Raw genomic sequence first — 133,665 nt, 5'->3', positions numbered from 1 at the left:
GCCCACCAGCGCCCTGGACGCCAAGACCAGTATGCAGGTGGGAGGTGACACCCGGGTCCCCTTGGGTCCCCTGGCTCTCCTCTTTCCATTGTCCTCAGGGTCCCTGGTGTCTGGGTTCCCATGGCCACCAGTGCTGGTGTCCCCTTGGTGCCTGGTCCCCACATCCCCTGGCTCCTTCCCATGTCCCCTTGGTCTCGATGCTCCATGATGATGCGTCCCCATGTCCCCTTGGCTCCCTGAGCCCCGTGACCCCTGGGTCCTCAATCTCAATGTCCCCATGGTCTCTTGCCCCCATGTCCCCATATCCCCATGTCTCCATATCCCCATGTCCCATGTCTCCATATCCCCATATCCCATGTCCCCATGTCCCCATGTCTCGATGTCTCCATATCCTCATATCCCCATGTCCCATGTCCCCACAGCCCCATGTCCCATGTCCCCATATCCCCATGTCCCATATCCCCACATCCCCATGTCCCCATATCCCCATGTCCCATATCCCCACATCCCCATGTCCCATATCCCCACATCCCCATATCCCCACATCCCCATATCCCCACATCTCCATATCCCATATCCCCATGTCCCATATCCCCACATCCCCATATCCCATATCCCCATGTCCCATATCCCCACATCCCCATATCCCCACATCTCCATATCCCACATCCCCATATCCCATATCCCCACATCGCCATGTCCCCATATCCCAACATTGCCATATCCCCATGTCCCCATATCCCCATGTCCCATATCCCCACATTCCCATGTCCCATATCCCCACATCCCCATGTCCCCACATCCCCATGTCCCATGTCCCCACGCAGGTGGAGCAGGAGGTGCTCAGCGCCGGGCGGTCGGTGCTGCTGGTGACGGGGCGGGTGGCCCTGGCGCTGCGGGCACAGCGAGTGGCCGTGTTGGCCGGGGGACGCCTGCGGGAGCTGGGGAACCCCACGGAGCTCCTGCGCCCCGAGAACCGCTGCTGGGAGCCACCAGAGGACGGGGACACGGCAGACCAGGATGGAGACACAGAGAGATGGGATGGGGACACTGGAAGCAGGGATGGGGACACTGAGAACATGGATGGGGACATGAAGAGATGAGATGGGGACACCAAATGCCAGGATGGGGGCACCAGGGGATGGGGACACTGAGAGATGGGATGGGGACCACCACAAACCATGGTGTGGACACTGGGAAATGGGATGGGGACAGTGGGGACAGGGATGGGGACACTCAGAACATGGACGGGGACACGAGGAGCAGGGATGGGGACACCGAGGGGTGGGATGGGGAGACCACAAACCACGATGGGACACTGGGAGATGGGATGGGGACACTGGATGCGGATTTGAAGTGGTGGGATGGGGACACCAAGGGATGGGACCACCACGATGGGGACACTGGGGGCTGTGAGCAGGGGCCATGGAAGCTGTGCCAGGCACACAGTGGCCGGGCTGGGGACACCGCCATGTGTCCCGATGTCCCCACATCCCCATGCCCTGTGTCCTCATGTCCATGGACAGGGGCATCCGGGCGCCACCAGCGCTGGGGAGCAGCAGTTTGCAATAAAGCCGGGTCTACCTGCTCCTGGTGATGTTCTCAGATATGTGCTGTCATGATCATCATAGAATCATGGAATGGGTTGGGTTGGAAAGGACCTTAAGGTCATCCAGTTCCAACCCCCCTGCCATGGGCAGGGACACCTCGCGCTAAACCATGTCACCCAAGACTCTGTCCAATCTGGCCTTGAACACCACCAGGGATGGAGCATTCCCAAGTTCCTTGGGCAACCCATTCCAGTGTCCCACCACCCTCACAGGGAAGAGCTTCTTCCTTATCTCCAACCTGAACTTCCCCTGTTCCAGTTTGAACCCATCACCCCTTGTCCTATCACTCCAGTCCCTGATGAAGGTCCCTCTCCAGCATCCTTGTAGCCCCCTTCAGCCACTGGAAGCTGCTCTGAGGTCTCCACGCAGCTTCTCTTCTCCAGCCCCAACGTTCTCAAGGCAAGGTTCGCGTATAACTGGGTGACCATATCCTGATTCATACTTCGTTCGATTGATCGTTGAACACAAGAAAAAAGACAAGGAAGACGTAAGGCAATCATTAACACGGCAATTAGAGCTATTAAAATAAACCCTGCGATATCTTTGACCCACGGTCCAACCTCCCCGAGCCGTGAAGACAGATCAAAAGCGTCCCACCCCCGATTTAGCTGCAAGTCTTTGTTTAAATCTTTCAATTTCTGGATGCTCTTATGAATCGATTCCGAGCGGTCGCTTAGGTTCGTGCAACACATCCCATGGAAATCCTCGCGCCCGTGTTTAAAGAACACAGACACGATCACGCTCTTGCTCAGCGTGTGTGCGCCTGCTCATTAGGTCTATCTGTATAATATATAAAAGGGAATTGATTTATTTTAACGCACTCACTTATGTGCCAACATTAAAAAAACGTGGCTATTGAAAAACATTTTAAAACTCTATTTTCATAAACCACATTTAGCAGCATTGATTGTTAAAGGTTAGCTTTATATTTATCAATCCATATAATAGGTTTTATCAATACAAATGCCAGCTTTAATGAGACACAAAGTCTATTTGTTCTAACAGACACACACAGACACACAGATGCACATAGAGCTCTCTACATAGCTGTAGGTCCATATCGGTTTAAATTGGGTAATTCCACTGTCATAGCACGCATTTAGCAGCGTTTACTATATTTTTTTATGCACACACACTATATTTGCTAGAATACACACCACACCCCATATCATCAGAATTTACTAATTGAATATGGCTTTAAAATCTGTATTTTTAAAGCTTTTATTGTTTTAAAGGGGGGGTTTATGATAAATGCTGTGTATTACGCACGCAATTTGTCATAATACATCCATATGCCTGCACACTCTGTGGATCTAGCTGTCTATATACTGTTGCATATACAGCTATTAATAATATCAATATATATTCATACAGCGTACTTAACAGGCTTTAATAATCTAGGTTTATATTCATGTGTCTATAATTACATATTTTACTGTTATAAAGGTCTGTGGTTAATATCCATTCTGCCTTATGCACAATGTGTGTTTGTTGCACCACACAGATGCATGTTCCAGCTGCCCCAGCCATTGAGTCGGCTGCATTTGGAGCTCGGCTAAGGTGCCTCTATCCAAACGCCCGTAGTATGGGGAACAAGCAAGAGGAATTAGAGATGTGTGCAAGGGTACGGGAATATGATGTCATTGGTATCGCAGAAACATGGTGGGATGGCTCCTATGACTGGAGTGTTGGAATGGAAGGTTACAGGCTGTTTAGAAAAGACAGGCCAGGCAGACGGGGAGGGGGCGTTGCTATCTATGTCAGTGATAGGCTAGAGAGTATGGAACTCTGTCTGGGGATGGGTGATGAGGTAACAGAGTGTTTGTGGGTCAGGATCAAAGGGAAAACAGCAACAGGGGACATTACAGTGGGGATCTGTTACAGGCCGCCTGATCGAGAGGACTCTGTGGATGAAGCGCTCTACAGACAGATAGGAGCAGCCTCACGCTCGCAGGCCCTGGTCCTCATGGGGGACTTCAACCATCCTGACATCTGTTGGAGGGACGGTACGGCCCGGCACAAGCAATCCAGGAGGTTCCTCAATTGTGTGGAAGACAACTTCCTCTTTCAAGCAGTAGAGGAGCCGACGAGGAGAGGTGCCATGCTGGACCTTGTGCTCACCAACAGGGAGGGACTGGTTGGAAATGTAACGCTCCAGGGCAGCCTTGGCTCTAGTGATCACGAGATGGTTGAGTTTGAGATCCTCAGGACGGTGAGAAGGGCATGCAGCAAGCTCACTGCCCTGGACTTCAAGAAAGCAGACTTTTGGCCTCTTCAGGAACCTCCTTAGTAAGGTTTCATGGGATACAGTCCTAGAGGGCAGGGGGGCCCAAGACTGCTGGTCGGTATTCAAGGATCACCTGCTACGTGCTCAAGAGTGTGCAGGAGTTAAGCGCAAGTCTCTGCAGGGATGAAAGGAAGAGACACGTCACCCGGGGCTATATCCCTGTCCCCAGCCCGCTGCTCTCGGGGAGTCTCGCTGTCCTCCTGCAGCCCATGGAGGCTCCATGGAGGAGCTGGGGCCACCCCATCGATGCCCACTGGTCCCACCTCATACCTGGTGGTGAGCTGGCAGAACCCATGTCCGTGCCTGCAAGAGAAAGAGCCGTGAGGGGACACCAGCAGAGACACCTCCAGAGACACCTCCTTTTCCATATGTCCCTACTACGGGGGGATGAGGGATTGGGAAACCGGAGCCACGGGACCACCACAGTGCTGGATCTGCTGCCGGTCCTCACCTGAGGCTATGTAGTAGCCATCCTTCCCCTTGTTCTTCTCTGCAGAGAGAAAGAGACATGAGCATCCACCATGGGGCTGGTTGGGGCTCCCCAGAGCAGCAGCTCCTGCCCTGCCTTCCTCCCGCACCCCTCTGCCTCGCCGGACACGGGTCCTTACCCAGTTTGTACTTCCAGAAGATCAGCCCGGTGACGATGGCGATCATGATCATGACCACGGCAACAGCCACCACCACCACGGTGGTGGAGTGGTCAGACTGCGGCTCTGGAGGAAGAACAGGAGGATGAGGAGGTGGAAGGGGATCGAACCCCACCATGTGCTCCACCGGCCCCAAAGCCCCCCGGGCTCACCCCAGGCGTAGAGGCCGGGTTGGAGGAGGCTGGCGTGTTCCACCTGGCACCGGAACCTGTCCTTGTCCCTGGGGTTGGCCTCGATGGAGGCCCACGTGTAGTAGGTGCCATCACTGTTGGGTGCGATGCTGCCCCACAGGGTGTCCTGGTCCCGGATCTCGCCGTCCTTCAGCCAGCTGAGGCTGATGGGCCGCGGGTAGAAGCCGTGAGCGCGGCAGGTCAAGGTCAGGATCCCGTCCTCCTCCTCCTTTCCTGACACTCGGACCATGGGGGGCTCTGGGGATGGGATAGTGGTGAGGGATCAGACCACGCGCCCCGGCCCCGGTGTCCTCGTCTCGCCCTCACCTCTCCTCTCCAGCACGGCCTGCCCGTAGCGCACGTATTTCTTCAGCCACTCCACGCAGATGTTCTGCAGGTAGTTCTTCCTGTGCTCAGCTTCAGCCCCGTCGTGTTCCCACTTCCTCTTGGTGATCTGCGCCGCCGCGTCCGCCGCGATGAACGTCATGGTGGCCATGTCGAAGGCGATGAAGTCCTTCCCGTCGTAGGCATCCTGATCGTACCCCCTGGTGCTCCCGTCATCCAGGAGGTCACAGCCGCACATCCACTGCAGAGTGTGACCCCCTGGACCAGCACCAGCGAGATGGGGCTGAGGGGCTGCCCCATGGAGCACATTCCAGCCCCATGGAGCACAACCCAGCCCCCCGGAGCCCATTCCACCCCACAGAGCCTCATCCCAGCCCCACGGAGCCCATCTTAGCCCCATGGAGCCCACCCCAGCCCACTGAATTCCTATACCAGTCCCATAGAGCCCATCCCAGCCCCATGGAGCCCCATCCTAGCCCCACGCAGCCCATCCCAGCCCCATGCATCCCATTCCAACCTCTTGGAGTCCCATCCCAGCCCCATGGAGCCCCATCCCAGCCTCATGAATCACTATCCCAGTCCCATAGAGCCCATCCCAGCTGCATGAATCCTTATCCCAGTCCCAGAGAGCCCATCCTAGCCCCACAAAGCCCCATCCTAGCCCCACGCAGCCCCATCCCAGCCCCACGCAGCCCCTTCCAACCTCTTGGAGTCCCATCCCAGCCCCATGGAGCCCCATCCCAGCCTCATGAAGTGCCATCCCAGCCCCACACTCACCCCTGCTCTGGTTGTAGCGATCCCGCAGCGTGTCCAGGTTCCTGGAGTTGATCTGCTGATTGCTCCGTGCGATCTGGGTTTCTCTATCCCAGTATTCCTGATCCACGTTGGCCTCAATCCAGTGGGTCTGGGGCTCCACCCGCTGACTCTCGCTGTCGTAGCGCACAAAGGGGTTCCCGTCCACATATCCCACCTCCTGGTACTGGGGAACCCCCGGGCTGGGCTCTGACACAGCGACATCGAAGTACCGCAGGGAATGGAGCACTGTGGGGACACAGAGGGTGACGAGGGGACACAGGGGTGAGGCTGCCCCGGGGTCCAGAGCGGGGTGACAGGGGGAATGTGACTGGTGGGGGGGTCCCTGTTCCCATGGAAGGGGAATCCAGGGGGGCCTGGTGCCAGGGAAAGGGCGGTCAGGGGCTGGGAGACCCGGGATTCATGGGGAGCGGGACCGGGGGTGTCATTAAAGCAGATCCCGGGGAGGGCTCTGGGGGTGCTGGTGCCTGGAAAAGGGGATCCAAGGGGGTCCCAGGGAGTGTTCCGAGGGGTTCCTGCTGCCCGGGAAGGGGAATCTGGGCGAGGGAGGGTCTGAGGAGGCACCACGGTACCCACAGAGGGGGAACAAAAGGCGTCCAGGGGGGGTCCCAATGCCCAGGGGGTCACGGAGGGTGTCCTGGGACACGGGGAATGGGGCACCGGGGTCCGGGAAAGCGGCCCAGGGGGGCCCCGGGTCCCTCCGCCCGCGCTCACCTCTCGCCGCCCCACCGAGGTGCAGCAGGAGCAGGAGCCCCACGGCCCCATCGCGCTGCTCCGCTGAACACTGACCCTCGATCCCCGCCACCAGCCCCGGTTTCCTCCTGCTCCATTGGCTCTGCCCCCGACCGCCCACCAATGGGAAGCCCGGACGGGTCCTGACGTCACCGGTTGCCGGGCAGATCCCATTTGCCGAGGTCGGGAAAGCGAAAGCGAAAGGGAAAGAGGCGGCGGTGTTCCCCCCTTCCCGGTGTTCCCCCCTTCCCGGTGTTCCCCCCTTCCCGATGTTCCCCCCTTCCCTGTCCTGTGGTTCCTGTATTCTGACACGCTCGAACCATATCTGCCAAGGCAGGGTTATACTGCGAAGAGGCTGTAACGCTCGCTTGCAGTCGTCGTTGGCATTATCATATGCTAATTGCTTTAGTAATAACTCTCGAGCCTCCTCATGCTCAACCTGTCGTTGTAAAACATTTTGAAGGAGATCGACAAAGACAGGATACGGCTCCTTCGGACCCTGCAAAACCTTGGCAAAAGTTCACTAGAGGCGTGTCCGGACTCAGGTATTTTCCGGACTGCTTTAAGTGCAGCCTAATTAATCTGTAAATAAGCCTCCCTCGGATACCCAGCTTGTGCAATGGGAGCTGCATAATTATTCTCCCCAGCTAATTGCTCAGAGGAAATAGCAAGTGCCCGATTAAGATTGTCTATCGAGGTCACCACACACTGCTCGCGAAAGTCGGACATCCACATCATGAATTGGGGTGAGCACCATAGGAAGCAATGATTTCCAGTCATGAGGTGTAAATACATCAGATTCTGCTGTCGCTTCAAGAAGGGACACGGCAAATGTACTATGAATTCCTCTTTCCCGAACAACCGTACACAACTCTTTAACAGCCTGATAAGGCAACGGTTGCCATTCGGGAGCCTGGGGTGGCCCACAGACAACCGGGCACGCCACCGCTACCCCCATGGCCCCTCGCTCAAGAGCTTCTTGCCTGCAGTCCTGCCATGGGTCCTCCGGACCCCACCACTGCTTCCCTGTAAATGTCTGTAACTCAGCAGGGGGAGGAAACAAGCCCGGCTCCTTCTCCAGATCTACAAAACCAGGACCAAGGGGTCCGTAGGGTCGTCAGGATCATCAGGGTTATCAGGGTCATCACCCAACTCAGCCGTTTCCAATAGAGGCGCTTGCACCATGAGGATCGTCGTGGTCAGCGGTGAGGACTGTGACAACAAAGGAGGCGCAGATGGGGAGACAGAAGAGGGTGCGGGGGGGGGCAGCTGGTGATGAGGCTTCAGGAGGTTTTACCCCCTCACGACCATCAGTAGCTTCCTTAGACGTGACGGCATCAGCGGCAGCGCTGGCCTGTACCTGGCAAAGAGTGGCCATGATCTGCCACCAGGTTGCCAAATGCTTCCCTGCTGTGGGGTCCCCGTTTGAAGCAGCATCATGCAGCCGTTTACCAACAATTTGCCAAGCGGGGATTTGGAAAGTGCCGCCAGCTGGAATGTCGGGCACTTTATCATGGATCCATTCCAACAAAGTCACAAGTTGCAGACCCGATACGGGCCGATGCTGAGCTTCAAGCAGACGGTGCATTACTTCCAGACTGAGCTGCTGATATCAGGATAACTGTGATGGTCTTCCTCATCAGGTTCTCAGCCACTTACCTTCTATCCTGCAGAATGGTAATCATGGTGCACCTCGAGCTTCCTTTCAGCTCCATCTCTCAAGCTTCCTTTCAGCTCCATCTCTAAAGCTTCCTTTCAGCTGCATCTCTCGAGCTTCCTTTCAGCTCCATCTCTTGAGCTTCAGTTCAGCTTTGTCTTTACGTTCTGTCCTGCAGAATGGCAATTATGGTGCACCTCGAGCTTCCTTTCAGCTCCATCTCTCAAGCTTCCTTTCAGCTCCATCTCTAAAGCTTCCTTTCAGCTGCATCTCTCGAGCTTCCTTTCAGCTCCATCTCTAAAGCTTCCTTTCAGCTGCATCTCTCGAGCTTCCTTTCAGCTCCATCTCTTGAGCTTCAGTTCAGCTTTGTCTTTACGTTCTGTCCTGCAGAATGGCAATTATGGTGCACCTCGAGCTTCCTTTCAGCTCCGTCTCCCGAGCTTCCTTTGAGCTCTGTCTCTTGAGCTTCCTTTCAGCTCCATCTCTCGAGCTTCCTTTCAGCTCCATCATTCGGCTGAGCTACACCACTGGTACAGTCATTGCAGTCTCTTTAAGGTCCCAGTTCAGGCGCCATTTGTGGCGTATGAAAGGCAAGGGCTCAGAGCATCTTCATGCAGCGAATCACTTTATTGCCTATTGCTCTAGCTTTTATACCATTCCAGCAAAGCTATCTTTAGCCTGTTGCTCTAACTCTTCTACCAAGCTATTTTATCACATCATGTTTACTTCCTGGTTTACAGTTTTGTTTCTTCAACATTCTTCGTCGTTTCACAAACAGTCCCAAAAGAACCAGCTCCTTATCTTTCTGTTCTCCTGCTTCTGGCCACCCGGGTTGCTCTGCTTGATTGCACAATGCACTTTGCTGCTTCTTCAACTCTTTCTTCTCCAGCCAAGCAGTGACTTCTCTTTGGCAATAATCAAATAGTTTCCATCGTCTCCCACACAAAACCAAGGCTGACACCCTTTGTTCTATTCCCCTTACACAGACACTTACTTTACTTACTCTACTCTCAAACACTTACTCTTAGTGAGACACTTACTCTACTCGTAGTTAAACGTGGCATGAGGGACACTGGGAACAAGGGGCACCGGGAGCGGGATGAGAGGGAATGGGCGACACTGGGAATGAGGGATATTTTGAATGTGGGGCACCGGGAATGGGGGACAAGGGGAAGGGGGGAACACCGGGAAGGGGGGAACACCGCCGCCTCTTTCCCTTTCGCTTTCGCTTTCCCGACCTCGGCAAATGGGATCTGCCCGGCAACCGGTGACGTCAGGACCCGTCCGGGCTTCCCATTGGTGGGCGGTCGGGGGCAGAGCCAATGGAGCAGGAGGAAACCGGGGCTGGTGGCGGTGATCGAGGGTCAGTGTTCAGCGGAGCAGCGCGATGGGGCCGGGCTGCGCCGTGGGGCTCCTGCTCCTGCTGCACCTCGGTGGGGCGGCGAGAGGTGAGCGCGGGCGGAGGGACCCGGGGCCCCCCTGGGCCGCTTTCCCGGACCCCGGTGCCCCATTCCCCGTGTCCCAGGACACCCTCCGTGACCCCCTGGGCATTGGGACCCCCCTGGACGCCTTTTGTTCCCCCTCTGTGGGTACCGTGGTGCCTCCTCAGACCCTCCCTCGCCCAGATTCCCCTTCCCGGGCAGCAGGAACCCCTCGGAACACTCCCTGGGACCCCCTTGGATCCCCTTTTCCAGGCACCAGCCCCCCCAGAGCCCTCCCCTGGGTCTGCTTTAATGACACCCCCGGTCCCGCTCCCCATGAATCCCGGGTCTCCCAGCCCCTGACCGCCCTTTCCCTGGCACCAGGCCCCCCTGGATTCCCCTTCCATGGGAACAGGGACCCCCCCACCAGTCACATTCCCCCTGTCACCCCGCTCTGGACCCCGGGGCAGCCTCACCCCTGTGTCCCCTCGTCACCCTCTGTGTCCCCACAGTGCTCCATTCCCTGCGGTACTTCGATGTCGCTGTGTCAGAGCCCAGCCCGGGGGTTCCCCAGTACCAGGAGGTGGGATATGTGGACGGGAACCCCTTTGTGCGCTACGACAGCGAGAGTCAGCGGGTGGAGCCCCAGACACACTGGATTGAGGCCAACGTGGATCAGGAATACTGGGATAGACAAACCCAGATCGCACGGAGCAGTCAGCAGATCGACTCTGGGAACCTGGACACAGCGCGGGACCGCTACAACCAGAGCAGGGGTGAGTGTGGGGCTGGGATGGCACTTCATGAGGCTGGGATGGGGCTCCATGGGGCTGGGATGGGGCTCCAAGAGGTTGGAAGCGGCTGCGTGGGGCTGGGATGGGCTGCATGGGGCTAGGATGGGGCTCCGGGGCTAATATGGGGCTCCATGGGGCTGGGCTGGGCTCTCTGGGACTGGGATAGGGATTCATGCAGCTGGGATGGGCTCTATGGGACTGGGATAGGGATTCATGAGGCTGGGATGGGACTCCAAGAGGTTGGAAGTGGCTGCGTGGGGCTGGGATGCGGCTGTGTGGGGCTGGGATGGGCTGCATGGGGCTAGGATGGGGCTCCGGGGCTAATATGGGGCTCCATGGGGCTGGGCTGGGCTCTCTGGGACTGGGATAGGGATTCATGAGGCTGGGATGGGGCTCCATGGGGCTGGGATGGGACTCCAAGAGGTTGGAACGGGATGCATGGGGTTGGGATGGGCTGTGTGGGGCTAGGATGGGGCTGCGTGGGGCTGGGATGGGACTCCAAAAGGTTGGAAGGGGCTGAGTGGGGCTGGGATGGGCTGCGTGGGGCTCGGATGTGGTTCTGTGGGGCTAGGATGGGGCTCCATGGGGCTGGGATGGGCTTTATGGGACTGGGATAGGGATTCATTGGGCTGGGATGGGCTCTATGGGACTGGGATAGGGATTCATGAGGCTGGGATGGGGCTGCATGGGGCTGGGATGGGACTCCAAGAGGTTGGAAGGGGATGCATGGGGCTGGGATGGGCTGCGTGGGGCTAGGATGGGGCTCTGTGGGGCTGGGATGGGGCTCTGTGGGGCTAGGATGGGGCTCCATGGGGCTAAGATGGGCTCTGTGGGGCTGGGATGGGGCTCCATGGGGCTAAGATGGGCTCTATGGGGCTGGGATGGGGCTCTGTGGGGCTAGGATGGGGCTCCATGGGGCTAAGATGGGCTCTGTGGGGTGGAATGGGCTCCATGGGGCTAAGATGGGTTGTGTGGGGCTGGGATGGGGCTCTGTGGGGTGGAATGGGCTCCGGGGGGCTGGGTTGTGCTCCGTGGGGCTGGAATGTGCTCCATGGGCAGCCCCTCAGCCCCATCTCGCTGGTGCTGGTCCAGGGGGTCACACTCTGCAGCGGATGTACGGCTGTGACCTCCTGGATGACGGGAGCACCAGGGGGTACAGGCAGCTCGCCTACGACGGGAAGGACTTCATCGCCTTCGACATGGCCACCATGACGTTCATCGCGGCGGACGCGGCGGCGCAGATCACCAAGAGGAAGTGGGAACACGACGGGGCTGTCGCTGAGGGCTGGAAGAACTACCTGCAGAACATCTGCGTGGAGTGGCTGAAGAAATACGTGCGCTACGGGCAGGCCGTGCTGGAGAGGAGAGGTGAGGGCGAGACGAGGACACCGGGGCCGGGGCGCGTGGTCTGATCCCTCACCACTATCCCATCCCCAGAGCCCCCCGTGGTCCGAGTGTCAGGAAAGGAGGAGGAGGACGGGATCCTGACCTTGACCTGCCGCGCTCACGGCTTCTACCCGCGGCCCATCAGCCTCAGCTGGCTGAAGGACGGCGAGATCCGGGACCAGGACACCCTGTGGGGCAGCATCGCACCCAACAGTGATGGCACCTACTACACGTGGGCCTCCATCGAGGCCAACCCCAGGGACAAGGACAGGTTCCGGTGCCAGGTGGAACACGCCAGCCTCCTCCAACCCGGCCTCTACGCCTGGGGTGAGCCCGGGGGGCTTTGGGGCCGGTGGAGCACATGGTGGGGGTCGATCCCCTTCCACCTCCTCATCCTCCTGTTCTTCCTCCAGAGCCGCACTCTGACCACTCCACCACCGTGGTGCTGGTGGCTGTTGCCGTGGTCATGATCATGATCGCCACAGTCACCGGGCTGATCTTCTGGAAGTACAAACTGAGTAAGGACCCGTGTCCGGCGAGGCAGAGGGGTGCGGGAGGAAGGCAGGGCAGGAGCTGCTGCTCTGGGGAGCCCCAACCAGCCCCATGGTGGATGCTCATGTCTCTTTCTCTCTGCAGAGAAGAACAAGGGGAAGGATGGCTACCACACGGCCTCAGGTGAGGACCGGCAGCAGATCCAGCACTGTGGTGGCCCCGTGGCTCCGGTTTCCCAATCCCTCATCCCCCCGTAGTAGGGACATATGGAAAAGGAGGTGTCTCTGGAGGTGTCTCTGGAGGTGTCTCTGCTGGTGTCCCCTCACGGCTCTTTCTCTTGCAGGCACGGACATGGGTTCTGCCAGCTCACCACCAGGTATGAGGTGGGACCAGTGGGCATCGATGGGGTGGCCCCAGCTCCTCCATGGAGCCTCCATGGGCTGCAGGAGGACAGCGAGACCCCCCAGAGCAGCGGGCTGGGGACAGGGATGTAGCCCTGGGTGACGTGTCTCCTCCTTTCATCCCTGCAGACACTTGCGCTTAACTCCTGCACGAGGGACCAGCACGGGCTGGACGAGCTCCTGCAACTGGAGGCTTCTTGCTGCTGACCTTCTGCTTTTCTGCTACCTGCTTAATTAAGCACCGCTGTTAATGACCATGGATCGAATCTTGAGGTTCTACTGCACAATAAATGCTGGTCCCTCTTTCCGATGGGTTCTACCTTGGGGCTGAGGGCTGGATGGAGCCCAGGGATCCCTCCCATGGTGCAGATGGATCCCAGGGCCTGGCACATCAACCCTATGAAGACAAAGAGATCAGATGGAGCTGGAAGGTGTGCAGAACAAGTCTCGTGTGAGGGGTAGATGGTGGTAGTGGGGGTGTTTAGCTTGGAGAAAGGCTGGAGAAGAGAAGCTGCATGGAGACCTCAGGGCAGCTTCCAGTGTCTGAAGGGGGCTACAAGGATGCTGGAGAAGGACCTTCATCAGTGATAGGACATGGAGTGATGAATTCAAACTGGAACAGGGGGAGATTGAGGTTGGAGATAAGCAAGTTCTTCACCCTGAGGGTGGTGGGACATTGGAATGGGTTGAATGGAGAAGGTTTGGATGCTCCATCCCTTCAGGGCCAGCTTGGAGCAACCTGCTCTAGTGGAAGGTGTCCCTGGTTGGAACTGGGTGATTTAAGCTCTTTTCCAACCCAACCCATTCCATGATCCTATGGCATTGCCAAACCCTTTGCCTTTAAGTTGCCGTCAGCCCCCAAGGCGGCTTTTGTACCATCATAACCACAGATTTGGCCAAAATCCGGGAACAGACGCGATTTTGCACCAAATCCCTGCAGAATTACCTCAGAATTGGCCATGGTTAAAGAATCAGTTTGTGACTAATGATTGCGTTTATAGCATGAGGCAATGGTATCGCTGCTGTCCGCAATGGTGGCACTGGCGGGGTCTGTGTGTAACTTGTGGGTCTCAAAGGGGGGAATTATAAGCTAAAACGCTGAGTTGCAATTAAAGCCGCTCTGTTGATAATGTGTTATGTTGTAAACTGGGATCGCTCTGCTGCGAGTTGCTTCCACCGTAACAGACCTCCATTAACACCCCCCAGGAGCCCCCACAGGGCTATGAGGGACGTCCTCCATCCCTTTCTCCCCACTTCACCGACTCCAGACCCGGTCCCTTTGCCCATTCCCCCTCAGAGGCGGCTCCAGGCACCGGCCCAGCCCCCTTCCCCTCCCAACAGCGGCCTCAGCCCCGGCCCAGCCCCAAGATGGCGGCGGCGGTGGCTCAAAATGGCGGCTGGGTCCCTCCCTCCTTCTTCACCTTCCCCTCCCACCTTCCCGCCCTTTCTGCGGCGCAGCCAATGGGAGCGGCGAGGCTCTCGTGACGTCAGCGGTTGCTGGGTGGAATAGGGACGATGGTGGCGGCTCCAGAGAGGAGGTGAAAGGGGGGGGGGGTCGGCCATCGCCGCGCCTCAGGCCGGGTCCCCGCCGCGATGTTCTTCACGTGTGGCCCCAACGAGGCCATGGTGGTGTCGGGTGAGTTGGGATCCGCCCCCCCCCCCGCCCTCCATAACACCCCTTCCCGGGGGCGCCTGGGTCCGTCCACGACAACGTTTGTCCCCGCAGGTTTCTGCCGCAGCCCCCCCGTCATGGTGGCCGGGGGGAGGGTGCTGGTGGTGCCGTGCCTGCAGCAGATCCAGAGGTGAGGGGGGGGTTGTGTATCCATAGGGATGGATACAGGGAATGGGGGAGGTATCCATAGGGATGGATACAGGGAAGGAGGGGTGGGATAGCGATGGCGGGGGGGGGGTATGGAGGGGACTCAGCAGCGGGTTGACCTGTCCCTCCCTCAGGATCTCCCTCAACACGCTGACCCTCAACGTGCGCAGCGAGAAGGTGTACACCCGCCATGGTGTGCCCATCTCCGTCACCGGCATCGCGCAGGTACCCCCCGTCTGCCCCTTCCCTCTCTGTGTCCCCCCCACCAGGAGCACTTGGTGCAGCCCCTTTTAAGTGGGACCCACCTAATGCTGCTGGGGGGGGTCTTCTCCCTTCTCCCCCCCTTTCCACTCCTGCATCTCCCCCTTTCCCCTTCTTCTTCCCCCCTTTCCCCTTCTTCTTCCCCCCTTTCCCTTTCTTCCCGCCTTTCCCTTTCTTCCCCCCTTTCTCTTTCTTCCCCCCTTTCCCCTTCTTCTTCCCTTTCCCCTTCTTCTTCCCTTTCCCCTTCTTCTTCCCCCCTTTCCCCTTCTTCTTCCTCCCTTTTCCCCTTTCTCTCCTCTTCCTCCCCTCCACTAAAAGCCCCCCCTTAAAAGGGTCCTGTCATGGTGGACCCCTCCCCCCCCCCCACGTCTCTATGGGGCAGCACCCCCTTAAAAGAGTCTTGTAGTGGTGGGTCCCCCCTGCCCCAAAGGGGCAGCCCTCTCTTAAAAGGGCAATGCACACACAGACACAGACACACACACAAGTCTCAGCATCTTAAAGAGCCTTCACCATAGTGGTCGCCCCCCTAAATCCCTGTAAAGAGCGTTAAGCTCCTAAATAGGCGCTGCCATGGGTGGCCCAACTCCTATGGAGAAGCAGCGTTTTAAAGGGGCTGTGTCACAGCAGACCCATAGGTTTTAATGGGGGGGGGTCCGCAGTGCAGGGGCTGAGCGTGTCCCGCTGCGGGCAGGTGAAGATCCAGGGGCAGAACAAGGAGATGCTGGCGGCCGCCTGCCAGATGTTCCTGGGCAAGTCGGAGGCTGAGATCGCCCAGATCGCCCTGGAGACCCTCGAGGGCCACCAGCGCGCCATCATGGCCCACATGACAGTGGAGGTAAGGGGGGGGGGGGACGGACAGACCACCCCCCTTTTACAAAGACCCAGGGTCTCTTGGGAGCCCCATTTCCCCCTAAGCCCCCATACAAGCCCCGCCCCCTGGTGGAAGCCCCGCCCCTTGCTCTGAGGCCACACCCCTTTAAGCACCGCCCCTCTTTAGCCCCACCCTTGCACCTAAGCCCCGCCCCTTCCCCAGGAGATCTACAAAGACCGTCAGAAGTTCTCGGAGCAGGTTTTCAATGTGGCTTCGTCCGACCTCGTCAACATGGGCATCAGCGTGGTCAGCTACACCCTCAAGGACATCCACGATGACCAGGTGACGCTGGGGGCATGGGGGGACAGTCAAGGATGGGGACAGTGGCCATGGGATGGGGATAATGACCATGGGATGGGGATATGGGGATGGGGACAGTGACCATAGGATGGAGACAGTGACAATGGGATGGGGACAAGGGATGGGGACAGAGACCATGGGATGGGGACAGTGACAATGGGATGGGGACAAGGGATGGGGACAGAGACCATGGGATGGGGACAGTGACAATGGGATGGGGACAAGGGATGGGGACAGAGACCATGGGATGGGGACAGTGACAATGGGATGGGGACAAGGGTTGGGGACAGTGGCCATGGGATGGGGATATGGGGTTGGGGACAGTGGCCATGGGATCGGGACAGTGACCACGGGATGGGGACAAGGGATGGGGACAGTGACAATGGGATGGGGATATGGGGATGGGGACAGCGGCCAGGGGATGGGGGCAATGACCATTGGATTGGACAAGGGATGGGGACAGTGACCATAGAATGGGGAAAATGAACATTGAATGGGACAAGGGGTGGGGACAATGAGCAGGCATGGGGGCACCATACAAGCCCAGGGCCATCCCCATTGTCCACAGGGCCCCTGGGGCTGGTGGGACAGTGGGGGGTGACCTTGTCCCCATGTCCCCTGTCCCCAGGACTACCTGCACTCGCTGGGCAAGGGCCGCACGGCACAAGTGCAGCGCGATGCCCGCGTCGGGGAGGCCGAGGCCAAGAGGGACGCCGGGATCCGCGTGAGCCCTGCACCCCGTGTCACTCTTGTCATCTCCATGTCACCCCTTGTTAGCTGCATGCCACCCCTTTGTCATTTTCTTGTCACCCCATGTCACCTTCTCATACCCCTGAGGCCCCCCATGTCACCCCAACCCCTGTGTCCTCCTGTCCCACTTCAAGTCCCCATCCCGCAGGTGTCCTCCATGTCCCCCTCTATACCCCCCATGTCACCCCAAGCCCCATGTCCTCCCTCAATGTCCCCATGCCCATGGTTTCCCCCCTGTCCCCTAGTGTCCCCCCATCTTTCAGTGCTCCCAAGCGTCCCCAAACCTCTCCAGCCCCACAATGTTCCCCTGGCTCCAAATGTCCCCCACGTCCATGATGTCCCTCAGTGTCCCGTGTCCCCGCAGGAGGCACGTGCCCGGCAGGAGCAGGTCTCAGCACAGCTGCTCAGCGAGGCGGCCATGGCTCGTGCCCAGCGGGACTTCGAGCTGCAGCAGGCTCAGTGCGATGCCGCCGTCAGCGCCCGCAAAGCCACAGCTGACCTGGCCTATGAGCTGCAGGTACCCCCCCGGCCATGCTGCCCCACAGCCCTCTGTGTGTGTCCCCCCCACATCCCTGCCTCTCCTCCCTGGGATGTTTCAGACCCCACCAGGAGCCCCTTCCACTCACCCGGCTCCCTCCTTGACCTGGGTTTGGACACTTGGTCCCTCCCCGCAGGACACCCCCATCCTCCAGATGCCGGCATCTCCCCTATCACTTGGGATTTCCCCCATCCAAGATCTGGGTCTCCCAGGATCCTTAGGGCCCCCCAGAACATCAGGGGTCCCCCCCAATCTCCACATTCTGGTTTCTCCTCTATTACTTGGGGTGTCCCCCCCAAAGATCTGAGCCTCCCAGGATCCTTAGGGCTCCCCAGAACATCAGGGGTCCCCCCCCAGGACACCCCAATCTCCCTATTGTGGTTTCTCCCCTAACACTTGGGGTGTCCCCCCCCCAAGACCTGGGTGTCCCGGGGTGTGTAGGTGGCGAGGACGAAGCAGCAGATCGAGGAGCAGCGGGCGCAGGTGCTGGTGGTGGAGCGGGCGCAGAAGGCGCAGCTGCAGGAGCACGAGATCGGCCGCCGGGAGCGGGAGCTGGAGGCCACGGTCCGCAAACCCGCCGAGGCCGAGCGGTACCGGCTGGAGCGCCTGGCCGAGGCCCAGCGGTGAGGCCATGGCCCCTTTAAGGGCAGTATTGCCCCTTTAAGAGAGAGCCCCAACCCAACCTACCAGCCACACCCCAACGTAGGTGGGTCCTACCTCGCTGCCTGAAGACATTGCCCCTTTAAGAGGGAGACCCACCTTCAGACTAAGGCACCATCTTTTTGGGGGGTCCCACCACCCTGTCTTAAGCCATTGCCCCTTTAAGAGGGTGATCCACCCTTGCTTACTAAGCTGCCTTCTTCTTGGTGGGTCCACCACACTGCCTAAAGCCATTACCCCTTTAAGAGGCTGATCCATCCTTTACTAAGCCACCCCCTTCTTGGGGTGCCCCACCACCCTGTATGAAGCCATTGCCCCTTTAAGAGGGGAGCCCCGCCCCATTCTACCAAGCCACACCCCCATGGGTGAGACCCACTGCCTAACTTGATGCCATTGCCCCTTTAAGAGAGCTCTACCAAGCCACACCCCCCACTAACGGGTCCAACCACCACGTTGCCCTTAAAAGGGAGCTCCGCCCCTTTTAAGGACTTTCACCCACAACGCCACGCCCCCATGGGACAGCCCCGCCCTTTCTATAAGCCCCTCCCATCCCAAGCCACACCCCCCTGGACCACACCCAGCCAAGCCACGCCCCCTCTGATGCTCCGCCCCCCCCGCAGGTCCCAGGTGATCCTACAGGCAGAGGCTGAGGCTGAGGCCATGAGGGTGAGTTGGGGGGGGGGGGGGAACCCACTTATGGGGTGCTGACCCCCAACTGGTGGGTCAGAGGACACCCTCCTCCGCTGTGGGGTGGCTCTGAGGGACACGGGTGTCCCCTGCAGGTGACAGGGGCAGCGCGAGCAGCCGCGGTGGCCGCCCGGGCCAGGGCGGAAGCGGCACAAGCAGCGGCCAAGGCTGAAGCCTTTGGGCAGTACCGGGAGGCGGCCGTGGTGGAGATGGTGCTGCAGCGGCTGCCCCAGGTATGGGGGGGCCGGGTTGGGGGGTCCCTATGGGGGGATTTGAGGTCTCGAGAGGGGATATCAGGGGTCCCCAGGGGGTATTTGGGGTCCTCCAGGGTGTTTTGGGGCTCCCCCCCCGAGTTTGGGGTCCTTGCTATGGGGTGTGGGTAATTTGGGGGGGGGGGTGGTTATTTCAGGTGTCCCCATGGGGTATTTTAGGGTCCCCTCTATGGATTTAGGGTCCTTATTATGGGATAGTGGAGGTTTGGGGGGTCCCTGGGAGCATTTGGGGTCTCAAGGGGGGATTTCGTAGGTCCCCATGGGGTATTTTGGGGTCTCCTCCATGGATGTGGGGTCCCTGCTGTGGAATACAGGGGGTTTGGGGGGTCTCTGTATTTGGGTGCTGAGCTCAGCTTTTGGGGTGACTTTGAGTGATTTTGGTTTCTGAGCTCAGGTTTTGGGGTGACTTTGGGTGGTTTTGGGTGCTGAGCTCCCATTTTGGGGTGACTTTGGGTGCTGAGCTCAGCTTTTGGGGTGACTTTGGGCTCTTTCGGGCACAGGCAGCCGAGGCGGTGGCGCAGCCGCTGTTGGGGACACGCCGGGTGACGCTGGTGGCCGGTGGCTCTGGTGACATCGGGGTCTCGCGGCTCCCAGGGGAGGTCCTGGACGTTGTCACCCGCCTGCCCAACGCCATCGAGGCCTTGACGGGCGTCAGCGTCACCCAGGTCTGGCCTTGGGGACATGGGGGGAGGGTGAGGGGACACCCAGACCTTGTGTCACCTCCTCAGGCTCCTTTTGGTCCCCACAGGCCACCCAGAAGAAGTCCGAGTGTCAGGCGTGAGGTGGTGCCACTGTGACCCCAAAGTGCCACTAACGTGAGGGTGACAAGCTGACTGCGAGATGCCACCAAGCCCCTGGAGCCCATGTCCCCATGGTGCCACCATCCCCTAAAGCCCATGTCCCCATGGTGCCACCACCCCTGGAGCCCATATCCCCATGGTGCCACCACCCCTGGAGCCCGTGTCCCCATGGTGGCACCACCCCTGGAGCCCATGTCCCCATGGTGCCACCACCCTGAAGCCCATGTCCCCATGGTGGCACCACCCCTGGAGCCCATATCCCCATGGTGCCACCACCCCTGGAGCCCATGTCCCCATGGTGCCACCACCCCTGGAGCCCGTGTCCCCATGGTGGCACCACCCCTGGAGCCCATGTCCCCATGGTGCCACCACCCTGAAGCCCATGTCCCCATGGTGCCACCACCCCTGGAGCCCATGTCCCCATGGTGCCACCATCCCCTAAAGCCCATGTCCCCATGGTGGCACCACCCCGAAGCCCATGTCCCCATGGTGCCACCACCCCTGGAGCCCATGTCCCCATGGTGCCACCATCCCCAAAGCCTCTTTCACCCAAGTGCCACCACCCCAGAGTCAATGTCCCCATGGTGCCACCAACCCCTAAAGCCCATGTCCCCATGGTGCCACCACCCCTGGAGCCCGTGTCCCCATGGTGCCACCACTCCTGGATCCCATTGTCCCCATGGTGCCACCATCCCCACGATGCCACCACCCCAGAACCCCTCTCACCCAAGTGCCACCACCTCCCAGTGCCACCATGTCCCTAAAGTGCCACCACCCCAGGGCCTGGCATATCCCCAAGGTGGGGGGGACGTGTCCCCATGTCCCCAAATCATTAAAGCTGCTGCCTCTGCCCCCAGGCTCTGGGTCTCTCACGATGACTTTGGGGACCCCAGAAGGGACATTGCTGAGCTCCACTGAGGAGCCAGAGGGGACATCCTAGAGGTGACCCATGGGACACGTGGTGGCTTTTCCATCCCGGGTTTATTCCTCGCCCGGGGGCGGCTTTTCAATATGAAAAAAAAAAACCCAACGAAAAAAAGAGGGGAAAAAGGTTCAAAAGGGGAAAAAAATGGCCCAAAATGGGGGGAGGGGACACGGGGGGAGGGGACAGGAGAGCCCCCGAAGAGGGGGGGGAGAGGGGCGGTGGCAATAATTTAGTGGTGTCACCCCCCCGGCGGTGGGGACACGGTGGCCTCTGGTGCAGGTGATGGTGGGATGGGGCTGAGGAGGGTGAAGGACACGAGCTCCTCATGGACCAGTGGTGGTGGTGGAGGCTCTTCAGTGACCATGAGGAAGGTCTGGGACTCTCTGGTGCTGCTGCTGAAGGACAAGGGCTCTTCAGCTTCCAGGATGAAGGGACAAGGACTTTGTGGTGCTGCTGCTGAAGGACAAGGGCTCTTCAGTGACCAGGATGAAGGGACAAGGACTTTGTGGTGCTGCTGCTGAAGGACAAGGGCTCTTCAGTGACCAGGATGAAGGACAAAGGCTCTTTGGTGACCATGATTAAGAATTGGGGGTCTCTGGTGACCATGATGAAGGATTCTCTAGTGGTGGTGATGAAGGACAAGGGCTCTTCAGTGACCATGATGAAGAACAAGGGCTCTTCAGTGACCATGATGAAGAACAAGGGCTCTTCAGTGACCATGATAAAGAACGAGGACTCTTCAGTGACCATGATGAAGGATGACGACTCTTCAGTGACCATGATGAAGGATGAGGACTCTTCAGTGACCATGATGAAGGACGAGGACTCTTCAGTGACCATGATGAAGAACAAGGCCTCTTCAGTGACCATGATGAAGAACAAGGGCTCTTCAGTGACCATGATGTAGAACAAGGACTCTTCAGTGACCATGATGAAGGACGATGACTCTTCAGTGACCATGATGAAGAACAAGAACTCTCTGGTGCCAACGATGCTGTTGAAGCCCCATCCTCTCTCCAGGATGATGATGAAGGCCCAAGGGCTCTCCAGTGCCAACGCTGAAGGCCGAGGGCTTGGAGGACAACCACGATGAAGGCCAAGAGCTTTCTCCTGCTGGACATCAGCTCCCTGAGGAGGAGGATGAAGGCCGGGAGCTCTCCAAGGAGCATGGTGCACGATGAGGGTGATGACAAAGGCCAATGGTGACACCAGTGAAGAGCGGGGGGGCTCTGTGAGGACACCACTGAAGCTGACAGAGGACACGGATGACACCCAAGGCCGGGGGGGCTCTGAGGACGCCGATGGAGGACGAGGATGACGCCGAAGGCTCTCCAAGGACACCGGTGAAGGACGAGGGCTCTCTTTGACGACGACGGTGAAGGACGAGGGCTCTCCGAGGACAACGCTGAAGGACGAGGGGGTTCTCCATGGCCAACCCACCACCTCAAGCCTCTTCTTCGGCCTCTTCCCCGAAGTCCTCCTCTTCCTCAGCGGTGGCATCCTGGTACTGCTGGTACTCGGACACCAGGTCATTCATGTTGCTCTCGGCCTCGGTGAACTCCATCTCGTCCATGCCCTCACCCGTGTACCAGTGGAGGAAGGCTTTGCGGCGGAACATGGCCGTGAACTGCTCCGAGATCCTCTTGAAGAGCTCCTGGATGGCCGTGCTGTTGCCGATGAAGGTGACGGCCATCTTCAGGCCACGGGGCGGGATGTCACAAACGGCCGTCTTGACGTTGTTGGGGATCCACTCCACGAAGTAGGAGCTGTTCTTGTTCTGCACGTTGAGCATCTGCTCGTCCACTTCCTTCATGGACATGCGGCCCCGGAAGACGGCGGCCACCGTCAGGTAGCGCCCGTGCCGCGGGTCACAAGCTGCCATCATGTTCTTGGCATCAAAGACCTGTTGGGTGAGCTCGGGCACGGTGAGGGCCCGGTACTGTTGGCTCCCACGGGAGGTCAAGGGCGCGAAGCCCGGCATGAAGAAGTGGAGCCGCGGGAAGGGCACCATGTTGACGGCCAACTTGCGGAGATCGGCGTTGAGCTGCCCTGGGAAGCGTAAGCAAGTGGTGACCCCGCTCATGGTGGCCGAGACGAGGTGGTTGAGGTCCCCGTAGGTGGGGGTGGTCAACTTGAGGGTGCGGAAGCAGATGTCGTAGAGAGCTTCGTTGTCGATGCAGTAGGTCTCATCCGTGTTCTCCACCAGCTGATGGACGGACAACGTGGCGTTGTAGGGTTCCACCACCGTGTCCGACACCTTCGGCGACGGCACCACGCTGAAGGTGTTCATGATGCGGTCGGGATATTCCTCCCGGATCTTGGAGATCAAGAGGGTGCCCATCCCGGAGCCGGTGCCACCACCCAGCGAGTGGGTCAGCTGGAAGCCCTGGAGGCAGTCGCAGCTCTCCGCCTCCTTCCGCACCACGTCCAGGACCGAGTCCACCAGCTCGGCCCCCTCCGTGTAGTGCCCTTTGGCCCAGTTGTTGCCGGCGCCGCTCTGGCCTGGGGGGGGGACACACACACATGGTGGGGATGTCACCAAGGAGCTCCTGGGGGCTTTGGTTGCTCAGTTTGGGGGGTTTCAGGTCAACCTTGAGGACCTGGGGGACCTTCATCGCCTGAGGGGTATCTCCATCATCCTCCTCCAACACCCCCAGCCTCATCTTGAGGATCTTGGGAACCCACATCCCGCTTCTGGGGACCTTCAAGCCAACCTTGCCCACCACAGAGACCTTGATCCCACCGTTGTGGGCCTCCATCAACCTCCTTGGGGATGTCCACCCCATCTTTGGGGACCTTCAAGCCAACCTTGCCCACCACAGAGACCTTGATCCCACCGTTGTGGGCCTCCACCAACCTCCTTGGGGATGTCCACCCCATCTTTGGGGACCTCCAAGGCAAGCCCGACCACCTTGGAGACCTCAATCCCGCCTCTAGGGACCTTCAAACCAACCCAACCATTACAAGGACCTTGATGCCACCCCTTGTGGGCCTCCATCAACCTCCTTGGGGATGTTCATCCCACCCCTGGGGATCCTGAACTCCTTGGAGACCCAGGTCACCACTCCCCATGGTGCTTCCAGCCCACTCTTGGGGACCTCCATTACCTTCCTCGGGGACCCCAAGCACATTGGAGACCTTTTGTGACTCTTCTTGAAGACCCCCAGCCCACCCTTGGGTACCTGAAGCTCCTCATGGACCTCCATCATTCTCCTTTGGGTACCTCCACAGGCACCCTGAGCTACTGCAGGACACCCATGCCCCAGAGAAGCCTCATCGCCCTAATTTGGGGCCCCACAACCCCTTTAGTGACCCCAAAACCCTCCCAGAACCCAACTGGGGACATCACGAGAGACCACGGCCACCAAGAAGGGGACAACAGTGATCTCCTGCCCCATTGTGACAAGCATCTGAGGGCCGTTAAGGAGGGATGTGTGAATGGGGAACCACCAGCACCCCAGGAACCACTGCACCACCCAACCCCATGGTGATGGCCACCAAGGGGCCACCACTGGGAGTCTCACCGCCACCAACTGAAGGCAACGGCCACGATGGGTCCCCTCAGAGGACATGGGGAGGACACAAACACTCACCAAAAACAAAGTTGTCCGGCCTAAAGATCTGCCCAAAGGGTCCTGAGCGCACCGAGTCCATGGTCCCAGGCTCCAGGTCCACCAAGATGGCCCTTGGCACATACTTCCCACCTGGGGACAGCACCGTGGCACCAAGGTGAGGTGGTGGTGACGGTGACCACAGCACCCTCAACCCCCGCCAAGGAGGTGGATGGGGGTTAGGGTTAGGTTTTGGATGGGGAAGGGGGGGGACATGGTGGGGGGGACATGGTGGTGGGGACACGGTGGTGGGGACATGGTGGCGAGGACACAGCGGTGGTGGGGACGTGGTGGCGGGGAAGACGGTGGTGAGGACGTGGTGCTGGGGACATGGTGCTGGGGACACGGTGGTGAGGACACAGTGTTGAGGACATGGTGGTGGGGACGTGGTGGTGGGGAAGACGGTGGTGAGGACATGGTGCTGGGGACATGGTGGTGAGGACACGGTGGTGGTGAGGACGTGGTGCTGGGGACATGGTGGTGAGGACACGGTGGTGGGGATGTGGTGGTGAGAACGTGGTTGTGGGGACACGATGGTAGGGACATGGTGATGAGGACGTGGTGCTGGGGGGACAGTGGTGAGGTTGTGGTGGTGAGGACGTGATGGTGAGGACATGGTGGTGGGGACATGGTGGTGGGGTCACGGTGGTGGGGATGTAGTGGTGAGCACGTGGTGCTGGGGGGACAGTGATGAGGTTGTGGTGGTGAGGACATGATGGTGAGGACATGGTGGTGGGGACACACTGCTGGGAACACGATGGTGGGGATGTGGTGGTGAGAACGTGGTGCTGGGGTCACGGTGGTGGGGATGTGGTGGTGAGGACGTGGTGCTGGGGGGACAGTGGTGAGGTTGTGGTGCTGAGGACGTGATGGTGAGGACATGGTGGTGGGGACGTGGTGGTGAGGACACACTGCTGGGAACATGATGGTGGGGATGTGGTGGTGAGAACGTGGTTGCGGGGACACGATGGTAGGGACATGGTGATGAGAACGTGGTGCTGGGGACATGGTGGTGGGGACACAGTGATGATGGGGTCACGGTGCTGGGGACACAGTGGTGAGGACGTGGTGGTGAGGACACGGTGATGGGGACATCCTACCGGTGGCCTCATTGTAGTAGACACTGATGCGGTCAAGCTGGAGGTCGCTGTCACCGTGGTAGGTGCCGGTGGGATCGATGCCATGTTCATCACTGATCACCTCCCAGAACTAATTGGGGGGCGAAAAGGGGGGGTCAAAGAGGCCTCGCCCCCTTTCCTTCCCCCCCCACCCCCCAAAATGGTCCAACCCCCCTTGGTCCCATTGGGGCTGGGGATGAATGGAGGGTGGGCTGCGATTTAAAAGGGGGTGGGGCCTATAGGAGGAGGGAAAGCCCCATTGGCTGGCACGGTTGAGCTTTGGAAGCTGATTGGAGGAGCCAGCCCAAGGGGTGGGGGGGAGTAGGAAGGGGCGTGGCCTGCCCCTGTGGGCGGAGCCATAAGGAGGCAGACCAATGGGGGTGGAGCGCCCCCCCGAGGGGGCGTGGCCTCGCTGGGCACGGGGGGCGTGGCCAAAGTAACGGGCGGGCGGGAACCGGAAGCAGCGTTTGAATGGCGGCGCCTCCAAAAAGCTGCTTTTTACCCCAAATTTGCCCTTTTCTGCCCCAAACCCCCCTTGTAAAAGAGGAAGTGCCAAAATCGAGGGGTTTAGCCCCAAACTCTGCCCCTTGGGAGGGAGTGGGGACCCCAAACCCCCCATCAAGGTCATGGGGGGGGGGGGGGGGGTAGAGCCACGCCCTGAAGGTGAAAATGGGTCCAAAACCCCCAATTTTGGGGCTGGCAGTGAAGAAATGGGTTTAAAAACAGCGATTTGGGTTAAAAAGCATCATTTTGGAGACTGGAAATGTGCATTTACAGGGGTTTAATGAGATTAAAATGGCACTTTTTGGTTAAAAATGGTGGTTTGGGGTGGAATAGAAGAATTTTGTGGCTAAAATTGTCAGGATGGGATGAAAAAGTTCATTTGGGGAATAAAAATAACTAATTTTATGGTGCAAAGTTCTGTTTTAAGACTACAAAACACTTTTTGGGAACAAAAAGGTTTTAATTCTGAGCTGCAAAACGAAGAAATAGGAATTCTGGGGTGGGAAAAGCTGATTTGGCAGCTAAAAACTGCTATTTTGAGGATGAGAACCCCATTTCAGGAGACAAATTTGGGGTCCAAAAGGCTCATTTTAGGCATTTTGGAGAACAAAGATCGCATTCTGTGGCTGAAAAACCTCCATTGTGAGGGATGAAAAGTTGGTTTGGAGACACAAAGATGCTGTTCTGGGGCTAAAAATGTTGATTTTAGGACAAAAATCATCATTTTGGGAGGAAAAGCTTGATTTTGATATCAAAAATACCCATTTTGGAGCTGAAAACCATGTTAATGGGGGGGAAATCCTATTGTGAAGCAGCAATAAAATCATTCCGGCGTGGAAAAGAGCCTGTTCTGGGGCCTAAATCACTCATGCTGAGGCTTAAAGCATCATTTTGCCTTAAAAAAACAATTTAGGAGTAAAAAAGTCTCAATTTTGGAGCAAAACTGCTTAATTGGGGGCAGAAAAGATGCATTTCGGAGCACAAAGATGCTATTCTTCAGCTGCGGACGTCCATTTTGGGGCTGGATTCCTCCATTTTGGGGTGTGAAAGCCCGTATTTTAGCAGCAAAAAAACCCCTTTGGACTGAAATAAATCCATTTTCGGGCCGAAAAGCTCCTTTTTGCTCCTCAAAAGGCCATTTTGGGGCAAAAATCCACCTTTTGGGGACTGAAAAATGCCATTTCAGAGAACAAAGCTCTTCCTGTGCGGAGGAAAACCTCCATTTTGGTGCTGGAAAACACTTTTGGGGGCAGAAAGACTTATTTTAGCGCTAAAAAACCCCACTTTGGGGACAAAAAGCATAATTCTGGGCAAAAAAACCTTCATTTCAGGGCGAGAATCTCCTTTTGGGGGGCAGAAATGCCAATTCTAGGGCACAAGTTCTCATTATAGAGAACAAAGCTTTCTCCGTAGTTGAAAAACCTTCATCTGGGAACTGGAAACTCCAATTTTAAAGCCAAAATCCTCTATTTTGGGGCTAAAAATCCTCTATTTTTACACCCCACCCCCTATTTGAAGACTGACCAAGAAAATCTCCATTTTGGGACAAAAGAATCGCATTTTAAGGGAAAAAAAAGCCCATTTTGGAGCCAAACGAGCCTCTTGAGGGGAGGCACGCCCCTATTTTGGGGCTGCAATCCTTCATTTTTAGCTTAAACGTCTTCATTTTGGGGTAGAAAACCCCCTTTTTGGTTGCTGAAACCACTGTGGGCGCCACGCCCCGATTGGGGGGCAAAAAGCTTCATTTTGGGGGTATAACCCCTCATTTTAATGCAGAAAACGCCTGGTTTGGGTCAAAATACGTTTTTACGGTGGTGCAAAGCCGGTTTTTTAGGGCAAAAACGCCATTCTGCGAGGGGACACGCAGCAAGGGGCGGATTGATGTGATTCTGGGGTAAAACCAGCGCAATTTCGGGTTTTAAAGCATCGTTCGTGTGTGAAAACGCCTATTTTGGGGCTAAATCCCGCCATTTTAGGGCTTTAACGCCCCTTTCGAAGGCTGAAAGTTGCCGAATCGGCCCAAAAAATCGAAATTTTGGGGAAAATGTGGTGAAATGGGGGTTTAGGGCGGAAAAAGGAGGGGATTGGGGATAAAAAAGGCGCTTTTGGGGGGTGAAAAGGCGCTTTCGGGCCCCGCTACCCCGAGGCGCGGCGGGAAACCGCCATTTTGAGCCGCGTGAGAAGGCGGGGGGGGGGCGGGGGGCCACATTTTGAGGCCAAAACCCTCCATTTTGGGGTCGAACCGCTTCGATTTTGGGGCCGAACCGTTCGCTTTGGGATCCGCGCTTCCCCCTCGGGGCCCCCAAACGGGCGGGAAAAGCGCCGTTTTGGGCTAAAATCGCCCCGATTCGGGTCCGCCTTTGTCTGGGCGAGGGGAGGGGCTTCTTAAAGGGGCTGCGCCGCGATGGGAGGGATGAATGGGGGGGGAAGGGGGATCCACCACTATGGCCCGCCGCAGCCCGCCCGCCCTTCACCTTGGCGCCGATCTGGTTGCCACATTGTCCCGCTTGGATGTGGACGATCTCCCTCATGGTGGCGGCGCGGGTCGGGCTGGGCGCGGTGAAGGTACCGGAGCGGTGGGGCCCACCCGGTCGTGGATGGAGCTCGTCTTTCTTACCCCTCCGCCTATCGGTGGCGCGGCCCCTTTAAGTCAGGAGCTCTGAGCGCGGCGGCGGCGGCAGCAATGGCGGCTCCCACAGCCCCGCGGCGCCTCATATAGACAAAGAGGCGCCGCCCGGCCCCGCGCTCCCATTGGCCAGCACCACCCTCTCACCGCGCTCCCATTGGACTGTCGCTCTTAGCACCGCCCCTCCTTTACCGCGATGGACCCGGAGGACCGCCCCCCCGCCTCTCTTTATGGACGTGCGCGGCAGCCAATGGGATGACCGCTGGGCGGGGACGCGCGGTGGGGCTGGCCAATGGGGTGAGGGAGGCGGGGCTTGGGCTCCAGTGGCGCGGGAGGGGTGAGCGATGGCGGCCCCGTGAGGAGGGTTGGGGGGGTCCCTGTGGCAGTTGGGGGGTCCCTGGGGCAGCTTGGGGTCATATGGGGCAGTTTGGGGCCTTGTGGGGCAGTTGGGGGGGTCCATGGGGCAGTTGGGGGGTCCCTGGGGCAATTTGGGGTCATATGGGGCAGTTTGGGGCCTTGTGGGGCAGTTGGGGGGGTCCCTGGGGCAGTTGGGGGGTCCCTGGGGCAGCTTGGGGTCATATGGGGCAGTTTGGGGCCTTGTGGGGCAGTTGGGGGTGTCCATGGGGCAGTTGGGGTGTCCTTGGGGCAGTTTGGGGTCATATGGGGCAGTTTGGGGGGGTCCATGGGGAGGTTAAGGGGTCCCTGGGGCAGTTGGGGCTGTCGAGGGGTAGTTGGGGGGGTCCATGAGGCAATTTGGTGCCTTATGGGGCAGTTTGGGGCCTTGTGGGGCTGTTGGGGGGGTCCATGGGGCAGTTTGGGGCCTTGTGGGGCAGTTGGGGGTTCCATGGGGAAGTTGGGGGGATCGAGGGGCAGTTGGGGGGTCCCTGGGGCAATTTGGGGTCATATGGGGCAGTTTGGGGCCTTGTGGGGCAGTTCGGGGGCTCCATGGGGCAGGTTGTGCCCTTGTGGGGAAGTTTGGGGTGTCCTTGGGGCAGTTGGGGGGGTCCCTGGGGCAGTTGGGGGGTCCCTGGGGCAGTTTGGGGTCATATGGGGTGGACTGGGGCCTTGTGGGGCTGTTGGGGGGGCCGTTTGGGGCTTTATGGGGCAATTTGGGGGTCCCTGGGGCTGGGGAGGGACATTTGGAAGCCGGGGGGGTAGTTGAGGGGGTCTTTTAGCCACAAGGGGGGTGGTTTAGGGGCCACTGGGGGGAGGGGGGCAATTGTTTCTATGGGGCAGTTGTTGTTGCCCCCCCAGACCATGCTCCGAAGGCACCACCAAGGCCTCAGCACCGTGGGGAGCACCGGTAGGTCCTGCCCCCTGTCCCCCCCCACTATTGGGGTCCCCTGAAGGGTCCTGCAGCCCCCCAAGTAGCTGAGGCCTCCATAGGGCAGGGGCCAGCGGTGGAGGAGCCAGATGTGCACCCAGATGTTTGGAGAGCCCCAAAGCGCTGCCGGAGCCCCACGGGGGGGCACCCGCCAGATGGGTCCCTCCCCAGCCTGGATCCAGATGTGGGGGGGCCCAAAAGGCACCGTCTCAGTGCCCAAAGCGCCCCAGATCCAGATGTTGGAGGAGCTCCAAAGCACCATCCGGGCCCCCCAGCTCCAGATGTGGGGACACAAGTGGGTCTTGTTCACCCCCTGAAGCGCTCTCCGGACCCCCAGAAAGTCGGGGGTGCAGATGTGCAACATCTGGCGGTGAGCGATGCAGATGTGGCGGCTCCTCTTCACCTGGAGGTGAGCAGTGACCCAGATGTGGCGGTCAAACGCCCCACTCCAGATGTTGAGGGGGCCAAGAATGAAGGCAGGGTGCTGGTGGTGGACAGCGACACAGATGTGGAGGAGGAGGAGGAGCTCCATCCAGATGTTGCGTGCCCCAAATTGCATAGAAGGGCCCCGACCGTGCTCAGAGCTCCAGGGCGAGAGGTTGAAGCTCCACATCCAGATGTTGGAGCTCCCCAAAATGGCCACGGGGCACTTGAGGACAGCGATACAGATGTGGAGCTGGAGAGCCCCAAGCCAGCTGTTGGCAGCCCCCACAATGGACATCAGCTGCTCGTGGTGGACAGCGATACAGATGTGGAGGAGGATAGAGCCCAGCCAGATGTTGGCCCCCTTGAAAGCCCCAAACCAGCCCCCAGAGACCCAGAGGTGAAGGCAGAGCCCCCAAATCGTGCTGCTGGAGGGCGCCCGGCTCTCCTGGTGGAGAGCGATACAGATGCGGAGGAGGCCACATCCGATCCAGAGGTTTGGCCTCCGAAACCCCCTCGGAACATCCCGCGAAATCCAGATGTGCGGCTGGAGAACCCGAATCCAGGTGGTCAAGGGCCCCAGCCCAAACTCCTGAGGCTTTTGGTGGACAGTGATACAGATGTGGAGGAGGAGGAGGCGGCGAGTCCAGATGTTGGGCGTGCCAAAAGCCAGAGGTTGGCCCGCCAAGAGCAAGTCTTGGTGATGGAGACGCCGAAGCCAGATGTTGAGGAGCCGCAGCGGGAAGGCTGGAAGCTGGGGGTGGCCAGTGACACCGATGGGGAAGACGAGGAGCTGAGTCAACGTGGTCTGCACCCCAGAGCACCCCGGAAGCACCCAGTGGTGGTGATGGAGAGCCCAAATCCAGATGTTGGCGGCCTCAGCCCTGGTGACAGTGACACAGACGTGGAGGAGGGCAGTGGGGGTGTTCCAGATGTTGGGACCCAGCCGGGGGGCCAGGGGGCTGCTGCGGAGCCAGATGTGGTGGCCGTGCCCCCAAATCCAGCTGTTCCCCCCTCTCTGGAGAGCAGCAACACCGACGTGGGGGAGGTGGCTCCGGCTCCAGATGTTCGGGGCCTCCAGAGCCACATCCGGTTCCGACCCTCCCCCCATCCAGATGTTGTGGGCAGCGGCGCCGAGACAGCCCCAAACAGCTGGAAAACGGCCCCAAACTCCAGGAGCAATGGAGGGGTGGTCCCAAAGCGCGATGATTTAACCCCAGATCCAGATGTGGGGGCTGCAAAACCAGACGTGGGGGCCCTAAATCCAGATGTGAAGACCCCAAATCCAGACTGGGGGTCCCCGAATCCAGATGTGGCGACCCTAAATCCAGATGTGAAGTCCCCAAGTCCAGACGTGAAGGCCCTGAATCCAGCTGCAGAGACCCTAAATCCAGATGTGAAGGCCCCAAGTCCAGACGTGAAGGCCCCGAATCCAGCTGCGGAGACCCTAAATCCAGATGTGAAGGCCCCACGTCCAGACATGGTAGCCCCAAGTCTAGATGTGGAGACCCCAAATCCAGACTGGGGGTCTCCGAATCCAGATGTGGAACCCCTAAATCCAGATGCGAAGGCCCCAAATCTGAACATGTCAGTTCTAAATCCGGACATGGTGGCCCCATATCCAGATGTGGAGCCCCCACATCCACACGTGGTGGCCCCGAATCCAGATGTTGAGGCCCAGGGACACGACATGAAGACCCTGGTGCAGGTTCCAGCTGTGCCAATGGATGCCTCCACCCCCAAATCCCAACATCTGGACCCACATTTGGATGGTACCGGTGGTGCTGATGTGACAGAGGGTGACAGCGATGGTAAGTGGGGTGTCCACCCCCCCCACCTTGGGGTCCCCCCCAGATGTTGGGGTCCCCCCTCATGGCTCTTATTCTTCCTCCCCACCCAGAAGATCTTGACCTGTTCCTGGAGCCCACCCAGAGCTTCCTGCCACCAGCAGACAAGGGTGGGTGGCCTGGACATATCGGGGTTCCCCCCCAACATCGGGGTCCCCCTCATGTTCTATGGGGTCCATCTGGGCATTTCGGGGTCCCCCATGGCCTCCTGGATGTCCCCTGCCCAGATACTTGGGTCCCCTCCAATATGCTTGGGTGTCCCCCAAAGCCTCCCCTCACATAGGTCTGGGTGACCCCCCTGAAGCTTGGGTTCCCCCAAAGCCTGGGTGCCCCCCCCATACCTGTGTCACCCCCAGGCTCCTGGGGTCCCGCCCATGGGACAACTGGCCCCCCATAGACCTGGGTACCCCCCCCCCAGACCCCTGATTGTCCCCCAAATGTCCCTCCCCATCCTTTGAGTCCCCATCGTGGCCCCCCCCCCAGGTTCACCCCCAGGTTGGGACCCTGAGGAGCCCACTCAGCTCTTCTGCCCCCCCCGAGAGGAGGAGGAAGAGGAGGAAGAGCCCCCCCAAGACCCCCCCCAAGCCACCATCATCCCCCCCACGGAAGGGACCAAGGAGGAGGTGAGTGGGGCGGGGCTTTTGCGTGACCCCGCCCCCCGTTGACATCACACACCCCCCATTTGTGACGTCACTGACACCCCCTCCAATCCCATAGGGGCCCCGGCGCAGCCAGCGCCTGGCCAGGAGCCGAAGGGGCGGAGCTAAAGGGGGCGTGGCCTCGGAGGTAGGCGGGGCTCCTCCTGGCCCCGCCCCTTTGCGGCGCAGCCCCCGCCTGAGGGCCCGCCCCCTTGCGCCGCCGGAGCCACGCCCCCCGCCAGCCAAGCCACGCCCCCCCCGGGCAGGGACCAGCCTAGCAGGGAGGCATGCACAGGTGGGTGTGGCTGGAGGGGCGGGGCCTACAGGGTGGTGGGTGGGGCCTGGGTGTGGCATGTCCCCTCCCCTGCTGGCTGCTGATTGGTGGAGAGCAGCGTGGGGGTGTGGCTTGTTGGGAAGGGGGCGTGGTTTCACACTGTGGCTCCGCCCCCCCCAGGAGGAAGAGGAGGAACCCACAGAGGTGGAGGTGCCGCAGCTCCGCCCCCGGCGCAGCCGTGGCTCCACCCCCCCCAAGGTATTATGGGATGGAGAAGGGGTATCAGGACCTTGGGGGGTCCCCCATGGCCCTGGGGTGACCCCAGAGATGTCCCCAGCGTGTCCTCATGGTGCCCCCCCCATCCTCAGATGGTCTTTATGAGGGTGGTGGCCACCACAAGGATGTCCCCAATGTGTCCCCATGGTGCCCCCCCATCCTCGGATGGTCTTTATGGGGGTGCTGGCCATCCCAGGGATGTCCCCAGCGTGTCCCCATGGTGCTCCCCCATCCTCAGAGAGTCTTTATGGGGGTGGCGGCCACCACAGGGATGTCCCCAGTGGGTCCCCATGGTCTCCTCCCATCTTCAGGTGGTCTTCATGGAGGTGGTGGCCACCCCAGATGTGTCCCCAACGTGTCTTTATGCTGTCCCCAGGTTCTCTTCACAGGGGTGGTGGCCTCCAAGGCCATGGAGGTGGCCCTGAGGACCCTGGGGGGCTCAATGGCCACTTCAGTGTTCGACTGTACCCACCTGGTGACCGACCGCGTCCGACGCACCGTCAAGTTCCTCTGCGCGCTGGCCCGCGGCGTCCCCATTGTCACCCCAGAGTGGCTCCACAAGGTCCCATGGCGGGGAGGGGTCAGGGGAGGGGGCACTTGGGGACATGGGTGGCCCTTGGGGACATGGGGCAAGGGTTTTAGTTACGTGGGATGGGGACCAGGGGGGACCTTGAGGATAAAGGAGAAGGTTCTAGGGAACAAAGGAGAGATCCTTGGGGACAAAGGGAGGATCCTGGGGACATGGTGGCCGTCGGAGACAAAGAAGGGACCCTTTGGGACAAGGGGGTTGTAAGGGACAAGGGAGAGGGGCCCTTGGGGGCGTGGTGGCCCTTGGGGACAAAGGAGGGGCTCTTGGGGACAGAGGAGGGACTCTTGGGGACAAAGGGACATGGGATCCTTGTGTTCAGTGGGGACAGGGGTCTTTGGGGTGTCATTGGGGGGCCCCTGCGGTGCCACCGTGCTGTCCCCATTGTCCCATAGAGCGCCAGCAGCGGCCACGTCCTGGCCACCGGCCCCTTCCTGGTGCAGGACCAGCAGCAGGAGCATCACTTCGGGTTCAGCCTGGCCCAGGCCCTGCAGCGCGCCCGCCGCCACCCCCTGCTCCAGGTGACCAGCCCCAATGGTCCCCAAAGGTCTCTGAAGGGCCCTGAGCCCCCTGCAAGTGGCCTTGTCCCCACAGCAAGAGAGGCGCCCATTGAGGACTCAATGCTGGAGATGTCACCCAGTGGCCTCATGGTGGCCCTGGGTCCCTAAAGTGGCCTTGTCCCCATTGAGTTGGGTCCTCACCACGTGGCCTTGGTCCCATCAAGGGCTTTGGGGTGGCCATAGGGGTGTCCCAAAGCACTTCTGTCCCCTCTGAAGTGTCTTCGTCCCCCAAGTTGTGTCATCTCTGACGTCCCTTGGGTGTCCCCAAGGTCTTCATTGTGTCCCCAAGGTGTCCTGTGTCCCTTGAGTGTCCCCAACATCTTCCTGGTGTCTCCAAGGTGTGTCCCAGGGGCTCAGGGATGGACCAATGGACACGTGTCCCCCCCCATGTCCCCTCCATGTCCCCTCAGGGCTACGAGATCCACGTCACCCCCAGCGTCCGCCCTGAGCCCGAGCACATGAAGGACATCATCACCTGCAGCGGTGGCACCTTCCTGCCCACCATGCCCAGCACCTATAGGGTGAGGGGACACCAATGAGGCAGGGGGGGTCACATGGGGGTCCCAGAGCCACCAGGGAGGGGATGAAATGGGGCTTGGGAGGGGGGTTCCAAAGCCTTTGAGGGGGGTCTGGGAGGTCCCAAGGCGGGTTGGGAGAGGAATTGGGGGGGTCTTGGGGGATCCCCATTGGCATCGGGGATCCCACTGGGGTTGGGGGTCCCCGTTGGTGTCTTGGGGGTTCCTGTTGGTTTTGGGGATCTCCATTGTGCTTAAGGGGTTCCCATTGGTGTTGGGGATGTCCATTGAGGTTGGGGGGTGCCCATAGGGTTTGAGGGTGTCCGTGGGATTTGGAGGGTGCCCATTGGTGTTAGGGGTCTCCATTGGGTTTAAGGGGTGCCCACTGGGTTTGGGGGTGCCCACTGAGTTTAGGGATCTCTATTGGGATTGGGGGTGCCCATTGGGTTTGGGGGTGTCCGTTGGGTTTAAGGGGTGCCCATTGAGTTTGGGGGTCTCCATTGGGATTGGGGGTGCACATTGGGTTTGGGGGTGTCCGTTGGGATTGGGGGTGCCCATTGGGTTTGGGGATGTCCATTGGGCTTAAGGGGTGCCCATCGAATTTCGGGGTGTCCATTGGTGTTAGGGGTCTCCATTGGGTTTAAGGGGTGCACATTGGGTTTGGGGGTGCACATTGGTGTTGGAGGTGCCCACTGGGTTTAAAGGGTGCCCATTGAGTTTGGGGGTGCCCATTGGTGTTAGGGGTCTCCATTGAGTTTAAGGGGTGCCCACTGGGTTTGGGGGTGCCCATTGGGTTTAAAGGGTGCCCATTGGTGTTGGGGGTCTCCATTGAGTTTAAGGGGTGCCCACTGGGTTTGGGGGTGCCCATTGGGTTTAAAGGGTGCCCATTGGTGTTAGGGGTCTCCATTGAGTTTAAGAGGTGCCCATTGGATTTAAGGGGTGCCCATTGGGTTTGGGGGTGCCCATTGGTGTTGGAGGTGCCCATTGGGTTTAAGAGGTGCCCATTGAGTTTGGGGGCACCCATTGGTGTTAGGGGTCTCCAATGAGTTTAAGGGGTGCCCACTGGGTTTGGGGGTGCCCATTGGGTTTAAAGGGTGCCCATTGGTGTTAGGGGTCTCCATTGAGTTTAAGGGGTGCCCACTGGGTTTGGGGGTGCCCATTGGGTTTAAAGGGTCCCCATTGGTGTTAGGGGTCTCCATTGAGTTTAAGAGGTGCCCATTGGATTTAAGGGGTGCCCATTGGGTTTGGCGGTGCCCATTGGTGTTGGAGGTGCCCATTGGGTTTAAGAGGTGCCCATTGAGTTTGGGGGCACCCATTGGTGTTAGGGGTCTCCAATGAGTTTAAGGGGTGCCCACTGGGTTTGGGGGTGCCCATTGGGTTTAAAGGGTGCCCATTGGTGTTAGGGGTCTCCATTGAGTTTAAGGGGTGCCCATTGGGTTTAAGGGGTGCCCATTGGGTTTGGGGGTGCCCATTGGGATTGAGGGTGCCCATTGGATTTAAGGGGTGCCCATTGGTGTCGGGGGGCCCCGCACTGACCCCCCTGTTCCCCTCCCCCTGCAGCCGCGGCGGGTGGTGGTGTCGTGCGCGGCGGACGCGTGGTGCTGGGGCCCGGCGCTGAGCTCGCGCCTGCCCCTGGCCTCGGCCGAGCTGCTGCTCACGGGGCTCCTGCGGCAGCGGCTGCAGCTCCAGCCCTTCCTCCTGCTCCCCCCGGACCCCCCCACCCGCGCCCGGAGCCACCGGGACCCCCCCAGCACCCGACGGCGCCCGGTGGGGCCCCCCCAATAAAGAGCAGCACCAAAAGCGGTTGATTTGGGGGGGGGAAAGGGGGGGAGATGGGGGTCAGGTCCCCAATATAACCCCTTTTGGGGGGGGGACATGGGGGTGTCACCTTCTCAATGGGGTGGGAGATGCCACTTATCCCTTTGTGGGGGGGACATGGTGTCACCTCCTCAATGGGGTGGGAGACCCCAATTTAACCCTCTTGGTGGGGGGACATGGGGGTGTCACCTTCTCAATGGGGTGGGAGACCCCAATTTAACCGCCTTGAGAGGGGGGACATGGGGGTGTCACCTTCTCAATAGGGTGGGAGACCCCAATTTAACCTCCTTGGGGGGGGGACATGGGGGTGTCACCTTCTCAATGGGGTGGGAGACCCCAATTTAATCTTCTTTGGGGGGACAAGGCAGGAACACAGGGGCAGGAGGACCCTCTCCATGGCCATGGTGGCCCTTTGGGGCCAGCAGGAACCCGCATGGGGACAAAGCAACGGGAGCAGGATTGCAGCAGAGCCACGTTGATGCCATCGGTCCCCGCCGAGGCCACCGTCCTCTACCACGGCTGCGGTGCCAGCAGCGCCGGGAGCGCGGCGGTGGCCTCCTGACAGTGCTGGGTCACTGCGGCGGCCTTGGTGGCATCGGGGTTGACCAGCACGTCCCGGGCCAGCCGCACAGCCCTCAGGAGGTGGCCCTTGGCCAGGCGGGCGCTGGCGGTCCACAGCACCTCAGGCACCACCAGCGCTGCCTTCAGAGCCTCGGGGACACCCCCTGGGGCCACCTCCGGAGCCTGCGGGCCACCACCTCCCAGCGTCGCCACAGTGGCCTCGATGTCCTCAAGGTGTCCCCGCAGGTGACCGTAGAAGCTGGCGGCGCCGTGACAAGCAGCCAACAAGCTTCCCAATTGCTCTTGGGCCACCACAGCCCATTGTCTCCTCTCCTCAGGCTCCACCGGCTCCTTCATGGCCTCCGCCACCTTCTTGGTGGCCTCGGAGGCCGCCTCCAGCCCGGCGCTGGCCTCGGCCACCCACGCCTCGTGTCTCTGCACCTTCTCATCCACCATGGCCAAATCGGTGGCCACCGGCAGCGCCCTGGCGGCCACCAGCAGCTCACAGCACGCCTTGTCCTCATGGGCAATCGCAGCCTCCACGTCACCCCTGCTGGTGCTGCTGGTGGCCGCGGTGGCCACGGTGCCACAGGCGTCCCTGAGGCGCGCGACGTCCTCGGCCGCGGTGGCCCAAGTGGCTTCCACCTTCGCCACGGCCTCGCGCCATTGGCGGGTGACGGTGGCCGCGGCGGCGGCCGCGGCGGTGGCCAGGCGGTGGCGCAGGAGAGTCGGCTCCCCGTGCCCGTGCTCCATGGCCCCGTGGACGCGGTTGCTCAGGGCCACCAGCCCGGACCGCAGGGAGCCCCCGGCCAAGAGGATGCCCCCTGAGGGGGCTCCCAAGAGGCCCAATGTGGCCACCACGGTCACCAGTGGCTGCAGCAGCTCCGGGGACAGCTGGGGGCAGTGACAGGGGGTTCGCTTGTTCCCCCCTCTTGGGGGGGGGGGGTCTATGGGTTTGGTCCCATTTGGGGTCCCCCTGGCACTGCCCTGTCTTTCACATCCCCCCCATGTCCCCTCTGCCACCCCCATCATCTCCCTGTCCCCCCATGTCCCCCCATGTCCCCCTGTCACCTCCATCATCCCCATGTCCCCCCTTGTCACCCCATCCTTTCCGCCACCCCCCTGCCCCCTGCCTATCACCCCCCATCCCCACTGTCCGTTGCTGTGCCCCACATCATTCCCCTGCCCCCCATATCCCCTATGTCCCCCCCCAGGACCCTGCCCTGCCACCCCCATATCCCCCCCATCACCCCATGTCCCCCCCATGTCCGCCCCCCCCCCCCCCCCCCAGGTCCGAGATTTGTCCCCACCTTGCTCGGGACAACGGCCCCAGTGGTGTCCTTGGGGGGCTCCATAAGCGGTGGCCGTGGGGGGGGGACAGACACAGGGGGGACAAGGCGAGGAGACCCAGGAGCAGCACGTTGCGCGGAAGCGGCTGGATCCGGCCTTTGGCCAGGCCCAGCCCATGGGGGCAGGACAAGGGGACGTCACCCGGCCCATGACGGCGGCCACCCCCCCTCCATGTGTGTGTGTCCCCCTCCAGTGTCCCCAATGGGACCCCCCCATCTCCCCAGTGGGGTGCCACAGCCCCCAGTGTCCCCAGTAGGGTCCCACCGCCCCCCAGTGGCCCCCAGTGGCCCCAATGGGGTGCCACAGACCGCCAGTGTTCCCCAGTGTCCCCAATGGGGTCCCACAGCCCCCAGTGTCCCCAATGGGGTCTCTAATGGGGTGCCACGGCCCCCAGTGTCTCCAATTGTCCCCAATAGGGTCCTCAATGGGGTCCCACAGACCCCCAGTGTCCCCGATGCAGCCCCAAGCTCCCTGATGTCCCCAAGGAGGCCCCAGCCCAGTGGTCCTTGGTGTCCCCTGATGTCCCCCAATGTCTCCAAGGAGGCCCCAGCATGGCCACTCACGGTCCTTGGTGTCCCCCCGTGTCCCCAACATGGCCCTACTGTGTCCTCACCCTGTCACCCCCATGGCTTGGGGACACTGGGGACACCCCTGTCCCCTGCTGGTGTCCCCCATGTCCCTTCTATGTCCCCAACCCCCAGTGACATGACAGGGGCTTGGAGTGTTCCTGAAGTTTAATGGGGGGACAGGGGACATAGGGGTGTCTGCAAGGTGAGGAGTACCATTTTGGTGTCCCCACACAGACCAGGGGCCATCAGGGGGTCCCCAAGGCAAGGAGGTCCCTCTTGGTGTCCCCCACATGGACCAGAGGCCATCCTGGTGTCCCCAAGGCGAGGAGGACCCTCTTGGTGTCCCCATCCCTACTCATCCCTGGGCAGCGCCTCGAGCGCTCGAGCCAACCTCTGCATCCCTTCCTTGTCCCCCACTGTCGTCCCCAAGGCCATCACGGTGTCGCCGAGGGCGTTGGTGCTGGCGGGGAACCTCCCTCCCGCCACCTCCAGGTCCTGCTTGACGGCGGCCACCAAGCTCCGGAGGTGGCCACTCACCTCCTGCAGCAGCCCCAGGGCGGCGCTGGCGGCCGCGGTGGCCTCGCCGGTGCCCTCGGGGGTGGTGGCGCGGGCCAGGCGGAGGAACCGCTTCGCCTGCTGGTCCTGGAGGCTGGCGGCGGCGGCCAAGTGCCGCTGGGAGGTGGCCAGGCCCAGGAGCGCCGCCTGGCACATGATGGCGATGGTGGCCAAGCAGGTCACGAAGTGATTCTCCTGGGTCATCCCCAGCAGCTCCCGCACCGCGTCCAGGGACACTGCGGGGACAGGGAGGCCGCTTCAGCCCGGTGCTCCCGGTGGCCTCCCAGTCCTCCTGGTGGCCTCATCCCGGTGCTCCCAGTGCCCTTCTGGTGCTCCTGGTGGCTTCCCAGTGCTCCTGATGGCCTCATCCTAGTGCTCCCAGTGCCCTCATCCCAGTTTCCTAATCCCAGTGCTCCCAGTGACCTCATCCCAGCTTCCTAATCCCAGTGCTCCCAGTGACCTCATCCCAGCGCTCCCAGTGCCCTCCTGGTGCTCCTGGTGGCCTCATCCCAGTGCTCCCAGTGCCCTCATCCCAGCTTCCTAATCCCAGTGCTCCCACTGCCCTCATCCCAGCTTCCTAATCCCAGTGCTTCCACTGCCCTCATCCCAGCTTCCTAATCCCAGGGCTCCCAGTGACCTCATCCCAGCTTCCTAATCCCAGTGCTTCCACTGCCCTCATCCCAGCTTCCTAATCCCAGTGCTCCCAGTGACCTCATCCCAGTGCTCCCAGTGCCCTCATCACAGTGCTCCCAGTGCCCTGTCAGTGCTCCCGGTGCCCTCCCAGTGGCCTCATCCCACTGCCCTTCCAGTGCTCCCAGTGCCCTGTCAGTGCTCCTGGTGCCCTCCCAGTGCCCTCATCCCAGTGTCCTCACCCCAGTGCTCCCAGTGGCCTCATCCCAGTGTTCCCAGTGCCCTAATCCCAGTGTCCTCCCAGTGCCCTTCCAGTATCCTCATCCCAGTGCTTACAGTGCCCTCATCCCAATGGCCTCACCCCAGTGCTACCAGTGCCCTCCCAGTGCCCTCATCACAGTGTTCCCAGTGTTCCCAGTGCCCTAATCCCAGTGGCCTCATCCCAGTGCTTCCAGTGTCCTCATCCCAGTGCTCCTGGTGCCCTCCCAGTGGCCTCATCCCAGCGCTCCTGGTGCCCTCCCAGTGGCCTCATCCCAACGGCCTCATCCCAGCATCCTAATCCCAGTGCTCCCAGTACCCTCATGCCAGTGCCCTCCCAGTGCCTTCATCCCAGTGCTCCCAGTGCTCCCAGAGCCCTAATCCCAGTGCCCTTCCAGTATCCTCATCCCAATGCTCCCAGTGTCCTCATCCCAGTACTCCTGGTGCCCTCCCAGTGGCTTCATCCCAGTATCCTAATCCCAGTGCTCCCAGTACTCTCAGTGCCCTCATCCCAGTATCCTAATCCCAGTGCTCCCAGTACTCTCAGTGCCCTCATCCCAGTGCCCTCATCCCATTGCCCTAATCCTAGTGCCATCACCCCAGTGCTCCTAGTGTCGTCATCCCAGTGTCCTCATTCCAGGGCTCCCTACTGGTCTGAACTGAGCCGTACCGGTCCATACTGGTCCATACTGGTCCATACTGGTCCATACTCACACAGGATGCCACAGAAGACCATGAGCGTGAGTGCGGCGGCCCGGCCCATGCGCAGCCCCCGGTGCAAGCACCGGTTCCGCCTCAGCTCCTGCTCCAGTCGGGAACGCCTGGCGGTGGCGGCTGCTTCCAGTGCCTTGTACATCCCTCGGGCAACCGGCCCCGGTGCCGGGGCCGCCGCGGCCACCGCGGCCACCAGCGCCTCCTCCAGCGCATCCCGTGCCGCCTCGGCCACCTCCAGCCCCTCCTCGGCCAGCACCAGCGCCTCGGTCACGGTGTCCTGGGGGTCCGGTGCTCCCAGCGCCTCGGCCAGCTCCGCCAGGGCCGTCACGGCCTGGTCCGAGGCTGCCGCCGCCGCCGCCACCGCCGAGGCCAGCGATGGAGAGGACATCCTGTGGGGAGAGGGATGGGGGAGCAGCTGGGAAGGGGGTACGGGAGGGCAGGGGTGGGATACAGGCACTGGGAATGGGGTACAGGCACCAGGAATGGGATATAGGAGGGCAGGGGTGGGATACAGGCACTGAGAATGGGATACAGGAGGCCAGGGGTGGAACACAGGCACCAGGAATGGGATACAGGAGGCTAGGGGTGGGATACAGGCACTGGGAATGGGATACAGGCACTGAGAATGGGATATGGGAGGCCAGGGGTTGGATACAGGCACTGGCAATGGGATACAGGCACTGGCAATGGGATATGGGAGGCCAGGGGTGGAACACAGGCACTAGGAATGGGATACAGGAGGGCAGGGGTGGGATCTAGGAGCCCAGAGGTGGGACACAGGCACTGGCAATGGGATACAGGAGGCCAGGGGTGGGACACAGGCACTGGCAATGGGATACAGGAGGCCAGGGGTGGGACACAGGCACTGGCAATGGGATACAGGCACTGGCAATGGGATACAGGAGGCCATGGGTGGGACACAGGCACTGGCAATGGGATACAGGAGGCCAGGGGTCAGGTACAGGCACTGGCAATGGGATACAGGCACTGGCAATGGGATACAGGAGGCCAGGGGTTGGGTACAGGCACTGGCAATGGGATATGGGAGGCCAGGGGTGGGATACAGGAGTCCAGGGGTGGGACACAGGCACTGGCAATGGGATACAGGAGGCCAGGGGTGGGATTCAGGAGGCCAGTGGTGGGATACAGGAGGCCAGGGGTGGGATTCAGGAGGCCAGGGGTGGGATTCAGGAGGCCAGGGGTGGGATACAGGAGGCCAGGGGTGGGATTCAGGAGGCCAGGGGTGGGATTCAGGAGGCCAGGGGTGGGATACAGGAGGCCAGGGGTGGGATTCAGGAGGCCAGGGGTGGGATTCAGGAGGCCAGGGGTGGGATACAGGAGGCCAGGGGTGGGATACAGGAGGCCAGGGGTGGGATTCAGGAGGCCAGGGGTGGGATACAGGAGGCCAGGGGTGGGATTCAGGAGGCCAGGGGTGGGATACAGGAGGCCAGGGGTGGGATTCAGGAGGCCAGTGGTGGGATACAGGAGGCCAGGGGTGGGATACAGGAGGCCAGGGGTGGGATTCAGGAGGCCAGGGTTGGGATTCAGGAGGCCAGGGGTGGGACCCAGGCACTGGGAATGGGACACAGGAGTCCAAGCGAGGATTATCTATGGACCGAGGTGCCCTGGTGGGACACGGAGCCCTGGCAGAGCTCCCAGCCCCAGGAAGGAACAGGCTCCCGCCTGCCCGCCATTGCCTCTCCCCATGGCCGCGGGCAGGCGGGAGCAGGAAACCCTCCACTTCCCTTTCCAGAGCCACGAGGGTCCCGGGCAGCCGGATGCGGTTCCCCCACTTCCAGCTCCCCCTTCCCACCCCCCGGGATCCCCCTAAAGGAACCAGCCCCCCAGGAGAGGGCACCTACCTCTGCTGCGTCCCACAGCCACCAGCACCCACGTCACTGCCGCTGCCCCACGAGCAAAGGGGAGGGACCTGGTGACGGGGTCCGGGCACCCCATCGCATCCCACTGGCTCCCCAGAGCCCCAATGGACCCCCCCAGGAGCACATTTGTCCCCCTCAGGAGCCCATTTATACACCTTGGAACCTATTTATGCCCCTTGGAGCCCATTTATCCCCTTCAGAGCCCAATTATCCCCTTTGGAGCCCAGATCTGCCCCCTTGGAGCCCATTTATCCCCCTTGGTGTGGGACAGGATTTGGCTACTCTCAGCAGGACTCCCAGTGCCGTTCAGCTGATAGAAGGAGACCTGTTGGAACTTGTCGGTCGTAAACCATGGGAGGAATAAGATAAGGATAAAAGCTTGGCTGAGAAAGAATGGCCCGGTGTTTATTTATCAATCACGGGTTGGAAAGGTTGAGGGAGAAGGGAGCAGCCGACCTTGATGAAGAGGAGCTAACTCTTTGTGTAAGAGAAGATGTTGCTGGAAGAAGGTAAATGCTTGATTAATAGTTTGTCTTCTGCTAGTTAGCCAATCAGTGTGTGCCTTATGTAAAAGATAGACCAATCAGTGTGAGACACGCTAGGTAGGGACAAGTACAAATATATATGGATAACTGTAATAAAACGACATCTCGCTCGCATCAAGCTGCGTCCCGTCTCTCAATCGTGCCAAATTGGTGACCCCGACGTGATGGGTCGACGAACGGCTTGCTGCGAGTCCCACAGAACGTCGAATGAGCTGCTGAAAGGAAGCAGGAGCCGGCCGGCCTGAAATCCCTCCGGAGTAGAGACGTGAGCTGTGGGAAACATGGGAAATCAGGAATCTTCCCCAGAGAGAGATGTATATGAGCTTAATGATGCTCTCCTGCGAAAGCATGGGAAAAATGCTCCTGGTCGTGACCTCAAAGCAATACTTCAATGGGTGCAGGTGAAAATACCCACTGTGACTGCATCTAGTATTTTTACGAAGGAACTTTGGGACGATGTGAAGGTGAAATTATGGGATGCAGCGACAACTGGGAAGGCCGAGGCGCAGCGCATGCTCCCTTGGTGGAGAAGCATTTTTGAGGCCTTGAAAGTCCAGGAAAAAAGCCACAAAGACATAGCGGAGAAAGAAGCAGACTCTCCCGTGGTACCACCGCTGTTATCAGAGGACCGAAAAAAACCCCAAGTCTTTGGAGGTCTGTGCCGCGGGCCACCCCCCAGAGGAAGACCCCTTTGATCCGGGACCAATGGACCCTGAAAAAGAGCCAGACCTCTACCCCCCTGACCAACGTGATGTTTGGGTTGACATAAGACGACAAGCCTTGAAGGAGGGAGATCTGGAATGGGTTGCCCAGGGAGGTTGTGGATGCTCCATCCCTGGCGGTGTTCAAGGCCAGGTTGGACAGAGCCTTGAACCACGTGGTTTAGGGCAAGGTGTCCCTGCCCATGGCAGGGGGGTTGGAACTAGATGATCTTAAGGTCCTTTCCAACCCTTACGATTCCATGATTCTATGATTCTATGATCTGGAAATTGCTAAGACAATTGTAGCCCCTTTGATATATCAAGGCCGGGGGGCACAGTGGGAGGCTTTGTCTTTTCCGGTAGTTAAGGAGCTGCGCCGCACTGTTCCCGAACATGGGCTTTCTTCCCTGTATTTTGCGAGCTTACTATCTTAGAATCATAGAATCATAGAATAGTAAGGGTTGGAAAGGACCTTAAGATCATCTAGTTCCAACCCCCCTGCCATGGGCAGGGACACCTTGCCCTAAACCACGTGGTCCAAGGCTCTGTCCAACCTGGCCTTGAACACCGCCAGGGATGGAGCATCCACAACCTCCCTGGGCAACCCATTCCAGTGCTTCACCACCCTCACTGTAAAGAACTTCTTCCTTATATCTAATCTAAACTTCCCCTGTTTAAGTTTGAACCCATTACCCCTTGTCCTACCACTCCAGTCCCTAAGGAAGAGTCCCTCCCCAGCATCCTTGTAGACCCCCTTCGGATACTGGAAGGCTGCTCTGAGGTCTCCACGCAGCTTCTCTTCTCCAGGCTGAACAGCCCCAACTCTCTCAGCCTGTCTTCATACGGGAGGTGCTCCAGCCCTCTTATCATCCTCGTGGCCTCCTCTGGACTCACTCCAACAGCTCCATGTCCTTTTTATGTTGAGGACACCAGAACTGGACGCAGTACACCAAGTGAGGTCTCACGAGAGCAGAGTAGAGGGGCAGGATCACCTCCTTTGACCTGCTGGTCACGCTTCTTTTGATGCAGCCCAGGATACGGTTGGCTTTCTGGGCTGCGAGCGCACACTGAAGTATCTTCTGTCTTTGGTACTTATGTTATGACTCCGCATGATTCAAAATCCCTGGCGCAATTGTTACTAACTCCGACACAGTGCTCTTTATGGGAATCACACTGGAGAAGGGGTCTCCAGGCACTTCTTGTAACCTATGAGGATAATGATGATGGGGCTACAGCTGCTTTGACTACAGAACGCCTTACGTGTACGGGCCAACACTCTGATCCAGTAGCCCAAGCCCGAGACATCCCGCAAGAAGCCCTTCAAGCGGTCCGCGAAGAAGCAAAAAGGGCCTTTTTTAAGGTTCCTGATGCACAAAAGCCACAAAAAGCCTTTACCACGATTACTCAAGAACCCCGAGAACCTTATATGTAGTTTACTGATAGATTAAAGCAGTTAGACAATGCGGAAGCGCGGGGATTTCTGTTGTTAAAACCAGCTCTGGAAAATGCTAACGTGGATTGTAAAAAGCTCCTGAAATCCCTCCCTAATCCAAACCCTACTCTGGTTGAAATGGTTAGAAGCTTGGAATAGAATTGGTACTGTAGATCATCAATTTGAAGCCATGGCTGCTGCTTTCGCAGCCATGGGAACGCGGGAATTGTTATATGGTTGTGGCAAACCTGGTCACTTTAAAAAGAATTGTCTGTCTACCAAAGCTGGCACCACGTCTAAAGCCCCTGGGATCTGCCCTAGGTGCAGAAAGGGCAGACTTTATGCCGGTCAATGCCGGTCTAAGTATGATTTCCAGGGTCAACCGGTACAGGGAAACCGATCACGGAGCGCGGGGCAGCGACGTGCGCAGACACAAATACCGCGGCCGACATTCCAAACCCCCCGGAGCGGAGCAGCAGTGCCTCAAGTCTTCGCCCAGCAACAGCCGGGAGTGCCGGATTGGAGCCGGCAACCTCCCGCACAGTAACGTTACTCGATTCTTCGGTTCACCTATCATCAACAAATGTCTCAGGGCCCTTACCCCCTAAAAAACAAGCGCTGTTGTTAGGAAGATCATCTGCCGCATTGTCAGGGCTTTTTGTATTACCAGGGATCGTTGACTCGGATAGTGTTGGGGAAATTCAGATTAGGGCTTGGACCCCATTTCCTCCCTGCACAATACCCAAAGGTAGTCGTGTAGCACAATTAATATTGATTCCGATGGGGACAGACTCCCCCGTTTTTAGTCAACCTCATCAAAGGCGGGGAGGGTTTGGGTCTACGGGTGACCCGCAAATTCTATGGGTGCAATCTATTTCTCAAAAGCGACCTATATTTCAATGTACCCTTATCCGCGGAAGACAGCGAGTGGTGTTAAATGGAATTATCGATACTGGAGCTGATGTTACAGTAATTTCTCAGGCTAAATGGCCTCCACAATGGCCTTTGGCTAACGTTTCCCAAGCATTGGCTGGAACTGGGGGAACTGGTAGCAGCCACCAAAGTTTGGAATTAATCCAAATCCAAGGTCCGGAGGGGCATATCGCTTCTGTTAAACCCTTTGTGCTACCTGTTCCTATGATTCTGTGGGGACGTGATGTGTTATCACAGTGGGGAATGTCCATTCGGACCCATTTTTAGAAGGGGCCATTGAAGCGCGCGACACCCTAAAATTGACATGGAAGACCGATAGCCCTATTTGGGTAGATCAGTGGCCCCTACCAGTGGAAAAGCTTTGCGCCCTCCAGGAATTAGTTACGGAGCAGCTAACAAAAGGGCATATTGTGCCCTCCACTAGTCCTTGGAACTCGCCTGTTTTTGTCATTGAGAAACAAACTGGCAAGTGGCGCTTGCTCCATGACCTCAGAAAAATCAATGATGCTATGGAAGACATGGGAGCCCTCCAACCACGACTCCCATCCCCTACTATGATTCCTCGACAGTGGCATTTGACCGTCATTGATCCCAAAGACTGCTTTTTTAATATCCCGCTACACGCAGATGGTGCTCCTAGATTTGCCTTTTCAGTCCCAAGCGTCAACGTGCAAGCCCCGTTGCAAAGATACCAGTGGGTTGTGCTGCCACAAGGAATGAAGAACGGCCCTACAATCTGTCAGTGGTATGTAGCTACTTAGTCCTGTGAGGACCACAATGCCCAGTGTCTTATTGTACCATTATATGGATGACATCCTAGTGGCTGCACAACATCACGAGGTGATGGAGAAAGCTGTAGCCCTTGTCACGGCTGCCATCAGCTCGGCAGGCCTCTGTATTGCGCCAGAGAAGGTTCAAAAGATGCCCCCATGGAAATACTTAGGTTGGCGCATCAGGGCCCAGACGATAGTTCCTCAATCATTACAAATACAGATAGACGTACAAAACTTACACGATGTACGAAAATTGTTGGGAACAATTAACCGGGTCCGACCACCGCTGGGAATTTCTAATGCGGACTTAGGTCCTCTATTGAAACTGCTTAAAGGGGACACCGATTTGTGTTCTCCCCGCAGCCTTAATCCTGAAGCTTTTGATTCGTAGCAAAAGGTTGCTACAGCAATTAGTCTCAGACACGCACATCGATGGGCTCCCGAATTGCCTTTTTATCTAATTATTCCAAACCCCGCTCGACAACCTCATGCACTAATATTTCAGTGGGATTCTCAGAAATCAGACCCACTGCTGATTATCGAATGGGTCTTTTTGCCGAATCGATCTACAAAAACCATTTCGACACAGCATGAGATGTTTGCTATTTGAATTATTAAAGCCAGACAACGCTTGTTAGCATTAGCCGGAGTAGGTTTTGCTCGCATTTGCCTACCTGTGACTGATGTGTACTTGCAGTGGCTTTATCAGCAGTCAGATGCCTTTACTATGGCGTTGGCAGACTATACAGGTCAACTCACACCTCACCCGCCTTCTCATAAGCTGTTTAATGCTGACTTTTGCTTGATATCCAAGCCGAAAAGAAGTGATCAGCCATTACAAGCCCTTGCTGTCTTTACGGACGGGTCCGGAAAATCGCACAGATCAGTCATGCTATGGTGGGATGACCAGCATGGGCGATGGGACTTGGACATGGAGACCGTTCCCGGTTCTCCCCAGATAGTGGAGTTGTTCGAGCTTATCGGAGGTGGTCCACACCACTTAACCTGACCCCTGACTCAGCCTATGTTGCAGGGATTGTTATGCGAGTTGAAGCATCTGTATTACGTGCCGTCTCACATTCTGAACTATTTGTTTTATTGCAGGAACTCATTTTTCTCTTGGACTCTCGCCCTCACCCCTATTTTGTTATGCATGTCAGGTCACGCACTTCATTACCAGGTTTTATTGCAGAAGGTTCTGGGTCCGTACCCCCTCATCACATGGGGCAGAGGTTACGCTTGTGTTTCCACAGAAAGAGGCCTCAGGTGGATTCCGGCGAAAAACATACGCCCTTTCCGTGAACCCCTACCACAACCATCCGGTGAGGACTCCGATCATCCTCCGGAACGCCCTTCCGAGCAACAAATCAGTGAATCTCCTGAGGAGAGCCAGGACAACATGAATTGAACGCCGCAAGCGAGGAAGAACTATATGAATCCGTGTAAAGAAATATCAACTGCAGCAATCGTTTGTATTTTACGTAAAACTTGTGACTTTAGAGAAGGAAATCGATGTAGCAAAAGTCTTAGTTGTCACAGGGCACGAATCGCTAGGAAATAGCCATTATTTACATAGTTGTGTAGACTGGTCTCATATAGTGTATAAAAGGTCGAAGGAGGTGTTAGCTTGTGGTTTAGAGTGTAGTAAAACAAACCTAGTTCCTGCTGTATGGCCTGTCCTTAAACAAGATTGGGCTCGAACAAAAGAAAAATGCAGAAAACGATTCGCATGGAAGCTAAAGGCAGGCAAAAAGCTGGTTTTAGTGTAGTGCTTGTCCTTATAGCGGCAGTGAGGACTGAGCAGAGCTATCCATTTCTTCCTGCACTTCCTAAGGTTAATGTATGGGTCACGCTAACAAACATAACTGGTCAGGACACTTTGTGTCTTGCAACCGCCTCGCCTAATAACCCTTTCTCCACATGCCTCGTGGGCCTGCCGCTAGAGAAGTGGCCGATACCTGCGGGATTGAAAACCGCTTTTCCAGCTCTATCACAAAATCTGACGGATAATTGGGATGCGTGGGTCCCCTTTCTCCCACAGGCTACCCTGGAACCACAAGAGATTGAACTCCTCGGATCGGTAAAAATGGATTTTTGTGTTAACTACACAGGAAAACACCAGTCTAGGGCATGGGATGTCTCTCCTGCCCATCCTGTTTTCAGAAATGCTAGTGTTTGGTGTAATTACACAGCAACAAACTCGTCCAGATCTAGCAATGTTCCTCTTCTATTACCGTTGGGAATGTTTTTTATCCGTGGAGGTAGGGGGTGGCCCGTTATCCCGTCTCATATAAAAGGAGGTCCATGTAGCCTCGGGCGCCTTTCTGTCCTAACTCCTAATACATCTCTGATTTTACAACACCGTCTTTCTCGTAGAGCAAAGCGTGGCATTCATGCATATACCCCCGATTGCGATGATAGCGCGGAGTTTTGGTCTTTTAGTCAACGCTTTGTTACCTCTCTTCTGATACCTGGGCTTGCCGCTGGGAGAGCCTTAGCGACTCTAGATAAACTTGGCTGCTGGCTTGCTAAACAAACTAATGCTACTAGCGATGCCTTATCTGGTCTTTTATTAGATGTAGATGTAGATTAGATGTAGATTAGTGTTCGCCATGCTGCATTGCAGAATAGAGCTGCTATAGACTTTTTGCTTCTAGCGCAAGGCCATGGCTGTGAAGATTTTGAAGGCATGTGTTGTATGGATCTCTCCGATCACTCCGAATCAATCCATGCCAGCATTCAACAGCTTAAAAAAGGAGTCTTTAAACTCCGACGAGACGATAGTTGGGATTGGTTAGATAAACTCCTTGGGGGATGGGGGCTATCAGGATGGTTAAGGAGTTTGGTAAAGACAATTGTTAACGCCTTGGCTGTCTTTGTTCTCCTGTTGATCCTTTTACCCTGTTTGTTGCAGTGTCTACAGAGATTGATAGAGCGTTCCATGAAAAAAACTCTTTTTGTGCAACGGGAAGGGGGAGATGTGGGACAGGATTTGGCTCCTCTCAGCAGGACTCCCAGTGCCGTTCAGCTGATAGAAGGAGACGTGTTGGAGCTTGTCGGTCGTAAACCATGGGAGGAATAAGATAAGGATAAAAGCTTGGCTGAGAAAGAATGGCCCAGTGTTTATTTATCAATCACGGGTTGATAAGGTTGAGGGAGAAGGGAGTAGCCGACCTTGATGAAGAGGAGCTAACTCTTTGTGTAAGAAAAGATGTTGCTGGAAGAAGGTAAATGCTTGATTAATAGTTTGTCTTACGTTAGTTAGCCAATCAGTGTGTGCCTTCTGTAAAAGATCAGTATGAGACACGCTAGGTAGGGACAAGTATAAATATACATGGATAACTGTAATAAAACAACATCTTACTTGCATCAAGCTGCGTCCCGTCTCTCAATCGCGGCACCTTGGAGCCCATTTATGCCCCTCAGGAGCCCATTTATCCCCCTTGGAACCCATTTATGTCCCTCAGGAGCCCATTTATCCCCTTTAGGAGCCCATTTATCCCCTTCAGAGCCCAATTATCCCCCTTTGAGCCCATTTATCCCCCTCAGACCCTAGATCTGCCGCCTTGGAGCCCATTTGTCCCACTTGGAGCCCATTTGTCCCCCTTGGAGCCCATTTATCCCCCTTGGAGCCCATTTATCCCCCTTGGAGCCCATTTATCCCCATTAGGAGCCCATTTGTCTCCCTCGGAGCCCATTTATTACCTTCAAGAGCCCATTTATCACCTTCAAGAGCCCATTTATCCCCCTCGGAGCCTATTTATTCCCCTCGGAGCCCATTTATCCTCCTCGGAGCCCATTTATCCCACTTGGAGCCCATTTATCCCCCTCAGGAGCCCATTTATCCCCCTTGGAGCCCATTTATCGGCCTCGGAGTCCATTTATTTCCCTCGGAGCCCATTTATCCCCCTTTGAGCCCATTTATCCCCCTTTGAGGCCATTTATCCCCTTCAAGAGCCCATTTATCCCCCTTGGAGTGCATTTATCCCCCTTGGAGTGCGTTTATCCCCCTCAGGAGCCCATTTATCCCCCTCAGGAGCCCATTTATCCCCCTCAGGACCCGATTTACCCCGCAGGACCCAGATTTACCCCCTCAGGACCCTCTCTATCCCCTCAAGGCCCAGAATTACCATCTCAGGACACCATTTATCCCCTCAGGACCTGGATTCTCCCCTATTGGAGAGCGGATTTCCCCCCTCAGAACCCCATTTTCCCCCTTGGAGCCCAGATCTACCCCCTCAAGACCTGATACATCCCTTTGGAGGCCAGATTTACCTCCTCAGGACCCCATTTACCCCCTCAGGACCCAGATTTACCCTCTCAGGACTCCCTTTATCCCTTTAGGACCCCATTTATCCCCTCAGGACTCCTTTTATCCCCTCAGGACCCCATTTATCCCCTCAGGACTCCCATTTATCACCTCAGGACCCCCTTTACCCTCTCAGGACCCCCTTTATCCCCTCAGAACCCAGGTTTACCCCCTCAGGACCCCATTTATCCCCTCAGAACACAGATTTGCCCCCTCAGGACCCCATTTATCCCCTCAGAACCCCATTTATCCCCTCAGAACCCAGATTTACCCCCTCAGGACTCCCTTTATCCCTTTAGGACCCCATTTATCCCCTCAGGACTCCTTTTATCCCTTTAGGACCCCATTTATCCCCTCAGGACCCAGATTTACCTCCTCAGGACCCCATTCATCCCCTCAGAACCCAGATTTGTCCCCTCAGGACCCCATTTATCCCCTCAGGACCCCCTTATCCCCTCAGGACCCCATTTATCCCCTCAGAACCCCATTTATCCCCTCAGAACCCAGATTTACCCCCTCAGGACTCCCTTTATCCCTTTAGGACCCCATTTATCCCCTCAGAACCCAGATTTACCCCCTAGGGACCCCATTTATCCCCTCAGAACCCAGATTTACCCCCTCAGGACCCCATTTATCCCCTCAGAACCCAGATTTGTCCCCTCAGGACCCCATTTATCCCCTCAGGACCCAGATTTACCCCCTCAGGACTCCCTTTATCACTTTAGGACCCCATTTATCCCCTCACAACCCAGATTTGTCCCCTCAGGACCCCATTTATCCCCTCAGGACCCCCTTTACCCCCTCAGGACTCCCTTTATCCCTTTAGGACCCCATTTATCCCCTCAGGACCCCCTTTATCCCCTCAGGACCCCATTTATCCCTTTAGGACCCCATTTATCCCCTCAGGACCCCATTTATCCCTTTAGGACCCCATTTATCCCCTCAGGACCCAGATTTACCCCTTTAGGACCCCATTTACCCCCTCAGGACCCTCTTTATCCCTTTAGGACCCCATTTATCCCCTCAGGACCCCCTTTATCCCCTCAGCGCTCCCCCATCCCCTCAGGGCTCCATTCACTCCCTGTACCCCCCCACCGCCAAGTCCCGGCTTTCCATTGGCCAGCGGGGAGGCGGGATCTCCGCACCGCCGCCTCTCATTGGCTTATGTTTTCCCGCTGCGGCTTTAGAGGGGCGGGCTCTTCGCTCGGCTGTGCGCGCTGATTGGCGGAGCGGGAGGGAGGGCGGGCAGCGGCGGCGGAGCGTTCCCGGCGTGCACCGCGCGGCTGTGGGGATACTGGGAGCACCAGTGGAGGGATACCGGGAGGTACTGGGAGCACTGGGAGCATCAGTGGGGGGTACTGGGAGGTACTGGGAGTGCTGGGAGCGCCAGTGAGGGGTACTGAGAGGTACTGGGAGGCACTGGGAGCACTGGGAGCATCAGTGGGGGGTACTGGGAGTACTGGGAGCATCAGTAGGGGGTACTGGGAGGCACTGGGAGTGCTGGGAGGGCCAGTGAGGGGTACTGGGAGGCACTGGGAGTACTGGGAGCATCAGTGGGGGGTACTGGGAGATACTGGGAGTACTGGGATGTATTAGGAGTACTGGGAGCACCAGTGAGGGGATACTGGGAGGTACTGGGAGTGTTGGGAGCACCAGTGGAGGGATACTGGGAGGTACTGGGAATACTGGGAGCGCCAGTGGGGGGTACTGGAAGGTACTGGGAGCACCAGTGAGGGGTAATGGGAGGTACTGGGAGCACTGGGAGCATCAATGGGGGGTACTGGGAGATACTGGGAGTACTGGGAGCATCAGTGGGGGGTACTGGGAGGTACTGGGAGTACTGGGAGGTACTGGGAGCATCAGTGGGAGGTACTGGGAGGTACTGTGGGTACTGGGAGCATCAGTGAGGGGATACTGGGAGTTACTGGGAGGGGACTGTGTGGCAGTTACTGGGAGGGACTGGGGATGGGAGATACTGGGAGTTACTGGGGCTCTTACTGGTTATTACTGGGATTTAGGTGCCACCAATGGCCGAGCAGCCACCAGGGACTGGTGAGACCCTTCCCCCCCCCCCTCCAATGTGGGTGGCCCCCAACACCCCCCATCACGTGGTTCTTTCCCCCCCCCAGGTCTCATCCCCCCATCACACTTCATGCTCCCCCCCCCTGAGCCCAGCACCAGGTAAGGACCCCCCCAGTGCTCCCAGTAACCTCCCAGTACCCCCCAGTGCTCCCAGTAGCCATCCCAGTAACCCTCCCAGTACTCCCACTAACCACCAGTGCTCCCAGTAGCACTCCCAGTAGCCTCCCAGTGCTCCCTGCAATCCCCATTCTCCCCTCCCAGTGCTCCCAGTAACCACCAGTGCTCCCAGTAGCACTCCCAGTAGCCTCCCAGTGCTCCCTGCAATCCCCATTGTCCCCTCCCAGTGCTCCCAGTAACCACCAGTGCTCCCAGTAGCACTCCCAGTAGCCCCCCAGTGCTCCCTGCAATCCCCATTCCCCCCTCCCAGTGCTCCCAGTAACCCCCCAGTGCTCCCTGCAATCCCCATTCTCCCCTCCCAGTGCTCCCAGTAACCCCCCAGTGCTCCCTGCAATCCCCATTCCCCCCTCCCAGTGCTCCCAGTAACCCCCCAGTGCTCCCTGCAATCCCCATTCCCCCCTCCCAGTGCTCCCAGTAGCCTCCCAGTGCTCCCTGCAATCCCCATTTCCCCCTCCCAGTGCTCCCAGTAATCCCCCAGTGCTCCCTGCAATCCCCATTCCCCCCTCCCAGTGCTCCCAGTAACCCCCAGTGCTCCCTGCAATCCCCATTTCCCCCTCCCAGTGCTCCCAGTAACTCCCCAGTACTCCCTGCAATCCCCATTCCCCCCTCCCAGTGCTCCCAGTAACCCCCCAGTCCTCCCTGCAATCCCCATTCCCCCCTCCCAGTGCTCCCAGTAACCCCCCAGTGCTCCCTGCAATCCCCATTCTTCCCTCCCAGTGCTCCCAGTAACCCCCCAGTGCTCCCTGCAATCCCCATTCCCCCCTCCCAGTGCTCCCAGTAACCCCCCAGTGCTCCCTGCAATCCCCATTCCCCCCTCCCAGTGCTCCCAGTAACCCCCACTGCTCTCTGCAATCCCCATTCTCCCCTCCCAGTGCTCCCAGTAACCCCCCAGTGCTCCCTGCAATCCCCATTCCCCCCTCCCAGTGCTCCCAGTAACCCCCCACTGCTCCCTGCAATCCCCATTTCCCCCTCCCAGTGCTCCCAGTAACACCCCACTGCTCCCTGCAATCCCCATTCCCCCTCCCAGTGCTCCCAGTAACCCCCAGTGCTCCCAGTAAGCCCCCAGAGCCTCCTGACTCCCCTTCAGCAGGCCCCTGGGGGCGGAGCTTGAAGCTGAAAGGAGGCGGGGCCAAGCCCTGGGGGCAGAGCTTGAGGCTGAAAGGAGGCGGGGCCAAGCGCTGGAGGCAGAGCTTGAGGCTGAAAGGAGGCGGGGCCAAGCCCTGGAGGCGGAGCTTGAGGCTGAAAGGAGGCGGGGCCAAGCCCTGGAGGCGGAGCTTGAGGCTGAAAGGAGGCGGGGCCAAGCCTTGGAGGCAGAGCTTGAGGCTGAAAGGAGGCGGGGCCAAGCCCTGGAGGTGGAGCTTGAGGCTGAAAGGAGGCGGGGCCAAGCCTTGGAGGCAGAGCTTGAGGCTGAGAGGAGGCGGGGCCAAGGCCAGGGGGCGGAGCCTGTTGAGGGGCAGCCCCTGGAGGTGAGCACAGGCACTGGGGGACACATGGTGGCCCTGTCCCCATGGTGTCCCCATGGTGTCCCCATGGTGTCCCCTATCCCTCTCGTGTCCCCTATCCCCCTGGTGTCCCCACAGTGTCCCCCGTCCTTCTGGTGTCCCCCTGTCCCCACAGTGGCCCCAGGATGTCCCCATTCCCCCCCAGGGCCAAGCCCAGTTGCTGCTCCAGGCCCGGCTCAGCGCCATGGGCCACATCCTGGCCCTGCAGGAGAAGGAGCTGAGCCGTGAGGTAAGGGCTTGGGGGAGGACTTGGGGAGGCTTGGGGTGCTGGGGGGCATAGGGTGCCCCTGGGGGGGTTTTTGGGGTGCTGGGGGTGCATAGGATGCTCCTGGGGGTGCATAGGATGCTCGTGGGGGGCCTTGGGTGGGCATAGGGTGCCTTTGGGGGGGCTTTTGGGATGCCAGGGGTGCCCTTAGGGTGCCATAGAGGGTTCAGGGTGGCAACAGGGTGCTCCTGAGGGGGCCTTTTGGGGTGCCATAGGGTGCCCTTGGGGGGGCTTTTGGGGTGCCATAGGGTGCCCTTGGTGGGGGGGGGCTTTGGGGTGCTGGGGGACCCTTAGGGTGCCGTAGAGGGTTCAGGGGGGCAGCAGGTCTACCCATAGAGTTGGGGGGGTCCTGGGGTGCCACAGGGTGCTCCTGGGGGGGCCTTTTGGGGTGCCCTTGGGGGGGAGTTTGGGGTGCTGGGGGGGCCCTTGGGTTGCTGTAGAGGGTTCAGGGGGGCAACAGGTCTACCCATGGAGTTGGGTGGGGGTGTCCTGGGGTGCCATAGGGTGCCCCCGGGGGGGATTGGGGTGCACTGGGTGCCCCAGAGCACCCACATGTGCCCCTCAGCTGCCCCCCCCCGGGGTGCCGGTGGCCATGGCCCCCCCCCGGCTGCGCCTGCTCTTGGGGTGCTGGAGGGAGAAGGTGTTCAGGCTCCTGCTGCAGCTGCGGGTGCAGGAGGAGCTGCAGCGGGTGCTGCGCGCTCAGGTGGGTGCTGGGGACCCGGGTCCCATCTGGGGGGGGCTGTTTGGGGGACACCCAGAGCCCTATGACCCATCTGGGGGGGCTTAGGGTGCACACGGACCCCTGGGTCCCATCTGGGGGGGTTTATGGGGCACCCAGACTCCTGGGTCCCACCTTGGGGTGGCTGGATCCCATTGCGGGGGGGGGGGCGTTAGGCGGCATTTTTGGGTTCCATATGGGGGTGTCAGGACCCATGTGGGGTGTCAGGTCCCGTATTGGGGTGTCAGGACCCATGTGGGGTGTCAGGTCCCGTATTGGGGTGTCAGTCCCCATACTGGGGTGTCAGGTCCCATGTGGGGTGTCAGGTCCCATGTTGGGGTGTCAGGACCCATGTGGGGTGTCAGGTCCCGTATTGAGGGGTCAGGTCCCATACTGGGGTGTCAGGCCCCATACTGGGGTGTCGGGTCCCATGTGGGGTGTCAGGTCCCATATTGGGGTGTCAGGACCCATGTGGGGTGTCAGGTCCCGTACTGGGGTGTCAGGTCCCATGTGGGGTGTCAGGTCCCATATTGGGGTGTCAGGACCCATGTGGGGTGTCAGGACCCATGTGGGGTGTCAGGTCCCGTATTGAGGGGTCAGGTCCCATATTGGGGTGTCAGGACCCATGTGGGGTGTCAGGTCCCGTATTGAGGGGTCAGGCCCCATATTGGGGTGTCAGGACCCATGTGGGGTGTCGGGTCCCATACTGGGGTGTCAGGTCCCATATGGGGGTGTCGGGTCCCATGTGGGGTGTCAGGTCCCATACTGGGGTGTCAGGACCCATGTGGGGTGTCAGGTCCCATATTGGGGTGTCAGGACCCATGTGGGGTGTCAGGTCCCGTATTGAGGGGTCAGGTCCCATATTGGGGTGTCAGGACACATGTAGGGTGTCAGGTCCCATATGGGGGTGTCAGGCCCCACACTGGGGTGTCAGGACACATATAGGGTGTCAGGTCCCATAGTGGGGTGTCAGGTCCCATATGGGGGTGTCGGGTCCCACGTGGGTGTCGGGGTCCCTCAGGTGGGCACCCTGGGGGCCGCGGTGGCGGCGGGGACCCGGCGGGTGGCGCGGCTGGAGCTGAGCCTGAGGGAGAGGACGGGCAGAGCCGAGGAGCAGCGACTGCAAAGCCAGGTGGGGGGTGGGGGGTGGGGGGGGTGGATGTGGGGTGTGGGGTGTGGGGATATGGGATATAGGGTATGGGGAATGGGATATGGGGTGTGGGATATGGGGTGTGGGATATGGGGTATGGGATAGGGGTATGGGATATGGGATATGGGGTATGGGGTGTGGGATATGGGGTATGAGGTGTGGGGTATGGGATATGGGGTGTGGGATATGGGGTGTGGGGTATGGGATATGGGGTGTGGGTTATGGGGTGTGGGGTGTGGGGTATGGGGTGTGGGTTATGGGGTGTGGGGTGTGGGGTATGGGGTGTGGGGTGTGGGATATGGGATAGGGGGTATGGGGTGTGGGGTATGGGTTATGGGGTGTGGGGTGTGGGGTGTGGGATATGGGGTATGGGGTGTGGGATATGGGGTGTGGGGTATGGGATACGGGGTGTGGGATACGGGGTGTGGGGTATGGGGTGTGGGGTATGGGATATGGGATAGGGGGTATGGGATATGGGATAGGGGGTATGGGATATGGGATAGGGGGTATGGGATAGGGGGTATGAGGTGGGTATGGGGTATGGGGTGTGGGGTGTGGGATATGGGGTGTGGGGTGTGGGGTATGGGGTATGGGATATGGGGTGTGGGATATGGGGTGTGGGATATGGGATATGAGGTGTGGGGTATGGGATGTGGGGTATGGGTTATGGGGTGTGGGATATGGGGTATGGGATAGGGGGTATGGGGTATGGGGTATGGGATGTAGGGTATGGGATATGAGATATAGGGTATGGGGTGTGGGATATGGGATATGGAGTATGGGGTATAGGGAATGGGGTATGGGGAATGGCGTATGGGATATGGGGTATGGGATATGGGGTAGGGGGTATAGGGTATGGGTATGGGCTATGGGGCATGCGATATGCCACATGGGACACGCGATGTGGGGTATGGAATATATGGTATGGGATATGGGGACATGGGACATGGAGAAATGGGGACACGTGTGACACATACGGGGACATGGGGGGACATGGGACCTGCTGGGGACATGGGGTGACCCTTGTGGGACACGGGGGGACACGGGGGAACACACATGTGACACGTGGTGACCCGCTGGGGACACACATGTAGGACCGAGGGAGATGCACAGGGGACATTTGGGGGTCCCTGTGGGGATACGGGGGGACACACGTGTGGGGACACGTGGGGACCTGCTGGGGCCATGGGGACACGTGTGGGGACACGGTGGCACTTGTCACAGCGCCTGGCACAGGAGGTGACCCAGCAGCGGGGACGGGCAGAGGCGGCTGAGGAGGCACTGGGGGAACTGGCCCGGGCGGCTGCCAGGTACTGGGAGGGACTGGGGTGACACTGGGTGACATGGGGTGACACTGGGGTGACACTGGGAGGGACTGGGGTGGCATTGGGGGGACTGGGGTGGCACTGGGGGGGACTGGGGTGACATTGGGGGGGACTGGGGTGACACTGGGGGGGGCTGGGGTGACACTGGGGGGACTGGGGTGACATTGGGGGGGACTGGGGTGACAATGGGGGGAACTGGGGTGACACTGGGAGGGACTGGGGTGGCATTGGGGGGGACTGGGGTGACACTGGGAGGGACTGGAGTGACACTGGGGGGGACTGGGGTGACATTGGGGGGACTGGAGTGACACTGGGGTGACACTGGGGGGGACTGAGGTGGCACTGGGATGACACTGGGGGGGACTGGGGTGACATTGGGGGGACTGGGGTGACACTGGGAGGGACTGGGGTGACACTGGAAGGGACTGGGGTGACACTGGGGGGACTGGGGTGACAATGGGGGGACTGGGGTGACACTGGGGGGACTGGGGTGACAATGGGGGGACTGGGGTGACACTGGAAGGGACTGGGGTGACACTGGGGGGACTGGGGTGACAATGGGGGGACTGGGGTGACACTGGAAGGGACTGGGGTGACAATGGGGGGACTGGGGTGACACTGGAAGGGACTGGGGTGACACTGGGGGGACTGGGGTGACACTGCGGGGGACTGGGGTGACACTGGGGGGACTGGGGTGACACTGGGAAGGACTGGGGTGGCACTAGGGGGACTGGGGTGACACTGGGGGGGGCTGGGGTGACATTGGGGGGGACCGGGGTGACACTGGAAGGGACTGGGGTGACATTGGGGGGGACTGGGGTGGCATTGGGGGGACTGGGGTGACACTGGGGGGACTGGGGTGACACTGGGGGGGACTGGGGTGACACTGGGAGGGACTGGGGTGGCACTAGGGAGACTGGGGTGACACTGGACGGGACTGGGGTGACACTGGGAAGGACTGGGGTGACACTGGAAGGGACTGGGGTGACACTGGGGTGACACTGGGAGGGACTGGGGTGGCATGGGGGGGACCGGGGTGACACTGGGGGGGACTGGGGTGACACTGCGGGGAACTGGAGTGACTGGGATAGCGGCTGGGGCAGTACTGGGAGGCACTGGGAGGGAACTGGGAAGGAACTATGGGGGGATACTGGGAGGAGACTGGGATGGGGACATGGGGGTCACCAGTGTCCTTGTCTCCATGTCACTGCTTATTCTGTCCCCATATCCCCCTGTCCCCCCATATCCCATGTCCCCATATCCCATGTCCCCGTGTCCCCCCCATGTCCCCTGTGGTGTCCCCGCTGTCCCCAGGCTCGCCGGGGTGGTGGCAGCGCACGAGGCCGCGGTGGCAGCAGCCACCAGGACCATGGGCACCCTCAGCACCCGCCTGCGCCGCGCGGGACAGAGGCTCCGGGTGCTGCAGGGTATGGAGCACCCCAGATGGGGTGTGGGGTGTGGAGTGTGGGATAGGGGGTGTGGGATGTGGGGTGTGGGATATGGGGTGTGGGGTGTGGGATATGGGGTGTGGGATATGGGATATGGGGTGTGGGTATGGGGTATGGGATATGGGGTATAGGGTGTGGGATATGGGGTGTGGGATATAGGGTGTGGGGTATGGGATATGGGATGTGGGGTGTGGGATATGGGGTATGGGATGTGGGATATGGGGTATGGGGTATGGGGTATGGATGTGGGGTGTGGGATATGGGGTGTGGGATATGGGGTATAGGGTGTGGGATATGGGGTGTGGGATATAGGATGTGGGGTATGGGATATGGGGTATGGGGTGTGGGATATGGGGTATGGGATATAGGATATGGGGTATGGGATGTGGGATATGGGGTGTGGGGTGTGGGATATGGGGTGTGGGATATGGGATATGGGGTGTGGGGTGTGGGATATGGGGTGTGGGGTGTGGGATATGGGGTGTGGGATATGGGATATGGGGTGTGGGGTATGGGATGTGGGGTGTGGGGTGTGGGATATGGGGTGTGGGGTGTGGGGTGTGGGATATGGGGTGTGGGGTATGGGATGTGGGGTGTGGGATATGGGATATGGGGACATGAGATCTGGGGATATGAGACATGGGGATATGGGGACATGGGGACATGGGACATGGGATATGGGGACATGGGGGTATGTGGACAGGGAGACACAGGGACATGGGGACACAAAGACAAGGAGGGGGACACAGGGAGGTGTGGACACGGGACTCAGGGATGGGGACATAGGGACAGGGAGTGGGACAGGGAGGGAGATGTGGGGACAGGGAAGGGATGGGGACATGGGGACAGTGTCACCTTGTCCTCGTGTCCCCAGGGCTGGTGGCTCCAGTGGTGGCCTTGGACCATCCACGGTGGCTTCAGGACCCGGCGGGTGACAAGTGAGTGACAGGGTCCATTCGTGAGGGCTGCTGAGGGGCCCACAAGTGCCATTGGGACCCCAAGGGTGACATGGGGACCTTGTCCCCACTCTTGGGGACCCCAAAGGTGACACAGTGTCACTGTGCTCAGCCCGGTGGCCGAGGTGACAGGCAGCATCCAGTCACTCATGGGGACAGTGGCCAAGGTCCGGCGCGGCGGTGAGTTGGGGACATGAGGGGACACCATGGGGACACCAATGCCACCGCTTTGGCCAAGTGGTGAAAGCCATGGGTCCACCAGGACCTGTCCCTGTCCTTGTCCCCACAGTGGTGGCCTTGGAGGAGGTGACACGGGATGAGGTGACGCCAGATGAGGTGAGGGGGGCTTGGGGACATGGAGCACCTGCAGAGGGATGGCACTTGGGGACAGGGGTGGCTTCTGTCCCTGTGTCACCCCTTGTGTCACCTCCAGGCCACCCTCCGTGAGGACAGGATGGGGCCCCCCCCCAGCAGAGGTAGGTCCCATCCCATGTCCCCTTGTCCCTCCCCATGTCCCCCATGTCCCCTCATGGGGACATGTCCCCTCATGTCCCCCCATGTCCCCTCAGCTGCGCTGAGCTCCCTGGTGACACAGCTGCAGGCTCTGGGTGCCACCATCCTTGGGGACAACGTGGACCCCCCCTGACCCGGTGAGTCACCTCCACCCCTGCCATTGGGGTCCCACCAGTTTGGACCAGTAAGGCACTGGTGGGACCCATATGTCACCTCGTAAGTCACAATCCCATCCCAATTTGGCACTGGTGGGACCCCACATCACTCCAGAGGTGACAGTCCAATCCCTATGGGACTTTTGGCACTGGTGGGACCCCCAGGTCACCTCATAGGTGACAGTCCCATCCCAGTATGACCCAGTCTGGCACTGGTGTGACCCCGGGTGGCAGCCCCCTCCCAGTTTATCCCAGTCACTTACTGGTTCTTCCCATCCTGGTACCCAAACTCTTTTATTTTCTTTCTTTTTACAGCTTTGCCCCTTTTTTTGCACCGTTTCAGCCCATTAAAGCTCGTGGGGTGACATCGCCGGTGGCACCGTGTCCTGTTGGGGTGGCACTTGGGGACACGGGGGTCCCCCCTTGGGGAGGGCAGGGACGGCGTGGACACGCCGGGGCAGCGGGCGGGCACAAGGACCCGGCGCACCCGCTCCTGTTGCCACAGCGACGCTTGTCCCGCCCCACGCGCCCCTATTGGCTGTTGCGGCCCGCTCTGCGTGCGCTGATTGGGAGGTGGGGAAGCGGAGGTGGGATAAGGCCAGAACCTTAAAGGGACCAGAGCCCTAAACTGGGACCAGAGCCTTGAACTGGGACCAGAGCCTTGAACTGGGACCAGAGCCTGAACCGGTCCCAGAGCTGAACCAGTCCCAGAGCCTTAAACTGGGACTAGAGCCTGAACTGGGACCAGAGCCTTGAACTGGGACCAGAGCCTTAAACTGGGACCAGAGCCTTGAACTGGGACCAGAGCCTTGAACTGGGACCAGAGCCTGAACTGGTCCCAGAGCCTTAAACTGGGACCAGAGCCCTAAACTGGGACCAGAGCCTGAACTAGAACCAGAGCCTAAACTGGGACCAGAGCCTGAAACTTGGACCAGAGCCTTGAACTGGGACCAGAGCCTTGAACTGGAACCAGAGCCTTGAACTGGGACCAGAGCCTTGAACTGAGACCAAAGCCTTGAACTGGGACCAGAGCCTGAACTGGGACCAGAGCCTTAAACTGGGACCAGAGCCTTAAACTGGGACCAGAGCCTTGAACTGAGACCAAAGCCTTGAACTGGGACCAGAGCCTGAACTGGGACCAGAGCCTTAAACTGGGACCAGAGCCTTAAACTGGGACCAGAGCCTTGAACTGAGACCAAAGCCTTAAACTGGGACCAGAGCCTTAAACTGGGACTAGAGCCTGAACTGGGACCAGAGCCTTAAACTGGGACCAGAGCCTTAAACTGGGACCAGAGCCTTGAACTGAGACCAAAGCCTTAAACTGGGACCAGAGCCTTAAACTGGGACCAGAGCCTTGAACTGGGACCAGAGCCTTAAACTGGGACTAGAGCCTGAACTGGGACCAGAGCCTGACCTGGTCCCAGAGCCTTAAACTGGGACTAGAGTCTTGAACTGGGACCAGAGCCTTAAACTGGGGCTAGAGCCTGAACTGGGACCAGAGCCTTGTACTGGGACCAGAGCCTGACCTGGTTGCAGAGCCTTAAACTGGGACCAGAGCCTTGAACTGGGACCAGAGCCTGACCTGGTCCCAGAGCCTTAAACTGGGACCAGAGCCTTAAACTTGGACCAGAGCCTTAAACTGGGACTAGAGCCTGAACTGGGAGCAGAGACTTAAATTGGGACCAAAGCCTTAAACCGGTCCCAGAACCTGACCCAGTCCCAGAGCCTTAAGCTGGGACCAGAGCCTTAAACTGGGACTAGAGCCTAAACTGAGACCAGAGCCTTGAACTGGGACCAGAGCCTGAACTGGGACCAGAGCCTTGTACTGGGACCAGAGCCTTGAACTGGGACCAGAGCCTTGAACTGGAACCAGAGCCTTAAACTGGGACCAGAGCCTTAAACTGGGACCAGACCCTTAAGCTGGGACCAGAGCCTTAAACTGGGACCAGAGCCTGAACTGGTCCCAGAGCTGAACCTGTCCCAGAGCCTTAAACTGGTCCCAGAGCCTTAAACTGGGACTAGAGCCTGAACTGGGACCAGAGCCTTAAACTGGGACCAGAGCCTTAAACTGGGACCCAGACCATGACCTGGTCCCAGAGCCTGAAACTGGTCCCAGATCCCTGAACTGGTCCCAGAGCCTGAACCAGTCCCAGAGCCTTAAACTGGGACCAGAGCCTTGTACTGGGACCAGATCCTTAAACAGGTCCCAGTGCCTTAAACTGGTCCCAGAGCCTTCCCCACCCCCAGAGCCGCCCGGTCCCCATCACTCACAAGCCCAGCACCCCGGTGCCCAGCGCGGGCCCTGGCACAGGGGCCGGTGCTTGTCGAGCCCGCTGCGCAGGCGGAAGCGGGTCCCGCAGCGCTCGCACGCCCGCCCGGGTCCATCGTGGGTCTTCATGTGCTCCGTCAAGTGATGCTTCAGCTTGAAGCGCTTGTGGCAAGCGCCGCAGGAGAAAGGCCTCAAGCTGAAGGTCAACATGATGTGCCGGTCCCGCTTGGGCTTGACGGCAAAACGCTTCCCGCACAAGCATCCGAAACGCTTCCCATCCGGAGCCGCTCCCAGCTTCACCGGCGCATGGAGAGCCGGAGCCCGGCCCAGGATCTCGTTGCCGTGAAGGTCCACAGGCTTCCAAGAGGCTTGGTTGAAGATGGCTCCTGTGGTGGTCACCAGCGCGGCGCCGGCACCGGCGCCGGGTGGGAGGATGTAGCTCAGCTCGGATGCGGGCGCGAGGCCGTCGGTGGTGGTGGTGGTGTCACCCACTTCTTGCTTGATGTAGAAGATCTTAGGGGGGTCGTGGGTGTCTCTGGGTGCTCCGTCGTCGTCGTCCTCCTCCTCCTCCAGCACGATCTGGAGGGCGTCAGCGGCGCGGTGGGCGCCGTCTTCATCCTCTTCTTCTTCTTCCTCCTCCTCCTCCTCCACGCAGATCTTGAGGACCTCCTCACCCCCCTCCTTGGCCCACGAGGATGATGAGGATCCATCCCCACCACGGGCAGACCATGAGGATGTGCCATCGCCACCGCGGGTGGGATACGAGGAGCTCTCGCCACTACGGGTGGGCCATGAGGAGGATGAAGACCCATCAGCACCACGGGTGGACCATAACGCTCCATCAGCACCACGGGTGGGACACAAGGATGCTCCATCGCCAGGGTGGCTGGTGCAGGAAGAGCCATCTCCACCACGGGTGGTCCAGGATGATGCTGAAGCCCCATCTCCACCACGGATGGTGTATGAAGCCCCATCTCCACCACGGATGGTGCATGAAGATCCATCTCCACCATGGCTGACACGTGAAGATCCATCTCCACCATGGGTGACGCATGAAGATCCATCTCCACCATGGCTGACACATGAAGATCCATCTCCACCATGGGTGACGCATGAAGATCCATCTCCACCATGGGTGACGCATGAAGATCCATCTCCACCATGGCTGACACGTGAAGATCCATCTCCACCATGGCTGATGCATGAAGATCCATCTCCACCACGGGTGGTCCAGGATGATGCTGAAGCCCCATCTCCCCCATGGGTGATGCACGAAGCCCCATCTCCACCACGGCCAACACACGAAGCCCCATCTCCACCACGGGTGACGCACGACGACGAAGCTTCACCCCCACGACCACTTGCTGCCGATGCTGCCGATGATGATGCCGTTGTCACCCACCGACACCCCGCTCCTCCCTCCAGCTCCCGGAGGATCTCGGAGCACTGATCCACCACGTGCCACATCTGGAGCCCGCTGGCCACCAGGAGATGACCGGGCAGCGCCTCCAGCAGCAAGGTCAAGCGCCCCGAGTAGATGAGGTGCAGGAGCCCCTCGAAGGCTTCGGGGTCGATGGCGGGGGGCAGCAGCAGCCGGGCCCCATCCTGCAGCAGGAGCTTGTCATGGAAGAAGGGGGAGGCAGCAGCCAGGACGCTCTTGTGGGCCGGGAAGACGCGGCCACCGACGTGGACGTGGACGTCGCAGAACTTGCCCTCCAGGCGCAGGCGGTTGAGGGACTCGAGCAGCGCAGCCGCGTGCTGCGGGAAGGAGATCTGCACCCGGCCCCCCGCCGGCGCCATCCGGCACAGCCTGCGGGCACAGCGCCGGCACGCGGGTCACCGCGGGCACCACGGGCACGGGACTGAGCCCCATGGGCACCACGGACACGGGACTGAGCCCCACGGCCACCATGGACACGGGACTGAGCCCCATGGGCACCACGGACACGGGACTGAGCCCCACGGCCACCACGGGCATGGGACTGAGCCCCATGGGCACCACGGACACGGGACTGAGCCCCACGGCCACCATGGACACGGGACTGAGCCCCATGGGCCACCGTGGACATGGGACTGAGCCCCATGGGCACCACGGACACGGGACTGAGCCCCACGGCCACCACGGGCATGGGACTGAGCCCCATGGGCACCACGGGCACGGGACTGAGTCCCATGGCCACCACGGACACGGGACTGAGCCCCATGGGCACCACGGACATGGGACTGAGCCCCATGGGCCACCGTGGACATGGGACTGAGCCCCATGGGCCACCACGGACACAGGACTGAGCCCCATGGGCACCATGGACATGGGACTGAGCCCCATGGACACGGGACTGAGCCCCATGGGCCATCACGGACACAGGACTGAGCCCCATGGACCACCATGGACACGGGACTGAGCCCCACGGCCACCACGGACACAGGACTGAGCCCCATAGGCCACCGTGGACACGGGACTGAGCCCCATGGTGCCCATGGGCACGGGACTGAGCCCCATGGACACGGGACTGAGCCCCATGGGCCACCGTGGACACAGGACTGAGCCCCATGGGCACCACGGACACGGGACTGAGCCCCACGGCCACCACAGGCATGGGACTGAGCCCCATGGGCACCCAGGTAACCTTCTACTGCCCCATGGGCACCATAGACAGAGGACTGAGCCTCTTGGCCACCATGGACACGGGACTGAGCCCCATGGGTACCACGGACCCAGGACTGAGCCCCATGGGCCACCGTGGACACGGGACTGAGCCCTATGGGCACCAGGGACCCAGGACTGAGCCCCATGGACCACCATGGACACAGGACTGAGCCCCATGGGCACCACGGGCACGGGACTGAGCCCCATGGGCCACCGTGGACACGGGACTGAGCCCCACGGCCACCACGGGCATGGGACTGAGCCCCATGGGCACCCAGGTAACCTTCTACTGCCCCATGGGCACCATAGACAGAGGACTGAGCCTCTTGGCCACCACGGACCCAGGACTGAGCCCCATGGGCCACCGTGGACCCGGGACTGAGCCCTGTGGGCACCAGGGACCCAGGACTGAGCCCCATGGACACGGGACTGAGCCCCATGGGCACCACGGACACGGGACTGAGCCCCATGGGCCACCATGGACACGGGACTGAGCCCCATGGACCACCATGGACACGGGACTGAGCCCCATGGGCACCACGGGCACGGGACTGAGCCCCATGGGCACCACGGGCACGGGACTGAGCCCCATGGGCACCACGGGCACGGGACTGAGCCCCATGGGCCACCACGGACACAGGACTGAGCCCCATGGGCCACCATGGACACAGGACTGAGCCCCATGGGCCACCGTGGACACGGGACTGAGCCCCATGGGCCACCGTGGACACGGGACTGAGCCCTGTGGGCACCACGGACCCAGGACTGAGCTCCATGGGCCACCATGGACATGGGACTGAGCCCCATGGGCCACCACGGGCATGGGACTGAGCCCCATGGACACGGGACTGAGCCCCATGGGCCACCGCAGACACGGGACTGAGCCCCATGGACACAGGACTGAGCCCCATGGGCCACCACGGACACAGGACTGAGCCCCATGGCCACCACAGGCATGGGACTGAGCCCCATGGGCCACCATGGACACGGGACTGAGCCCCATGTTCCACCATGGACACGGGACTGAGCCCCTTGGCCACCGTGGACACGGGACTGAGCCCTATGGGCACCAGGGACCCAGGACTGAGCCCCATGGACACGGGACTGAGCCCCATGGTCATTGTGTTGCCCATGGAACCTTCTACTGCCCCATGGTCACCATCGACCCAGGACTGAGCCCCATGGGCCACCATGGACACGGGACTGAGCCCCATGGGCACCACGGACACCGGACTGAGCCCCATGGGCACGATGGACCCAGGACTGAGCCCCATGGTCACTGTGTTGCCCATGGAACCTTCTACTGCCCCATGGTCACCATCGACCCAGGACTGAGCCCCATGGGCACCATAGACCCAGGACTGAGCCCCATGGGCCACCGTGCTGTCCAGGAAACATTCTGGACTGCCCCATGGGTGCTTCAGAACCCCCCCAGATGCCCTGCTGACCCATGGCATGCCCCGAGGGTCCCCTATAGCACTTTAAGGGGCCCCTATAACCCTTTGTGGGTCTCCCATAAGCATGAGGGGGTCCCTATAGACCTTTGGGTGGTCCCCATAGCCCCGGGGGTCCCTATAGCCTGGGGAGACCCCTATAGACACCACAGAGCACCTATAGCCCCTTGGGGGTGCCCTATAGCCCCTTAGGAGCCTCTAGAGCCACGGGAGGACCCCTATCGCCCCTGGGGAAGGGCCCTATCACCGCGAGGGTCCCCTATAGCCCCTTGAGGGGTCCCTATAGCCCCGGGGGGGGTCCCAATTAACCCATATGGGTCCCTATAGCCCTTTGGAGATCCCTATTACCATCGGGGTGCCCCTATAGCCCCTTGAGGGGTCCCTATAGCCCCGTATGTGTCCCTATAGCCGCGGGGGTCCCCCATAGCCCCGTCCCCCCCCCGCGAACCCCCCGATTCGCCCCATTCCCGCCCCGCGCTCACCCCCGGCGCCTCCGACGGGTGACGTCACCGATGAAGCTCCGCCCACGCCCCCTACGTCTGCAGTGACGGAGGCGGGAAAGCCCATCCGAACGGCGCGAATCCCCCCCCGAAACCCCCCCTTAAAACCCGCCCGGTTGGTACGTTCCGTTCCCACGGGGGAGCCGCGGCCCCACAGCGCCACCGGCTGCGCTGACCCAGCCCGAACCCCAAACCTGGCCCTGACCCTACCCTTAACCCTGACCCGAACCCTAACCCTAATCCTAACCCGAACCCGAACCCCAAACCTGGCCCTGGCCCTCACCCTACCCTTAACCCTAACCCTAATCCTAACCCGAACCCCAAACCTGGCCCTGACCCTACCCTTAACCCTAACCCTAATCCTAACCCGAACCCGAACCCCAAACCTGGCCCTGACCCTACCCTTAACCCTAATCTGAACCCAAACCCTAACCCTAATCCGAACCCGAACCCCAAACCTGGCCCTGGCCCTGACCCTACCCTTAACCCTAACCCTGACCCGAACCCCAAACCTGACCCTGACCCTAAGCGTAACACTAACCCTAACCCTACACTTAACCCTAACCCTACCCTTAACCCTAAGCCTACCCATAACCCGAACCCCAAACCCGACCCAAATATAAGCATAGTAATAACCCTAACCCTACCCTTAACCCTAACACTAACCCAAACCCAACCCTTAACCCTAACCCTGACCCAAACCCCAAACCCGACCCTAATATAAGCATAATAATAACCCTAACCCTACCCTTAACCCTAACCCAAACCCCAAACCTGACCCTGACCCTGCCCTTAACTCTAACCCTAACCCGAACCCCAAACCCGACCCTAATATAAGCATAATAATAACCCTAATCCTAGCCTTAACTCTAACCCTAGCCCGAACCCCAAACCCGACCCTAATATAAGCATAATAATAACCCTGCATTAACCCTAACCCTAACCCTGACCCGAATCCCAAACCTGACCCTGACCCTAAGCATAATACTAACCCTAACCCTAACCGTAACCATAACCCTAACCTGAACCCCAAACCTGACCCTGACCCTAAGCATAATACTAACCCTAGCCCTACTCTTAACCCTAACCCTAACCGTAACCATAACACTAACCTGAACCCCAAACCTAACCCCAACATGACTAAGACTGACCCTAACCCTGATACTAACCCTAACTCTAACGCTAACCCTAACCCTAATGCCTCCAACGTTAACTCTAACCCTAAACCTAACCTGGCTCCAAAGCCTCTAAGCCTGCCCCTAACATTAACCCTAAACTTAACCAGAACCCTAACCCTTGAGGGATCCCTATAGCCCCGGGGGGGTCCCTATTACCCCACATGGGTCCCTATAGCCCCTTGAAGATCCCTATTACCACTGGGGTGCCCCTATAGCCTCATGAGCAGCACCTATAGCCCCTTATGTGTCCCTATAGTGGCGGGGGTCATCCATAGCACCGTCCGTCCCCCCACAGACCCCTCCATTCACCCCATTCCCTAACCCCAATGCCTCTAAGCCTAACCCTAAGCATAACCCTAACCTTAACCCTAACCCTAATGCTAACCTTAACCATAATGCCTCTAATGCTAACCCTAAGCCAAACCCTAGCCCTAACCATAAACCCTAAACCTAATCTTAACACCCTAATGCATCTAACCCTAAAGACAAACCTGACCCTAACATTAACCCAACACTAATCCTAATACCTTTATCCTACCCCTCATTCTAATACTCTAAATCTAACCCTAACGTTATCTCTAACAAAACCCTAACGCCACTAACCCTAACCCCAATGCCAAAAGCATTAACTCCTCCCAGAAGGTCCTGCTCTAACTCTAACACCTCTAAGCCTCATCCTAACCCTAAGCCCTAAACCTAACCTTTACCCTAACTCTAATCCTAAAGCTAACCCTATCTCCTACCCTGACTCTAACCCTAACCTAACCCTAACCTAATGCTTAACCTAATCTTAACCCTGACACTCAAATCACCCTAACCCTAATCCCAACAGTAAACCTAACACTAATGCCTCTAACCTTAATCCTAACCCTAAACCTAAACCTAACATGAGCCCTAAAACCTCTAACCCTGACCTTAATCCTGACACTAATGATCTAACCCTAAACCTGCCCCTAACCTTAACCTTAACCCTAACCCTGCCCCTAACCCTAACCTTAACCCTTAGTCTAACCCTTACCCCCCCCCCCCCCCCCCCCAGCTCCTTCCCGGGAAGCCCCGCCCCCTCGAAGCCCCGCCCCTACACAAACCACACACACCCCCCCCCCCCCTTCCCCTCCGCAGCCACGGTCACAACCTGCCCTGGGGGGGGGGGGAAGCCTCACCCCCAAAGCTAAGCCCCCCAAGCCACGCCCCCCATAAGCCCCGCCCACAACCCCGCCTTTCATTGACGCCAATCCATCCCCATAAACCACGCCCTTCCCAAGCCCCGCCCTTCATTGACTCAATCATCCCCATAAACCACGCCCCCTCCGAAGCCCCCCCAACCCGCCTCTCGTTGACTCCAATCCATCCCCTTAAACCACGCCCCTCCCAAGCCCCGCCCTTCATAAGCCCCGCCCACAACCCCGCCACTCATTGACTCACTCATCCCCATAAACCACGCCCCTCCTAAGCCCCGCCCCGCCACCTCCCATCCCTCACCCCATTGGCCTCCCACCCTTAGCCCCTCCCCTTTAGCCACGCCTCCTCCCCGTAGCCCCTCCCCGTGTCCCCGGTGCCGCCGGTACAAGACGACCCGAGTTTATTAAAGGCTCCGGGCAGCGGCGGCCCCGGCGGTTGGAGCCGGCCCGGACCCGCCGGGGGCCGCCCGCGGGCGGGGCAGTGTCGGGGCTGCGGCGGGGCCCGGGCGGGGCTCCGGGGGGGGGGGGAAGCGGGAGGGCGGGGCGGGCATTGGGGGGTCCCCGGTGCATTGGCGGCGGGGGGGGGTGTCCTGGTGAATGGGGGGGCCCGGTGCATTATGGGAGGGGCTGGTGCATTGGGGGTTCCCCGGTGCATTGAGGGGGGTCCTTGTGAATGGGGGGGTTGGTGAATGGGGGGGCCCGGTGCATTTCGGGGGGGGGCTACTGAGCGTGGGGGGTTGTTGTGCATTGGGGGTGGGTCGAGTGAATGGGGGGAGTGGGGCTGGTGCATTGGGGAGTCCCCGGTGCATTGGGGGGTCCTGGTGAATGGGGGGATCCCGGTGCACCGCGGGGGGTAGTGAATGGGGGGGGGCTGGTGCATTGGGAGGGGTCCCAGTGAAGGGGGGGTTGGAGAATGGGGGGATCTCAGTGCATTGGGGGAGTGAAGGGGGGGCCTTGGTGAATGGGGGGGGGGAATGGGGGTGCACTGGGGGGGGCTGGTGAATAACAGGGGGCTCTTGGTGAATGGGGGGTCCCAGTTCCTAAAGGGGGTGTCCCAGTGAAAGGGGGGGGCGGACAGGGGCGTCCTGGTGAATGGGGGTTCCTGGGATGATGCACAAGGGTCCGTCCCCCCCCACTTCCCCATTGCACGAGAAGCCCCAGTCCTTGTGCACGAGGCTGGTGGTGCACAAGGACATTCCCCCCCCAATCCTGGTGCACAGTGACCCCCGCCATGCACAATGACCCCCCCCATGCACAATCACCCACCCCCATGAACAATCACCCTCCCATGCACAATGACCCCGAGTCCTGGTGCACGGTGACGCTCCCCCCCCCCCAGTCCTGGTGCACGATGAGGCTGTTGCACGAAGGAGCTGGACGTGCAAGGTGGGGGGGAGGGTGTCCTGTGGCTCCTGGTGCACAAGATGGGGGGGGGTGTTTGGGGGTGCAATGCACGAGAGACGATGCACGAGGAAGAAGGGGGGGACCCCATCGTGGTGCACGAAGGGGGGGTGGTGCTGTCGCACGGGTCCTGGTGCACGAGAGAAGCCGGTGCACGAGGGGAGGTTGATGCACGAGGAATGTCCGGTCCCGTTGCACGAGGGGAAAGTGATGCACGAGGGGAAGGTCCGGGCCTGGTGCACGAGGGGCAGTGATGCACGAGGAGCTGATGCACGAGGGGAAGGGTCCAGTCCTGGTGCAAGGAGGGGGGGATGCACAAGGAGGATGGGGAGGGGGGGGTGTGTAGGGAGGGCCTGGTCCTGGTGCACGGGGAGGTGATGCACGGGGGGGGGAAGCTCCGGTCCTGGTGCACAAGAAGCCGTTGCACGAGGGCCCCCCCCATCCCGTTGCACGAGGCCACCGTGATCCTGATGCACGAGGGTGTCCGCGGGTGTGTGTGTCCCCCTCCCCTGGGGTGTCGCTGCACGAGGAGCCGGTGCACGAGGGCTGGCCTGATCCCGGTGCACGAGGAGCCAACGCACGAGGCCAGCCCAGTCCCGGTGCACGAGGTCGCCCCCAGTCCCGGTGCACGAGGAGCCGTTGCACGAGGAGCCGTTGCACGAGGAGCCGATGCACGAGGCCTCCCCGCCCCCCATTGCACAAGGAACCCGATGCACGAGGAGCCGTCGCACACGAGGCCGCCTGCTTTGTTCCCATCGCACGAGGAGCCCTTGCACGAGGCTGCCCCCGGCTCCTGGTGCACGAGGTGCTGGTGCACGAAGGAGCCGTCGCACGAGGCCTCCCGGCTCCCGTTCGCACGAGGAGCCCTTTGCACGAGGAGCCCTTTGCGTGAGGAGACGGGGCACGAGCAGCCCTTGCACGGATCCTCCCTCCTCCTGGTGCACGAGGAGCCCTTTGCACGAGGCCTCCCCCCCCCCAACACGCCCCGCTCCTGGTGCACGAGGCGCCGTCGCACGAGGAGCCCTTTTGCACGAGTCCATCCCCCGCTCCCGTTGCACCGGGAGCCCTTTGCACGAGGAGGAGCCGCCGCACCAGGAGCCTTTGCACGAGGCCTCCCCCCCCGCTCCCCCCGCTTCCTCCTTTGCACGAGGAGCCGTCGCACCAGGAGCCCTTTGCACGAGGCCTCCCCTCTCCTCATGCGCCAAAGGGGGGGTTATTGGGGGGGGGGCGGCAGAAAGGGGGGTGTCCATCCCCCCCCCTTCCCCTTTCCATCCCCCCCCCTCCCTCCCCTTCCCTCCCACCCCCCCCCCCCTTCCTCCTCCCCGGGGGTCTCCGGGAGCCGCCTCCAGCCCCCCCCCACCTCCCCCCCCATGTTTCCCTCCTGTTGGTTCGCTCCGCTGGGGGGGGGGGTGTCGCGGGGGGGGGGGGGTGGTCCCGGCGCGCCCCCGGGGGGCGGGCGCTAGTGTTCAGCAGCGGGGCCGCGCAGATCGCCGTTGGCCGTGATCGGGGGTGGCGGGGGCAGAAGCGGGGGTCGCCCTGGGGGGGGACCCCCCCCCATACATCCCCCCCCCCCCAAGCAACCCCCCCCCATCCCCGGCCCAGCTCACACCCGGGTCTGCTGCACCCACGGCGGAAAGCTGCCTCTCCTGTAAGGGCACCGAGGGGGCTCAGTCACCCCCCCCGCCCCCCCCACCTCAGCAGCACCCCCCAATAGCGAGGGGTCACCCCCCCTTTAACACCCCTCCCCCCCCCCCAGCGGCGTTACACTCACCTTCATGCCCAATGGGCACCCCCCCATCAATCCCTTACCCCCCCATCACCCCAAATGACCCCCCCAGTACCCAAATTAACCTCCCCCAGTATCCGAAGTGACCCCCCATCACCCCAAAGTGACCCCCCCAGTACCCCAAAGTGACCTCCCCATCACCCCCAAAGTGACCCCCCCATCACCCCCAAGTTGTCCCCCCATCATCTCCTGTCCCCCCCCAACCCCAATGTCCTCCCCATCACCCCCAAATGTCCCCCCATCACCCCAACATGCCCCCCCCCCGTCCCTCCCCACCCCAAGACAGGACATGGGACATGCCACCCCCCCCCACCCCCCCCCCCACCCCCAGCAACGTAAAGGTTGGGTGAGGTGAGATGGGGACAGACACAAGACACGAGGATGGAGACACGGTGGGTGCCAGCGCTGGGGGACGGTGACGGCCACCAACCCCCCCCCATGTCACACACACACACCCCCCCATAGGGGATGGGGACACGGTGTCCCCAATGCGGTCACACACCCCCAGGAGGCATGGAAAGGGGACAGAGAGGTGGCCCCAAGGGGACCGTGGTGGCCCCAAGAGGGGATGGGGACACCCAAGGGCCATGGACCTAAAGGGGACATGGGGACACCCCAAGGTCCATGTCCCTGAGGGCTCCCAGTGTCCCAAGGGACATGGGGATACCCCAGGTCCATGTCCCCAAGAGGATATGGGGACACAGGAGGGACATGGGGACACCAGAGGGACATGGGGACACCCAAGGGCCATGTCCCCGAGGGCTCCCGGTGTCCCTGAGGGACACGACAGGGACAGGGGGACACCCCAGGTCCATGTCCCCAAGAGGATATGGGGACACAGGAGGGACATGGGGACACCAGAGGGACATGGGGACACCCAAGGTCCATGTCTCCAAGGGTTGGGTCCATGTCTTCAAGGGTTCTCAGTGTCCATGAGGGACACAAAGACACAAGAGGGACATGGGGACACCTGGATCCATGTCCTTAAGGAGAATGTGGGGACACAAGAAGGTCTTGGGAACAGCCCAGGTCCATGTCCTCAAGGGTTCCCAGTGGCCCTGAGGGACATGGGGATGCAAGAGGGACATGGGGACACTTGAGATCCATGTCCCGAAGAGCATATGGGGACACAGGAGGGACTTGGGGACACGAGAGGTTCTTGGGGACATCCTGGATCCATGTCCCCAAGGGTTTCCAGTGTCCATGAGGGACACAGAAGGGACATGGGGACATTTTGGATCCATGTCCCCAGGGGTTCCAATGTCCATGAGGAACATGGGGACACCAGAGGGTCTTGGGGACATCCTGGATCCATGTCCCCAAGGTTCCCAGTGTCCCTAGGGGACACAGAAGGGACATGGGACACCAAGGTCCATGTCCCCAAAGGTTCCCAATGTCCCTGGAGGACACAGAAAGGACACAGAGACACTTGGATCCATGTCCCCAATGGCTCCCATAAGGAACATGGGGACACCAGATGGTCTTGGGGACATCTTGGATCCATGTCCCCGAGGGCTCCCAGTGTCCATGAGGGACACAGAAGAGACACGGAGACACCTGGATCCATGTCCCCACGGGTTCCCAATGTCCATGAGGGACATGGGGACACAAGATGGTCTTGGGGACATCCTGGATCCATGACCCTGAGGGTTCCCAGTGTCCCTGGGGGACACAAGAAGGACATGGGGACACCTGGATCCATGTCCCCAAGGGTTCCCAATGTCCATGAGGGACATGGGGACACCAGAGGTTCTTGGGGACATCCTGGATCCATGTCCTCAAGGGCTCCCAGTGTCCACGAGGGACACAGAAGAGACATGGAGACACCTGGATCCATGTCCCCAAGGTTCCCAATGTCCATCAGGGACATGGGGACATCCTGAATCCATGTCCCCAAGGTTCCCAATGTCCATGATGGACACAAGAGGGACATGGAGACACCTGGATCCATGTCCCCAAGGTTCCCAATGTCCATGATGGACACAAGAGGGACATGGGGACATCCTGAATCCATGTCCCCAAGGTTCCCAATGTCCATGATGGACACAAGAGGGACATGGGGACATCCTGAATCCATGTCCCCAAGGTTCCCAATGTCCATGAAGGACACGGGGCCACCAGAGGGACATGGGGCCACTCCAGATCCATGTCCCCAAGAGCATATGGGGACACAGGAGGGACATGGAGACACCTGGACCCATGTCCCCAAGGCCTCCCCGATGTCCCCTGGGCTCTACCTGTGGGGACGGGGGGGTCGGGGATGGGGACGGGGACGTGAGGACCCACCTGGCGTGTCACCGGAGGCCGAGGGTCCCGTGACAATGGCAGGGCTGGCCCGCGCTACCTGACGGACAGCTAGGATGAAGAGAGACACACGGGGGGTCAGGGGGGGACACACAGCGTCCCCTTGGTGGCCTTTTGGGGGGGGGGGTGTTGGTGTTGGTGGCCCTGAGGTGGCTGCTGGAGACCCCAACCCAAAGAGGGGTCCGTCACTGGATCCATCTCTTGGGCTGGAGGGGGCAGTGGTGGCCTTGGGGACACGCTGGTGGCCCTGGCCCTGTGTTGAAGGAGGGGGGGGGGGCTGTGGCTCCGGCACCCCCCTCCATGTCCCTCTGGTGTCCTGTGTCCCCTGGGGGGGAGCGTGTCCCCCCCAAAGGTGGCCCTGGCCCTATTGGAGCCCTATTGGGGGTGGCCCTGTGTCCTTAGGGGTCACTTTGTGTCCCCTCCCAGGGTGGCCCTGACCCCCCCCAAAAGGGGACAATGTCCCCCCGAGGGTGGTTCTGTCCCCTCTGGGGGTCACTTAGTCCCCCCCAGGGTGGCCCTGACCCTCCCAAAGGGGACAATGTCCCCCCCAAGGGTGGCTCTGTCCCTCCCTGGGGATGACCGTGGCCCCCCAGGCATGGCCCTGTCCCATAGAGGGGTCCCCATGTCCCCCCCTCAGAGATGGCCTCGTCCCCGCTGGGGGTGGCCTCCTGTCCCCACAGGGGGGACAATGTCCCCCCAGGGGTGGCCCTGTCCCCCTCACTCCCCCTGTGGGTCACCAGGTCCCCCCTTGGCGGGGGGAATGTCCCCACAGGGGGTGGCCCTGTCCCTCCCCAGGGGTGGCTGTGCCCCCCTGGGGTCCCTTATGTCCCCCCTGGCATGACCCTGTCCCCATATGGGTCCTTCCAGGTCCCCATGTCCCCCCCCAGGGGTGTCTCTGTCCCCCTGTGCCACCCTCATAATCCCCAGGGGCCACCATGTGTCCCCTCCAGGCATCCCCTTGTCCCCTCTAGGGGTGGCCCTGGCCCCCCATAGGTGACCATAGACCCCCCCATAGGTGACCAAACCCAACCCATGGGTGCCCACCCCACAAGGAATGCCCATAACCCCCCACCCATGGGTGCCCAGATCCCTATAAGGATCCCAATAACCCTCCATGGGTGCCCATAGATCCCCAATACCCCCAACCCACAGGTTGCCATACCCCCACCCATGGGTGCCCGGATCCCAATTAGGGTCCCAATAACTCCCTATGGGTGCCCATCCCACCTCCATGGGTGCCCATAGAGCCTCAATACCCCCAACCCACGGGTTCCCATACCCCCACCCATGGGTACCCCCAACAAAGGATGCCCATAACCCACACTGTACATGCCCAGATCCCTCTTAGGGTCCCAATAACCCCCCATGGGTGCCCATCCCACCTCCATGGGTGCCCATAGACCCCCAACACCACCTCCATGGGTGCCCATAGACCCCCAGTACCCTACAGCTGTATTCCCATACCCCCACCCATGAGTGCCCCCAACAAAGGATGCCCATAACCCCACCATGGGTGCCCAGCTCCCTTTTAGGGACCCAATAACCCCCCATGGGTGCACATCCCACCTCCATGGGTAAGCATATACCCCCAATACCACCTCCATGGGTGCCCATAGACCCCCCAATACCACCTCCATGGGTGCCCATACCCCAACCCACGGGTTCTCATACCCCCACCCATGGGTGCCTATACCCCAACCCACGGGTGCCCATACCCCCACCCGTAGGTGCCCCAAACAAAGGATGCCAATAACCCCCCCATGGGTGCCCATACAACCTCCATAGGTGCCCATACACCCCTCAATACCCCCAACCTATGGGTTTCCATACCCCCACCCATGGGTGCCCCCAACAAAGGATGCCCATAACCCACACTATACATGCCCAGCTCCCTCTTAGGGACCCATAGACCCCCAATACCCCTCCATGGGTGCCCATAGACCCCCAATACCCCTCCATGGGTGCCCATAGACCCCCAATACCCTACTGCTGTGTTCCGATACCCCCCACCCATGGGGGTGCCCATATCCCCACCCATGGGTGCCCCCAACAAAGGATGTCAATAACCCCCCCATGGGTGCCCATACAACCTCCATAGGTGCCCATACACCCTCAGTACCCACGGGTTCCCATACCCCCACCCATGGGTGCCCCCAACAAAGGATGCCCATGCCCCAACCCACGGGTTCCCATACCCCCACCCATGGGTGCCCCCAACAAAGGATGCCCATAACCCCACCATGGGTACCCAGCTCCTTCTTAGGGACCCAATAACCCCCTCATGGGTGCCCATAGACCCCCAATACCACCTCCATGGGTGCCCACAGACCCCCAACACCCCCACCCATGGGTGCCCCCCCCCGGCCCCGGCCCCAGCGCGGCGTGGGATGGCCGATGTCACACGGAGCAGAGCAATGACATTGTAATTTCCACCTGAGCGTCGAGCAGCCGCCGCCGGCCCTCGGCTGGGTCGTGGGCGCCCAAGTGATCCCTGCGCAGCTCCTGCTCCACCAGCATCAGCCTGCGGGGCCAGGCTTCACCGGGGTCATGCTGCCACCCCCGGGGGGGGCACCCCGGCCGCGCCGGGACCTCCCCCCGGGGACATGGGGGCACCCCCGGGGACGCGCCACGGGGACACCCGCCCCGGGGCAGGGCTGCGATGGGGGTGTGGGGACACCCCGTGGGGACAACCCCAGGGACACCCCATGGGGACATGGGGATACCCCCTAGGGACACCCCCGAGGGGCATGGGGACACTCCATGGGGACACCCCCCCAACGGGGATGGGCTGCGATGGGGGTGTGGGGACACCCCGTGGGGACATGGGGTCACCCCCTGGGGACACCCCATAGGGGCATGGGGACAACCCCAGGGACACCCCATGGAGACATGGGGATACCCCCTAGGGACACCCCCGAGGGGCATGGGGACACTCCATGGGGACATCCCCCCCCACGGGGATGGGCTGTGATGGGGTGTGGGGACACCCCATGGGGACATGGGGACAACCCCAGGGACACCCCATGGGGACATGGGGATACCCCCTAGGGACACCCCCTAGGGGCATGGGGACACCCCATGGCGATACCCCCCCCACAGGGATGGGCTGCGGTGGGGGCGTGGGGACACCCCGTGGGGACATGGGAACAACCCCAGGGACACCCCATGGGGACATGGGGATACCCCCTAGGGACACCCCATGGAGACATGGGGACACCCCATGGGGATACCCCCCCACGGGGCCGGGCTGCGATGGGGGCTTGGGGACAACCCATGGGGACATGGGGATACCCCCTAGGAACACCCCCCCACGGGGACGGGCTGCGGTGGGGGTGTGGGGACACCCCGTGGGGACATGGGGATACCCCCTGGGGACACCCCCTAGGGACACCCCATAGGGGCATGGGGAGACCCCATGGAGACACCCCTGGGGACATCCCATGGGGACACTCCATGGGGACACCCACCCCAGGGTGATGGGGGCGTGGGGGCACCCCTTGGGGACATGGGAACAACCCCAAGGACACCCCATGGCGGCATAGGGACACCCCATGGGGACACCCCCCCTCGGGGATGGGCTGCAATGGGGACATGGGGACACCCCCTGGGGACGCCCTCTAGGGACACTCCATAGGGGCATGGGGACACCCCAAGGGGACACCCCTGGGCTTACCCTATGGGGACGCCCCATGGGGACACCCGCCCCAGGGCCGGGCTGTGATGGGGGCGTGGGGGCACCCCCTGGGGACATGGGAACAGCCCCGGGGACACCCCTGGGGACACCCCATGGGGACACCCCCCCCCGGGGCCAAACTGCAATGGGGACATGGGGACACCCCCGAGGACACCCCCTGCTTCAATGGGGACACCCTCCCTTCCCCCCCCAGGGACACTGCAGGGACACCCCAGGTCATGGGGACAGCCCTGGGGACACCCACCCAGCACCCAGTGCCACCCACCCCAGGGACACATGGGGTCACGCTGTCACCCCCCAGGAACACCCCAGGGATACCCCAGGGACATGAGAGGACACCCCCATGTCCAGCTACGTCCAGGTACCCACCATGTCCCTCCATGTCCCTGTGTGTCCCTATAAGCCCCTTGTATTTCTATGCCCCCTGTGTCCCCATGTCCCCTTCTATCCTCAGATCCTCCACGTCCATCTATTGCCTCCGTGTCCCTCTGTGTCCCTATATCCCTCCATGTCCCCACCTCCCTCTGTGTCCCATGTCCCTCTATATCCCCATGTCTATGTCCCCATATTATCCGTGTCCCTCCATGTCTCTCCATATTGCCATGTCCTTCTGTGTCCCCATGTCCTTCTATGTCCCTCTGTGTTCCCATGTCCCCCTTCACCCCCAGATCCTCCATGTCCTCCTATTGCCTCTGCGTCCCTCCATGTCCCCATGTCCTTCTGTGCTCCCATATCCTCCTGGGGACATGGATCTCTGTGTCCTTCCATGTCCCCATGTCCTTCTGTGCTTCCATATCCTCTTGGGGACATGGATCTCGGGTGTCCCCATGCCCCTTGGGACAGTGGGAACCCTTGGGGACATGGACCTCTGTGTCCTTCTATGTCCCCTTCATCCCCAGATCCTCCATGTCCACCTATTGCCTCTGTGTCCCTCCGTGTCCCTATGTCCTTCTATGTCCCCATGTCTCTCTGCATCTCCACGTCCTCCATGTCCCTCACACCCCTCCATGTCCCAATGTCCTTCTTTGTCCCTCTATATCTCCATGTCCTCCTTCATCCCCAGATGCTCTATGTCCATCTATTGGCCCCATGTCCCTGTGTCCCTCTGCACCCTTCATGTCCTTCTCTGTCTCCCTGTGTCCCTCTGTCCTCCATGTCCCTCACATCCCTCTATGTCCCCATGTCCTTCTGTGTCCCCATGTCCTTCTATGTTCCCACATCCCCCTTCATTCCCAGCTCCTCCATGTCCATCTACTGCCTCCATGTCCCTCCATGTCCCCACGTCCCTCTATGTCCCTCTGTTCCCATCCTTCTGTCTCCATGTCTTTCTATGGCCCCATGTCCTTCTGTGGCCCCATGTCCTTCTGTGTTCCCATGTCCCTCTATGTGTCCATGTCCCCCCTTCATCCCCAGCTCCTCCATGTCCATCTATTGCCTCTATGTCCCTCCATGTCCCCATGTCCCTCCATGTCCCCATGTCCCTCCATGTCCCCATGTCTCTCTGCATCCTCCATCTCCTCCTCTACCTCTCCATGTCCCCGTGTCCCTCCATGTCCCCATGTCCCTCTGCATCCTCCATCTCCTCCTCTACCTCTCCATGTCCCCATGTCCCTCTATATCCCCATGTTCCTCTGCATCCTTCATGTCCTCCTCTACCTCTCCATGTCCCCATGTCCCTCCATGTCCCCATGTCCCTCTGCATCCTTCATCTCCTCCTCTACCTCTCCATGTCCCCATGTCCCTCACTCCCTCTACATCCCCACACCCCCCCTGTCCCTCCCCACCCCACCGCGTGTCCCCAGCGTCCCCGGCGTCCCCTCGGCGTCCCCGGGGCCGGGTCCCTCCCTCACCTGCCGATGATGCTCTTGATCTGCGAGTCCTTCTCGGCCTGCTGCTGGCGCAGGCGCTTCTCGCTCTGCTCCAGGCGGTGCTGGTACTGCAGCAGGATGCGGCTCGTCTGCTCCTCCTGCGACACCAGGCGCCGCTCGTACTCCTCCAGCTTCCGGTTGGACATGTGCAGCCGTTCCTTCAGCGAGTGGATCTCCTCCTCGTACTCCTTCACCTGCCACAGTGCACACTGCAGAGCGCCGCCGGCACCCCCAAAGCGGGGACAGAACCAAAGGGGGACAGCCCGGACCCACCGTGGAGGCACCTAAACTCATGGATCCTCACTGTGGTGGCACCTAAACCCATGGATTCACACCATGGTGATACCTAAACCCATGGATCCTCACTGTGGTGGCACCTAAACCCATGGATTCACACCATGGTGATACCTAAACCCATGGATCCTCACTGTGGTGACACCTAAACCCATGGATTCACGCCATGGTGACACCTAAACCCATGGATCCTCACTGTGGTGACACCTAAACCCATGGATTCACACCATGGTGACACCTAAACCCATGGATCCTCACTGTGGTGGCACCTAAACCCATGGATTCACACCATGGTGATAGCTAAACCCATGGATTCCCACCATGGTGATACCTAAACCCATGGATCCTCACTGTGGTGGCACCTAAACCCATGGATTCACACCATGGTGACACCTAAACCCATGGATCCTCACTGTGGTGACACCTAAACCCATGGATCCTCACTGTGGTGACACCTAAACCCATGGATTCCCACCATGGTGATACCTAAACCCATGGATCCTCACTGTGGTGACACCTAAACCCATGGATTCCCACCATGGTGATAGCTAAACCCATGGATTCTCACCATGGTGATAGCTAAAGACCATGGATAACACCATGGTGACACCTAAAACTATTGATTCCCACCATGGTGACACCTAAACCCATGGATTCACACCACGGTGATAGCTAAACCCATGGATCCTGACTGTGATGATACCTAAACCCATGACTAACACCATGGAGACACCTAAACCCATGGATCCTCACTGTGGTGACACCTAAACCCATGGATTCCCACCATGGTGACACCTAAAGACCATGGATAACACCATGGTGACACCTAAAGACCATGGATTACATCATGGTGACACCTAAATCCATGGATCCACACCATGGTGACACCTAAAACCATGGATTCCCACCATGGTGACACCCAGACACATGGGAACACCCATGGTGATGCCTGGACACCTGAACCTTCCCCCACACCTTGCCCAGACACCTTGGTTTCCACCACAAAGGATGCCTGGTGACCTGGGTCCATCGGGATCATCTCCTGGGACATGGACACTTGAGTCTCCAGGACCAGGGTCCATCATCTCTTGGGACCTGAATACCCGAGACCCTGAGTCCATCAGGGCCACCTCTTGGGGTCTGGATCCCCAGGACCTAGGTCCTGGTCCTAGGTCCATCATGGTCATCTCCTGAAACATGGACACCTGAGCCCTTGGGTTCATCAGGATCATCTCTTGGGACATGGACACTTGGGTGTCCAGGATCTGGGTCCATCAGGGTCATCTCCTGGGTCTCCAGGCCCCCTTCCACCCCCAACCCGGCCGCCTGGCTCTGCCGAAGGTCCCTACCCGGTCCAGCCGGCTCTCGTCCATGGACTTGGAGTACTCCTTGAGCTTGTACTCCTCGCGCTCGATGTGGGAGCTCTCGATGTCGGCCGAGAGGTGCGGCATGTTGGACACCCAGGCCACCGTGCGCTCCGCCGCCGGCATCACCGGGTTCAGCGTCGACGGCGTCTGGGAGGCCTTGGTGGGGTGGAAGGACACGGGCTTGGTCCCTCTTGGGTGGCCCATAGGTCGTCCCCATGACATGGCCTTACCGCAGCCACCCATCTCTGCCATGTCCCCTTGGCCCATTATGTCCCCATGAAGTCCCACCATGTCCATCCATCCCCACCATACTCCATGTCCTCATGTTCCTCCATGGCCACCCATATCCTCATGTCCTCCTGTCTCCATCCCCACCATGTTGCCCATGTCCCCATGTCCCCACATCACCCGACAACCCCACATCCCACCGTATCCCCATGTCCTCCATCCCCACCACGTTCCCCCATCCCCACTATGACCCCATATCTCCCCATGTGTCCCATATCCTCCATGTCCCCCTATCCCCCCATATCCCCATGTTCCCCCATGTCTCCCATACCCTCCATGTCCCTCATGTCCCCCATGTCCCCTTATCCCCATATCATCATGTCCCCATCCCCACCATGTCCTCATGTCCCCATGTCCCCATGTCCCCACATCCCTTCCACAACCCCACATCCCACCATGTCCCCATGTCCTCCCATGTCCCCATGTCCCCATCCCCACCTTGTCCCCCATGTCTCCCCATGTCCCCCCATGTCCCCCATCCCCACCATGTCCTCATACCCCCATGTCCCCATATCCCCCCACATCCCCTCATCTCCCCACCTGCTTGGTGACCGGTGCCTTCATCCCGGCCACCGACGCCTCCTTGGCCAGGGAGGGTTGCCGGGACCGGGGGGGTCCATAGGCCGGCTCCGGTGATGCCAACAGGTTCCCACTGGCCGGCCGGGGTTTGGAGGGCACCCCGAGAGCCGCCGGCCCCGCGCCACCCCCTTTCCCTGCCCGCGCCCCCCGCGGGGTGGGAGGTGGTGGGGCCCCGATGGTGATCTGGGGGGGGGCCAGGCTGTCCTGCAGGGACAGTTGTCTCCGGCCAAAGTCCCCCCCGGGGCGGGCGAACTCGTCGCTGTAGCTGTGGCTGTGGGTGATGTGCTTGGAGGGAGGAGCCACCAGCTCCTCGCTCTTGCTGTACCCATGCAAAGGTGGGGCGAAAGGTCCTTCACCCCCCGGCTCCGGACCTCTCAAAGGTCCATCGGCAGCCAAATGGAACAGAGGGTTTTGGAACGAAAGGGGGACTCGCAATTGGGGGCCACCAGGTTCCGGGACCCCCAAGCGAGGTGGGGCCAGGCTGGAGGCGCTGCCCTGTGAGAGGCGACCAGGACGAAGCCCCCCCCCGGCTCCTCCTGGGGCCGGGCCACCGGCGGCCAGCAGCTCTGCCGGCAGGCTGGGGACACTGTCAACGCGCCCGTCCTGGAGGTCCAGCATGGAGACGCTCTTGCCCACGCCCAGAGCCCCCCGCCCGCCCTCGGGCTCCGTCAGGTCGGAGCTGCTGGTGCAATAGGCGGGTGAAGAACGGGCCAGGGGGGGACGGCTCAGGACCAGCACCTCCTGCGGGCCCTTCTCCTGTGGCGGGGAGGGCAGGCGGGGCACCTCCATGGAGCTGCGGGGATGGAGGGGCCTCAGACACGTCCCATCTCCATGGCCGGCTCCATGCCCAGCTCCTGCTCCATCCCCATCAACATCCCATCCCGTCCTCATCTCCACCTCTAGCTCCATCCCCATCATCATCCCATCCTCATCTCCACCTCTAGCTCCATCCCCATCATCATCCCATCCTCATCTCCACCTCTAGCTCCATCACTATCATCATCCCATCCTCATCTCCACCTCTAGCTTCATCCCCATCATCATCCCATCCTCATCTCCATCTCTAGCTCCAACCCCATCATCATCCCATCCCATCCTCATCTCCATCCCCATCTCCATCTCTAGCTCCATCTCCATCCCCAGATCTATGTCCATCCTCATCTCCATCCCCATCTCCATCCCCAAACACATTGCCATCTTCATCCCATCCCCATCCCCAAACTCATTTCATTCTCATCCCCTCCTCATCTCCATCTCTGTCCCCCCATCCCCATCCCCAACCCCATTTCATCCCCATCTCCATCATCCCAATCTCCATCCCCAGATCCATCTCTATCACCATCCCAATGTTCATCCTCAACCCATCACCATCCCCATCCCATCTCCATCCCATCCTCATCTCCATCATCTCCATCTCTATCTCCAGCTCCATCCCCAGACCCATCTCCATCACCATCCTAATGCTCATTCCCACCCCATCACCATCCCCATCCCATCACTGTCCTCATCCCATCCCCACCTCATCCCCACCCCACTTCTCTACCCATCCCATCCCCATCCCATCCCATCCCCATCCCATCAGTATCCCCATCTCCATCCTCATCCCATCCATGTCCCATCATTGTCCCCATCCCCATCACCCACCTGTTGAGGCCCCGCACCATGTAGGACTGGAGGTCAACAGAGCTGTGGGGGCAGAGAGTGGGGTGACCACGGGGACCCACAGTGGGAGGTGACACCCCAACTGCGACTGGGGGCCACCAGGGTGACACCACAAGGACATGGGTGGTGACAGTGGGGGGACATGGAGAGGTACCATGATGATGGGGAGGTACTATGATGATGTGGAGGTACCGTGATGATGGGGAGGTACCATGATGTTGGATGTACCATGATGACATGGAGGTACCATGATGATGGGGAGGTATCATGATGATGTTGGATGTACCATGATGATGTTGGAGGTACTGTGATGATATTGGAGGTACTATGATGCTGGTGGAGGTACAATGATGACATGGAGATACCATGATGATGGGGAGGTACCATGATGCTGGTGGAGGTACAATGATGACATGGAGGTACCATGATGACGTGGAGGTACCATGATGATGTGGAGGTACCACTATGACGTGGAGGTACCATGATGATGTGGAGGTACCACTATGATGTGGAGGTGCCATGATGCTGTGGAGGTACCACGATGATATGGAGGTATCACTATGATGTGGAGGTGCCATGATGCTGTGGAGGTACCACGATGCTGATGGAGGTACCATGATGACGTGGAGGTACCATGACGACATGGAGGTACCATGATGACATGGAGGTACCATGATGACATGGAAGTACCATGACGACATGGAGGTACCATGATGACATGGAGGTACCATGATGACATGGAAGTACCATGACGACATGGAGGTACCATGATGACATGGAGGTACCATGATGACATGGAGGTACCATGATGCTGTTGGAGGTACCATGATGACATGGAGGTACCATGATGATGTGAAGGTACCATGATGATGTGAAGGTACCATGATGCTGTTGGAGGTACCATGATGCTGTTGGAGGTACCCTGGCAGGTTCTCGGGGTGGTTCCTCACCTGTTGAGGTCACGCACGAGGTAGGGCTGGAGGTCGGCCGAGGGGCCCCGCAGCACCAGCCCCTTGGGGGGCAGCCGCTCGCCCTGGCTGGGCTGCCGCTGCAGGTGGGGGTTGCGCAGGGCCACGCTGATGTCCGTCAGCAGCCGCGGCAGCGGGCCCAGCTTCAGCAGCGCCTCCTGCGGACAGCGACCGCGTGGGACCACCGCCACCACCCAGCCCGGAGCCACAGGGACCTCCCGCGGTGGGACGGGAGCCCAATGACCTCCCATGGGGGGACAGGGGTGGATGGGACCTCAGCGACCTCCCATGGTGGGACATGGGCGCCTTGGATCCCAATGACCACCCCTGGGAGGACATGGGTTGATGGGACCTCAATGACCTCTCCTTGGAGGGCATGAGTGGATGGGACCTCAATGACCTCCCATGGTGGGACATGGGGGCCTTGGATCCCAATGACCACCTCTGGGAGGACATGGGTGGATGGGACCTCAGCGACCGCCCATGGTGGGACATGGGTGGATGGAGCTTCAATGACCACCTCTGGGAGGACATGGGGGGATTGGGACCCCAATGACCTCTTGTGATGGGACACAGGGGCTTGGACCCCAATGACTCCTCTGGGGGACACATGGTTGGATGGGACCCCAATGACCTCTCCTTGGAGGGCATGGGTGGATGAAGCCTCAATGACCACCTCTGGGAGGACATGGGTGGATGAGATCTCAATGACCACTCATGGTGAGACATGGGTGGATGGAGCTTCAATGACCACTCATGGTGGGACATGGGTTGATGGGGCCTCAGTGACCGCCTCTGGGAGGACATGGGTGGATGGGACCTCAATGACCTCTCCTTGCAGGGCACAGGTTGATGGGACCCCAATGACCACCTCTGGGGGGACATGGGCTGATGGGACCCCAGTTAACTCCCATGGTGGGTCATGGGTGGACGATACCTTGCTGAGCTGGGACATGACCTCCCAGAGGAGGGCATGAAGGGTGGACAACTCGCGGCCCAGGTCGATGTAGCCCTCGAAGCTGGTGCTGTTGGTGAGGGTGTCCAGGTTGGAGATCTCATAGAGGAACTGCTGCATGCTGGTCCACTCCAGCTCCAGGAACTCATTCATGAAGGCCATGTACTCCTCCTTGCTGCCAAACCTGTGGGCAGGAGCTCTTCAAGGCCACCACAAGAGCTGTTGTCCCCCCACAACGGCCATGCCCACCACCCTCTGTCCCTTCTGTCCCCCCAGCTTCCTTCGTAAAACTACATCTGGTCTTCACCCAGCTCTGCTATTTGTCCTCCATCCATCTGTACAACTTATCCATCCTTTCATCCATCCATCCATCCATCCATCCATCCATCCATCCATCCATCCATCCTTTCATCCATCCATCCATCCTCCATCCACCCATCTATCCATCTGTCCATCCTACACCCATTCACTCATCCCCCTTTCCATCTAACCATCTTCTCTTCGTCTTCCCTCCATCCACCCATCAACTCATCTTCCACCCATGATCCATCAACTCATCCATCTACCTTCCATCCATCTTCTGCCCACCCATCAACTCATCCATCTTCTGTCCATCATCCATCAACTCATCTGTCCATCTACTGCTCTTCATCTATCCACCTTCCATCCATCAACTCATCCATCCACCTTATCTCCATCCATCAACTCATCCATCTACCTTCCATCCACCTTCTGCCCACCCATCAACTCATCCATCTTCTGTCCATCACCCATTAACTCATCTGTCCATCTACTGTTCTTCATCCATCCACCTTCCATCCATCAACTCATCCATCCACCTTATCTCCATCCATCCATCTTCCTTCCAACTCATCCATCCATCTACTTCATCCATCCACCTTCTGCCCGTCTTCTGTCTATCCACCAACTCTCCCATCTATCTACATTCCATCCATCCATGGACCTACGGACCCATCCATCCACCTTCTGTCCATCTACCCATCTCCTGTCCATCAGCTCATCCATCCACCTTATCCCCATGTGTACATCTTTCTTCCAACTCATGCACCCATCGTCTCATCCATCTTCTGTCCATCATCCATCAGCTCATCTGTTTGTCTTCCACCCATCATCTATCAACTCATCCATTCGCCTTCCATCCATCTATCCACCTTCTGTCCGTCCATTCACTCATCCACCTTCTGTCCATCAACTCATCTATCCACCTTATCTCCATTCATCCATCTTCCTTCCAACTCATCCATCCACCCACCCCTCCACCCACCCATCCATCTATCCATCCACCCATCCATCCATCCTTACATCCATCCATCCATCATCCATCCATCCATCATCCATCCATCCATCCGTCCATCCAACCATCCATCCAACCATCCATCATCCATCCATCCATCAACTCACCCATCCATCTATGCTCCATCCACCCATAGACCTATGGACCCACCTCCCCTCCACCATCCCACCACCACCTCCACCACCCCCCCTCCACCCTGCAGGCTGGACACTCACTTGGTGAAGTTGGCCAGGTTCTGGATGACCTTGGCGATGAGGGTGAGGGTGCGGGCGGTCTGCTCATCGGGGTACTCCTGCATGAGGCCGAAGAGGCTGGGGGACATCACGGCGGGGCAGAGGAACCTCAAGAAGAGCGAGGCGCTGATCAAGCGGTCAGCGATGTCCTCACGGCCCCGCTCGGCGCAGCGCAGCCGCCACGAGGCGAAGACCTCCTTCAGCTCCCGCGGGAACACGCTGCGTGGTGGTGGTGGGACACACGCAATGGTCAAGGAGCCGTGGGGGGGACACCGAGGGGTGTCCCCAGCCCCAAGGACTCACCAATGGGAGTTGACCACCTTGCAGAGGGCCAGCTCGCAGCACATGCGGAGGTTGGCCTGGTGGTCGGCCAAGGTGGAGGCTGAGCATTTCATGGGGTCCACCTCGCAGTTCTCCTCTGACTCGTACAGTGCTCGGATGAACTCACCTGGATGAGGGCATCAGAGGGAACCAGGGGCATAAGAGGGGACCAAGGGCCACCCCACTGTCCCACAGCCAAGTCACTGCGATGGGGATGTGGCCATGAGAAGGGACCACCCAACCATCCCATGGCCACACCAATGGGGACATGACCATGTGTTGGTCCCCACACCGATCAACCTGTCAACCATCAACCACTCAACCATCCCATCGCCATACCAATGGGGATGCAGGTTGTGAATGGACCACCCAACTGGGCCATGGCCATGAGAAGGGACCACCCAACCATCTCCTGACCATAACAATGGGTACACAGTCATGAGAAGGCACCACCCAACTGGGCCATAGCCATGAGAAGGAATGAGCCAACCATCTCATGGCCATGCCCATGAGGACCTGGCTATGAGCAGGCAGTGGGGACCACCCAATTGTACCCTAATGGGGACACGGCCATGAGAAGGGACCACCCAACCATCCCATCACCATGCCAATGGGGATACAGCTTGTGAATGGACCACCCAACTGGGCCATGGCCATGAGAAGGGACCACCCAACCATCCCATGGCCACCCCAATGGGGCCATGGCCATGCCTGGGGACTCCTGGCCGTGCTGGGGCCTGGTGGAGCTCACCGATGGCATCCTTGAGGTATTTCTGGCCGATGAGTTTCAGATACTCCTCGATGGCTTTCGTGGCGAGGGTGTTCTCCCGGAAGATGAGGTGCTCCCGGTCCATGAAGCGATCCACCTCCGTCATGGCCATGTCCGACAGGAAGTCCTGCCCACGGCTGTCAGGGCAGCCCCGTGCCCAGACACCCTCCCTGCACCCTTGTGTCCTTCCTCCCTCTTCTGTCCATCCATTCATCCATCCATCCATCCATCCATCCATCCATCCATCCATCCATCCATCATCTCTCCATCCATCCACCCATCCACCCATCCATCCATCCATCCATCCATCATCTCTCCATCCATCTACTCATCCAAGCTGTCTCCACCTATCTCCATGTGATCTCCACCCTTTCCTTTATCTACCCACCAACCCCTCCACCCAAATTGTCTCCACCTCCTTATCCATGTCTCCATCCATCTATGTCATGCATCCATCATCTCCATCCATGTCATGCAATTGTCTCCACCTATCTCCACATGGTCTTCATCCATCCATCCATTCATCCATCCATCCATCCATCCATCCACCCATCCGTCCATCCATCCACCCATCCATCCATCCATCCATCCATCCATCCACCCATTATCCATTCATAATCCATCCTCCACCCATCCATCCATCCATCCATCCATCCCTCACTCCACCATCCATCCTTCACCCCTCCATCCTCCTTCCAACCCTTCCTCCCTCCATCCATCCATCCATCCACCCATCCATCCATCCATCCATCATCCATCCTTCCATTCCTCCCTCCCGCTCTTCCTCCATCCATCCATTTTCCATCCTCTCTCCCTCACTCCACCATCCATCCTTCACCCCTCCATCCTCCTTTCAACCCTTCCTCCCTTACTCCATACATCCTCCATCCATCCACCCATTGCCTACCCATCATCCACCCATCATCCATCCATCCATCCATCCATCCATCCATCCATCCATCCATCCATCATCCATCCATCCATCCATCCATCCATCCATCCATCCACCATCCATCCATCCATCCATCCATCCATCTACCCATCCATCCATCCATCCATCCATCCACCCATTATCCATTCATAATCCATCCTCCACCCATCCATCCATCCATCCATCCATCCATCCATCCATCCATCCCTCACTCCACCATCCATCCTTCACCCCTCCATCCTCCTTCCAACCCTTCCTCCCTCCATCTATCCATCCATCCACCCATCTATCCATCCATCACCCATCCTTCCATTCCTCCCTCCATCTCTTCCTCCATCCATCCATTTTCCATCCTCTCTCCCTCACCCCACCATCCCTCCTTCACCCCTCCATCCTCCTTTCAACCCTTCCTCCCTTACTCCATACATCCTCCATCCATCCACCCATCGTCCACCCATCATCCATCCATCATCTGTCCATCCATCCATCCATCCATCATCCATCCATCATCCATCCATCATCCATCCATCCATCCATCCATCCATCATCCATCCATCATCCATCCATCATCCATCCATCCATGCATCCATCATCCATCCATCATCCATCCATCCATCCATCCATCCATCCATCCATCCATCCATCCATCCACCCATCCATCATCCATCCATCATCCATCCATCATCCACCCACCCAACCATCCTCCACCCTTCCAACCCTTCCTCCCTCCATCCCCATCCCCACCTTCGCCTTGCCGGTGCTCTGCAGGATGTGCACCAGCGCGCAGGCCACCTCCTCCTTGCTCTTCACGCTCAACACGGGCTCCAAGACGGCGCACAGCATCCGGTAGTTATTGGTCACGTACTCAGCAAACTCCTTGTAGAGCTCCATGGGGAGGATGCTCATGGTCTGGAACCTGCTCTTCACCCTCAGCGCTGGACACCCCGCCTTGCTCTTGCTCCCGCTGGGCTGGCTGAGGGGGTACCACTGCTCGGCGAAGTGCCTGCCGGTGACGCTGGCGATGGGGATGCTCACCATCCCCACGTAGTTGCTCTTGTCCTTCTTGCGCTTCTTGTCCGTGTCCTTGTAGAGGTGGAGCCGGATGGTGCGGACGGCCGGGAGGTTGTTGAACTCAAAGTGCTCGCCCCAGAAGACGTTGTCGGTGCGGGCCTTGCTGGTGGTGCGGGCGTAGAGCATGTCGTCCAGGCACAGCTCGCAGTAGTAGCGCTTCTTGGGAGGGAGATCCCGCGCCTCGATCACCCACAGCTTCAGGACGTTGTCCACCCGGCGGCTGTTGTCCTAAAGGGGGGATGTGGGGGTGAGGATACTGCGGGTAGGACGTGGGGAGCTCAAGGAGGTGGGGATGGGTGAGGGGACATGGGAGGGGGTGGCCACCGGCCATGGGGACACCAGGGGGAAAGGCCAGATGAGAGTGGTCACCAAGAGCAGGGACCCACCAAGGGCCAGGGGGAACCCTGGGGATGTCACCACAAGTGAGCACCTCCATCGCCACCAGTGACCATCCCCATCGCCACCAGCGACCATCCCCATCGCCATCAGTGACCATCCCCATCGCCACCAGTGACCATCCCCATCGCCACCAGTGACCATCCCCATTGCCACCAGTGACCATCCCCATCGCCAGCAGTGACCATCTCCATCACCACCAGTTGAACATCTCCATCTCCACCAGTGACCATCCCCATCCCCACCAGTTGAACATCTCCATCTCCACCAGTGACCATCCCCATCCCCACCAGTGACCATCCCCACCACTTGACCACCCTCATCCTCAGCAGTTGACCATCCCCACTAGTTGACCATCCATACCAGTTGACCATCCTCATCCTCACAGCTGACCATCACCCACCAGTTGACCATGCCGACCAATTGACCATTCTCACCCCTGCCATCCTCATCCCACCAGCTGATCATCACCACCATTTGACCATCCCCACCAGCTGACCATTCCCACCCCCACCACTTGACCATCTCCATCAATTGACCATCTCTACCACCACCAGTTGACCATCCTCATCAGTTGATCACCATGACCCCCACCACTTGGCCATCATCATCCCCACCACTTGCCCATCCCCACCAGCTGCCCCCTCACCTTGTTGGGCTTCACAGCCCTCTGCAGGTTCTCGATCCATTTGTCCCTCTCAGCGGCTGAGCGGCAGGCAAAGCACTTGGTCCCAGAAGCCGTGGTCACCTTGAGGGGGTGGTTGGTGGTGGTCAAACCCCCATCCATCCATCCATCCATCCATCATCTATCCATCCATCATCCATCCATCATCCATCCATCCATCCATCATCCATCCATCCATCCATCATCCATCCATCATCCATCCATCCATCCATCATCCATCCATCATCCATCCATCCATCCATCCATCATCCATCTATCCATCCATCCATCCATCATCCATCCATCATCCATCCATCCATTCGTCATCCATCCGTCATGCATCCATCCATCCATCATCCATCCATCCATCATCCATCCATCCATGGAGGTGACCAGACACCACGGGGATGGCCGGGAAGGGGCTGGGCTCTGGTCCATACCTCGAAGCAGAACTCCTGCCCCAGGATGCTGCTGTGCACAGCCTTGATGATGGAGTCTTCATCCAGGTTCAGCTCCAGAGCTTCGGCCGCGCTGCTGGGGCTCAGCAGGGACTCGTGGGAATGGGACTCCTTGAAGCTCTGCATCAGCCGGGCCCTGGGTTGGGGGGGGACAAGGTGGGGGGACACCCGGGAGTGACCCCCCCCAACCCCACCAGTGGCACCTCCCCAGGGGACCCCGAGATGTGGGAGTCCGGGATCACCCCCAAAAGAGGGAGCAGAGGGATCAGGAACCCAAAATAGGGGATCCCAGGGGGCCATCTCCCCTAAAATAGAGAGACCATGGCATAAGGACCCCCAAAAATAGGGGTTTCCAAGGGTGCACCCCCCCAAAAGAGGGGTCCAGTCATAAGGACCCCAAAACGGGAGGACCACAGCATCAGGACCCCCAAAATAGGGGGTCCCAGGTATCAGACCCCCCAAATCAGGTCTCCCCCCATCAGATGCTGCTGGTGAACCACCCCCAGGAGCTATAGACAGCCCCATCCTTGTTCTTGTCTCCATCCCTGTCTCTGTCTCCATCCCTGTCCCCGTCCCCCCTGGGGCCAGGAGACATCCTTAGGGACATCCCCTGGGGACAAGGGACATCCCTGGGGACACAGGGAGATGCCATCCCCTGGGACCATCCCCTGGGGACAAGGGAACATGGGACCATCCCTATGTCCGCCCAGGTGTCACCTTGGCATCAGGGCTGTCCCCATGTCCATTCTAGTGCCACCTTGTGCCCACACCTGGACATCAGGACTATCCCCATGTCCACCCTGTTGCCACCTTGACAGGACCATCCCTGTGTCCATCCTCATCCCCATCAGCTGACCATCTCCATCCCCACGAGTTGACCATCCTCATCAGTGGACCATCCTCATTGCCACCACCCCAAGCACCAGACCTGTCCCCATCCCCACCTTGGGGACACCCAGACACCAAACCTCATCCCCACATCCACGCTGGTGCCACCTTGACAGGACCATCCTCATGTCCATCCTCATCCTCACCAGTTGACCATCCCCATCACTTGACCATTCCCATCACTTGACCATCTCCATCACTTGACCATCCCCATCACTTGACCGTCCCCATCACTTGACCATCTCCATCACTTGACCATCCCCATCACTTGACCGTCCCCATCACTTGACCATCTCCGTCAGTTGACCATCCCCATCCCCACCACTTGATCATCTCCATCAGTTGACCACTTCCACCATCACCGGTTGACCATCCTCATCAGTTGACCATCCTCATCCCCACCACCCCAAGCACCATCCCCACCTTGGGGACACCCAGCCACCAAACCACATCCCCACATCACCCCAACCATTCAGATCATCCCCAACGCCATCACCCCACGGTGTCCCATGGGAGGGGGTGTCCCCAATGGTGTGCCGGTGACGTCACGGTGACGTCAGGGTGACGTCACCCCACCTGTCATGGTCGGCGCTGCGGAAGCGGGGCAGGATCTGACGGAAGCTGCTGGTGCGGTCGAGCTTGGGCTGGCTCTTGGTGCGCTTGATGGAGCTCTTCAGGCGGCGGCTCAGGAAGCCTTGCTGGGGTACAGGCGGCTGAAGGAGGGGCCCAAGGGGGGCCCGGGGGGGCGGGAAGGGTCGGGGGGGTCAGGGAAGTTCATGGGGATCAGGGGGAGTCAAGGGGTTTGGGGGGCGCAGGGGACCGTGGTGGTGATGTGGGGATGGGTGGACGAACTTGTGGTGATGGGGGGGGGTAGGACCAGGGTGACCATGGTGATGGATGTAGGGCCGGGGTTACCATGGTGATGGGGAGCATAGGACCAGGGTTACTATGTCAATGGGTGGTCAGGGTTACCATGGTGATGGGGGATGTAGGACCAGGGTTACCATGGTGATGGAGGGAGTAGGACCAGGGTGACCATGGTGATGGAGGGAGTAGGACCAGGGTGACCACGGTGATGGGGGATGCAGGGCCGGGGTTACAATGGTGTGGGGGGGGTAGGACCAGGGTGACCATGGCATTAGGTGGTCTGGGTGACCATGGTGATGGTAGTATAGGAGCAGGGTTACCACAGTGATGGGTGGTGCAGGAGCAGGGTGACCATAGCAACGAGTGAGGTAGGAGCAGGGTTGCCACGGTGACGGGGAGCGTGGGAGCAGGGTTACCATGGTGATGGGTGATGTAGGACTGAGGTTACCATGGCGATGGGGAGCATAGGAGCAGGGTTACCATGGCGATGGGTGGTCAGGGTTACCATGGCGATGGGGAGCATAGGAACAGGGTTACCACGGTGATGGGTGGTGCAGGACCAGGGTTACCATGGCAACGAGTGATGTAGGAGCAGGGCGCTGGGTGCTCGTGTTTGCCATGGTGATGGTTGTATAGGACCCGGGTTGCCATGGCGACAGGGAGCGTGGGAATGGGGTCACCATGGTGATGGGTGGTACGGGGACCGGGGTTACCATAGCAACGGATAGCATGCGCCAGGGGTTGCCATGGGGACAGGGAACGTGGGAGCGGGGTTACCATGGCGACAGGCGTGTGGAGGAGTGGGGGAGGGGCCGTGTGGGATGGGGGCAACCGCGGTAACACGTGTGTGCGTGAGGGGGGTAACCATGGCAACAGGCATGGGCGGGACCGGGATAACCAAGGTCATACGTGTGTGCAGGATGGGGTGACCGCAGCAACATACATGTGCAGGATGGGGTGACCATAGCAACATACGTGTGTAGGATGATGCTACCACGGCAACATCCATGTGCATGACCAGGGTAACCAAGGTCATACATGTGTGCAGGACCAGGGGCGTGACCATGGTAACATACATGTGCAGGACCACGATAACTACGTCAACATACATGTGCATGATGGGATAACTATGGTGACATACATATACATGATGCGGTAACCATGGCAACATATGTGTGCAGGACACTGTAACCAAGGTCATACATATGTGCAGGACCAGGGGAGTGACCATAGCAACATACATGTGCGTGATGGGGTAACCACGGCAACATACATGTGCGGGACCACAATAACTCCAGCAACACACATGTGCCTGATGGGCTAACCATGATGACATACATGTACATGATGCAGTAACCACAGCAACATACATGTGCAGGACACGGTAACCACGGCAACACCCGCATGCAGGAGCTCTGGCAACACGCAGGATGGGGGGTAACCATGACGACAGGCGTGTGCGGGACCACGGTAACCATGGCGACAGGCGTGTGCAGATGGCGGTAACCATGGCGACAGGCATGTGCTCACCGAGGGCCGGAAAGGGGGGGCGGGGGGCGCGTCCATGTTGATGCTGTACTGCTTCCCGCCCGGAACACTCTTCCTACGGGAGCGGCCACCGTGGTAATCTGGGGACAAGGGGGGGGGGGACACGGAGGAGCATGAAGGGACAAGGGGGGGGGCATGGGAGGGACCCCGACATCCCCCCCCACACCCATTGAGGGGTCCTGGGAGGGATATGGGGGATGCTGGGGGGGCTATAGGAGGTCTTAGGGGGCTGGGGGGGGAGGAATGAGGGGTCCCAAAGGTTCCTGGGGGGGCATATGGGGGGTCCTGGGGGATTAGGGGGGTCCTTTGGGGGGGTTTATGGGGGTCCTGGGTGGGATATGGGGGTCGGAGGGGAATATGGGGGTCCTGGGAAGAGTTATGGGGGTCCTAGGGGGGGATATGGGGGGACCAAGGGGTCCTGGGGGGGGGTTAAGGAGGGTTGGGGGAGGGATATGGGGGGATTCAGGGGTCCTAGGAAGAATCTAGGGGGTCCCGGGGGGTTATGGGGGGGATATGGGACCCAGGGGTCCCCCAAGTACTGGGGAGGGCCCTGAGGCCCCCCCTTCCTTCCCCTTCCCCCCCCCCCCCCCCAAGCTCCCAGCAGGCCTCAGGGTCCCCTGTCCCTCCCCCCCATCACCAATGTCATACCCCCCCCCAACAAGGGACATCCCCGTGTCCTGGGGTCCCCCCAAACTCTGCCCCCCCCCCAATGCCCTTACCCCCCCCCCTTGGCTTTGGGGTCCCCTAATTCTGCCCCCCCCAAACCCCATTAACCCCCCCTTGGCATTGAGCTCCCCTTAACACTGCCCCCCCCAAACCCCCAAACTTGGGGTCCCCCCAATTCCCTTTAACCCCCCCCTTGGCCTTCATGTCCCCCTAATTCTACCCCCCACCAAATCTCCTTTACTCCCCCCCCAAGTTACGGGGTCTCCCAAAATCCTTCCCCCCCCCCAAAACCCCATTAACCCCCATTTGCCCTTGGGCTCCCCTTAACCCTGACCTCCACAGCCCCCCCCAATCTCGGAGTTCCCCCTTATCTCCCCCCCCCATCTCAGTTCCCCCCAATCTCGGGGCCTCCCTCAATTCTCATCCCCCCCCAAACTCGGGGTGTCCCCCCCCAATATCACCCCCCAAATCTCGGGTCCCCCCAATCCCAGGGTTCCCCCCTCCCAATCTCAAGGTTCCCCCCCCAATATCACCCCCCCCAATCTCGGGGTCCCCCCCCCCCCCAATATAATCCCCCCCCCAATCTCGGGGTCCCCCCCCAATATCATCCCCCCCCCCCCCCCCATTTCGGACCCCCCCCAATTTCCTACCGGCCACGGTCCTGCTGCCGCCCTCCAGGCTGAGACGGGGCCCGGGGGGGGGCCCCAGGGTGCCCCGAAGGGCCCAGGGGGGGCCGGGCTGGGGGGGGCCCCACATGGCTCCGCCCCCCCCCCGCTACAGCCACCCCGGGGCCCCCCCACGAGGCCCGGGGGCACCCGGGGGGGACCCGGCGCCCGGCCGCATCCCCGCGCGCCTCGCACACGCGTGTGCCACGTGCGACGGGCGGCGGCGGCTCACGCACACGCTCACCACGGGCCTTGCACGCTCACTACGGGCCTTGCACGCTCACCACGGGCCGTGCACGGTCGTTACGGGCCTTGCATGGTCACTACGGGCTTTGCACGCTCACGACGGGTTGTGCGCGGTCACGACGGGTCTTACACGCTCACCGCGGGCTGTGCATGCTCACTACGGGGCTTGCACGCTCACCACGGGCTGTGCACGCTCACTACGGGCCTTGCACGCTCACCACGGGCACCACATGCTCACCATGGGGTTTGCACGCTCACCCTTGGTTGTGCATGGTCACTACGGGCCGTGCACGCTCGCTACGGGCTGTGCACGCTCACTATGGGCTGTGCAGGCTCACAAGAGGCTTTGCACACTCACTACGGGCCTTGCATGCTCACCACGCATTGTGCACGCTCACAACGGGCTGTGCATGGTCGCTATGGGCCTTGCACACTCACGCCAGGCTGTGCACGCTCACCACGGGCCTTACACGCTCGCCGTGGGCTCTGCGCGCTCACAACAGGCTTTGCACACTCATGACGGGCCTCACACGCTCACTATGGGCTCTGCATGCTCACACTCACCCCACGGCCACGCACACTCACCCCAGAGCCTCGTGCACTCACGCTCACCCCGAGCCTTACACGCTCGCCATCACCCCCGGAGCCTTGCACACACACCCCCCAGCCGTGCACACTCACCCCCGAGCTGTGCACGCTCCCTGTCAGCCCCGGAGCCTTGCACGCTCACCGCCAGCCTTGCACACTCACCATCCCCCCCAAACCCTTGTGCACTCACCCCCTGAGCCGTGCACGTTCAGCGTCCCTTGCACGCTCAGCCTGAGCCTTGCACACCCGTTGTCACCCCCAAAGCCTCGCACGCTCACCACCAGCCTTGCACACTCATCCCCGAGCCTCGCACGTCCCCCCTCACCCCGAACCCTTGCACACTCACTGCAAGCCTTGCACACTCACCTGCACCCCCAAACGCTTGTGCACCCACCCCCCGGCCTTGCACACCCGCTGTCACCCCCGAGCCCTTGCACACTCGCCACCAGCCGTGCACGTTCAATGTCACCCCAAACCCTTGCACACTCACCCCTCCCTTGCACACCCACCGTTCCACGCCCGTTTCACACCGCTCCACACTCACCGTTTCACGCCGTTTCGCCCCGTTTCACGCCCGTTTCACGCCGTTTCAGACCCGTTCCACACCGTTTCAGACCCGTTTCACGCCCGTTTCACGCAGTTTCAGACCCGTTTCACACCGTTCCGGACCCGTTTCACACCGTTTCAGACCCGTTTCACACCGTTCCGGACCCGTTTCACACCGTTTCACACCGTTTCAGACCCGTTTCACACCGTTCCGGGCCCGTTTCACACCGTTTCACGCCGTTCCACACTCACCCTCCCGCCGCCGCCGCCCCGCGCGCGCACGCTCCGCCCCCGCCGCGCGCGCCCCGCTGGCCCCGCCCCCTCCTTCCCCCCCCCCACCCCCCCCCACCCCCGGGTGCGCGCGGCGCCGCCCCGGACCTGGGAGGGGGAAGGGGGGGGGGGGAGGAGGGGGCGGGGCGATGGTTGCCAGGGGATACGGTGGCCACGCCCCCTCCCCCCCCCGTGGGAACCCGCAGTGACGTCACCGCGGTGCCCATGGCGGGGGGGGTGGGGGGGGGGCACTGGTGGGGATGGGGATGGTGGTGGCCATGGGGATGGTGGCACTGGTGACACTGGTGGCACCAGTGGTGATGGGGATGGTGACATTGGTGTCACTGGTGACCATGGGGACAGTGGTACTGGTGGTACTGGTGGTGGTGGGGATGGTGGTACTGGTGGTACTGGTTGTGATGGGGATGGTGGCACTGGTGATACTGGTGGCCATGGGGATGGTAGTACTGGTGGCACTGGTGGTGATGGGGATTGTGGCACTGGTGACACTGGTGGTGATGGGGATGGTAGTACTGGTGGTACTGGTGGCCATGGGGATGGTGACACTGGTGACACTGGTGGTGATGGGGATGGTGGCACTGGTGGTGATGGGGATGGTGACACTGGTGATAGTGGTGGCCATGGGGATAGTGACACTGGTGGTGATGGGGATGGTGACACTGGTGATAGTGGTGGCCATGGGGATAGTGACACTGGTGGCCATGGGGATGGTGGCACTGGTGATAGTGGTGGCACTGGTGGCCATGGGGATGGTGGCACTGGTAGTGATGGGGACAGTGGCACTGGTGGCACTGATAGTGATGGGGATGGTGACAGTGGTGATACTGGCAGCACTGGTGGCCACGGGGATGGTGATACTGGTGGCACCGGTGGTGATGGGGATAGTGACACTGCTGGCACTGGTGATGGTGGTGGCCATGGGGATGGTGACAGTGGTGGCTGTGGTGACAGCGGAAATGGTGGTGGCACCGGGTGGTGGCCGTGGTGCTGCTGGTGGCACTGGTGGGGCAGATGTGGTGACACTGGTGGTGGTGGCACATGGCTGGTCCTCCCCTCCCTGTGCTGCATCCGCTGGCCATGGTGACAGTGACACTGGTGACAGTGGTGACAGTGGTGCTGGTGGCAATGACAGTGGTGGTGGTGGATGGTGCCAGTGCTGGTGGCCACAGTGGTGGGGTGACAGTGGTGGCACTGGCACTGGTGACAGTGTAGGTAACAGTGTAGGTGACAGTGGATGGTGATGATGGTGGCACTGGTGACACTGGTGACAGTGTCAGTGACAGTGGATAGTGATGATGGTGGCACTGGTGGCCACGGGGATGGGGTGGCACTGGTGACACTGGTGGCACTGGTGATGGTGTAGGTGACAGTGGATGGTGATGATGGTGGCACTGGTGACACTGGTGACAGTGTCAGTGACAGTGGATAGTGATGATGGTGGCACTGGTGGCCACGGGGATGGGGTGGCACTGGTGACACTGGTGGCACTGGTGGCACTGGTGACAGTGTCGGTGACAGTGGATGGTGATGATGGTGGCACCGGTGGCACTGGTGGCCACGGGGAGGGGGTGGCACTGGTGACACTGGTGACAGCGGATGGTGCCGGTGCCGGTGGCCACGGTGATGGGCTCCAGCGGGTGTCACCCCCCCCCATCCCCATCCCCATCCCCATCCCCGTTCCCGTTCCCGTCCCGTTCCCGTTCCCATGGCAACGCGTTCGGCGCCGTCACAACGCACCGGGAGGAAACGGGGGAGGGGGCGGGGCTAAAGGGGAGGGGGCGGAGCCTCGGGGGTCCCCCCCCTCCCCCCTTTTCCATGTGTCCCCTCGTGTCCCCTCCCCCCCTCCCCAAAGGCCACCCACGGGGGGGGGGGAGGAGGGGCGGGGTCATGACCTCGGAGCCCTGGGTCCATTGGAGGGGGGGGGGGAATGGGAAAAGGGGGGGGATGGGAAAAAGGGGGGGGCGGGGTTTGGGGGTGGGGGAGGGGCGGGGTCATGACCTCGGACCCCCGGGTCCATTTTGGGGTGGATTTGGGGTGTTCTGGGGGTGTTTTGCGGGGGGAGACCGAGGTGGGGGGGGGGGTAGGACCATCCCCCTCCCCCCCTCCCCTCCCCGCGGGGTTTCCCTAGCAACGGTTGCCGGGCAGCCATGCGTGCCTCCCGCGAGCATTATGGGATGGCTGGCCGGGCTCTAGGAGCGGCTGTGGCTTCAATGTGGAAAAGAGAGGGGGGGGGGGGTGTTAAACCACCCCCTCCCCCCGCCCTTCCCCCAACTTAACGGGCTCCAACCCATAGCGGGGACCCCCCCCCCGGCACCCCCCACCCCCCCCGTTGCTCCGGTACCGTGCTCGGGATGGGGCCTCCCCTCCACCGGGACACTGACGGTCCGGCGCAGCAGTTTACTCCGACACGGTTCGCTCCGTCGATCCCGGATGAGCAACGGATGGATCTGGGATAACGAGGGGGGGGGTGGGGGGTGGCGTGTCATAAAATGAAGCGGGGACCCCCCCCCCCCAAATTCCCAACAACATCCCCCCCCCCCCCCCCCCAAACCTCCTTCATCCCTCACCTCCTCCTCATCCAGCATCAGCAGCTGGTTCCCGGAGATGATGCAGAATCGGGGGTTCCAGGGCGGCCGCTCGTAGGGGGAGGGGGCGTAGGGCCCGCGTGCCAAGGGGGGGGGGCCTCGCACATCTGGGGGGGTCCCCATGGGGGGAGAGGGTCACATCTGGGACGCCCCTCCCCCATAGAGCCGCTCCTTTCCCTTCCCCCCCCACCCCCCACCCCTTTCATCCATATACCCCCAATGCAACCAGCATCCTGCATCCCGGCGTTGCCTTGGCAACGGGGGGGTGGGGGGGGGCCCAAAATGGGGTCTATGGGTGCTTCAGGGTGGGGCTGGGGGACCAAAATGGGGTGCTTGGGTGCTTCAGGGTGGGGTGGGGGGACCAAAATGGCGTGCTTGGGTGCTTCAGGGTGGGGGGGCCCCCGAAATAGGGTCTTTAAAGGGAGGGGCCCAAAATGGGGTCCTTGGGTGCTTCAGGGTGGGGGGGGCAAAATGGGGTCCGTGGGTGCTTCAGAGGGTGGGCCCAAAATGGGGTCTTTGGGTGCTTCAGAGTGTGGGTGGGGGGCCTAAATGGAGTCCATGGGTGCTTCGGGGGGGGGGGGCCAAAATGGGGTCCTTGGGTGCTTCAGAGTGGGGGCCCCCCCCAAGGCCTCCCACGCTATGGGGGGGGTGTGAGGCCTTAACCCCCCCCCCCGAGCCCCGGCCCCGTTTTGGAAGTGGGTCAGGCCGGGCCCTGGGGACCCCCCCGGTCCTGATGCCCCCCCGCACACACCGGTACCGGAACCGGACACGGAACCGGAGACATCCCCCCCACCCCGGGCCGGGCCCTGCCCGAGGGAACGGTAGCACCGGGGTCGGTATATTCGCGGTAGCAGCATCACCCCCCCACACACCCCCAGTACCGGCATCCCCAGGTACTGGTATAACCGGGTACCAGCATCCTCCCGGTACCGGCATCCCCCCGGTACCGGCATCCCCCCGGTACCAGCATCACCAGGGACCAGTATCACCGGGTACCAGCATCCTCCCACGGTCCCGGCCCCCCCCCTCCTCCGGTACCGGCTCCCCTGGTAACAGCATCAGCCCGGTACCGGCATCACCAGGGACCGGACCCCCCCGGTACCAGCATCCTCCGGTACCGGTATTACCCGGTACCAGCATCTCCCCGGTAACAGCATCCCCCCGCTAACAGCATCCTCCCACGGGCCTGGCCCCCCCGGTACCGGCCCTGCTGGGTACCAGCATCCTCCGGTACTGGTATCCCCCGGTCCCTAACCCCCTTCCCGGTCCCAGCATCCCCCAGTACCGGTATCACCGGGTACCAGCATCCTCCCACGGGCCCAGTCTCCACGGAACCGGCCCCATCGGGTACCAACATCCCCCGGTACCGACATCCCTCCCCCTCGGTACCAGCATCCCTCGGTCCCAGCATCCCCCAGTAGCGGTATCACCGGGTCCCAGCCTCCCCCAGCACCGGTATCACCCGGTACCGGTGTCACCGGGTACCAATATTGCTGGGTCCCAGCATCCTCCCACGGGCCCGGTGCCCCCGGTCCCGACGTCCCCCCCCCCCCCGCAAACCCCATCCCGGTACTGGTATCCCTGGGTACCAGCATCCTCCGTCCCCAGCATCCCCCGGTCCCGTTATCCCGGGTCCCAGCATCCCCCGGTCCCGTTATCCCGTTATCCCGGGTCCCAGCATCCCCCGGTCTCCCGTTATCCCGGGTCCCAGCATCCCCCGGTGCGGATGGCGGCCCCCCCCGGAGGTGCCGGTTGTGGGGCCGGGTCCGCCCCCCCCCTCCCCGTGCCCGGTGCCCCCCGGTGCCGGTGCCGGTACCTCGGAAGGGGACATAGGACATGGTGGTTCCAGCGGCTGCTTCCCCCGGCGCGGGCGGCGCGGGGGGGCGGGGGGAGGGGCCGAGGGAGGGGGAGGGGCCGAGAGGGGGGAGGGGCCGCGGGGGGGGAGGGGCCACGGGGGGGAGGGGCTTGGGAAAAGGGGGGGGAGGGGGCGTGGGAGGAGGAGGGGGGAGGGGCTATGGAGGAGGGGGGCACGTGGGAGGAGGGGGAGGGGGCGGGGCTTAGGGAGGGGGGAGGGGATTAGAGGAGGGGGAGGGGAGGGGGGGCTTTAGGGGGCCGCAGTGGCACCAATGACACCAGTGACACCAGTGACACACCAGTGACACACCAGTGGCACCAGTGACACACCAGTAACACACCAGTGATACCAGTAACGCACCAGTGACACCAGTGACACCAGTGACACCAGTGACACTAGTGGCACCAGTCACACCGGTGAGACCAGTAACAAACCAGTGAGACCAGTGACACCAGTAACACCAGTGGCACCAGTGACACCAGTGACACCATTAACACCAGTGGCACCAGTGGCACCAGTGATACCAGTAACACACCAGTGACACCAGTAACACCAGTGACACCAATGACACCAGTGACACCAGTATCACCAGTGACACCAGTGGCATCAGTGACACACCAGTAACACCAATGACACCAGTGACACCAGTGACACCATTAACACCATAACACCAGTGACACCAGTGACACCAGTAACACACCAGTGACACCAGTGACACCATTAACACTCCAGTGAGACCAGTGACACCAGTGACACCATTAACACCATTAACACCAGTGACACACCAGTGGCACCAGTAACACACCAGTGGTACTAGTAACACACCAGTGACACCAGTAACATCAGTGACATACCAATGACACCAGTGGCACCATTAACACCATTAACACCAGTGACACCAATGACACCAGTGACACACCAGTGACACACCAGTAACACACCAGTGACACACCAGTGACACCAGTGACACCAGTGACACCAGTGGCACCAGTAACACACCAGTGACACCAGTGACACCAGTGACACCAGTATCACCAGTGACACCAGTAACACACCAGTGACACCAATGACACCAGTGACACCAGTGACACACCAGTAGCACCAGTGACACCAGTAACACACCAGTGACACCAGTGACACCAGTGACACCAGTGACACACCAGTAGCACCAGTGACACCAGTAACACACCAATGACACCAGTGGCACCGGTGACACCAGTGACACCAGTATCACCAATGCCCTGCCCCAGTGTCCCCATTCACCCCTCCCCCCTCCCCACCGTGGCCCCTCCCCCTTCCGATGACGTCGCCGGGGGGGGCGGTGCCTGCCGGTGACGCGCGCGGCGGTGGCGGGAAGGGGGCGGGGCCAGCCGGGTCACGTGGGGGCGGCCGCCGAGCGGCGCGTGCGGCGGCGGGTACGGGCGGGGGAGGGGGGAGAGGAGGTGGGGGGGGGGTGGGGGTCTCCATGTGGGGCTGGAGGGGCTCTGTGGGGCTGGATGTGGGGCTGGAGGGGCTCTATGGGGCTGGAGGCAGTGTATGGGGCTGGACGTGGGGCTGGAGGGGCTCTCTATGGGGCTGGAGGCAGTAGATGGGGCTGGATGTGGGGCTGGAGGCAGCGTATGGGGCTGGATGTGGGGCTGGAGGGGCTCTCTATGGGGCTGGAGGCAGTGTATGGGGCTGGATGTGGGGCTGGAGGGGCTCTCTATGGGGCTGGAGGCAGTAGATGGGGCTGGATGTGGGGCTGGAGGGGTTCTCTATGGGGCTGGAGGCAGTAGATGGGGCTGGAGGGGCTGTATATGGGGCTGGAGGCAGTAGATGGGTGTGAGGGGGGTTGTATGTGGGGCTGGGAGCGGCTTTATATGAGTCTGGAGACAGTATATGGGGCTGGAGGCAGTAGATGGGGCTGTATGTGGGGCTGGAGGCAGTATATGGGTGTCAGGGGGCTGTATATGTGGCTGGAGGCAGTAGATGGGGCTGTATGTGGGGCTGGAGGCAGTATATGGGTGTCAGGGGGCTGTATGTGGGGCTGGAGGGGCTCTATATGGGGCTGGAAGCAGCAGATGGGGCTGGATGTGGGGCTGGAGGGGCTCTGTGTGGGGCTGGAGGGGGTTATATGGGGCTGTGGGGGGCTGTATCTGGGGCTGGGGGTGGTACAGGGGGTGGGAGGGGCACTCTGTGGGGCTCAGAGTCTGTATATAGGGGACTGGGGTACTGTATAAGGGACAGGGAGGCACTATATGGGGCTGGAAGTGGGGCCAGGGGCAGTATATGGGCCTGGGGTCACTGTATAGAGCTGGAGGCAGTACATGGGTCTGAGGAGGACAGGATGTGGGGCTGGGGGGGGCTCTATATGGGGCTGGGAGGTTCTCTGTGGGACTGAGGGCTCGATGTGGGGCTGGGGGGCCTGTGGGGCAGCCGTGGGGGGCACTGACCAGCTCTCCCCACAGGACGGGACGGCACCGGCTCTTCCCCACATGAAGTTGGCCTTTGGGGTGAGTTCCCCGCCCCATGGCTGGGCTGTCATGACAGAGGGGTATCGTGACAGGGAGGGGGGTGTCGCGACAGGGAGGGGGGGTATCGTGACAGGGACGGGGGCGCAGTATGAGGGCTGTGCTGGTGTGGGGCTGAGGGTCTCGACACGGTGGATATCGCGACATGGTGGGTATCGTGATGCAGATATCACGACATTGTGGGTATTGAGACACGGCGGTATCGTGATATGGTGGGTATCGTGACATGGTAGCACCATATGATGGCTGTTGCAGCTTGGTGGGTATCGTGACATGGTGGCTATTGCAAGATGGTGGCTATCATGACACGGCAGGATCGCGATATGGCTCCTATCATGACGTGGTGGGTATCGGGAAATGGTGCTGTCATGATACAGGGGTTATATGGTGGCTATGGTGACACAGTGGCTATCATAATGTGGTGCTATCGCAGCATGGCATCTATATCACGACAGGCATGGTGCTGTTGCAACATGGCATCTGTATTGCAACAGATGTGCTATTGTGACATGGCACCTATATCGTGACAGGGCACCTATATTGCGACATGGCACCTATATCATGACAGACAGGGCACCTATATCGCGACATGGCACCTATATCGCGACAGACACTGCACCTATATTGTCACGTGGCACCTATATCGCAACATGGCACCTATATCGCGACAGGCGCTGGCGCTGGTGGCGGTGACAGTGACCCTGCAGGGGCTGGGCCGGCGGCTGCTCTCCATGGCCTCGACCCCCCGTGACCCCGGTGACCCCACCGGTGACCCCTACGTCGCCGACAGCGTCTCGGCCGCGTTCGTCACCTGCCCCAATGAGACGGTGGCCAAAGAGCTGGCCAGGTGGGGTCACGGGGGGGTCATGGGGGGGCTATGGGGGGTGACGTGGGGTGACACAAGGGGTGACGGGGGTGACGCTGTCCCCAGGGCCATGGTGGAGCAGAAGCTGGCGGCTTGTGTGAACATCCTGCCCCACGTCACCTCCATGTGAGAGCGCGGGGGGGCAGCGGGAGCTGGGGGGCGGGATATGGGGTGTGGGGGGTGGGATATGGGGATACGGGATGTGGGGTATGGGGTATGGATATGGGGTGTGCTCTATGGGGTGTGGGGTGTGGGGATATGGGACATGGGGATATGAGGGATATGGGGTGTGGGATATGGGGGATATGGGGATATGGGACATGGGGATATGAGGGATATGGGGTGTGGGATATGGGGGATATAGGATATGGGATATGGGCCATGGGGATATGAGGGATATGGGGTGTGAGGTATGGGATATGGGGATATGAGGGATATGGGGTGTGGGATATGGGGGATATGGGGCATGGGGATATGAGGGATATGGGATATGGGATATGGGGATATGAGGGATATGGGGTGTGGGATATGGGGGATATGGGGCATGGGGATATGAGGGATATGGGATATGGGATATGGGGATATGAGGGATATGGGGTGTGGGATATGGGGGATATAGGATATGGGATATGGGGCATGGGGATATGAGGGATATGGGGTATGGGATATGGGGATATGAGGGATATGGGGTGTGGGATATGGGGGATATAGGATATGGGATATGGGGCATGGGGATATGAGGGATATGGGGTATGGGATATGGAATATGGGACATGGGACATGGGGATGTAGGACATGGGGATATGAGGGATATGGGGTATGGGATATGGAATATGGGACATGGGACATGGGGATGTAGGACATGGGGATATGAGGGATATGGGGTGTGGGATATGGGGGATATGGGATATGGGATGTGGGGATATGAGGGATATGGGGTGTGGGATATGGGATATAGGATATAGGATGTGGGGATATGAGGGATATGGGGTGTGGAATATGGGGGATATAGAGTATGGGATATGGGGTATGGGATATGGGACATGGGGATATGAGGGATATGGGGTGTGGGATATGGGGGATATAGGATATAGGATATGGGATATGGGGTATGGGATATGGGACATGGGGATATGAGGGATATGGGGTGTGGGATATGGGGGATATAGGATATGGGATGTGGGGGTTCACAGCCGGTGTCTCCCCCCGCAGTTACTCCTGGCAGGGGAAGCTGGAGGAGGACAGCGAGGTCCTGCTGGTGAGTGTCCCCCAAAGGGTCCCCAATGTCCCTGCGCTGTCCCTTTGGTGTCCCTATAGTGTCCTTTGGGTGTCCCCATTGTCCCTGCAGTGTCTCTGGGGTCCCCAAGGTCTCCCTTGGGTGTCCCCCATGTCCCCGGTGTCCCTGGGGGGGTGTCTCCAATGTCCCCGAGATGTCCTCAATGTCCCCAAGGTATCCATGGGGTGTCCCCAACATCCCCAAGGTGTCCCTAGTGTTCTCCCTATGGTGTTCCTGATGTCCCCACGGTGTCCCTATAGTGTCCCTGGGGTGTCCCCAATGTCCCCAAGGTGTCCCTTGGGTGTCCCCGGTGTCCCTATAGTGTCCCTGATGTCCCCAATGTCCCCAAGGTATCCATGGGGTGTCCCCAACATCCCCAAGGTGTCCCTAGTGTTCTCCCTATGGTGTCCCCAATGTCCCTTGGGTGTCCCCAATGTCCTTGGAGTGTCCCTGGAGTGTCCCTATAGTGTCCCTGATGTCCCCAAGGTGTCCCCATGGTGTCCCCAATGTCCTGGGGTGTCCACAATGTGTCTCTATGGTGTCCATGGGGTGTCCCCAACATCCCCAAGGTGTCCCTAGTGTTCTCCCTATGGTGTATCCAATGTCCCTGGGGTGTCCCCATGGTGTCCCCAATGTCCCTGGGGCATCCCTATGGTGTCCCTGGGGTGTCCCCACGTCCTCAGGGGGGGTCACCCCCCAAGTGACCCCAATGTCCCCCCCAGATGATCAAGACCCGCAGCTCCCGCATCCCGGCATTGGCCGAGTTCATCCGGTGAGACCCGGGGGGGGGGTTGGGGGGGGGGGGTGACCCGAGGTGACCCCAGGGGGAGACCTTGGGGTGACCTTGACCTCTGTGTGTCCCCCCCCCAGGTCAGCGCACCCCTATGAGGTGGCCGAGGTGGTGGCCGTGCCGGTGGCGCAGGGGAACCCCCCGTACCTGCAATGGGTGCAGGACAGTGTCCCCCCGTGACCCCGACATGGGGGGGGACCCCAAGTTTGGGGGGATAAATACAGGGGGGAGGGGGTGTCCCCAAATAGGGGGGGGCAAATAGGGGGTCCCAACTTGGGGAGGGGGCACGTATGAATAGGGGGAGCCTCAAATTGGGGGGGGGGTCCCCTAATGGGGGGGATAAATGGGGAGCCACAAATGAGGGGTCCCCAAATGGGCTGAAGTCCCTAATTGGGGAGAGGGGGCACAATTGGGGGTCCCCAATGGATGGGGGTCCCCTAATTGTGGGGTCCATCTAATTGGGGTGGTATCAACTAGTGGGGTCCCCTAATAGGGGGGTCCCCTAATGGGGGGGTCCACCTAATTGGGGGGGGTATCGGTGGGGTCCCCTAATGGGGGGTCCCCAAATGGGCTGGGTCACACATTGAGGGGGGGACCCCCAAATTAAGGGGGGGGTCCCCATAGACCACAAGAGGCTGCGGTGCCCTGGAGCTTTTTATTGTGGGGGGGGGGGTGTCCCAGGCCTTTCCCCCCCCCCCCCCCTTTAAATATCTTAAAGAATGATAAAAATAAACTTTTTTTTCCACTCAAAATGGGGGGGGGCGGGTTTTTTAAGGGGGGTCCCCCCTATTTTTTGTGGGGGTCCCCCCCCAAATTTGGGGGTTGGGGGGGGAGGGGGCTTTAGAGCATCCCTCCCCCCCCCCACTCCACCAGGTATTGGACGGTGCCGTCGAGGGTCACGCGGCGCGCCAGGACCCGCGTGGGGGGGGCGGAGGGGGCGGGGCTTGGGGAAGGGGCGGGGCTCGGGGAGGGGGCGGGGCTTAGAGAGGAGGGGCGGGGCTTGCGGCGCGGGGGGCGGGGCTCGGGGCTGTCGCTGCTTTCGGGGTCCGGGCTGGAGCTGGGGGGGGGGGAAACGGGGGGCTATGGGGGGGCTATAGGGGACCTGGGGGGGCCATATAGACCAGGGGGGGTCCCCTATAGCCCGGGGGGGTGTCCTATAGAGTCCCAGTCCCCCCAGTACAGCCCCCAGTCCCCCAAGTATGGCTCCGTTCATCCCAGTATGGCCCCATTGCTCCCAGTATGGACCCCCATTCATCCCAGTATGGCCCCATTGCTCCCAATATGGACCCCCATTCATCTCAGTATGGACCCCCATTCATCCCAATATGGCCCCATTGTTCCCAGTATGGCCCCATTGCTCCCAATATGGACCCCATTCATCCCAGTATGGCCCCATTACTCCCAGTGTGGCCCCATTGCTCCCAATATGGACCCCACTCATCCTAGTGTGGCCCCATTGCTCCCAGTATGGCCCCATTGCTCCCAATATGGACCCCCAGCATTCCCAGTATGGCCCCCATTGCTAGCAATATGGACCCCATTCATCCCAGTATGGCCCCATTACTCCCAGTGTGGCCCCATTGCTCCCAAGATGGACCCCCATTCATCCCAGTATGGCCCCATTGCCCCCAGTATAGCCCCATTGCCCCCAGTATGGCCCCATTGCCCCCAGTATGGCCCCATTGCCCCCAGTATGGCCCCATTGCTCCCACTTTGCCCACCTGAGGCTTGGGGCCGTGTTGGCCGATGGGTGGAAGGAGGCGAACATCCGGATGGGGGCGCTGTGGGGCGCGTTACAACGGGGGGGGGGGGGGGGGGCGACAACTGACCCCCCCATAACACAACCCCCGAAACCCCCCTTAGACCCCCCAAACCCCCTTTAGACCCCCCTAATCCCCACTTAGAGCCCCCAAAACCTCCCTTAGACCCCCCAAGCTGCCTTTAGACACCCCAAAACTCGCTTTAGACCCCCCCAAAACCCATCTTAGACACCCCCAAGCCCCCTTTAGACCCCCAACCCCCTTAAACCCCCCAAATCCGCTTTAGACTCCCCTAAAACCCCCTTTAGATCCCCCTAAACCCCCTTTAGACCCCCCCAAACCCCCATTTGACCCCCCAAACCTCTTTTAGACCCCCCAAAACCCCCTTAGACCCCCCCAAGCCCCCTTTAGACCCCCCAAATGCCCTTTAGACCCCCCAAAACCCCTCTTAAAGCCCCCAAAACCCCTTTTAGACCCCCCAAAAGCCCCTTAGACCCCCCCAAGCCCCCTTTAGACCCCCCAAACGCCCTTTAGACCCCCCAAACCCCCACTTAAACCCCCCAAAACCCCTTTTAGACCCCCCCAAGCCCCCTTTAGACCCCCCAAAACCCCTCTTAAAGCCCCCAAAACCCCTTTTAGACCCCCCCAAAGCCCCTTAGACCCCCCCAAGCTCCCTTTAGACCCCCCCAAAAGCCCTTTAGACCCCCCAAAAACCCCTTTAGACCCCCTAAAACTCCCCCTAGACCCCCCCAATCCCCCCCCCGCACCCCAAACCTGGGGGGGCACCGCGCCTCGGTCCTTCTGAAGTTGTAGGAGCCACCGGGGGGTCCCTGGGGTGGGGGTTTGGGGGGGCTTTAATATGGGGGGACCCCCCCTATAACCTGGGGGTGCTGGTTGGGGGTGGGTCTCACCTGGGTCCGGCGCGGGGGGGGTCTCCGGCGGGACCCCCCTTTATGCTGTGCTGGGGGGGGGCTGTAAGAGACCCTCCTTATGGTGCTCAGTTTGGGGGGGCCCCCCCATTCAATTCAATGGGGGGGCGGTGTAAAATGGGGGGGCACCCCCTAAAATACACCAAACCCCCCCCATTGATGCTCACCTGGTGTCGGGGAGGGAGGGGGGGGTGCTGGGATCTGGTGGGGACCCCCCCATAGAAGTGGGGGGCACCGGGGGGGGGGTCCCGGTTGTGGAGCCCAAAGAGGCCTTTGCGCTTCTTGATCTCCCGACCCGAGATGAACCTGGGGGGGGGCAAAGGGGTTTGGGGGGGTCTAAAGGGGGGTTTTGGGGGGTCTAAAGGGGGTTTGGGGGGTCTAAATGGGGTTTGGGGGGGTCTAAAGGGGGTTGGGGGGGTCTAAGGGGAGTTTTGGGGGGTCTAAAGGGATTTTGGGGGGTCTAAAGGGGCTTTGGGGGGTCTAAAGGGGCTTTGGGGGGTTTAAAGGGGGGTTTGGGGGAGTCTAAAGGGATTTTGGGGGGTCTAAAGGGGGGTTTGGGGGGTCTAAAGGGGGTTTTGGGGGTTTAAAGGGAGTTTTGGGGGGTCTAAAGGGGGTTTTGGGGGGTGTAAAGGGGGTTCGGGCGGTTTAAAGGGGGGTTTGGGGGAGTCTAAAGGGATTTTGGGGGGTTTAAAGGGGGGTTCGGGGGGTTTAAAGGGGGTTTTGGGGGGTCTAAAGGGGGTTTTGGGGGGTGTAAAGGGGGGTTTGGGGGGTCTAAGGGGAGGTTTGGGGGGTCTAAAAAGGCTTTGGGGGGTTTAAAGGGGGGTTTGGGGGGTGTAAAGGGCGTTTGGGGGGTCTGAAGGGGTTTTGGGGGGTCTAAGGGGAGTTTTGGGGGGTCTAAGAGGGGTTTGGGGGGGTCTAAAGGGGCTTTGGGGGGTTTAAAGGGGGGTTTGGGGGGTCTAAGGAGAGTTTTGGGGGGTCTAAAACGATTTTTGGGGGGTCTAAAGGGGCTTTGGGGGGTTTAAAGGGGGGTTTGGGGGGTTTAAAGGGGGGTTTGGGGGGTCTAAGGGGAGTTTTGGGGGGTCTAAAACGATTTTTGGGGGGTCTAAAGAGGCTTTGGGGGGTTTAAAGGGGCTTTGGGGGGTTTAAAGGGGGTTTGGGGGGTCTAAGGGGAGTTTTGGGGGGTTTAAAGGGAGTTTTGGGGGGTCTAAGGGGAGTTTTGGGGGGTCTAAAGGGATTTTGGGGGGTTTAAAGGGGCTTTGGGGGGTTTAAAGGGGGTTTTGGGGGGTCTAAAGGGGCTTTGGGGGGTTTAAAGGGATTTTGGGGGGGTCTAAAGGGGCTTTGGGGGGTTTAAAGGGGGTTTTGGGGGGTCTAAAGGGGGTTTGGGGGGTCTAAAGTGGGTTTGGGGGGTCTAAGAGGGGTTTGGGGGGGTCTGAAGGGGTTTTGTGGGGTCTAAGAGGGGTTTGGGGGGTCTAAAGGGGCTTTGGGGGGTTTAAAGGGAGTTTTGGGGGGTCTAAAGGGGCTTTCGGGGGTCTAAAGGGGGGTCTAAAGAGAGTTTGGGGTTCCTTGGGTGGGTTCACTCACTATTGGGGTGCGGGGGGGGGGTCACTCACTATTGGGGTCCCCCTACCTGTCCTTATGGGCGCTGAGCGCCCCCAGCAGCAGCCCATAGCGCTCCCCTTTGGGGGTCTCCGCCAGCTGTGGGGATGAAAACAGGGTGTGAAGGGGGGGGGATCCCCCCTAAATCACCCCCCCTTCGGGTATTGGGGTACAGGGGGGGGGTCCCCCAAACCTGGCCCAGCAGCAGCGCATCCCAATTGGCATTGGCGAAGGGCAGGATCTCCCGCTCCAGGTCGAAGTACTTCTTCTTGCAGCACACACTCAGGTGGTAGAGGAGGAGATGGGCGACGTCCACCCTGGGGGGGACCCCGAAAATGGGGGGGGGACCCCGAAAATGGGGAGGGGACCCCCAAAAATAGGGGGGGGACTGGCTAAAATGGGGAAGGGAATAGCTAAAATAGAGAAGGAATGGCTAAAATAGGGGGGAATTGCCCCAAGAACTAGTGGGGGATAGAGGGAGGGGGACCCCAAAATATGGGGGTACCCTGAGAAATAGAGGGGGACCCACTAAAAATAAGGGGGGATGGTTACAATAGGGAGGGAATTGCCCCAAGGAATATGTAAGGGATAGAGGGAGGGGGACCCCATATATAGGGGGGTGGGAAACGGGGGTACCCCAATATATGGGGGTAAGGCTAAAATAGGGGGAACGCCAAAAATAGGGGGAACCCCCTAAGAAATAAGGGGACGGGGACCCCAAATATAAGGGGGGGGTGGGAGGGGGGAGAGCTTGGTTTTGGGCTGCCCATAGGTGCCAGATTGGGGGTGCCCTATGGGTGCTGGTTTGGGGTCCCCCCACCCCATAGGTGCTGATAGATGCAAGGTTCCCCCCGTAGATGCTGTTTTGGGGTGCTAGATTTGAGCCCCCCCCCCCCCCCCACCAGTACTACTTATGGGATGCCCCATAGATGCTGTTTGGGGGGGGGGGGGTCCCCATTTGGGGGGGGGGTCCCCCCTTTCCCCCCCCCTCACCACCGCAGCGGCAGCCTCCGGACACTCTCAGCCCCCCCGGTGCAGACGCAGCACTCGAAGACATAGAACCTGCATTGAACCCCATTCATTTTAGTGGGGGACTCCCCCCCCAAAATGTAAAGGGAAGCTCTAAAGGGGGGGTCCCCCCAAAAATAGGGCCCCCCCAAACCCACCGGTCGCCGTAGAGCAGAGGTTTGCTCAGACATTGGGTACAAGCTTCATGGAACCATTGGGAGCATCCTCGGCACTGGAGCATCTTCAGGTTCCACCTTGATGTAGGGGGGATAAAAGGGGTTTTAGGGGTGGGGGGGACCCCAAAATCCAATGGGGGGGGGTGTTCTACTCACTCTCCGGGCCCCCCACAATAGCAATAACACTGCTGGCGATTGGCGAGGTGGGGGGGGTCCCATTCCAACGCCTTCAACTGATAGGGCAGCACCACCTTCATGCTGAGCATCGCTTTGGCATGGGGACCCTTCTTGAGGGCCCCCCCTCTCTGGAAAGAGGAGAAATTGGGGTGTCCGTGTCCCCCCCCCCCATAATAATGGTCTTTTCCCGTTGGACCCCCCCCCCCCAAATCCAGCCTTACTTTGGTGGCCACGGCGAAGACACAGCGACGGCACATCCAGGGCCCCCCCGGGAGCGCGGCCGGGTGGTGGCATTGCTGGTGGTAGGCTGAGATTTGGGGGGGGTTAAGAGCTTTTAGGGGGGGTTTAAGAGCTTTTAAAGGGGGTTTAAGAGCTTTTAGGGGGGGTTAAGAGGGTTTTTGGGGGGTTTAAGAGGGTTTTTGGGGGGGGTTTAAGAGGGTTTTTTGGGGGGGGGCACAAACCATGGCCGCATTTGGAGCAGCGAACCAAGAGGTTTTGGGGGTTCAGGGCTCGGCTGGAGCAGACGCAACAGGATTGATCCTCGCCTGGGACAGCGGCTAAAAGGGGGGGGGGGTGTTGATTAATGAGGGGTTTAATTGATTAATTAAGGGTTAATTAATGAGGAAAGGGTTAATTCATGAAGGAAAGGGGGGGGTTAATAAGGGGGGGGGGGGTACCTGGGCTGATGTCCTTCCATAAGACAAGGAATTGGGAATTGTCCTCGAATTGGACCAGGCAGCCCCGGCGGCCGGGATCGACCTGGGGGGACCCCAAAACGTGGGGGGGGGGGTCATTTTGGGAGGTTATTTGGGGGGGTTGGAGTGTTTGGGGGTGTTTTGGGGGGGGTTCACCCACCTTTTTGATGGTGCCCAGGTAGAGGAGGCCGTCGGTCCAGCGAGCCAGGACGTCCTGACCCTCCCAAAAACGGGGGGGGCAGCGGGGGGGGCGCGGTTGGGGGGGCCCCGGTTCGGTTGCCATGGCTACGGGGGAGTAAGGAGGGGTTAAAGGGGGGTGGAGGGGGGGACCCCAAAATCTGGCCTCCATCCCCCCCCAATGGAAAGGGGTATGGGGGGGGCACCCCCATAGGAGTGGGGTTGGAGGGGTTGGAACGGGGGGACCCTGGTTTGGGGGGGTCCTGGTTTGGGGGGGTTGGAATGGGGGGAGCCCAGTGGGGGGGGGGTTCTGGTTTGGGGGAGTCCCAGTTTGGGGGTGCCCCATTAGGGGGTCCTGGTTTGGGAGGGGTTGGAATGGGGGGTCCGATTGTGGGGGGGCCCCACTTTGGGGGGCCCCCACTTTGGGGAGGTCCCGGTTTGGGGGGTTGGAATGGGGGGAGCCCAGTGTGGGGGGGCCCTGGTTTGGGGGGGTCTGGAATGGGGGGAGTCCAGTTTGGGGGTGTCCCACTTTGGGGGTTCCCGGTTTGGGGGCGTGGAATGGGGGGAGCACAGAGTGGGGGGGTCCCGGTTTGGGGGGGGTCCCAATCGAAAGGTGGGTCCCGATGGGGCGGTCCCAGTTTGGGGGTGTCCCTTTGAGGGGGGGTCCCCGTGTTACTGGGGGGGGGTGTCCCGCTTTGGCGGGGTCCGAGTGTGGGGGGGGCACTGATGGGGGGGGGTCCCGTTGGAGGGTGGGGGGGGGGGAGGGGAGGACCCGTTTTGGGAGGGGGGGGTGTCCCGTTCCGGGGGGTGCTCACGCAGTCGGGGGGGGGCCCCGTGTCCCGGCCCCCCCCTTACCGGCAGCAGCGGGGCCGAGCGGGGCCGAACCGGCGGCAGCAGCGCGGGGCCGTGACGCAGCAGCGGCGGCGGCAGCGGGGGGGGGCGAAACGGGGAGTGGGGGGGGGGAATGGGGGGGGGCACGGAGGGACGGCGGAACCGGGGACCCCCCCCTCCAGGGCCCCCCCGGGGCACCGGACACTGGGGCGGGGGGGGGAGGAAGGGGGGGGAGAAAATGGTGTCGTGTCGTCCCCCCCCCCCAACTCCCGGTGCCCCCCCCACGGTGCTGCCCCGCCGGGCCCCCTTGGCCACGCCCCCGTCGGCCAAGCCACGCCTCCAATTCACTCCCATCGCACAAGCCACGCCCCCAATTCACTCCCACCGCACAAGCCACGCCCCCAATTCACTCCCATCGCGCAAGCGACGCCCCCCCGACAGGCCACGCCCCCATTCACACAACCAAGCCACGCCTCCCGCCAGCCAAGCCACGCCCCCTCCATGCAACACCGTCCCACGCCCCCTCCTCTCAGACCACGCCCCCATAAGTGCAGGCCCCGCCCATCGCCCCCAAGCCCCGCCCACCGCCCCCCTACCCAACTGTTAACCCCCGGAGGCAGCGGCGCTAAGTCCCGCCCCTACCCCACTTTCTCGCAGCTGATTGGTTCAGCTCCGCCGCATAGTGCCCGCTGATTGGAGCGTTCGCCAGGGCGCGGCCAATCGCTGCGCGGCGCGGTGCAGTTTGGAGGCGAGCGGGATATGCCCCCCTGGGTCCCCAACATCTGCACCCCAAACCCATCCTGAACCCCCAAATTCACCCCATTGCACCCCAATATTGGCTCTGCACCCCAAAACCTGCACCCCAGCACCCCAAAACCCCCATTACATTTGGCTCGACACCCCAAAATCCATCTGAACCCTAATATTTGCACCTCAAAACTAACCTGTACCCCCAAACATCTCCCATTGCACCCCAATATTGGCCCTGCACCCCAATACCTGCACCCCAGCACCCCAAACCCCTCATTATATTGGGCTCTACACCCCAAAACCCACCTAAACCCCAATATCTGCGCCCCAAAACTAACGTGTACCCCCAAATACCCTCCATTAACCCCAATATTGGCCCTGCACCCCAAAACCCTCATTACATTGGGCTCTGTACCCCAAAACCCACCTAAACCCCAATATCTGCACCCCAAACCCAACCTGAACCCCAAATACTCCCCATTGTCCCCCATTATTGGCCCTGCACCCCAGAGCTGTAGCTTTGGGTCCCCCCTTTTTGGGGTTCCCTTTTTCGGGTCCCCATTCAGGGCTGTATCTTTGGGGGGGGTCATGGGGCAGGTTTGGGGGGAGTCAGATGGGATTTGGGGGGTTATGGGTGGGTCATGGGGCAGGTTTGGGGGGGCCCAGGCCCCGCCCCCCTGTTTTATACGTCAATAATAAAGGTTTTGCTATACTTGGTCCTGATTGGTTGCGGGCGGTCACGTGGCCCCGGGGCAAGATGGCGGCGCCCTCAGGGGGAGGTGGAGCTGGGGATGCTGAGAGCTGATTGGTTGCGGGTTGTACGGCAGCATGGCGGCGTCCGTAGGGACGCACTTCCGGTCCTGTGGCTAAGGAGGCTTATATACAAAAAAGGGGCGTTTTCTGAACCCAAAACGGGCATTTTTGACCCCAAAATGGGCGTTTCTCACCCCAAAATACCATTTTCAGTAAAAATTCAGGGTTTAGCCTTAAATTTGGGGTGAAAACGGGCCCAATGGTTAAAATAAAAGCTAAAATTCAGGGGGAAAATGGGAAAAATACAAAAATAAAGAATAATTCATAAAATGAAAAGAAATTTATAATATGGGAAAGAGATTGTTTAAAAATCACTAAATGTTCTCAAGTAATGACGTCATTTTCTCAAAATAAGGTTATAAAATAATTGTTAAATCAACCTATTGATAAAACGATGCTTAAAGCCCCCAAAACAGGGGAAAAAGGTGATAAATTCAAAAAGAATTAATGCAATTAAAGAACTAAAAGAAGAGGAATAATGAAATCGAAGGAAAAAAGAGGAATTAAGAAAATTGGAATGAAATGAGAAGAATTAAAACAGGATTTAAGAGAAGTGAAGAGGAAGTAAAAGAGAATGAATGAAATCAAGGAGAAATTAACGACATTTATGAGGAAGTAAAGAAATTTATGAGGAATTAACAAAATTAATGAAGAATTAACGACATTTATGAGGAATTAATGACATTTATGAGGAATTAACGAAATTTATGAGGAATTAATGAAATTTATGAAGAATTAACAAAACTAATGAAGAATTAACGACACTTCTGAGGAATTAATGAAATTTATGAGGAATTAACAACATTTACGAAGAATTAATGAAATTTATGAGGATGTAACAACGTTTATGAAGAATTAACAAAATTTATGAGGAATTAATGTCATTTTTGAGGAATTAACCCCCAAATCCCCCCCCGGGACGCTCCTCTCCCTTCCCCCACCCTCTTTTCCTTTGAAATATCTCATTTTTGGTGAAATCCTGCCTTAAAACTTGTGCTTTTTTGAACCTTCATTCACGCCTTTATCGCCAACGCGCCAGCAGGGGGCGCCCGTCGCCGCCCCCTCTCGGCCACCGTAGCGCTACAGGCCGCCGCCATTTTAACCGCCCGCCTCCGCGCCTGCGCGGTACCCGCTTGTCCGGCCACTCAGCCCTCAGCGGCGGGGCCGGCGCTGCCGGACCGGGCCCAGGCCCCATCCCCGGTCCCGGCTCCGGTTCCCGGTGCTCGCCGCGGTGCTGAGGACCGGGTGGTGGCGTTGGGGGGGGGTGAGACTAAAATGGCGGCGCCCTTCTCCCCGCCGTCTCCCGTACTCCCGTTGTCTGACGGCGGCTGGAATCCCCGGATGAAACGCCGCGCTCTGATTGGCTGCCCACGCCGGTTGTACGGTGTCATGGCGGCGCCCACAATCTCCGACGGAAGTAACTTCCGGTCTTGCGCAGTCGGCGGCGGCGGCGGCCGGTCGGTGCGGCGGCGCCGGAACGGGACCGAGGTGAGCGGCGGGAGGGGGCGGGGCCACCGGCGGGAGGGGGCGGGGCCGGGGGGGCGACCGGTAACGGGGGGGGGGGGGCCACCGGGAATAGGGGGAGACATTGGGAATGGGGCGGGGGGGCACCGGGAATGGGGCGGGGACACGGAGGGATCGGGGGGGGGGACAGGCCCGGGATAGGCCCCGGGGCCGGGGGGGGAGGGTTTGGGGGTGCGGGGAGGGGGGGTGGGGCTGGTAAATGGGGGGTGTTGGGGTGCAGAGCAAAGGGGAAGGAGGGGTTTGGGTGCTGGTGATGGGGGGGGCGGTTTGGGGGGCGATGGGGGGGTTTGGGGGTTCAGGATGGGTTTGGGGGGTGGATATTGGGGTTCAGTGGGGTTTGGGGTGCAGAGCCCATTGTAATGGGGGTTTTTGGGGTGCTGGGGTGTAGGTTTTGGGGTGCAGAGGCAATATTGGGGTGTAATGGAGGTGTTTGGGGGTTACACGTTAGTTTTGGGGTGCAAATAATGGGGTTCGGGTGGGTTTTGGGGTGTAGAGCCCAATATAATGAGGGGCTTGGGGTGTTGGGGTGCAGGTTTTGGGGTGCAGAGGCAATATTGGGGTGCAATTGGGGAGTTTGGGGGTTCAGGATGGGTTTGGGGTGTGGATAATGGGGTTCAGGTGGGGTTTTGGGGTGCAGAGACCATTATAATGGGTTATTTTGGGGTGCTGGTGGGTATTGGGGTGCAGGTTTTGGGGTGCAGGGCCAATACTGGGGTGCAATGGGGGGTATTTGGGGGTTCAGGATGGGTTTGGGGTGTCAGATTATGGGGTGCACAGGGAGTTTTGGGGTCCGGGGGGCTCTTTTGGGGTGCAGGGGGGCTATCTTGGGGCACAATGGGGCTGTTTTGGGGTCCAGGGGGGGTATTTCGGGGTTCAATGGGGCTATTTTGGGATCTGGGGGGTATTTTGGGGCGCAATGGGGCTATTTTGGGGTTCAGTGGGGCTATTTTGGGGTCCAGGGGGGCATTTTGGGGTTCAATGGGGCTATTTTGGGGTCGGGGGGGCTATTTTGGGGTTCAATGGGCCTATTTTGGGGTCCGGGGGGTATTTTGGGGTACAGTGGGCCTATTTTGGGGTCCGGGGGGGCATTTTGGGGTACAATGGGACTATTTTGGGTCCGGGGGGGCTATTTTGGGGTTCAATGGGACTATTTTGGGTCCGGGGGGGCTATTTTGGGGTTCAATGGGCTTATTTTAGGGTCCGGGGGGGCATTTTGGGGCTCAATGGGACTATTTTGGGGCACAACGGGGCTATTTCGGGGCTCAATGGGGCTATTTTGGGGTTCAATGGGGCTATTTTGGGGTCTGGGGGGGTATTTTGGGGCTCAATGGGGCTGTTTTGGGGTCCGGGGGGGCATTTTGGGGTGCAATGGGGCTATTTTGGGGTTCAATGGGGCTATTTTGGGGTCCAGGGGGCTATTTTTGGGTTCAATGGGGCTATTTTGGGGTCTGGGGGGGCATTTTGGGGTTCAATGGGGCAATTTGGGGTTCAAGGGGGCTATTTTGGGGTCCAGGGGGGTGATTTTGGGGTTCAATGGGGCTATTTTGGGGTTCAATGGGGCTATTTTGGGGTCTGGGGGCTATTTTGGGGCACAATGGGGCTATTTTGGGGTACAGGGGGGGTATTTCAGGGTTCAATGGGCCATTTTGGGGTCCAAGGGGATATTTTGGGGTGCAGGGGGGGTATTTTGGGGTCTGGGGGGGGTATTTTTGGGCTCAATGGGGCTATTTGGGGCTCAATGGGACTATTTTGGGGTTCAATGGGCCTATTTTGGGGTCTGGGGGGGCATTTTGGGGCACAATGGGGCTATTTTGGGGTTCAGTGGGGCTATTTTGGGGTGCAGGGGGATGATTTTGGGGCACAATGGGGCTATTTTGGGGTCCGGGGGGGCATTTTGGGGTTCAACGGGGCTGTTTTGGGGCTCAATGGGGCTGTTTTGGGGCTCAATGGGGCTGGTTTGGGGTTCAATGGGGCTATTTTGGGGCACAATGGGGCTGTTTTGGGGTTCAATGGGGCTATTTTGGGGTCCGGGGGGGCATTTTGGGGTTCAATGGGGCTGTTTTGGTGTTCAATGGGGCTATTTCGGGGCTCAATGGGGCTGTTTCGGGGTTCAATGGGGCTATTTTGGGGTCCGGGGGGGCATTTTGGGGTTCAATGGGGCTGTTTTGGGGCTCAATGGGACTATTTTGGGGCCGGGGGGGTATTTCGGGGTTCAATGGGGCTGTTTCGGGGTTCAATGGGGCTGTTTCGGGGCTCAATGGGGCTATTTTGGGGTCCTGACCCCCCCTTCCCCCCCCCAGGCTCCCCCGCGCGGCTCCGGGGGGGGGTGCCCGTGTCCTGGGGCGCCCCCGTTGCCCCCCCCCATGGCGGCCGCCCCCCCCGGCAGCGTCATCGTGTTGGACGACGAGGACGAGGGGCCCCCCCCCGGGCCCTCGGGGACCCCCCCCAGCAATGGGGAACCCCCCAGCGCCCCCCCGGGCCCCCCCCAGAGCGGGGGGGGGGGCAAAGGGGGGGGGCACAGGGCAGAGAATGAGCGGCTCTTCGGAGAGGTGAGGGGGGGGCGGGGGGGGCACTTCTTTGGGGGGCACCTTTTGGGGTGACACCTTTTGGGGGGCACCTTTTGGGTGTCATCTCTTGGGGGGCACCTCTTGGGGGGCACCTTTTGGGGTGTCACCTCTTTGGGTGTCATCTCTTGGGGTGGCACCTCTTGGGGTGTCATCTCCTTTGGTGGCACATTTTGGGGTGTCACCTCTTTGGGTGTCATCTCCTTGGTGGCACCTTTTGGGGTGTCACCTCTTGGGTGTCATCTCTTGGGTGTCACCTCCTTTTGGTGGCACCTTCTTTGGTGTCACCTCTTGGGTGTCATCTCTTGGGGTGTCATCTCCTTGGTGGCACCTTTTGGGGTGTCATCTCTTGGGGTGTCATCTCTTGGGGTGTCACCTCCCTTTGGTGGCAGCTCTTCGGGGTGTCATCTCCCTTGGTGGCACCTTTTGGGGTGTCACCTCTTTGGGTGTCATCTCTTGGGTGTCACCTCCTTTTGGTGACACCTTCTTTGGTGTCACCTCCTTGGGGTGTCACCTCCTTGGGGTGTCATCTCTTGTGTGTCATGTCTTTGGGGTGTCACCTCCCTTTGGTGGCACCTTTTGGGGTGTCACCTCTTGGGTTTCATCTCTTGGGGTGTCAGCTCTTGGGGCGTCACCAGAGCCGGAGCCTCCATCTCCCCTTTGCCACGTCCCTGTCACCTCGTCCCGGCTTCTCCCTGGGCCCCTGCGCCACCTCTTGTGTCCTCCTTGGGGTCTCCATCTCCTCTATGTTCTCCTTGGGGTCTCCATCTCCTCTATGTCCTCCTTGAGGTCTCCATCTCCTCTGTGTCCTCCTTGGGGTCTCCATCTCCTCTATGTTCTCCTTGGGGTCTCCATCCCCTCTGTGTCCTCTTTGAGGTCTCCATCCCGTCTATGTCCTCCTTGGGGTCTCCATCCCCTCTGTGTCCTCTTTGAGGTCTCCATCCCCTCTGTGTCCTCCTTGGGGTCTCCATCCCGTCTATGTCCTCCTTGGGGTCTCCATCTGCTCTATGTTCTCCTTGGGGTCTCCATCTGCTCTATGTTCTCCTTGAGGTCTCCATCTCCTCTATGTTCTCCTTGGGGTCTCCATCCCCTCTGTGTCCTCTTTGAGGTCTCCATCCCCTCTGTGTCCTCTTTGAGGTCTCCATCCCCTCTGTGTCCTCCTTGGTGTCTCCATCTCCCCATTCATCCCCTCTTACATCCTCCTTGGGGTCTCCATCCTCTCTATGTCCTCCTTGTGGTCTCCACCTCTTCTCCATCCCCTCTTATGTCCTCCTTGGGGTCTCCATCCCTTCTGTGTCCTCCTTGGTGTCTCCATCTCTTCTCCATCCCTTCCGTGTCCTCCTTGGTGTCTCCATCTCCCCATTCATCACCTCTTACATCCTCCTTCTCCATCCCCTCTATGTCAACTTTGGGGTCTCCATCCCTTCTCCATCTCCTTTATGTCCTTTTTGGGGTCTCCATCCCCTCTTATGTCTTCTTTGGTGTCTCCATCTCCCCATTCATCACCTCTTACATCCTCCTTGGTGTCTCCATCTCTTCTCCATCCCTTCCGTGTCCTCCTTGGTGCCTCCATCTCCCCATTCACCCCCTTTTACATCCTCCTTGTGGCCTCCACCCCTTCTGCGTCCTCTTTGGGGTCTCCCCCTTTATTCTCCCCTCACCCTTCTCACCCCATTTCCAGTTCCTGGAGCTCTGCACCCACCTGACCGAGGACCACCCGGAGGTCATCCCCTTCCTTTGCAGCCGCCACCAAAAGGCCACATCCAGCTTCTTGGCCTCGGCGGAGCTCCACAACGTGCTGAGCCGCTGCTTGAGCCGCGTGCGCCTGCGCCGCAACAAGGTCTACGTCTACATCAACGAGCTCTGCACCACCCTCAAAGCTCACACCCTGCGCCGCAAGTTACCCTTGGCCTCAGCACCCAGCACCCATCCTCACCCTCCTCCGGAACCTCCTCCGGAACCTCATCCAGAAGCCACCTCCTCAACAACGTCGTCTTCATCTCCCACCGGTTCCAAGCGGCAGATTCGCTACTTGGAGAACCTGCTACGGGTGTACACGGGGGAGATCCGGCGCCTGCAGGAGCGGGAGCTGGATTTGGCCGAGCTGGACAGCGAGGACTCGGCTTATCTCCAGGAAAGCCGCCTCAAGAGGAGGATGATGAGGATCTTCCAGCGGTTGTGCGAGCTGAAGCGTTGCAGCAGTTTGACGGGACGGGTGTTGGAGCAACGCATCCCCTATCGCGGTACCCGTTACCCCGAGGTGAACCGGCGCATCGAGCGCTTCATCAACCGCCCCGAGGTGTTCCCCGACTACAGCGACATCCTCAAGGTCATCCAAAAAGCCAACGGGCGCCACGGGTTGGGGTTGGCTCGGAAGCACATGGAGAACATGGCTCAAGATGCCTTCCGGGAGGTGGGCAACCGTCTGCAGGAGAGGAGGCACCTCGACCTGGTCTACAACTTCGGGAGTCACCTCACGGATCAGTATCGGCCTGGTGAGGGGGGGACGGGGGGGGTGGGGGAGGGTGATGGAGCTCATGGAGGGTGATGGAGCTCGTGGAGAGGTGGTGGAGATCACAAGGGGGTGATGGGGCTCATAGAGGGTGATGCAGCTCATGGAGGGTGATGGACATCACAGGGGAGTGATGGAGCTCATAGAAGGGTGATGGAGCTTATGGAAGGGTGATGGGGCTCATGGAGGGTGATGGAGCTCGTGGAGAGGTGGTGGAGATCACAAGGGGGTGATGGGGCTCATAGAGGGTGATGGAGCTCATGGAGGGTGATGGAGATCACAGGGGAGTGATGGAGCTCATAGAAGGGTGATGGGGTTCATGGAGGGTGGTGGAGCTCATAGAGACTAATGATGCTCATGGAGGGTGGTGGAGCTCATAGAAGGTGATGGAGCTCATAGGGGGTGATGGAGCTCATAGGGGGGTGATGGGGATCATGGAGGGTGATGGAGCTTATGGAAGGATGATGGAGATCACAAGGGGGTGATGAAGTTCATAGAGGGTAATGGGGCTTATGGAGGATGGTGGAGCTCATAGAAGGTGATGGAGCTCAATAGAAGGATGATGGAGCTCCTGGAGGGTGATGGGGCTCATGAAAGGATGATGGAGATCACAAGGGGGTGATGGGGCTCATAGAGGGTGATGGAGCTCACAAGGGGGTGATGGAAATCACAAGGGGGTGATGGAGGTCATAGAGGGCGATGGGGCTCATGGAGGGTGATGGAGGTCACAAGGGGGTGATGGAGCTCGAGGGGATGATGGAGCTCATGGAAGAGATCACAAGAGGCCAATGGAGATGGTGGAAGGATGATGGAGATCACAAGGGGGTGATGGAGCTCATAGAGGCTGGTGGAGCTCATAGAGGATGATGGAGATCCCAAGGGGGTGATGGGGCTCATGGAGAGTGATGGAGCTCATAGAAGGTGATGGAGCTCATAGAGAATGATGATGCTCATGGAGGGTGGTGGAGTTCATAGAAGGATGATGGAGCTCATGGGGGGTGATGGAGCTCATGGAGGATGATGGAGCTCGTAGAGGGTGATGGAGCTCATAGGGGCTGATGGATCTCAATAGGAGGGTGATGGAGCTCGTAGAGGGTGATGGAGCTCATAGAAGGTGATGGATCTTCTGGAAGGATGATGGAGATCACAAGGGGGCGATGGAGCCCATAGAAGATGATGGACCTTATGGAAGGATGATGAAGCCCATAGGGGGTGATGGAGCTCATAGAAGGTGATGGAGCTCAATAGGAGGGTGATGGAGCTCATAGGGGCTGATGGAGCTCATAGGGTGTGATGGAGCTCATGGAAGGGTGATGGAGCTCATAGAGGCTGGTGGAGCTCATGGAGGATGATGGAGATCCCAAGGGGGTGATGGAGCTCATGGAAGGTGATGGAGCTCATAGAAGGATGATGGGGCTCATAGAGGACAGTGGAGCTCATGGAGGGTGATGGAGCTCAAGGGGATGATGGAGCTCATGGAAGGGATCCCAAGAGGCCAGTGGAGATGGTGGAAGGGTGATGGAGATCACAAGAGGGTGATGGGGCTCATAGAAGGTGGTGGAGCTCATGGAGGGTGATGGGGCTCATGGAGGGTGATGGGGCTCATGGAAGGATGATGGGGATCATAGAGGACAGTGGAGCTCATGGAGGGTGATGGGGCTCATAGGGGGTGATGAAGCTCATGGAGGGTGATGGGGCTCATAGAAGGATGATGGAGCTCAAGGGGATGATGGAGCTCATGGAAGGGATCCCAAGAGGCCAATGGAGATGGTGGAAGGGTGATGGAGATCACAAGGGGGTGATGGAGCCCATAGAAGATGATGGACCTTATGGAAGGATGATGAAGCCCATAGGGGGTGATGGGGCTCATGGAAGGTGATGGAGATCATAGAGGCTGGTGGAGCTCATGGAGGATGATGGAGATCACAAGGGGGTGATGGAGCTCATGGAAGATGATGGAGCTCAAGGGGATGATGGAGCTCATGGAAGGGATCCCAAGAGGCCAGTGGAGATGGTGGAAGGGTGATGGAGATTACAAGGGTGTGATGGAGCCCATAGAAGATGATGGACCTTATGGAAGGACGATGAAGCCCATAGGGGGTGATGGAGCTCATGGAAGGTGATGGAGCTCATAGGGGATGATGGAGCTCATGGAGGATGATGGAGATCCCAAGGGGGTGCTGGAGCTCACAGAAGGTGCTGGAGCTCTTTGGGTGCCCATCCCCCCCGTGTAACCCCCCTGTGTGTGTGTGTGCCCCCCCCCCCCCCCCCCCCGGTCAGGCACGGACCCGGCGCTGGGGGACCCGGAGCTGGCGAAGCGGCTGCGCAGGAACCGCACGGTGGCGCTCACGCGCCTCGACCGGGTCATCGCCCACTTCGCGCAGCTGCAGGACGAGAGCGAGGAGGAGGAGCGCGGCCGGCGGCGGCGCAGGGTGAGCCGGGGGGCGGGGGGGGGCACCGGGGGGCGGGGTCACGGGGGGCGGGGTCACGGGGGGCACCCGGTGGGGGGAGCACCCGGGGGGCAGCCGGGGGGGGGGGAGGGGGGCACTCGGGGGGGGGAGGTCATGGGGGGGCACCCGGGGGGCGGGGGGAGCACCCGGGGGGGGGGGGTCATGGGGGGGCACCCGGGGGTAGGGGGGTACCCGGGGGGCGGGGTCACAGGGGGGCAGCCATGGGGCGGGGTCATGGGGGGGCACCCGGGGGGCAGGGGTGGCACCCATGGGAGGTGGTTATGGGGGGGCACCCAGGGGGTGGGGGGGCATCCAGGGGGGCACCCATGGGGGAGAGGGAGTACCCGGGGGGAGGGGGAGGCAGCCATGGGGCAGGGTCATGGGGGGGCACCCATGGGGCGGGGGGGCACCCGGGGGACGAGGTCATGGGGGGGCAGCCATGGGGCAGGGGGGGCACCCATGGGGCGGGGGGGGCAGCCATGGGGCAGGGGGCACCCAGGGGATGGGGTCATGGGGGGGCACCCGGGGGGCAGGGGGGGCACCCATGGGAGGTGGTTATGGGGGGGCAATCATGGGGCAGGGGGGGCACCCGGGGGGCGGGGTCACGGGGGTGCACCCAGGGGGCGGGGGGGGCACCCATGGGGCGGGGTCATGGGGGCACCCATGGGAGGTGGTTATGGGGGGGCACCCATGGGAGGTGGTTATGGGGGGGCAATCATGGGGCGGGGGGGCACCCGTGGGGCAGGAGGGCAGCCATGTGGCGGGGGGGCACCCGTGGAGCGGGGGGGGCACCCAGGGGGTGGGGAGGGCACCCATGGGAGGTGGTTATGGGGGGGTCTATGGGATGTGGTTATGGGGGGACACCCATGGGACGTGGTCATGGGGGGGGCACCCCATTGGGAGATGGTTATGGGGGGGTCTGTGGGATGTGGTTATGGGGGGGCACCCATGGGATGTGGTTATGGGGGGGTCTATGGGAAGTGGTTATGGGGGGGCACCCATGGGATGTGGTCATGGGGGGGAGACACTTAGGACATGATTATGGGGGGGGAACCCCATTAGGAGATAGTTATGGGGGGGTCTATGGGATGTGGTTATGGGGGGGTCTCTGGGAAGTGGTTATGGGGGGGCACCCCATTGGGAGATGGTTATGGGGGGCCTATGGGATGTGGTTATGGGGGGGCACCCATGGGATGTGGTCGGGGGGGGCACCCCATTGGGCGATGGTTATGGGGGGGTCTATGGGACATGGTCATGGGGGGGGGGGACAGGGCCCATATGAACCCCAATGTCCAACAGGGGAACCCAGGGAGGAGCCAAGCCCGGGAGGAAGAGGAGGAGGAAGAGACGGAGGAAGAGACGGACGAGGAGGAGGAGGAGGAGGAGGAGGAGGAGGAAGGCGACAGCTCCGACGGCTCCCATGGGAAGGCTGAGGAGGAGGAGGAGGAGGAGGAGGATGAAGCTGCCCCCTTGGAGCTCCAGAGCCCCCGTGGACGGAGGGAGGAGGATGAAGGTGGCACCTCCAAGGTGGATGTGACCCATGGGAAGGGCGAGGAGGAGGAGGAGGAGGAGGAAGGTGCCACCTCAAAGGGCAACGTCACCCATGGGAGAGTCAAGGAGGAAGATGAAGGTGGCACGTCCGGGGTTCGTGTCACCCATGGGAGAGTCAAGGAGGAAGATGAAGGTGGCACCTTGGAGCTCGGTGGCACCCATGGCCAAGCCAAGAGGGATGAAGGTGACACCTCCAAGGCCAATGTCACCTATGGAAGGCTCGAGGAAGAAGAAGGTGACACCTCCAAGGCCAACGTCACCCATGGCCAAGCCAAGAGGGATGAAGGTGCCACCTCCAAGGCCAACATCACCCATGGCCAAGCCAAGAGGGATGAAGGTGCCACCTTGGCGCTCGGTGGCACCCATGGGCATGAGGAGGAGGAGGAGGAGGAAGGTGCCACTTCCCAGGTCAATGTCACCCATGGCAGAGCCAAGGAGGAGGCTGAAGGTGCCACCTCCGAGGTCCCCGTCACCCATGGGCAGGCTCCGGGGGCACCCTCAGCCCTTGATGCCACCCATGGCCCAGCCGAGCAGGAGGAGGCCACCAGCGCCGCGGCACCAGGTCAGTAGCACCCATAAGTGGGGCACAATAACGGGGTGTCCCCCCCCCCCCCAACTTTGACCGTGTGTGTGTCCCCCCCCCCCCCAAAAAAGGTGCCCCCCCCATGGAGCTGAAGGCACCAGAGGAGCCCAAGGAGCCCGAGCTCTTCATGCTGGAGATCGAGACGTTGCCAATGGAACCCAATGAGACCCCCCCGAGCTCCCCCCCCGCCATGGGCGCATCGGAGGCCACCCCAAAAGGGGCTTCTCCAACTGCGCCCCCCCTCATTCCCTCCCCCCCCCTCCTCCCCCCCCCCCCGGCCTATTCCGGACCATTGGGGAAGGGCTCGGTGCCCCCCCCCCCGCTTTCCGCCTCCCCCTTTTCCTGCATCCCCCAGGGAAAAGGGGGTTCCCGCTGGAGAACGGGGGGGGGGGGGGGGCAGGGGGGGGGCCGCCATCAGCTCCACCAGTTGCAATGGGAGCGCTGAGGATGGGGGGGACCCCCCCGTGGTGCCCCACAAGCGGAGCCGCAGGGACCTGCCGGGGGGGGGCAGGTAGGGAGGGGGCTATGGGGGGGGGGTCTATAGGGGGGTATATGGGGGGGGTCTATAGGGGGGTATATGGGGGGGGGTCTATAGGGGGGTATATGGGGGGGGGTCTATAGGGTGGTATATGGGGGGGGGTCTATAGGGTGGTATATGGGGGGGGTGTCTATAGGGGGGTATATGGGGGGGGTCCATAGGGGGGTATATGAGGGGGGGGTCTATAGGGGGGTATATGGGGGGGGTCTATAGCGGGGTATATGGGGGGGGTCTATAGCGGGGTATATGGGGGGGGTCTATGGGGGGGTTGGAGGGTCTTAGAAGGGGTTTGGGGGCGTTTATGGGGGCTGTGGGGGGGGTCTATGGGCAGGTATTGGGGGTTCTGGGGGGGGTCTAAGGGGGTCTATGGGGGGCTGGAGATGGTGGGGGGGGGTCCTGGGGGGGTCTTAGATGGGGTTTGGAGGGTCCTGGGGGGGTCTAATGGGGTCTATGGGGGTGCTGGGGGGGTCTATGGGGGGGGCTGGAGGGTCCTAAGGGGGGTTTGGGGGGTCTATGGGCAGGTATCAAGGGTTCCAGGGGGGGCTGGGGGGGTCTATGGGGGGCTGAGGCTGCTTGGGGGGGGTCCTGGGGGGGTCTAGATGGGGTTTGGAGGGTCCTGGGGGGGTCTAAGGGGGTCTATGGGGGGCTGGGGGTGCTGGCGGGTCTATGAGGGGGGTCTATAGGGGGTCCATGGGGGGGTCTATAGGGGGTTGAGGGGTGTTAGGGAGGGTTTAAGGGGGTCTATGGGGGGGTTGGAGGGTCCTAATGAGGGTCTGGGGGGGTCTATGGGGTGCTGGGGGGGGTCCTGGGGGGGTCTAAGGGGGTCTATGGGGGGGGTTGAAGGATCCTAAGGGGGGTTTGGGGGTCTATGGGGGGTTCTATGGGGGTGCTGGGGGGGGGGGGTCTGAAGGTATCTCTAGGGGGGTCCTGGGGGGGGGGGTGTCTATGGGGGTAAATGGGGGGGGGGGTAACAGCGCTGTGCCCCCCCCCAGCCCCTGCATCGAGGTGCACAGCGTGGGCTCGGAGGATGAGGATGAGGAGGGGGCGGCGGGGGGCGGGGGGGGGGGGGGGGCCGGGGCGCTGCGGCCCCCCCGGAACAGCCCCCTCCCCGACTCCACCCGCGCCGACTCCCCCGGGGGGGACCTGGTGAGCAGCACCCAGGGGAGCCCCCGCCAGCGGCACCCCAAGGCCTGCAAGGTGAGGGGGGGTCTATAGGGGTCTATGGGTGAGTTTGGGGGGGGTCTGTGGGGGTTTGGGGGGGGTCTATGGGGGTTTGGGGGGGGTCTATGGGGGTTTGGGGGGGTCTGTGGGGGTCTGGGGGGGGTCTATGGGTGAGTTTGGGGGGGGTCTATGGGGGGTTTGGGGGGTCTATGGGGGTCTATGGGGGTTTGGGGGGGTCTATGGGGGTCTGGGGGGGTCTATGGGTGAGTTTGGGGGGGTCTATGGGGGTTTGGGGGGGTCTATGGGGGTCTGGAGGGGGTCTGTGGGGGTCTATAGGGGAGTTTGGGGGGGTCTATGGGGGTTTGGGGGGGTCTATGGGGGTCTGGAGGGGGTCTATGGGGGTCTATAGGGGAGTTTGGGGGGGTCTATGGGGGTTTGGGGGGGGTCTATGGGGGTCTGGAGGGGGTCTATGGGGGGGTCTGGAGGTGCTTAGGGGGGTCCTGAGGGGAATTGGGGGGGTCTTGGAGGGGTCTGGGTGAGTCTATAGGGGGTCTATGGGGGGTCTACAGGGGTTTGGGGGGGTCTGGGGGGTCTATGGGGAGTCTGGAGGGGTCTATAGGGGGTCTGGGGGGGTCTATGGGGAGGCTGGAGGGGTCTATAGGGGGTCTGGAGGGGGTCTATGGAGAGTCTGGAGGGGTCTATGGGGGGTCTATAGGGAGTCTGGGGGGGTCTATAGGGGTTTGGGGGGGTCTATGGGGGTCTGGTGGGTCTCTAGGAGGTTTATGGGGGGGTCTATAGGGGGTCTGTGGGGGTCTAGAGGGGCGGTGTGGGGTCTATGGGGGTCTGGGGGGGGTCTATGGGGAGGTTGGAGG

At 60.2% G+C, this 133,665-nt stretch overlaps 15 protein-coding genes and 1 long non-coding RNA gene across 31 annotated transcripts in view; 7 read left to right on the top strand and 9 right to left on the bottom strand.

Annotated features, from left to right (window-relative positions):
• Positions 1-1,594, top strand: part of TAP1 (transporter 1, ATP binding cassette subfamily B member) — an 11,225-nt gene extending 9,631 nt beyond the window's left edge. Inside the window, exons 11-12 of the mRNA XM_030475360.2 lie at positions 1-37; positions 828-1,594. The exon at positions 1-37 is cut by the window's left edge and continues 100 nt beyond it. Coding sequence (XP_030331220.1) covers positions 1-37; positions 828-1,103 — 313 coding nt within the window. The 3' untranslated portion in view covers positions 1,104-1,594. The remainder of the gene's footprint in view (positions 38-827) is intronic.
• A 2,454-nt stretch (positions 1,595-4,048) lies between these two features.
• On the bottom strand, positions 4,049-8,768 carry LOC115603445 (class I histocompatibility antigen, F10 alpha chain-like). Its single transcript, XM_030475339.1, has 10 exons — positions 8,638-8,768; positions 7,910-7,964; positions 7,703-7,816; positions 6,587-7,103; positions 5,837-6,100; positions 5,042-5,317; positions 4,697-4,972; positions 4,506-4,610; positions 4,349-4,387; positions 4,049-4,200 (listed from the first exon to the last, which is right to left on the bottom strand). Exons 1-10 carry the CDS (start codon positions 8,766-8,768, stop codon positions 4,049-4,051), a joined length of 1,929 nt encoding a protein of 642 aa, XP_030331199.1.
• An 814-nt stretch (positions 8,769-9,582) lies between these two features.
• Positions 9,583-13,889, top strand: LOC115603461 (class I histocompatibility antigen, F10 alpha chain-like). Its single transcript, XM_030475362.1, has 8 exons — positions 9,583-9,709; positions 10,195-10,458; positions 11,569-11,844; positions 11,914-12,189; positions 12,276-12,380; positions 12,499-12,537; positions 12,698-12,730; positions 12,885-13,889. The coding sequence occupies exons 1-8, from the start codon at positions 9,649-9,651 to the stop codon at positions 12,896-12,898; spliced, it is 1,068 nt and encodes a 355-aa protein (XP_030331222.1). The 5' UTR covers positions 9,583-9,648; the 3' UTR covers positions 12,899-13,889.
• A 356-nt stretch (positions 13,890-14,245) lies between these two features.
• Positions 14,246-19,863, top strand: FLOT1 (flotillin 1). Its single transcript, XM_030475361.1, has 12 exons — positions 14,246-14,391; positions 14,482-14,557; positions 14,709-14,799; positions 15,527-15,670; positions 15,869-15,988; positions 16,635-16,730; positions 17,121-17,273; positions 17,736-17,917; positions 18,575-18,620; positions 18,737-18,874; positions 19,414-19,578; positions 19,662-19,863. Exons 1-12 carry the CDS (start codon positions 14,349-14,351, stop codon positions 19,692-19,694), a joined length of 1,287 nt encoding a protein of 428 aa, XP_030331221.1. The 5' UTR covers positions 14,246-14,348; the 3' UTR covers positions 19,695-19,863.
• An 812-nt stretch (positions 19,864-20,675) lies between these two features.
• On the bottom strand, positions 20,676-28,635 carry TUBB (tubulin beta class I). The gene is made up of 4 exons (XM_030475359.1): positions 28,346-28,635; positions 25,350-25,458; positions 24,232-24,342; positions 20,676-23,140 (listed from the first exon to the last, which is right to left on the bottom strand). Exons 1-4 carry the CDS (start codon positions 28,400-28,402, stop codon positions 22,083-22,085), a joined length of 1,335 nt encoding a protein of 444 aa, XP_030331219.1. The 5' UTR covers positions 28,403-28,635; the 3' UTR covers positions 20,676-22,082.
• Positions 28,636-29,738: 1,103 nt separating this feature from the next.
• Positions 29,739-36,740, top strand: MDC1 (mediator of DNA damage checkpoint 1). Its single transcript, XM_030475357.1, has 10 exons — positions 29,739-29,800; positions 29,869-32,055; positions 32,145-32,201; positions 32,575-32,714; positions 32,809-33,024; positions 33,184-33,261; positions 33,656-33,841; positions 34,261-34,386; positions 34,836-34,946; positions 36,501-36,740. Exons 1-10 carry the CDS (start codon positions 29,755-29,757, stop codon positions 36,723-36,725), a joined length of 3,372 nt encoding a protein of 1,123 aa, XP_030331217.1. The 5' UTR covers positions 29,739-29,754; the 3' UTR covers positions 36,726-36,740.
• A 328-nt stretch (positions 36,741-37,068) lies between these two features.
• Positions 37,069-38,775, bottom strand: LOC115603457. Its single transcript, XM_030475358.1, has 2 exons — positions 38,630-38,775; positions 37,069-38,213 (listed from the first exon to the last, which is right to left on the bottom strand). The coding sequence occupies exons 1-2, from the start codon at positions 38,672-38,674 to the stop codon at positions 37,269-37,271; spliced, it is 990 nt and encodes a 329-aa protein (XP_030331218.1). The 5' UTR covers positions 38,675-38,775; the 3' UTR covers positions 37,069-37,268.
• Positions 38,776-39,385: 610 nt separating this feature from the next.
• Positions 39,386-43,312, bottom strand: LOC115603455. The gene is made up of 3 exons (XM_030475356.1): positions 43,258-43,312; positions 41,396-41,784; positions 39,386-40,029 (listed from the first exon to the last, which is right to left on the bottom strand). The coding sequence occupies exons 2-3, from the start codon at positions 41,781-41,783 to the stop codon at positions 39,590-39,592; spliced, it is 828 nt and encodes a 275-aa protein (XP_030331216.1). The 5' UTR covers position 41,784; positions 43,258-43,312; the 3' UTR covers positions 39,386-39,589.
• Positions 43,313-46,294: 2,982 nt separating this feature from the next.
• On the top strand, positions 46,295-62,628 carry LOC115603444 (coiled-coil alpha-helical rod protein 1-like). Its single transcript, XM_030475338.1, has 18 exons — positions 46,295-46,496; positions 48,618-48,718; positions 48,913-48,981; positions 53,035-53,292; positions 53,987-54,020; positions 54,098-54,149; positions 55,315-55,693; positions 55,875-55,958; positions 56,560-56,697; positions 57,734-57,844; positions 59,087-59,172; positions 60,502-60,614; positions 61,510-61,573; positions 61,704-61,771; positions 61,881-61,927; positions 62,025-62,067; positions 62,161-62,241; positions 62,575-62,628. Exons 1-17 carry the CDS (start codon positions 46,295-46,297, stop codon positions 62,235-62,237), a joined length of 1,926 nt encoding a protein of 641 aa, XP_030331198.1. The 3' UTR covers positions 62,238-62,241; positions 62,575-62,628.
• On the bottom strand, positions 62,535-69,141 carry ZBTB9 (zinc finger and BTB domain containing 9). The gene is made up of 3 exons (XM_030475354.1): positions 69,112-69,141; positions 65,719-66,338; positions 62,535-65,478 (listed from the first exon to the last, which is right to left on the bottom strand). The coding sequence occupies exons 2-3, from the start codon at positions 66,326-66,328 to the stop codon at positions 64,523-64,525; spliced, it is 1,566 nt and encodes a 521-aa protein (XP_030331214.1). The 5' UTR covers positions 66,329-66,338; positions 69,112-69,141; the 3' UTR covers positions 62,535-64,522.
• A 1,066-nt stretch (positions 69,142-70,207) lies between these two features.
• LOC115603453 lies at positions 70,208-71,193 on the bottom strand. Its single transcript, XR_003989874.1, has 4 exons — positions 71,177-71,193; positions 71,009-71,027; positions 70,663-70,687; positions 70,208-70,241 (listed from the first exon to the last, which is right to left on the bottom strand). It is a non-coding gene; the product is annotated as an uncharacterized LOC115603453 (long non-coding RNA).
• A 679-nt stretch (positions 71,194-71,872) lies between these two features.
• On the bottom strand, positions 71,873-105,603 carry SYNGAP1 (synaptic Ras GTPase activating protein 1). 15 transcript variants are annotated; one of them, XM_032919732.1, is made up of 20 exons: positions 105,519-105,576; positions 103,685-103,809; positions 103,459-103,564; positions 98,098-98,195; positions 96,277-96,413; positions 94,795-94,948; positions 94,340-94,438; positions 92,968-93,522; positions 91,275-91,419; positions 90,506-90,650; positions 90,185-90,421; positions 88,637-88,838; positions 87,682-87,857; positions 86,714-86,755; positions 85,031-85,862; positions 84,185-84,358; positions 82,524-82,735; positions 79,413-79,513; positions 76,962-77,030; positions 71,873-74,535 (listed from the first exon to the last, which is right to left on the bottom strand). In XM_032919732.1, exons 1-20 carry the CDS (start codon positions 105,538-105,540, stop codon positions 74,084-74,086), a joined length of 4,083 nt encoding a protein of 1,360 aa, XP_032775623.1. In that variant the 5' UTR covers positions 105,541-105,576; the 3' UTR covers positions 71,873-74,083. The 15 variants fall into 15 exon arrangements, with proteins under 15 accessions (XP_032775623.1, XP_032775624.1, XP_032775625.1 ...); XM_032919733.1 differs by having other exon boundaries at positions 82,524-82,729; XM_032919734.1 differs by having other exon boundaries at positions 72,798-74,535; positions 96,277-96,398; positions 105,519-105,603.
• On the bottom strand, positions 75,568-76,719 carry LOC115603450. Its single transcript, XM_030475352.1, has 2 exons — positions 75,840-76,719; positions 75,568-75,694 (listed from the first exon to the last, which is right to left on the bottom strand). The coding sequence occupies exons 1-2, from the start codon at positions 76,711-76,713 to the stop codon at positions 75,660-75,662; spliced, it is 909 nt and encodes a 302-aa protein (XP_030331212.1). The 5' UTR covers positions 76,714-76,719; the 3' UTR covers positions 75,568-75,659.
• On the top strand, positions 99,326-132,679 carry DAXX (death domain associated protein). 2 transcript variants are annotated; one of them, XM_032919741.1, is made up of 9 exons: positions 99,326-99,330; positions 103,180-103,185; positions 123,735-123,983; positions 125,680-126,493; positions 128,791-128,942; positions 130,260-130,495; positions 130,667-131,073; positions 131,166-131,605; positions 132,625-132,679. In XM_032919741.1, the coding sequence occupies exons 3-8, from the start codon at positions 123,798-123,800 to the stop codon at positions 131,537-131,539; spliced, it is 2,169 nt and encodes a 722-aa protein (XP_032775632.1). In that variant the 5' UTR covers positions 99,326-99,330; positions 103,180-103,185; positions 123,735-123,797; the 3' UTR covers positions 131,540-131,605; positions 132,625-132,679. The 2 variants fall into 2 exon arrangements, with proteins under 2 accessions (XP_032775632.1, XP_030331210.1); XM_030475350.1 differs by lacking the exons at positions 99,326-99,330; positions 103,180-103,185 and adding an exon at positions 121,056-121,398.
• Positions 106,920-111,713, top strand: CUTA (cutA divalent cation tolerance homolog). Its single transcript, XM_030475353.1, has 7 exons — positions 106,920-106,972; positions 108,005-108,049; positions 108,739-108,914; positions 108,999-109,058; positions 110,145-110,190; positions 110,931-110,980; positions 111,079-111,713. Exons 2-7 carry the CDS (start codon positions 108,032-108,034, stop codon positions 111,176-111,178), a joined length of 450 nt encoding a protein of 149 aa, XP_030331213.1. The 5' UTR covers positions 106,920-106,972; positions 108,005-108,031; the 3' UTR covers positions 111,179-111,713.
• Positions 111,640-118,436, bottom strand: PHF1 (PHD finger protein 1). The gene is made up of 16 exons (XM_030475374.1): positions 118,372-118,436; positions 117,500-117,624; positions 117,322-117,403; positions 117,106-117,201; positions 116,866-116,951; positions 116,624-116,772; positions 116,450-116,545; positions 116,277-116,345; positions 115,477-115,600; positions 115,315-115,382; positions 113,855-113,993; positions 113,670-113,771; positions 113,533-113,588; positions 112,720-112,779; positions 111,999-112,055; positions 111,640-111,941 (listed from the first exon to the last, which is right to left on the bottom strand). Exons 2-16 carry the CDS (start codon positions 117,620-117,622, stop codon positions 111,839-111,841), a joined length of 1,410 nt encoding a protein of 469 aa, XP_030331234.1. The 5' UTR covers positions 117,623-117,624; positions 118,372-118,436; the 3' UTR covers positions 111,640-111,838.
• Positions 132,680-133,665: the final 986 nt, after the last annotated feature.

This window comes from Strigops habroptila, unplaced genomic scaffold, assembly GCF_004027225.2.
Source record: "Strigops habroptila isolate Jane unplaced genomic scaffold, bStrHab1.2.pri NW_022045635.1_ctg1, whole genome shotgun sequence".
Taxonomy (NCBI): domain Eukaryota; kingdom Metazoa; phylum Chordata; class Aves; order Psittaciformes; family Psittacidae; genus Strigops; species Strigops habroptila.
Note: the sequence above shows the minus strand (reverse complement) of the source record. Positions and strands in the feature narration are given on the sequence as shown.

Excerpts from the sequence above, each read along its gene's own strand:
- SYNGAP1 (XM_032919732.1), bottom strand. The coding sequence starts at position 105,540 with ATGTCCTATGTCCCCTTCCGAG. Across the intron at positions 103,810-105,518 it reads GTCCTATGTCCCCTTCCGAG|ATGTGCGAGGCCCCCCCCCC; the intron begins GTACCGGCACCG and ends GGACCCCCCCAG. Across the intron at positions 85,863-86,713 it reads ATGGTGCGGGGCCTCAACAG|CTCCATGGAGGTGCCCCGCC; the intron begins GTGGGTGATGGG and ends CCATCCCCGCAG.
- LOC115603445 (XM_030475339.1), bottom strand. The coding sequence starts at position 8,768 with ATGGAGCTGAAAGGAAGCTCGAGAGATGGAGCTGAAAGGAAGCTCAAG. Across the intron at positions 6,101-6,586 it reads CCTCGGTGGGGCGGCGAGAG|TGCTCCATTCCCTGCGGTAC; the intron begins GTGAGCGCGGGC and ends GTGTCCCCACAG. Across the intron at positions 4,973-5,041 it reads GGCCGTGCTGGAGAGGAGAG|AGCCCCCCATGGTCCGAGTG; the intron begins GTGAGGGCGAGA and ends TCCCATCCCCAG.
- TUBB (XM_030475359.1), bottom strand. The coding sequence starts at position 28,402 with ATGAGGGAGATCGTCCACATCCAAGCGGGACAATGTGGCAACCAGATC. Across the intron at positions 24,343-25,349 it reads CTACTACAATGAGGCCACCG|GTGGGAAGTATGTGCCAAGG; the intron begins GTAGGATGTCCC and ends TGCTGTCCCCAG. Across the intron at positions 23,141-24,231 it reads GCCGGACAACTTTGTTTTTG|GCCAGAGCGGCGCCGGCAAC; the intron begins GTGAGTGTTTGT and ends TCCCCCCCCCAG.
- LOC115603455 (XM_030475356.1), bottom strand. The coding sequence starts at position 41,783 with ATGTCCTCTCCATCGCTGGCCTCGGCGGTGGCGGCGGCGGCGGCAGCC. Across the intron at positions 40,030-41,395 it reads GGTCTTCTGTGGCATCCTGT|TGTCCCTGGACGCGGTGCGG; the intron begins GTGAGTATGGAC and ends CTGTCCCCGCAG.
- MDC1 (XM_030475357.1), top strand. The coding sequence starts at position 29,755 with ATGCTCCGAAGGCACCACCAAGGCCTCAGCACCGTGGGGAGCACCG. Across the intron at positions 32,056-32,144 it reads GACAGAGGGTGACAGCGATG|AAGATCTTGACCTGTTCCTG; the intron begins GTAAGTGGGGTG and ends CTCCCCACCCAG. Across the intron at positions 32,715-32,808 it reads CGGAAGGGACCAAGGAGGAG|GGGCCCCGGCGCAGCCAGCG; the intron begins GTGAGTGGGGCG and ends CCAATCCCATAG.
- LOC115603450 (XM_030475352.1), bottom strand. The coding sequence starts at position 76,713 with ATGGACATTGGGAACCTTGGGGACATGGATTCAGGATGTCCCCATGTC. Across the intron at positions 75,695-75,839 it reads GGACATGGATCCAGGATGTC|CCCAAGACCTTCTTGTGTCC; the intron begins CCCAAGAACCTC and ends ACCTGGGCTGTT.
- LOC115603444 (XM_030475338.1), top strand. The coding sequence starts at position 46,295 with ATGCCGGTCAATGCCGGTCTAAGTATGATTTCCAGGGTCAACCGGTAC. Across the intron at positions 48,719-48,912 it reads TTATGCGAGTTGAAGCATCT|AAAGAGGCCTCAGGTGGATT; the intron begins GTATTACGTGCC and ends GTGTTTCCACAG. Across the intron at positions 59,173-60,501 it reads CTGGCCCGGGCGGCTGCCAG|GCTCGCCGGGGTGGTGGCAG; the intron begins GTACTGGGAGGG and ends CGCTGTCCCCAG.
- FLOT1 (XM_030475361.1), top strand. The coding sequence starts at position 14,349 with ATGTTCTTCACGTGTGGCCCCAACGAGGCCATGGTGGTGTCGG. Across the intron at positions 15,671-15,868 it reads TGGCCCACATGACAGTGGAG|GAGATCTACAAAGACCGTCA; the intron begins GTAAGGGGGGGG and ends CCCCTTCCCCAG. Across the intron at positions 17,274-17,735 it reads ACCTGGCCTATGAGCTGCAG|GTGGCGAGGACGAAGCAGCA; the intron begins GTACCCCCCCGG and ends CGGGGTGTGTAG.
- CUTA (XM_030475353.1), top strand. Across the intron at positions 108,915-108,998 it reads GTGGCCAAAGAGCTGGCCAG|GGCCATGGTGGAGCAGAAGC; the intron begins GTGGGGTCACGG and ends CGCTGTCCCCAG. Across the intron at positions 110,981-111,078 it reads GCATTGGCCGAGTTCATCCG|GTCAGCGCACCCCTATGAGG; the intron begins GTGAGACCCGGG and ends TCCCCCCCCCAG.
- PHF1 (XM_030475374.1), bottom strand. The coding sequence starts at position 117,622 with ATGGCAACCGAACCGGGGCCCCCCCAACCGCGCCCCCCCCGCTGCCCC. Across the intron at positions 117,202-117,321 it reads ATGGAAGGACATCAGCCCAG|CCGCTGTCCCAGGCGAGGAT; the intron begins GTACCCCCCCCC and ends CCCCCCTTTTAG. Across the intron at positions 115,383-115,476 it reads ATGCGCTGCTGCTGGGCCAG|CTGGCGGAGACCCCCAAAGG; the intron begins GTTTGGGGGACC and ends TCATCCCCACAG.
- ZBTB9 (XM_030475354.1), bottom strand. The coding sequence starts at position 66,328 with ATGGCGCCGGCGGGGGGCCGGGTGCAGATCTCCTTCCCGCAGCACGCG. Across the intron at positions 65,479-65,718 it reads ATCTTCATGCATCAGCCATG|GTGGAGATGGGGCTTCAGCA; the intron begins GTGGAGATGGAT and ends ACACCATCCGTG.
- LOC115603461 (XM_030475362.1), top strand. The coding sequence starts at position 9,649 with ATGGGGCCGGGCTGCGCCGTGGGGCTCCTGCTCCTGCTGCACCTCGGT. Across the intron at positions 12,190-12,275 it reads ACCCGGCCTCTACGCCTGGG|AGCCGCACTCTGACCACTCC; the intron begins GTGAGCCCGGGG and ends TTCTTCCTCCAG. Across the intron at positions 12,381-12,498 it reads CTTCTGGAAGTACAAACTGA|AGAAGAACAAGGGGAAGGAT; the intron begins GTAAGGACCCGT and ends TTCTCTCTGCAG.
- DAXX (XM_030475350.1), top strand. The coding sequence starts at position 121,186 with ATGGCGGCGCCCTTCTCCCCGCCGTCTCCCGTACTCCCGTTGTCTGAC. Across the intron at positions 126,494-128,790 it reads CACGGATCAGTATCGGCCTG|GCACGGACCCGGCGCTGGGG; the intron begins GTGAGGGGGGGA and ends CCCCCCGGTCAG. Across the intron at positions 128,943-130,259 it reads GCGGCCGGCGGCGGCGCAGG|GGGAACCCAGGGAGGAGCCA; the intron begins GTGAGCCGGGGG and ends AATGTCCAACAG.
- LOC115603457 (XM_030475358.1), bottom strand. The coding sequence starts at position 38,674 with ATGGAGCCCCCCAAGGACACCACTGGGGCCGTTGTCCCGAGCAAG. Across the intron at positions 38,214-38,629 it reads GGGCCGTTGTCCCGAGCAAG|CTGTCCCCGGAGCTGCTGCA; the intron begins GTGGGGACAAAT and ends CACTGCCCCCAG.